The 144,179-nt window shown below is 37.7% G+C and overlaps 1 protein-coding gene across 4 annotated transcripts; it reads right to left on the bottom strand.

The window, feature by feature from the left end:
- Nucleotides 1-45,017: 45,017 nt before the first annotated feature.
- Nucleotides 45,018-142,075, bottom strand: STXBP6 (syntaxin binding protein 6). 4 transcript variants are annotated; one of them, XM_084207071.1, is made up of 8 exons: nucleotides 141,949-142,046; nucleotides 138,118-138,254; nucleotides 135,498-135,574; nucleotides 105,837-106,022; nucleotides 69,715-69,845; nucleotides 67,815-67,980; nucleotides 49,205-49,362; nucleotides 45,018-48,050 (listed from the first exon to the last, which is right to left on the bottom strand). In XM_084207071.1, the coding sequence occupies exons 4-8, from the start codon at nucleotides 105,988-105,990 to the stop codon at nucleotides 48,027-48,029; spliced, it is 633 nt and encodes a 210-aa protein (XP_084063197.1). In that variant the 5' UTR covers nucleotides 105,991-106,022; nucleotides 135,498-135,574; nucleotides 138,118-138,254; nucleotides 141,949-142,046; the 3' UTR covers nucleotides 45,018-48,026. The 4 variants fall into 4 exon arrangements, with proteins under 4 accessions (XP_084063197.1, XP_084063198.1, XP_084063199.1 ...); XM_084207072.1 differs by lacking the exon at nucleotides 138,118-138,254 and having other exon boundaries at nucleotides 141,949-142,075; XM_084207073.1 differs by lacking the exons at nucleotides 135,498-135,574; nucleotides 138,118-138,254 and having other exon boundaries at nucleotides 141,949-142,073.
- Between the last annotated feature and the right edge of the window lie 2,104 nt (nucleotides 142,076-144,179).

Genomic DNA, 144,179 nt, shown 5'->3' with positions numbered 1-144,179 from the left:
AAATTGGAACCTTCCATTTTAATGCAAAAAAAAATTAAAAAATTCTTGATTCTTTGTGAGACATCACTGACCTAAGAGAGTGTTTAATGCTAAAGTATTTGAGAAATAAAAACGACATTGGATAAAAACCTCTTTGAGATGACTTTCTACAAACTTCCCACTGAAGTGCTAGACTAGATTATATGCTGCAATTTATTCTCCTGTGTATGATTGCACTTTGGTAATTGCAAATGCATAGGTGAACTGACATTCACCTCCTAGCTCCCTGTAGTGGCGCTGGGAAATAATTTTTTTTCACAGCATGACACCACTTCATGCCAGCTCCCTGATGTCCACCACAGGAGGCAGAGAACCAGATTCACAGTCCAAGAGGAGCTGTGTTTAACCAAGTTAAGCCTGTCTTGTCTCAAGGTTTTCCTCTAGCACAGGGAGTGCAGCTATCCCTGTTGAAACATGAGAAGAAGGGTTAAGTTGAATTAACTGTAAAATTTGACACATTTTAGACTAGAGATCAGAAATAAAATTTAATTGTATAATAGATTCTGTGTCTTAGATGCAGTATTTGGAAGCATATCTTGAGAGGAAGAATTTAGTGCCACTATGTCTAACATAACTTTTTTTGTTCCTGAATATTGTGAGTTTGTTCTGCCATTTTCAGTAGTATGATGAATGCAATGTGTGAATTTATTACTACTTATGGGTTACTTATGAACTACTTAGCTTTGAATGAAGGCTATTCATACCCTTATGCTATCTACTTACTGCCTGTCTCACCTCCAGATGGGTCCCCAAATTCATCAGTTTCCCAGCATATTTGTGTTAAGACCTACAGTGAGGATATTTTCAGGGAAACATGATTGTGTAAGCATATGCAAGGCTCTCCAATTCTGCCAACGTTCTTGTGACCAGAAATGTGTTTTGCAAATTTGCTCAACACAGACATGGCTGTTTTAAAATGCTTGCCATGCCTTGGATGTGGTGCATACAATTCACTAGTCTTCTATTTTATTTTTACGCATTAGTTATTTAACAGCAGCATCTGTGGCACTAAAAGGAATTAACATTCCATAACACTAGGTACTATGATTTTTAGCAGCTGTCCAAATATCTTATCTTCAAATAGGTGATGGATTAGTGCAGCACATTTAACACAAGCTATATTCAGAACAATACTCTGAAGAAGTATATACATGGACAATTTCTAGCACAAAATGAGAGAAGCGTGAATGAAAATCCTAGTGGAAATCCTACCCCTGTTGGGAAAAAAGCACATTCACTGACAATTGAAATAGTGTAAAAGTCTCTGAATCGATGCTGTTTTACCTACCATTCTTTGCAAATGAGCTGTGACTGATGGCCAAATTTGATGACACAACTGGTAAAGTAAAAGAGGTGGCAAATACTAAAACCCACATCATTACATTAACGCTGGAGACTCGTGTACAAGGAGCAGTAGTCTTGGACACACACTTGTTTATTGTTTTTGAAAATTTACTTTTTCTACAGACATTTATTATATGTGGTTCTGAAGTCTTCAGAAGGGATAGGTAAGGAAGGAGACATAGAGGGGATTTGTTGAGGGGTTTGGTTGTCTAGAAACTTATGACAGTGCTGATAGGTTTGAGTGTTCATGAGTAAGAATCAGGGGGAAGGCCAGCAAATCAAATATACTGGTGGGAGTCTGTTAAAACAAAATAAACTCACAGAGACTGTCAAAATAAAAATAAATTAACCCAAAATTTCCCCACAACTTTCCTAAAGAAATAGAATGGGTGTATGGTATTTAAACCATACAGTTATGAGCAGTCAAGCATTTCACACTTTGGAGCCCTGTATAAAATATATGGTATCTCAGAAACTGTATACTACAGTTAACTGAGAGGAAGGGTTCAGAAGGACAAAATATCAGTTAAAAGCATAGACTGGCGAAGCATCACCTGTTTCAATGATGTACACTATCAGAAAACAAGACTAGGAAGATTTTTTCAGAACAGCTGATGTCCAGATGATACTGGCAGAATAGGAATAAACCGAGCAGATATTCACAGTAATACTCCTTACCATGGATGTCTTTCTGCATCATCCATGAAATTGTTAGCAGATACCCTATGGCAGCAGGGACCTGAGGGAATGGGATGGAGCTGTGTCAGGGGAGGTTCAGGTTCGGTATTAGAAAAGGATTTTCATCCAGAGGGTGATTGAGCACTGGAACAGGCTCCCCACAGAAGTGGTCACAGCACCAAGCATTTGGACAATGCTCTCAGGCATGATGGTTTGATTTTTGGGGTTGTCCTTTAAGGGGCCAGAAGTTGGACTTTGATTGATCCCTGTGGGTCATTTCTACTCAGGATATTCCATGATTCTTTTCAGATGGATGAAAACATCCCAGAAGGGAAAGTAATATCAGCTGTGACTAAGTACAACAAATGACGTCTGTCAATACCTTCTATGCACTTTTAAAGTTTCTTTAGAAAGGTCTCGGTGTGGAGAATCCTGATAAAATGCATCCTATGCCAATGGATGGAACAAAGCAGTGAGCCAACCTTCATGAAAAAAAAATTCAATTTGCCAATCTGAAAGTTGAATTACTTCTTTAATGAAATAGTGGGGAGTGTTGAGAAATTTCCCAGAGATGGGAATAACCCATCAAAACAAAGAAGCTTTAAAATTTAGGTCACATTCTTATATGAGTCCTTCCTGGATCAGAAGGGGTGACTTTGCTCTCTGCATTAATTTCCTATTGATGTAAAAGCATTCAAGTAAAAGTAGAGGGTGGGTCCCACCTATTACCTGTTGAGCCTCTGTGAGTTGGAGATATATTTTGAGCCCACATATGCTTTTGGTGTGTCCAAATCAAGCCTGTGTCTCACAATTTCAAGAGTTAGATGATAAATTGGCACTTCATGGAAATATAGAAAAAAACATGCTAGGAAAAAGACAGATCAACCAATCTCTGTATCTACCATGAACCAAGTTAACTATGATTAATTTACCTTTAAAACTGTCAGACCCTTTTAAAAGGCAATCCTTTCAAAACAGAAAATGAAAATACTGTAAGTCTCCCAAGTCACCTGGAAAAGCTAGTTTATATCTGCTGTAGTTGCCAGGCAACCATCACAATCTTCCAGTTACTAAAAATTGTCTGACTGGAGTTGACCTTACTTTTATGCTGTGGTTACCCCTACAGCCTTCCCCAAAATAACAAAATTCTGTCAATCTGCCAGAAACAAATTTCTGTCATTACACTGAAATTTTGCAGCCCATTACTCCATAATAAGAACTACTGCCTTTAGGTGTCCCAACGGGATGAGCTGCTAAAGCAACTGATTTATTTCAGTTAGAAGCAAGGTTTTTGTCTTTTAGCACACATTCATTTCTGTCTTAAATTTTAAACTAATATTTATATTGGTCCTAAGCATGTAGACCTGGGGACTTATTCTGCACTGCAGCCTTAGCCAAAATCACTATTATATCAGATAAGAATGCAGCCTACTTTTAAGAATGCAGTATGTGGCCTTTGTGGCCTTACAGGAACAAAAAGCATGTCAGTAGTTACAGTATGTCAGTGTCCATACAGAGACCAATATCAGGGCAGAATCAATAATCAACAAATTCCATGTCAATTAAATCTCTTTGGCTTTTAATTTGTTTCATACTCATTATTTATACTGCAAAAGATTCAGGAAAATAAAACTGTTTTAGAAAAACATCATGTTTTAATCCAGATGTCAAGTAAGGACCACACAGACCCTCTCCCACTCCTCCTGCCCCCTGGTGGGGTGGGGTAAAGAATCAGAAAAAGGTGAAATCTTTGGTTTGGTATAAAAACTAACTAATATTAGAAATAAAGTGAGTAATAACAATAGTAATAATTGTAATGAAACGGAGAGGGAGAGGTGAGACAAGTGATGCATTGTACAATTTCTCACCACTTACTGACCAATGCCCAGCCTGAGCACCAACTGGCTTGTTCCAACCAAGTACTGCCCCCCCAGTTTACTGCCCACCATACTGGGCATGACATTCTGGGGTATGGAATATCCCTTTGGCCAGTTCCAGTCAGATGTCCTGGTTATGACTCTTCACAGCTTTTTGTGCAGCTCCTCACTGGCAGTGCATGGGAAATTGAAAGTCCTGGAAGTCCTTGACCTAAGGGTAAGCATTACCTAACAATAGGTAAAACATCAGTGAGTTATCAACATTATTCTCTTACTGAATCCAAAACACTGCATGGTATCAGCTACTGGGAAGAAAATTAAATCTATCCCAGCTGAAACCAGAGCACACAAGTAGATGTTTATCATTTCTGTATTGCAGCCAGGAGAGGTTAAAAAAGAGAGGTTAAGGATTCCTAAAGACAAAGTAGTCAGCCCAAATTCCAGTGCTACTTCATCCTCCTAATTTAATGGCATCTGAAGATCTTAGAGAAACCCTCCAGAAATAAACCAATATTAACCAGCAAGTTACTAGGGTAATGCTTAATTTACCTAGCTACCTAACTTAAATGGGTGCATTCCTATCAAGCTACATTTTCTTTACTGCCAGCGGGGAAAGTTCCCAAAGAAGGCCCATCCCATCTCAGTGATATATTTATGTCTGCATTGACAAAAGATAAATACAATCCAGATGAATAACTTAAAACAGAGACCTAACTTCTAGACAACTGAGGTTCAATGAGATTAATTGTTCACTCATAGGTAGTCACTGCAAAGCACTGGGCAAGATGGACTTTAAGGTCACATTGCAATTATGTACAACAAAGATAAAACTATTCTGATCTCCTTTGATCTAGCTCTGTGATTCATTTCCTGAATCTACCCTTTCTGTAGATATTTTTCCTGTATTGAAAATAATCTTTTTCCCAGCACTTAAAAAAAGTTTTCAATCTAAAAAGATTAGAGTGACTTACTATTTCTTTTCAGATAGATTTCATTTGCGTTCTGCAAGATCAACATCTTAGCCTGGAATGTGATACAATCATGTTATAACAATATGACTCATACTTAACCTACTTTAAAAAAAAATGCAAGGGTTGCCAAGTAAAATGATAATATAACAGTGTTAAGTATGAGAAAGTTATAAGGATCTCCAACAAAGAACACAGTGGCTCAGGATCCTTCTTGGCAAAATTCCAATTTACTTTCTGTATCACTCAAAAAGAAATTAGACTTAAAGGAGATATAAGCATAATTTTCTTCTCCTTTAAAGCTAATTTGGCCTCAGATAACTAATATTTTATATTAAATGCAATGTAATATAACTTCACATTTCTTTTTCCATGGGGGACATTTATAATACTGACAATGAAGTTGATGAAAAAACTAATTCAGTGATGTATAATGCTAACTTTCACTTGCTTACACATTGTTAAAAAATTAATGTGAGATAGTATCTTGAAAGTGATTTGTATATGCTTAATTTAAAAATGCTGCATGCATCCTTTTTGTATCAAATTGAATTACTTATTGAAGTTTTCAGGGAATTGAGATTGTTTTAATAGTCTTACAGTATGTAAGACTATACATACAAAATGCTGATTGATGTGGTACCTTGGTAAGATGATATCTAATATTTTAGTTGCATTATTCCTAAATCTTATGCTGAGGCCAGACCTGGCAATGATGTCTAAGGTAGGACAGTACAAGGAGTTTCCCAAAAGCTTTGAGCATGAGCAAAGAGACTCTGACTGCCCTTCATAGTTGTTTGCAACCTTATGCTGTTTTATTCCTTAACACCACAATAACTGTGGAGCTGCACAATAAATGTACAGTGCCACTACAGCCTGCAGAAACCATTCAGTTAGCTAGTCTTAATTTTAACCCAGGTCAGCTCTGCTACCCCAATTTTAGAGTAAAAGTCTTGTAAATATGGCATAGGGCACTGGTATGGGGAAGGGAGATAAAATGGGAAGGAAAGGTACAGAAACAGGTATGAACCTCTGGGTCCACTCCCCTGTTTGAATATACTGACTCATGGGGATTTAACATTCATGAAGAGATCATCTCAGGCACTTCAGCAGTAGAACTGTAAAATAGTTAATATAGCATGTTTAGTGCTGTCAGTTGATTTTCCTTCAAGCCAACTAATTTTTACATTGTTTACACTAATCCAGTCAAAGCAATATGAACAGCCAGTGAGTAAGCAATCTTACTCAATGTTTAAGCTTAGCAGATTTAGAGAGACCTACAGTATTTTAACATGTCAAACCATGTGGTTATCTTCCTTAAATGGCAGCTGCTGTTTGTAATATCTGAGCGCTTTCAATGAAGATATCAGCAGGGCAAGCAACTAATGCATCTAGTGAAACTGTGCACTCAAAGATGAATGGTGTCTGGAAGTAGGACAACAGCAGAATGTAAGCAGATATGCCAGAGGATATAATGTCAGTGGCTGGAAGCTATTTGGATAGCAAATGCTGCAAGTTTTATGAATGGCTGTCAGGAGCCAATCGTATAAAATAAGCCTTACATAAGCCAAAGAGAAGCTTAGGAATAGACTTGTAAAATAGTTTGCGCTCCCTCCTTTAGGATCCCACGGCAGATGTAGGTCTAGATATGAATCTATATGGGATTGACCTTGGTAGAGGAGTACAGAATTTCTCTGAATTAATTTTTAAACTTAGAAGAGCATATCTTTCAGAGGTAAAGTAAATATATTTATAAATATAATGATAGAGAAGCCATCTTGACACGTCTTTCCAGTAGCTAGTTCACATCTCTAAAAATGCAAATAAACCTACTGTGAAAGTACCTGTTTACAACTTCCAGTCCTTGGATCCTTTTAGACCTTTCTAGACTTGCTTGAGAACACATTCTGTACCAGCTGTTTAGCCCCTTTGATCAAATCATCCCCTGTTTTTTTTAGAGTTATCAGGAACAGATATTTCCTAGAACTTTTTTTCTACTGGGAATGTTTTTCTGTTCTTTAAGGTAAAGACCCTCTTTGGACACTGAGAAATGAGATAGGGCAGAGAACTGATGTCAGCAAAATGCCTTCAAGATGAACACTTGTGGCTTTGGCTGCTTATGCTCTGCAGAAAAAACAGGAGACCAATTACTTGAATAGTGAATTCCAAAGAGCCCAAATTCCCATTTTCCACCAAAACTCTCTATCTTAAACACCACAGAAATCAGTTTAAGAGCAAAACTTTCAAGAACTGAAGATACCAAAATATTTTCCTAAAAATGTTAGCATTCCATCCAAGAATTATAAATCATTTTACTAGCAATCACACCCAATTTACAGTCATACACAAGCTAAGTATTCACTTGCCTAAAGTCACAGAGCTATTCAACAACTGATCTGGAAATAGGAGCAAATCTTCTCTTTAAATGGCTGTCAGAGAGTGCATCAAGGGTTTTCTGTATGGTGGTTTAGTATACTTATTTAAACCACAAGTGAAATTTTTAAAAGCTGATCTCTCATTTAAATACTGGAATCAGGATTTCAGTGGGTACAGGCGCATGCAAATGATGGCTTCTAAAAACTAAGACACCCCAGAGAAGAATGCACAGAGATTTAAAACTCACTGTTTAACCATCTCTTAAATGAAAGAGTTTTAGGGGTGGGAAGGGAGGTTCTCTCTGCCATCATTTTTTAAAGTAAATTCTAAATTTACAAGAATTTTGAACTGACTACTGAAATCTTATCTTATTCCTATTTTTCTTATGTCTAAGGATGTTTGGCCAGATGTGGTTTCATCACCAGGCCCTTAGCATCAATAGACCAAATAGGCCTAACACTAGTGAATGAATTAATACATACTTGCAGACATCCCTTGCCCTAATTTCATGCAGATGAAATTTTGGGTTTTCTCAACAGCTGCTCATATGCACCAATAGTGCCCTCTGCAGTGTTATAATGTAGTTAATGCAGATGGCAGAGCTTTGAATGCTAAGGAGCCAAAGTGTGAGAAGAATATGCAATGCAGTAATACGGTAAGCAGAAGTATTTATTTGATTCTCATCGCCTTAAAATCAACAGTGGGATGCAATATGATTGCAGTTTGAATTAAGGGGCAAGCTGCTGCAATGAAATCAGCTACCAAAATAAATATGAAGGCTGATGCCACATTATGATGGCAGCATGACATTGCTAGGAACACACATGGCTAAAATGATTCAGTACCCAGGGATGACCTAGGAGGGCCCATCCAAACTATAAATGTTCTTGGTTTTGTGACAGTATTATTCAGCATTTTGAGCTCTGTCATCATCTCAGCTATTGATTTAATTTACTCCACTAGCTTTATCCTGCTTAACCACAGTAATCCCAAACCTGCTTACTCCCACATTCTTTTCTCCCATTCCTAATAAAGTTATGCTGAATACATGTGCTTAATGTTTGTCCTACTGTTTGTTTCTCATCAAAATCCTAAAACTGGTACTCACACCTTTACCCTATCAGCAACAGAGAAGCATTCACTGCAAGACCCATAAATTCCAGACTTATCCCCAAGATACCAATGCTAAGAGGCAGAATATCTGCTCTGGCACTAGCTCACACTGCTCAACTGCTCAACTACTCATTGCTGGTGTCAGATTTTGCTTCCTGGATCATCTTCTGTCATCTCTTCTCCAGGAAATTGTCTTAATCAAGGCTGGGTATGGGAGATGCATAGCACTAACACATTGGTTTCATACAACTGGATTCAAGTTTGTAGGCTTTCATGTTTTAAATATTTCTTCAAACACCTATGGGAAATGTTTTGATATGCTTCTCATTTGCAATAACTTAGGAGAAATCTCCAACAAAGACGTGTTTGGATACTAAAATTACAAGAGAAGTGAAGTTTTCAGGTTAGAGAGGGCTGTGCAGAATATAAGAAATCATACATGAGTGCTGTTTGAAAGAAAAGACTAGGAAGGTGTTCTGCATTGGAAGGTAAATAAGGGAAGTTCAGATTGAAGTAACCTGCTTATCAAGATTGTTTGCATACTCTTACATAGAGCTATTTTGAGGTCTTGGACATTAAAATAACCTGTTTAGTACTATTGCAATTTTAGGCAAGCCATAGCATTAAAATGCAGAAATATTTTTTCACTTCTGTTTATGCACAGTGTACATAGATGGTAATCTGGGAAGTAGCAATTTTAAAGTGGTTTAAATTCCTGAGATCATTTAGAAATAAATCAACAAAGTTAATGTTAATGGTCTAGCTAATTGTATGATTTAGATCAGGAGTAAAATGCACATAAATATTTGACAAGTTATCCAGAATAATCAAAGAATAACTTTACATGAAAGAAAAAAAAAAGATGTATTTCCATTGTCTTAGGAAAACACCAAAGACTGGATGGGGAACAGACAGCTCAGAGTGAGAAGGTAACAAATGTGAAGATGGCAGCCTGAGACATACTTTCCTGACTCCTCAGATTTAGCAGTGAAGCTCAATCTGATGCCACAAAGCCAGGGCTTGAAGGGGCCAGAGGTCGCTCAAGCATTTTTAACACTTGAAATAAACAAAACTGCATAATGCCTCAGGATTTCTAGAATGGCATCAGGCTAATCAAAATAATGTATTTGTCCTAAAAAGAGCTGGCACATTATTGCCAGCAGGATGAAAATTTGTGAAACATGCTTGGATTCTCTGAAAAAAATAAAATCATAGACACGACTGGCAGTGAATGTAGGAGACCGAGCTGGATGGTTTGTTTGTGTAAGAGGTTTTGTTTGTGCAATCCTTTCACACATGGCTGAATCTTGATGGCCCTATCCAGGCTTAAAATTTAACTCTCACTCAGAGGTCACCTCCCACAGGACAGTGTCTTGCAGCTACCAGTCAGTTTGCAATGAGAATAACTTGTAGTAAATCCAAGTATTTGGAACATTTCAGTAGACTGGGCATTCAAAGAGGACCTTCACTTTCTGGATACATGGCCTTAAACTTTAATAACTAGAGGACCTTCACTTTCTGGACACACGGCCTTAAACTTTAATAACTATTTTCATCATTCTTATAACCTCTGATCAAGTGAAAATCTGTTCAGCTCAATTTTTTTTTCTCTCAGTTTAGGGCTGATTTTTTAAAAAGGCACTTTGTAAGATCATTAATAAAAGGCCCTGAGAAAATGGAGAACTTGGGTTTCTAGCCAAGACAACGGCCTCAGGCTTTGGCCAGAGGATGTTTCTCTTGGATTTTGGCCTGCTACTATCAGTGTTTTTATTAGGCTACAGTATACTCTAGGGCTGGTCAGAAAATGAAGAATTTGGTGAGGTGGGAGTGTGAGCAGTGACCAAGGTAAGTCCAGGGCAGAGGGCTGGATCTGTGCAGGGAGTTCCTGAGCTCAGGGACACCTGAGCAATGACCCCACGCCCCATCAGGACCCAGAGACCCCTGACAGCCAACAAGGCAAAATCAGGGCTGACAGGGCCCCTGGAGTCCTGGATGATGGTAAGCTGAACACGAGCCAGCAGTGCCCTGGCAGCCAGGAGAGCCAACCCTGCCCTGGGGGCATCAGGCACAGCATCACAGCCAGGCAAGGGAGGGCATTGTCCCACTCTGCTCTGAGCTGGGGTGGCCTCAGCTTGAGGCCTCTGTGCATTTTTGGGCACCACAATATAAGAAAGATATTAAGGTATCCAAAGGAGAGCAACAAAGATGGGGAAGGGGGTCGAGGTGTGAGGAGCAGCAGAAGTCACTCACCAAATTCTGTGATTCTGTGAAATTTCTGTCTGTATATGCAAAAAGCATCCAAAACAACAGGATCTCAAAAGTTTGATGCCTAATAATATTTTTGCTTTCCCAAAGCTAAAGTATGCCTGATCTAAGGGCTCACTCCTGCACATAACTTGGCAGGCTTTATTTACAGCTCCTGTTCTGCGCATGGAGTCTGAATAGTCACTGGTACACAAATTAGTAGCCAAAACTTGGCAGCTACATTAGAAGTGACAGTAAGGAAAGGTCTGGCCAAGATATAAGCATGTCCCTTGAAAGTTATCTGCTCATCTGAAGTTACACCTCTGATCCAGCTGAGGGGATCTGAGTGGATAATTTAGCTGGTTTTTGCTGAAGGCGAGTCAGCAGTGCGCTCTTGTGGCGACAGACCTGCGTGTGTGCCGGGCACAGAGAGGGATCACAGCCAGCAGGCAGGGAAGTGCTGCTCACTGCTGCTGGCTTGGCACCCAGGAGCCACTTCTGGGGTCCCCAGTCCAGGCTGAGACCCCAGAACAATGATACAGAGAGAAGGAGCTCGGGAGGGCCACCAAGATGGTGAAAGAGGATGCAAGGCATGCTCCTTGACAGGGAGCTGAGGAAACTGGATTTCGTGGGTCTTTAAGGAAGAGGCTGAAGGGAGCAGCTGCAATCTTCCTAAGATTGCCTAAAGGGGAGTCAAAGAGGTTCTGCAACTGAAAACAAATCTGGGGTTTGGCTTGTTAGTAAAGGAACTGGCACTCCCTTTCTGTGTCTCCTCAAATTTTGGAATTCTAAACAAGTGCAAACTTTTAGCTTATATATAATAAAGGATTGCCTTCTTCACACTCTTAAGATTTACTAAATAGCACTGGTAATGAACCAACAGTGGTCAGGCATCAGAGGCTGAAGTTCCTCTCTAATTGACTGACATTTGCCCATTTAGCTCCCATTCCTCATCAGAAATGACACAATGGGACAGATAGTCAGGCTGAAAGATAGCTTTGGAAAGGATAATTTCTGACACGTTTGGACAAATGTATTTGCACTAACAGCCACCTCAAGGTTTGGATAATATGGCCAATGCATCACTGCCATTGGTGATGGAGCAGGAATTAAAGAAGAGGAATAACTCTGACTACTTAAACGTATACTAAGCGATTTTATGTCTGCTCATGTGGTTTTAATTCTCTGGTTCTCTGGTTTAGGTACTGTAGGACCATCTCAGTTTTGCCCTCTGTTATTAACAGTATCTGAATTATTGTTGATACAATCCTTCACAGCTTTCACTTGACAGCTGTTTATCTGCTTCAGCAAATATAACTTCCTAGTCTATACTTTTAAGCTCCAACTTACTGTTGCCTATATTTAATGAAAATGCCCAATCATATATTTAGAAACCAGAAAATGGAAACTCTGAGTACCCAGTGTGATTTATATTTCTACAGTCCTATGATTCACTAGCAGAGGTGCAGCTTCCCTATATTCCATCTACATGAGGGCTGTGAGTACCTTTATCTCCTGAAAACATCACTTCATTATTTACTGTCTTGTCTCATCCCTAAGGCAAAATGTCTAAATATGCACCCAGATAGATCTGCTAGAAAAGTATAATCTGATGCTGTGGCCTATTTTTCTGCAGTAAAAATCTATTCTTTCTGATGGAAATGAAACAGTAAGGCATTCCAGTTAAGGCCTACCTTGTTCTGCCTATTTTTACATCACTAAGTAAAATAAAAGTTTATTCCATTACTTCAATATGACTAACTAATATACAAATTATATGTAGCTGCTCAAGTTGGTGATTGCTAAAATATCGGGAAGAAATGCAACTGCCTGTAATCCTCAATCAAAATAATACAACAAAAATGACTTCTTATGGCATGTAAGTATGTATTGGGATGAGGCTAGAAATAATAAATGTGATCATGCTAGATGATCACATCCTTTATCACTTTTCCATACCATTGAGAATGTTTTCCATTAAATGTCAGCCTTGACTGAATCTGATGGAGAACAGCAAGTGAACAGCCTGATTTTGTGAAGCCTTTTAGGATAGAGTAAGTTTATACTTTTTTATCTTCTTTACCATATTTGTAATGAAATATTAATCAGATTCTATTTGATTTTTGTCTGCAATAAATCTTGGTCAAAATTGGAACCTGCATGACTTCCTAATGCCTCATATACTCTATGAATTATAATGCTGCTTTTTATTGCTTTGGCCTTTTCAATATTCAGCAATTTATCTGACTGATCACTTTTGCTTTCCTCTCTTTATAGCTTCACTGAATTCCCCGGTCATAACCCTAAGTAAGCATAGAAATATAGACTTTGCATAGAACAAAATAAACAAAACTTTCAAAATTAAAATTAGATCAGCAATAAAACCATACAGCTACTTCTCGAGTAGTCTCAAGCTGATACTGTGTCATGTCAGGTCTCCCAGACACTACCACACAGTGAAATGTCAACTTGAAAACTGAACTAAACAGCTAGAAATTTATATTCACTGCAGAATTAACCCTGAATATACCTTGAGTATTGCCACAATGTGCAGTCCCCACCTCCATTTTACAAGCTAACAATGAGATGTGGGCTATATTAGGTGCCATGCATGAGTGTAATCCCTATCTTCAAATGCAATTGTGTTCTGAGTTGGCACTGACAGACCTGAAAGGAACATTAATACAACCCAGTAACTTGTAGCATGAGGCTGCCTTATGTGAGCACATACTATGCCAATCACATGCCATAGATTTTCTATACTTTCTCACAATTGCCTATGAGGCCAGGAAAATAATCCACCAGGATTATTCCCTTAAAAGCACTCATTACACAAACCATGAATAGTCCAGCTTACTCCAGTGCAAAACTCAGGTGGATATGAGCCCCAGCAGTCTTGCTGCCTCATGCTGTTGAGTACAGTGCAGGAGCCAGTGTTGGCTGACTTGATCAGGAAAACTTGGTTGTAAATAATATATGGCAACTACACAGAAACAAGATACATTAAAAACTTGTTACTTTCCAAAATATCTATAGATATTACTGAAATTAAGGCTGAGAAATTTGCAGTGAGGAAACAGAGGACTATTGATCATATACACTACAGAGAGTTGACACTGTTGTGGTGATCCCTCTGAAGTGTATAGTCCTACCCAAGACACAGGAGAAAGAACAGAACTATTTGAGGTAGTAGAGGGAAATGACAGGATGGAGACCCTGGGAAACAGTATCTCAACGCAGCCTTGCTATTTCATAAAGCAGAATTATGTCTTGTTTTTTGCTTGTTTGTTCTTTTGGTATTCCCCAGAATTTTTCATTCTGAGGCGTTTAACAGTATATGGGGCACCATCTAGTGGCCTCATAAAAATTGACTTAAATTGTGACCTGTTTTATAACAGTTATAGCTATTAGGGAACATCTAATGAGTTACTAAGGTATAGAAACCCTGAGAAGCGAAACCGTGAACTTTTAGTCAAATCTGGCACAAAAGTTTTATCACTGATGAAAATTCAGAACCACTGAATTTTCCACTGTTAGAAGCTCCTAATATAACACTTATAATAATTTATCACTTTCCGGTACTCTAATCTCAGATATCTGAATAAACATGAAGGCAATGAGGATGCAGCATTCTTTTTTGTGGTGAAATTCCAAGTCCAAATAAATGGCAAAGCCAAAGGAGAAGTCCACTAATTGGACTCTCATTTGATGCTCAGTTCTTGGATTTCTTCTGCAGTGTAAACTCACTGATCCTAATATATATAATACAATGTATTAGAGATCACACCTTATGTGTTATTGGTTTCTGAGTCATAGGTTTTTCTTTCTTCTCAGATCTCTCATCTGTGAAAACTAAATTAATTCTTTAGGGTGGTAATGTAATGGATTTCTCTCTAAAATTCTTTTCAGAGCTTCCCTAAACTGAGCTGATTTGTAGGTCTGTAAATCTGTCCTCAGTCAGTGAGTAGTTTGCATACTTTTAAAAATGCATTTATATTGCTGCATTTCCTATGGCAGCTTTTCCTCAGTCTCACCTCTCTTCTCAGGCAGGAAGTGAAGATTAGGTAATTCTGTGTTTTACCATCTTCATATACAAATATATGCATATAACACAAACTGAGTTACTGCTTTCCTAAAAAACACTGCTCTTCTTTAGGGCTGATAAAATTGCCTTTCTGCATTATGCAGAACAAGATGCATGGAAGCAAGAATGTATTTGTACACAGTAGTAGTAAGTGAAGTTACAAGAAAGTTTTCAAGCTATACAAGGAAGATCTGCAATAGATGTCATTGTCACTGCAAAATCTTCATTTTTAACTGTCTTCATGAATGAAAATTACTTTCTACTTCAAGTTCCATTAATTCTCTGAACCCACACAAAATCTTTAGAAAGCAAATGTACTGTTCCTCATTATCTTTTCTCTGGTTCATTTGTGAAAAGCTGTTAAAAATAATGAGGTTATCTGTAATCCTAAACAATTAGCAAGTCCCCAGAAGCCTTCATATCAATGAAAAGTTTCTTAGCAGGGTTATTAAAAATCTGTAGAGTAATAATGCAGCTCCTAGGCACTCTACTAGAGTGGTGAAAGCAACCTGTACAAGAAAGGGGGCTTACAAATTTCTGTCTTTAGAAGGGCAGTTCATGCTGACTGACAAAATGAGACTAAGATTAAAATTACCTTCATAACAAAAAGTTAGATTACTTAAAACTGTGAAGAGTTGAGGAATTTTCCTTTGATATTTCTGTTGCATGTGTCCATGGCCTGGTGCAGACTATTCCTGTGTCACTTGAGGTGTACTTTGGAACAACTTACCTTCAGGTTAGAACTGGTTAATCTCTCAGAAAAAACAATCAGTTTGTGTGATGTGCTACATTTACTCTGCTCCACTGCTTCTATCTAGCTTGGAGGTAGCTAGTTTAGAGACATTTTTATTTTGTCCTATGCTATGGAGGTAGTTTATCCTAAATCTCTTTATCTGAGTGAAGTACAGTGTGTGGATTTAGCAGTCATGCTTGAAATAGCAACTATTTACAAACTTGATTTTCTGGAAAAAAAAAAAAATCTCTCTGCCTTTTCTCGTATTTGCAGTCTGTACTAGTCTGAAATTGCCTTCAAATGTAATTACTATCCAATTATTTTTCTCTAGAATTCCTATAGTATGAAAGAGCACTCCTTCCTTATTGATTTCTAAATCTTTCTAAATTTGATCTCTTATTAACATAATTTTTCCATCATTAAATAACCATGAACAATAAAATGAAAAATAATTTAAGTAACACCTTTCTAAAAATTAGCTACGTCATAGTGAGCCAAACTCAGATATGATATATGCATTCTCCCCTTATTTAAAGCATCTTGAAACTAAACCAGCTGCTGCTGGCTTTGTTGCTACATCAGATTCAACTGAGGAAAGGACATGGTAATGAGAGCTGACAAGTGGGAATTCTCTGATTCAGAAACATCTAGAAATTCCCTAGATGGGTTAGAAAAAAATCTAGTAATTTGCAAACACCAGAGATGGCCAGGATGAAAAATGAGACTCCTTTCTACCAGCAACAAATATTCATGACTTTGCTAAAGAGGCAATTGAAAAGAAGGTTGAAACAAATCCAGAGGTGGCAAAATGTATAAAGTATAGACCTCAGAAGTCTTTATGAATACTTGATTTCAGAAGGATATGAATATAGAATATCCCCATGTGAAACAACAGATGTGAAAATGAGACCCCAGAGTAATGACAGTTTAGCATTTGAACTTTCCAAATGGAATACTGGTATAATTCTTGCATATATTCAGTCTTATTAAATTTTTTCTTACTCTGGAGAAAATTTCAAGGAATCCAGTAGTAGAAATTGTTTGCTGAGTTACTTGAGGCTGTACTTTCAAATCCTAAAAACAATTCATTATGGCTCCCTACATCAACTTTGGTCAAGCTTTTAGAAATCAGGTGTGAAAACCTCATGTAAAGATAACAGCCAATGAATTTACAGGAACACATGATTTTCTCAGTTGTTAGATTGTGAGGCTGGATGCATGAGGCTCATAAGAGTTTGGGATGCAGTGCTTGGTTTCTTTTTGTCTCTCCTGCTGCCTAGTGCAACTCACAATGATCTGATAGAGGTTGGGAAAGAGAAAGGCTAGCAGGAATTAGCCAGTGTAAATTCTTTTTCACTCGCATGCGGTGCTGAAACCTGAGAAATGTTGGAATAAAATCTGCCAGGCTGATTTGAAGCCTTGTTTATATTACTAAAAAGGGGAAGCTACAAGGATCACAAACAAGAACCAAATGAATGACCAGAATGACCAAATCCACTGCTGTTCAGGAGTTACAGTCCCAAATTCTGTGTGGTCATTGTGGGATAACCCCAGTCAGCAGCTCGGCCCTACTCAGCCACTTGTTCTTTCCAAGAATGGGGAAGAGAATTGGGATGGTAAAAGTGAAAACAATTGTGCATTGAGGTAAGGACAGTTTAATAGGTAAAGCAAAAGCTGGGTATGCAGGAAAATAAGAATTGATTCACCCCTTCCTCTGGGCAGGCAGGTGTCCAGCAATCCCCAGGGAAGCAGAACTGCATCACACATGATGGCTACTTGGGAAAACACCCTTACCTTGGAATGTTCCCCCTTTCCTCTTCTCTCACCCAGGTTTTATTGGTGCGCATGACGTTGTACAATACGGAATGTCCCTTTGGTCAGTTGGGGCCAGCTGTCCTGACTGTGTCCCCTCACAGACTCCTGTACTGCCCCAGCCCACTTGCTGGTGAGGAGGGGTGAGGAACAGAACAGCCTTGGTGCTGTGCATGCGCTGCTCAACAATGGCTAAAGCATTCCTGAGCTGCCAATGTTGTTTTCATCACAGACCAGAAACACAGTTCCACAGCATGAAGAAAAAGAGGTCTAAGCCCAAACCAGTACAGTCATACAGAAATTATAGAATAATATAATGATTTTGTCACAGGCAGACTCAAGGTTACACAGCAGTGTTTCAAAATTAATGAGGTTAAAATTGCAGACACCTGCTTGGACTTTCTGACCCAATGTAGCATGACTGTGTGAGAGAAGGGAGATAAAAGGAAGAGCAGTTCTTCTCTGGCTCCACGCTGGGATCTTTCCAGACCTCCTTTGTCTACCAGCAGGAGGATGAGGGAAAACAAACCCAGGGAGTGGGATAAATTTTCTCATTACTGAGGCTGAGAAGATTGCATAATCTCAACAGAGCAGGTGGTGCCTGGGGGAGCTGCTCTGCAATCACTGTGATTTTTGTGTCTCTTTTGCTGCCTTAGGCAACTGCCTACATGGTCTGGGCCTACAGCTGCCCCCTGCCTTGGCAGATATGCTCCATAAAATTAATATGCCAGGCTTACAAATTTCACTGGGCAGCTGTCTCTTTGTTAATTACGTTTTTGAGTTACAAGTATGAAAAACTGTATTATTTTGAATGACTAATAAACTAAAAAACATCTGTTTGTTTAAAGACAATATACCAGTGACACAGAGGATACTATAAAAAGAGAAGGGCTCATAACTGATGTTTCTGTGTTAAGGAGAACTCAGGGTCCCACTGCCATCCTGATAGGGACTCATGAGAGGTGTGCTGGCTTCCCAGGGCTGAGGTGTTGCTGAGAGAGTGCTACTACTTGCCAAGTTGTCAGACTACTCTCATTTGCTCCTTTTTCATATGGGCATGAATGCCACTGCAAGCTGGAACCTGGGCAAAGTCAAGGAAAACTGCAAAGTCCTGGGAGTGCAAGCATGAAGTATTGGTGCCCAAGTTATCGAGAAAAGGGTGCAGCCAGAAATAGATGTACAATGCAAATCAACTACTGGCTTTGTGGCTGGTGTCTTCAAGAGGCTTTTGGGTTTTGTGACAATGGGGAATTCTTCAGTGACTATACCCTGTTAGAGAGGGATGGGGTCCCCTTGTCTTGAAGAGGCAAGGGAATCTTTGCAGCAGACTGGCCAACATGGTGAGGTGGGCTTTAAATCTAAGGACTCAGGGGACAGGGTCCATGGTGGCAATGCTCATGCCATGGCAGCAACCTGGGGAGAAACCAAGTCAATTAAGGCAGTGACAAATGTTCCTTAGCTACCTCCCAAGATGAGAACCAGAAGACTAACCACCATACAATCACATATCAGCCTGGGGGGAACAGAGGAGCTCCACATGCACTCAGAAATTTATGATCTCATAGGAATAACTGAAATATGGTGCACTGACTCACATGGCTGAAGGATCATGTTGAATACTGTTGATACTGTTTCATAGGGTCAGGCAGAGAAGAAGACACTCTGTTATGGAGAAACCTGGATGTGCATTTGTTGGAAGAACAATTCAGCAGTTCACATGTCATCCATCACATTTCCAGAATGCATAGAGGACTGCTTCTTCTTACAAACATCAGATGTGAGAAGCAAGAATGAAGCACTGCTGGACTTGTTACTCACAAACCAAGAAAAACTTTGCAATAGCTCAGTTACTGATAGTCTTGGCTGCAGTGATCCCAGTATTGTGGAGTGTGGGATCCTGATGAGTACACTGAAGGTTTTTACTATGACAGAGGTTTTAGATTTTAGAAGAGCAGATGCCAACACACAGCTCAAATGAGGGGGGTTCGATGAGGCACTTCCATGGTGAATAAAGGAGCTTTAAAGTAATGGGAATTTTTCAAGAACCCTCTCCTGGAAACACAAAACCAGTTTATCCCGTTTAAAAGTAAGGGAAGCAAGTGGTGCAAGTGACCTCCTTGGCTTAACTGTGAGCTTCTGAGTCTGCTCTAAACCAAAAAAAGCAATTCAGAGACGGACAAGCAGATGTACACCTGTTGGGAACTACAAAGGCATTTTGAAGTTTTCTCAGGAGTTAGGAAGAGTCCTGTTCATAACTCTCTCCTCACTGAAGTAATTCTGAGATATTTCATCTACATGTTAAAGAAAAAAGATCTAAAAGAAATATAAATAAATATTGGGTCTGGGTCCAGATAATATGTGAAGGGGGCTAATCAAGTGCTTTAATAAACAGATAAAACTGCATGTGGTTAATTCTGACTGGAAAATGACTCATTCCTCTTGTTATAATTTCATTATCTTAAACCCACTGATAACAGATCAGCAGTGGAACATGTTGCTGTGAATTAGTTCAGTGGTTGTTCCTGTTTCATTATGAGGATGGAAGCTCAACAAATGTCATGACAATTAGCATTTTATGCAGTGCCATGAAGAAACGGCTGTTGGAAAAATCAACAGCTTTCCTAAAACTCAGCACCTTTTGCTTGTCTCTATGAAACCACTGGTCCCTCTGGAACATTAAGTGACATTATTGCTGCAACAATTATGTCTCTGTGTGATGTTTGGCTTGGGCATCTGGTCATTACAGAAATGAAACTGCCAACACTTGTGATAGAAATTTTCAGCACTGCACGTGGGTATGGTTCAATCATCCATTTCCAAATGGCAAATCAGTCCCCTTCAGGGCAAGTAATCTGTTAATAATTAGTATCTTTAATATTAGTATCTTCTCTTTTAATCTGCTCCAGAGATACTTGCTCTAAGATATTTGTGCAGGAACATGTACTGACTGATGATTCCTTCTTGCTTTCCCCCATGAATGTCTCTAGTCCCTCTCTGACAGAGCTGCAAAGACAGTCTGCTCATGCATGAATCCCGTGCATCCACTATAAATGTTCCCATTGGCAAACACTGAAACCTGATGCTCTCTCAACAATATGGTCATGTGAAGGAGGAAAATAGAGCTGTGCTTCAATAAAAGCTTTGCTCTCTGTGCTTATAAGATTTATAGCCAGTATTAGCAACACCAGAAAACCCAAAACTGGGTTTTATTCTATATCTGCTTCTTTTGGACTCAGGAAACAATTTTGCCAGAGAGATCCTGCCAACAACAAACGTCTCCAAAGCACATGACAGAGCTTCACATGCAAAGAAAAACCTCAGCCCATTCTGGAAGTGCATGAACCACTGATGTTACCTACTGCTATCACGGTAATGTAACTATGCCAGTAAAATGAAGGTTTTGACATCAGCTGACACTCAGCAGTGCTTGGGAGGGCAAAACATCAAAGAAAATACAGTTTCTGACCAGTATGCTTGGAACATTTAACAGAAAGTGTATTCTTTAGGTTGACCATAAAACTGTGCAATGCTTTTCATCGAACTATACAGCCCTGCAATCCTGAGTCTCTTCTTGGAAGAGTCAGCTTCCTTATTGTAAAATATCCATTCCAACTTGGGGCACACAAAAATGTATCACCTGTTTTACAACTCAGAACTACATCTGTGCTCTTACATAGGCCACGTCTGAAAATACAACCTCAACCTATTAATCTGCACAGCTGTAACGAGAAGTATATGCTACACTAAATGCAAATGTGTGACTGCCTTTTAATGGAACAAACACACATCTGGTTTCAGAAAGAGTCCATGCTAATTCCTCTGTTCCACTAGAAGCAGTGACAGAACTGAGACACTCACTATTTCAAAGCAAAGGGCTAATTGAAAGCATTTCACAGGCTTAGTTTTCCTGATTCTTGAAGGAAATATACTTATTAGCTGTTCCAGAGTCGTCCCCTGTGTTTCCTTGGCCCTGCCTGGTCCAGGCAGTCACACACTGTGAGGCACACCTGCAGCAGCAGAGGTGAGTTGGGAAGGGAAACACCTCCCCAGAGTGGCCAGTCCTTCAAAAAACTTACTGTCATCATCATTTTCTTGGCATAAGAAGGCAAACTGCACAAATTGAACTTACAAACTTTCAGGACATTTAGGTTATACTCATATTTCAAAGTTCTGTCTGTACACATCACTTTAATTTACAAATTATAAATATTATTTTTTTAAAATGTGTTCATTTAACGTTGTAATTTGGCAGCTAGAGTAGATTTCAATAAACACCACTTTTTTGAAAGCTACCATAACTGAAATGCGTACCTACCACAAGATTACTAATAGCCAGTAGAAGAAGCTTAGAAAGAAAGCAATAAATAAGCTCTGTAATTGGAAGTGTTATGTGTTCTGTTGGCAGAAAATGTGATTTTACCAATTGCTTCAGAGTTATTGGACAGATTTCACTCCACAGGCCAGATAATATCTTGCAGAACAAGTGCAGTAGTAGATAAGTGACAGTAGAAGATGATGCCAAATTGTACTGAGACAAGTTTCAGGACTGAGCCAATTCTGCTGTGTGCAATGGCTCTGATTCTTAGGAACAATCACTACAACTATGCACAGAAGATAAGGTTAAAAACTGAGGCATTTTTTTTCAGAGCTGGGGAAAACATGATGCATAAAGTAAGGACAGTATTTGCATAAAACAAACTACTAAAAACAGCTACATTAGGGGCAGCTCTGCTGCCATTATTTTATTGTACCGTAACTGAGCTGCTCTTTTGATTCAAGTAAATAGGCAAGTTTTAAGCTGGTTCTCTTTTTGTTTTAAATTAAGAGACACTGGAGGCTCTTTTAGTATTTGGTTTTGTTAAATATTTCATCCCCATTGTTTTCCAGTTCTATTGGACATATATCAACTTACACATCACAATTTAACACTAAATTCAGAGATTTATTTTCTTACTCCTGGGCTTACAATCTTTATTTTATTTCTCACTGGCTCTCCCCTAATCACAGCTTGAAATGGAGTAAAATTGAATAGAACTTCTTGTGACAATCTGCTAAACAGGCAGATGAACAATACACTGGAGATGTTGGAGTTTATTTCTGATACCAAAAATTATGTTTAAAGTGGCTTTTGAAAATAACACTAACTGATTTAAAACTATTGTTCCTAATTCAATTAATGGACATAACTCACCACCAAACCCTCCTGAAGAATGCTGTCGGTGATAAGGATATTACATTGGAACAAACGAGGAGCTGGGGGACCTTGCCTGAACTGTCAGAGTTCCTTTTGCTAAGATGCTGTTAAAGTTTGTCTTGTAAAATTTTATAACCTAACAAAGAACTTCAAATTGTAAAAGCAAGTGTCGCTAGGATTCTTTTAGACAGCAGTAAGCAACATTTCTGTTCTGAATTATCTTCCAGAGGACTCAGAGCCTTTTTGCTACTCTGCATGGGCAGAGTTCAGTTCCTTCACAGCTAAAATCAGGGCGATGGAGTTCAGGACTTCCAGCCTCTAGGTTCCAGACACTGCCCCACACTTCAACCTGAGCTAGACAATCCACCCCCTGGTTTCACATAATTTATGGTTCCTGTTCAGGGTCAGTAACCTCACAGGCAACCTGACTTAATTGCCAGTTTTATACCTTTCATTATACGTGTTTTGTTACTTGGCAGATACATGAAATGTATGCAGGCCTTTTCAGCTACAAAAGCTTGCAGACTGTGTAGTATGCAGTATCTAATGTGTAGGAGAGTTTTTCCCTGTGTATTTTGAACAATTATTTTTTACATGAAAAATATTTTCTTTCCAAATCATCTTCTCCTTCTTCTTCCTACTACTATTTTTATTACTATTATAATTATTGTTATTTAAGAAATCTGAACTGTTGTGTTTCTGAAAGCTCCTGGCACTTTAATAGAGGTGTGGTACATGACTGCTGGTAGAATAGCTGTACTGCCATTTCTTCCTTCCTTATAAAGATACAGGGGCCAAACATTGCTACAAGTAAAGGAAATATGGTTTATTTTTAAATTACCAGATAGTTTTTTAATTTTAATCCAAAGACAGTAGAACAGTTTTTGAAAAGCACTGAAGTCTCACTATTTTTTTTCCAGGTATTACTGTTACAGAGGGGGTATATCAACAAAAAGATGCTGATAACTAATGTGGCAGCTTAAATGCTTACTGCCAAACTTGCCCATAGAATAGAATAAATTAAGATGCAGTAATTTTCATGCCCTCTTATTTCTGCCACCAGGCTTGCATCAGTGCATGAAATCCTTGCCAAACATAACTAACTACAGCTACAACTCTCATCTAGCCTCTTATGAGGTGAGGGTATAGTTCATTTCATCTGTGGTACTTGGCATTCCTGAGAATCCCCTGTTCAATAACTGTGAAAGAGGACATTCCTTCACCCAGAGCTTAATGGATAACAACTGTAATGGGAAGTTACAGCAGCGGGTTTTTTGGGTTTTTTTTCCCTCTTGTCTGGGAAGGCTTGATTTAACATCAACCTTCAAGTAGAAAAGTGACTTTCCTGCCAGGAAAAATCTAAAAGGATCTCTCTTGGTTGAAGACTTTCCATTTTGTACAAAACAAATATCACTGACACAGCAACAGAATCTCAGGTATAAAAGGGTGACCACTCTGCAGTAGGTCTAAGGTTACAAATGCCTCCTTGTAGTGCTTTCTCCATAGATAAACAAAGGGGACGTTAAATGCAAAATTTTTCATGCCATCATAGAATATAAATTAGACTTTTTAACATTTTAAGCAGAATAAAACTGAAGATGGGAAAGCAATTTTTAAAATATCCAGGCCTGATTGCAAACAACTCACTGGCTTCCCAGGTCCCAGAATACTCAGTGCAGTTCTTTCTGATCTTGAGGGAGTTCCTCCTCCCTCAGCTCTGTCCAGTCTGCTTCCCACTTCCTCTCCTGGCAGTAGGATCTCCTCTTGGTCTTCACTTCTCCAGGCTGGACAAGCCCTGTCTGTGTTGCTTCTTCATCATGACCTAAGAAGTTCCATTCATTCTGGACAAAAATAAAAAATGTCAAAGGAGATCAAGAGAGAGTCTGAGAAATTTTGTTTATTAAATGGGTCTCTTGCTCTTAGATTATCTCTATAAGAAAGCTACTGATGCACAAGAGGGCAGTATGTCACAGGGAAATCTAGCACTGGAGTTACAGAGTACACTGCTGCTGTTTCTGGCAAAAAAATTATTTGGGGCTGATATATCAGCTCAGTTATTTTAAATCCAGCCATTGAGCCAATCTAATGAGCCCAAGGAGCTAAGCAAATTAACCATGTTTTCCTACAATTTTTCCAGCCTTTACATCTTTATTGACTATATAGGCTTTTTAAATACCATTTCATACTAATGCACATAGGGAATTCTGCCAGGAGTGACAATATTACAGTGCTGCTGCAAGCTGCAGCCAAAGGGTGATAATGGCAACGATTGCCTCGGCAGAAAGCGCTGGCTCTGGTGATTCAAGGTCACCTCTCAGTCGCAGCAGATGGACTTCCAAAAACTGGTGTTTCACCACCCTAAGGAGTATGGAATTGAGTTTTTCCTCCTGTGTAATTTCAGGAGATTTAAAGCTGATTTGTGATGAATATTCAGATAGAGTATTTTAACTTACCTGCATATGAAATAAACTTTCATTGTGCCTGGGATTCAATATGACAAATTAATTTAGGTCTTGCTGCATTTTTAAGCGTCTCGAGACCAAACTATGTAATTATCACCATCTTGTCTATTCAGTGTTCTGTTTCACATTTTGAGTACACCTCTGTGCTGTAGTAGCAACATTATTATTACCTCTGGTTTTATGGTATATAAAAGCTGGGTCTGTCCACAAACGTGTTTATGCTGCAGGTCTGGAGAGCGATATTTGAACGCTGCCATAATTCATTAGCTTAAAGACCATTGTAAACTTTTTACCCATAGAGTAAAACATCCAAAACATCAACATTCCTCATCATACCTCTCCTACTGAGGCCAGTGACTGGGCTATTACAAGTCAACATTCAGGTGCACTAAAATCACAGTGAAACAAAGCCTATGAAGTATCTTCTCAAAACATCTGGCTCATACCAATATTGCTATTCAAAAGGGATAAGTGCAAAATGAACAAATTGTTAGTGCCCTACATTCGAAAACCTTTAAAGAAACCAATATTATGGAAGTGTAGAACATTGACATGCTGGAGGGAAAAAGACAAAAAATTCGCTTATGAAATATCAAAAATTTGCACAAGTATTTTTCTCAGGATTCACTGCATGTGGAATCCTGACAAATATAATAATGCTCTTCTTGTTGTGCAAGCTATTAATTATTTTGTACTCTTCAGTTCAAATGTTGCCTTAGCAAAAGAATATTGAGCCCAGACTCTCAGCAGAGAGAAGGGCAATGAGAAGGGGGAAGGAAAAGCAAAGTTTAAATTTCTTCTGCTGTTCTCAGGTGTTTGGGTCTCTAGTCTCTTTTTCAAAAACAGACTGTAGTCAGCGCAGCCACAAGATATCCTCAGCAACCTTGGAACACTAGTGGAACATTAATTTGAAAATATATTTGAAAACTTATTTGAAGATACATTCATTAGCAACAACAATCATTGAAATTGCAATCTTCCCTTTCATACAATCCTTTCCAGAGGATAAATTCTCCACAGTGATAAAGATGCAGTCACTCAAGTGAATATAGTTCATTTAACATCAAGTAGCTTGCAAAATAGAAAGAATGCACAATCTAGCAAATAGATATGCTTAAAATGAGAACTGCCTTGCATTCTTAGGTACCATGAAGCTGAAAAACTATTCTCTTAAATTTCCTACTTTATTCCCTGAGGCTTGGAAATTTCTAAACTGGGCTGAAAAACCATTTAAAGTATGTGAAAGGAATCAGTCCCTGAATGCTTAGAAATATAAATCAGCCTGTTCATTTGAAAACACATTCAAACTTGATACTGTGAATTCTTTTTTTTAATGGATATTCCTTTGCCCAACAGGTAATTAGAAACCTGACTCTAATCACATTAGCTACCACACAGTACAAAACTCTCTTTTTCATATCACACTTCCAGTATAAAAACCTCTTGGTAGTCTCCACTTGGGATAGTCTGAATAATTTGAATTTTTCCAGTGCTTCATTTCTTTGTCTTCAAAGAAACTGCTTTGAATACAGTCATAGATTTATTTCTGGTGTGTGAGACAGTAAATATTTCTGACAAATCTGAAAACACAATCACTACTAAATTTTCAAGATCTATCTTCAAGATGAAAAAAAATCCAGTCAAGACTCACATCTAAGCTTTTCTTCCATTTCAGTAATTTGTGTTAAACCTGATGCAAATTTAGCAGCATTTATCTTAGCTCCACCTAGTCCAATTTTTAATAGAGACAAAGCTATGATATCCTATCCTGTGCTTATCTTGCAAAAATATTCAATACAAAATGCCATCTTTCATGTATTTGTAGTAAAACCTTGATAGAGCTGTAAATATAACTGCAAATGTCAGTCAGTTAGGTGGCATGAAAATAAAAGCTGAACACATATTCCTAAAGTATTGATTCTTATTCTTGCCAGTAGAATTTTCTTCTTTTTGCACACACACATTATAAATACCTATTATTAGATAACTAAACCATCTCACTTTTAATCTTTTAATAAATCCATGGAAACATCTATTATTTTTATTGGGTAAGTATTATTAGAAAAATGCATGTTTTAAAAGCAATCTTTTTACTGTAGAACTAAAAATCTGAGATATTCCCTATTTCTTTCCCCAAACAGAGAAGTTCCTATTGAACATAACTAAAGTTAGGGATGGAGCAGTACTGACAGGAAGGTTCTGGAAAGTTCACTGACACTCAGCCTACATCTATTTGCAAAGAAATACAGCGTTGGCTGTTTGCATTGTGAGGTTGCCAGGGTCTGTATGTGCAGAATTGGCAAACAGAAAATGCCCCAACCACAGGCAGTTCACAAACACAGGCTGTAACATAAAACCTTCCTCAGCCTGTGGAACAGCCTCAACAATCGTTTCCTCAATAACCAGCAGCCCACAAAAATGGCAAGATCCATGGATTTCTCAGGAATGTTGCCACAGAGCAATAGAAATCTCTCTGCTCTGGACAGCATTCTTCTGTAAAATACTATGTGGGAGGGTTTTCCAACAACTTCTCATACAATCTCATTCATTCAAAATTTGCACTCTTAGAAGAGCAACCTTCCCTTTTCAATTGGTGGAGTTGGTAGGGATGTCTCTTTTGACTTTATTTTTTGGGGTTTTTAAATTGATTTCTAGTTTTAAGGTGCTTTGTGTAATTTTCTCATGTTTCCCCATCAACAATATTTCAAAATCCTGCCCCATTGCTCATTTTCTTTCTCTTTGATATTTCGTGGCTATACTTATTTAATGCAAGGTTACAGAGAATTGAGCAACACATATAGCTTCTCCCACATTCAACTCACAGCTCTCTAAGTGAAACTGAAAAACAATTTTAGTGTGAGACTAAAGACAGTCAACTGTGACAATGAAGAAGAAAAAAATCAAATGTTTTATTGAAGCTCATTGTGTTATAACCACTGTATAAAAGATTAGAGTAGTTTCTAAGCATCAGTACTCATTTCCACCATTATCTGTTATTGTGTTTTCAAAGACCATCGAGTTACCAAGAAAGATTTTGCAATGTGTCAATTTGCAAAGAATTCCATCCAGCTCCTAGTGTATATTTTGTTATCAACATTGCCTGCACAGGGGAGAGGAATAATTGCCTTTCTGACTTTGTCTCCTAACCATGTGAGTGGCATAGGAAATGCTCAGGTTAAAAAGCATTTTGGTGATGTCTATGGAATGTCCATGTGAACCTGAGTGCTACAGTCAGAAAGGCCCAATAAATTACCTGGTGATTACTGCTGTCCACACACCCTTCTCCCAAGACCAGGAAAACTCTCTAGTGTGGAAACCTGATGGGATTTATCAGCTGAGATGCCCAGACACTGGAATGGGACTGAACAAAAATACACACCTGTATTCATGATCATATATTCATAGTCAGGTACAATTCCTGTGCTAATGTATGAGCATAGACAAATACTTTGTCATTGCAACATATCACAGAGCACAATCATTTGTTCTTAAAAAAAAAAAAAAACAGAAAAAAATCAGGTGAATGAAAGATAATTAAATGGATGGAAATTGAATATATCCTATGATTTCACCTGGAAATGCATTGAATGAAGAAAAAACGTGGCTAAGGAAGAAGACCATAAGTCATGTATATTTGGTTTACCTTTTTGTTATAAACATATTTTCATTTTATTATAATATTTTTTATGTTTTAAAAGATGCAGAAATGTGCTTTCAGAAAAAAAATTAAATCTTATGAATGTTCTATTGTAGAAAACAAAAGGAAAAACTGGGCAGAGGATGGCTCATTAATTTCAAAATGAGCTCATGAATTTGCAAATGTGCCTGCTTAGTGCAGATGGCAGGAACACCTCCTCAGACATCATGCTCTATAATGCACTTCAACATGGTTACTTGAGAGGTAGTAAATGAACTGCAGTCCTTGTCTCCTATGTTTAATCAAAAGCAAAGAGTCAAAATTGTGCCAGGCTTAATTCACAAAAAAAAACCCCAAAAAACCATGGAGGAAATGAATGTGTGCATATCAAGTCTCTAAAAGGATGCCATGAACCTTTCTAGGACAGCAGCATTTGCATAGCAAACCATCCAGAGGCTAGAAACCAAGTTAAGAAAATAGAAAGCGTCTATCGTTTGCAGCAGCTGGGCTGTGGTGTGGTGACAAAGGGAAATGTTCAATCTGAACAGCTATTAGCAGGATGTCAAAACAGACTTTATTTCAGAATCTTCAGGGCTTATGACTGTATTTTATAATAAAAAGTACAGTTAGAGGTTGACTCGTTCTCCAAACAGAAAAAATATTATTAGCCTTATTCAGCTAGCCTTTGCTTTACTCATTATATTTGGATTAAGTATTAAAATACAAAGCTTCTGAACTATAGCTCCAAAAGAGAATAAAGAAATCAGATGTGTCTCCACCAACTTCAGTGAGAGGCAATATCTGCCTATCTTTTTATAATACTGGAATTTTAAAGTCACCATTTCCCCCCCCAGCTCTATTTCTACATTTCTTTCTTTTTACAATAGGTTAACCAGACTGCAAACTAAGAAATTTGGTGTTTTCAGAATAGCAAAACCAAAACATATGAAAGTAAATTAAAAAATGATTGGAAAATTTCTGATTATTCTTTTATTTAACTGGCCACTATGAGTGCTTCTAAAAGCAAAATGAAAATGATAAATAACATTTTTAATACTTATTGTCACAGATCCAGTCTTAGTTGGTCTTCTAATGGATAACACAATACCAGTATAGAATAATATGGATGTTAGTCTGTATACAAGAATGTTTTGTTAGCTCCTGCAAGCTGATGCACGTGAATGTCATGAAAGCTGCACATGCATACAAGTGTTTTTCAGAATTCAGCTGTGCTGTCCAGGTCTGACAACACCAATTTCCTTACAGCATCTAATGGAAGTCTAGCATTTTGGGAAAAGAATTGTCATTAATTATTGAAATAATGTTATTGGTTTCAAAATATATGATACAGCTCTAAAAATTCCAGTTGCTAGAGACCTGTGATTATGAAATGTTTTTGTCCTTCCTTGAGAAACGTGCCTTTCACAACGTCCAAGGTTGAAGGAAAATATACATGACTTCATTGTATATGGGCAGCTCAACACAAGTCTGAAAAAATGTAATCATAGGATGGTTGGGTTGGAAGGGCCCTTAAAGGTCATCCAGTTCCAACTCCTCTGTCTTGTGCAATGACAGCTCTCACTGGACAGGTTACTCAGAGTGCCATCCCACTTGGCCTTGAACACTTCCAGGGATGGGCAGTCAACAATCTCTCTGGGCAATGTGTGCCAGCACTTCACTAGCCTTACAAAAAAGCATTTCTTCCTCCAGAGCTGGATGCAGCGCTCCAGGTAGGATTTCCCAAGAGTGGAGCAGAGGGGCAGAATCCCCTCCCTCACATTGCTGGCCATGCTGCTTTGGATGCAGCCCAGGGTGCTTTGGCTTTCTGGGCTGGGAGCACACATTGCCAAATCTTCCTGAGGTTTCCATCCAAAACCAGCCTCAAAGAATCAATTAAATGACTTTTTTGCTACTAAACTTTCCAGAAACCACATATTACTGCAAAAAGCATTTCCATGCAGATCTGTGGTATTTTATGCTTTTAACAATGCATATTTACTATTTGGCATTTAGTTGCATGTAAGGAAGCAGCAAAGCAGCAATTTTTGGTTTTGTTTTTAATGTAATGTTTAGGCTGTCAGTCCCTACTTAGTATGTGATCCATCATCCAAACACTATTCTGAACAGTGAATGATGAGTTTGGCTACGATGTCTCTGTGGTGTTTATCCCTGAATATGGTCCAAGTCCTTCTCAAGTAGTATTGATTTTCAGAGTACTTACTAGGGTGTGAAACATTATTTCCCACTTTATTTGTAGACTAAAAAAAGCCCCACATTATTACTCTTAGCTTCATGAATTGGGAAATTTATGGGACTTCAGTTTTTGAGCAGTGTAACATTTTCTAACACCCACTGTGGTTGAAGCACAGCTGTATCAGTGTTTACTCAGAAAAGTGCACCTTGAGGCATTAGAAAGAAATGCTTTGGGTGAAATAGGAACAGGATCACACTCACATCAGACAAAATAATAGGGACAGAAACCCATTCCCCAAGGAAATCATTACCTGCCTGAACCCTGCAGTCATCTTTTCTCATTCTTCAGCCACTGTATCTAAAGGGCAAAAAGATGGATGAAAATTCCACAGTTACATCTGCAATATTATCATGCCTGGAACTAAGCCAGAGATCTGTGGAGAAAAGTTGGTGATGTGACTGCAAATACTGAACCATAAACCTAAGAAAGCTAGTTACAAGTTGCTAGTACATAAACAGACTGGCTCTTTCTAACTATCAAAAGCCTGATCTTGCAAATTTAGTGCCTATGTACACATATAGATATGCACATGTACATATCATCTGCATATTTATATCCAACTTGCATACTCACAAAAGCATCTCAGAAATACTGACTTACAGGTATTAACAAGATTACCATTTCTTTACTGGTAGAAGCATCACTTTCAACATCTGTGATAAAGAATATCACATCCAATTAAAATTGCAATGAGAATTTGATCAGAGAGGATGTAGCTATATATTATGATTAAGCCTGTTGAAGATGAGAGTCTTGCTTTTACAAAATGCATAATGGGATCCCAAAAACCCAAATGTGGTCAAAATCTAGCTTGAATCTCCTGTCTAAATGCTACCTAAATATCTCACCATTAATATCCAAGAATACAGTGATTTTTTTTAAATAAATTGAGTGGGAAAATCCTAAAGGAAACTCAGAGACCTAGCAAGAAAACTTGTCATATTTTTTGTGCCTAACCTTTGACCTATATCGTAAAGGGATGCATTCTTTAATTTCTTTCAGAATTTGCTTCTTGGTCTATACTATATCAGTTGCAATTTTATATAAGAAAATGTAGAGTTCTCTTCTGCTTCTGCATAGTCAGCTAGGAGGACATAGTTGTTAATCAGGACATCTTAAGCCAAATTCTCCCCTCATGTACATTAGTGCAAACACATCACTCACTGAAGATAACACGGAAGTGGTTTTAATCATGAACAAAGTTAATTAAAATGTGTGGGCTTAGTCCTATAAATCCAAAGGTGATTTATGCCTTTGGATCTGAATTACCATCTTCTCCAGAAAGCAGGATCTGCTTTATGAAAACAGCAGGTTACCAATGACAAGTAAAAATCCAGAAACCCTGAACTCAGTAAGTATTATGTGACAAAATCACCCACCGTCAGCCACAGAGCTGTATCAGGTAGAATGTAACCCCTTAAGCATATTTCTGAAGAAAGCTTTGAAGTGTTATCCCGTTAAATTTGAACACCATTGGTAGAAAGAACAATTTTTTTTTACTCTTGATTCTTTGATACATTCTAACAGAAAGAGGAAAAATAGATTCCAGCAGAAGTACCCACTGTTCCAATCACTTGCAAAACAGCAGGAGTCATTTTAATAGACGTGATTTAAACTAGACCTTTACCAAGCATGACCTTCTATTTAAAATGGAAAAATATGATGAAGTAATTCTTATGTTAAAATATAGCTAAGAAAAATGCATAAAATAAAAGCATAGAGTTCAAATATTTAAACTCAAGAATAATTCTTTAATGCACAATCTTATCAGACAATGAATCTTGTTTTACTTGGAAAGTGAAAAGAAACCAATCACAGCTACTAATTCACTCATTTCTGAACACTTTTGTTTTTGTAAAACAAAGCTAATAACAATTGAATTTAATCTTTTGGCATTCAGTAACTCCCCTTACTTCCAGTCATAGGAGTTAAAGATACGGTGCATTGGATAACGGGTCAGAACCACACGTTTCATTGCAAGGTTAATCTCGAATATATTGAATATATTTGACCATCAACTAGTTCTAAAACTTGATATTAAGCAATGTAGGGAATAAATGCATAAGATGTAGATTTATGGCTGTAGGACTTCGTAAAAATAATCAACAAACAATTACTCATATATCACTTATATTTGTGATTTAAGCCATCTGAAGCATATTAAAAAACACAAAGAAATAATGCTAATATTGTTTGGAATTTTGCCAATTTTCTTTAATTTTTAATGAACAAAATTTAGCTTTTTGTCTATTTACTTTAAAAAGTGATTAAGGCTCATTATACAGTATCAGAAGTTCAGAAGGAAGCCAGTTTCTTTGGTTAAGGAGCAGATACATAAGAACCAACAGCAATGGAAATTTTACTGCCATGTACCTTAGCTCCCGAAAGCCTGACAATGTTACCAGGATCTGCTCCTTATCTGTTAGATGAGATACTATCCCATATTTAGGGGACAAAATATGGCTGGGAGTGGGACATACCGAGATGTTCCTTACCATCACTGGCTTCTGAAAAAATATCAGAAGAGCTTGTGGGTCAAAATCTCTAGGCCACTACTTTTGACCCACTAGGCAGCATCAGACACTGACATGCACAAATTGCATGTGAAACATCTAATGCAAACACGAGTTCTAAAACTGTGTAATGTATCCAACTGCCCACAGGGTAAGGTAGAGGTATTTAATAGAAATGTATACACTTCACTCATATTTTTCTTCTGCTACTGACATTTGGAGAGACAATGCAAAACATTAATGGTCTATAGGTAGTGAACAAAAAAGCAGTCTAGCAAATCCTCACTGAGAATTTTGACATATTTTTACATTCAGGAAAAGCTTTACAGAAGTTTTTGCACTCATGCTCACTATTATGTGTGAATAAGTTAAGGAAAGTAGAGAAAAATAACATTCCAATGTTGCTAGGCATGGAGTCACATCCATGTTTTTTACTGTTACAACTGAACAGCAGTTCAGTTACACTCCCAAAGATCTTAACAAGTCAGTTTTGATTAAAGGCTACTGTGGACTTCAGACCCTGCTTACAGTGTTCAGTGACATAGTCCAAGACAATTCAGAAGTGTGACAAGCCAATCAATTTAATTTTTTTCCCTCATCCTTGATCTTCATACTTTTCATTCCTCCTAATTTCCAAGAAGCCTTGGAGAGAGAGATGTAGTTCAGAGTAACTTCAATAGATTTTTCTACAGTGCCATGTACTGAAGTGACACTTTATAGCAGTCCTCAAGGAAAGGTCACTTACAATCTAATTTAATCCATGATATAATGAGTACATTGGGGGAGCCAGTACAAGGATAATGATGATGTGAAATCCAGTTTGATTGAGTCTATTTAAGTGAACAGTTAATAGAAAAGAGAACAGAAGTCATGGAACCATTAATGATATGGATGAAAAGGATATTGAGGTTATCTGCCCTGAGAGAAAATAAATCATAGGGCCATCATTTCTGGTTTTCAGAAATGTAATGTAGTAATGCCCATTCAACTGTATTTGCACCATTAAGAAATATTTTTTATTGTATAACTTAAATCTGCTTTCCTGAATTGTAATACCATGGCTTCTAAAACTATCTATTAAGAAACACTTTATTGCTTTTGTTCTTGAAGTTATCTTTTCATATATTTGAAAGCCATCATGTATTCTCTGATTTTCTTTGCTAAAATAAATGACTTGAATACATTCAGACTTTCTCCATTGCTTACATTTTACAGATAATTTTTCTTGCCCTGCAGTTCCAAGCTACTTTTTGTTCATGTCAGACCTCTCTTTGTGGAAGAGAGAACAAGTGCACAAGCAATATTGAAATTTTTTACTTTTATATAACAAAAGTAAGAGAAAGGTTTAGTGACTTTGTGAACAATAGGTTGTTTGGAGTTTCTTACCTGGAAAACTAAAGAAATGGAAAAAACCAAAACCAAACTCCAAACCATAGGAACTTTACAGTCTCTTGTAGGGAAAGAGAAATGATGAAGAGGAGCATGCTGGGGATTAAAGGATAGCAAAACTGTATTAAGCAAAAAAGATGGTAATAAGGATAATAGCAGCATATTCCAGCACTGATAGTTCGAATGTTGCATACACTTGGATGAAAGAAACTGTCCCAGAAAAATGAAATTATTGCTCAGGTAAGATATCAGAAAAAATAGCAAGCAAGAGTTAAAAAACTGCCAGCAGAATTACTTTGAGAGAAAATTGCATCTATTTGAACAAATTTGTTACTTTCTGCAGGAAAAAAAATATTTGTTCACACGGAATTAGTACCCCACATGGTTTTTATTTCATATTTCTTGCCATGGTGAGGCATTACCTATGATGTTTTCCAGCCATATGTACTTCTGGTGGTGAAATATATGAGACAGCTTTTTAACATACAAATCTTACCTCTGCTTTGTCAAAAAACAAATTGTCATGGCAAGCTCTTAAAGTATATTTGATGCAAACAACATGGCTATTTGGATGAGTGTTAGAAAGATGTTATTTTAAAGAATGGATGTGCTTACCAAATCTTGAGCAAAATTCTCTGTACAATGTCCCAGATCGTTCCATGTCCCTACAATAAAACTGCAAAAGCTGAACAGCTTCACCAGCCTTTTGATTTTTCGGCTAACCAGACAACCTGAGTGCACACGAAGGCTTCTTTGGATAAAGACAACAATTAATGCAGCAATATTCCTGCCTCCTCTTCTACATTTAACCAGCTGCTGTCCTTCCAATTTACTGGAATAATCTTTCCCAGTAAAGATTAATCAGCCAGTAATTGGTTTCTTGCTGCTCAGTCTTGCATTCTCCTCCCCATCCCACCAAGTATGTCGGGGAGGGGGAAGCGAGCAAGTGGCTGCATGATATTTAGCTGCCAGCTGAGGTAAAACCATAACAGCAATGTATCACTGCATTATTTCTAGGAACTGAATTATTAAAAAGAATCTAAAATTCAAAGAGTCAAAATTAAGGTTAGTTTTTTTGGGAGGGAGGGGGCTTGTTTGGGGTTGTTTCTGTTGGGTTTTTTTTTGCTGGGCTTTTGGGTTTTTTTTTGGTTATTGCTGTTGTTGTTTGGGTTTTATTTTGGTTTTTTTTTTTGCCCAGGCATAGTTAACACCCTTTTGTATACCTTTGTTTAGTGTGTTTCTATAGAAACATTAATAAATACAATAAACATATATTTCTAAAGTCAGAGAAAATATCTTTGCAAAGACTTGGATAATGAAAGGACACGCTTCACACGGCAGCTTGGATTGCCTTCCTAGTTGAAGGTCAGAGCTATCATCTTCTTAAACTTCCTTCTGCATGTCCTGATCAATCTGTCAGAACTCCTGTGTGTGCCCTTTAGTGCTGAACAGAAGCTGAATTTAACAGAGAGCAGGTAATCAATAGCAGTTATGTACTGCAGCAAGGTGAGAAGGCACATTATTTGTGAAGGATGTTTAAGGAAAAAGAGTGAATTATCTCCAATAACCAGCTATCTCTGGCTAAAGATCAATTAACAAAACATTGTAGTTCATCTGAAATCAAATTCTGATGGGAAAACGCCTTTATTTTTTTCTACGTTTTTTTTTTATAGGTAATGCATTAATTGTATACTAATACTTCCTACATTGTCTGTAAAGACTAAGACAATTTATCCTAAAGATTTAAAGATTTAAGAGATTTTTTTCAATTAAAATTATTATTGCTATAATAAGCAAACAAAAATTACTTAATAGATGAGTGCATCAATAATATAGCTGACTGCTAAAGACTTATTGTCACATAAACAAATACCTACTCTTTCAGAAAAAGTTTTCTTAGACAATCTTTAAATTTTTGAGTTTCCTGGTTCAAGTGACCTCATAATTTATCTTACTGAGATACAAGTGAAAAACTGGGATACAGGTTAAAATACTCAGGAGGAAAGTAGAAGACTTTTGTGTGCCAAATGAGTCACATTGTGGTCATATTACCAATTAGAGACATAAAGTATTGGAGTATGGTTTTGATGTTGCATGTGCATATGTAATTCTACAAACTTATTCTGTGAATTTGTGAATTGTTTTCCTTTCCATAAAAAGCCATAAAGAAGTAGTAGCTGGGTGGGAATGAGATTTGTACAAGTTTGCAGTCAATTCCAAACTCCAGGGACAGTGCTTGAGAGACAAACGATAAATGTTTACATAAAAAACTGACATAATTTTGGTTGAAAAAAGTGAATAGACAACCAGGGAGATGGGGAAAAAACCTATTCAAACAGAAAAACCCACTAAACATCCAGAGAGGGGCTCCCTCATGCCAGTGTTGTTGCAGCATTGTTTTGTTTGCAAACCAGTAAAGATGCAATTTATTAGATATTGAAACTAACTGCTGTGCCTGCAAAGGCTAATGGTCATGATAAGTTGATCCAGTGCATGCATTGCCATGTCTAACTCTTGTGACCCAAAGCTATATTGACCAAGACATTTAATTTTTAATTCCTCTGATTTTAAGTGGACATTGGAATTCTAACTTTAACAACCATTGCATTTAAGAAAGTAGATTTCTTCGTATTTCTTCCTTGGATGCTCCAGAAAGTCTGGCAAGCCCCTTTTTATTTCTTATAACAATTACAGTTTGGTAACCCCTCACTTTTCAGATCTTAATCCTAGAACAGAAAAGCCTGCTTTTTTTCTTCTTTTTTTTCTTTATTCTTTCTTGCATTCCTTGCCTATGCTTCACAAGCCATTCTATGGTGATCTCAGAAGTAATCTATTTCTCGGGTTCTACTTCCTGTAATTCACATTTTGGAAACATAAACAAATTATTTTTGTTTTCAAAGAAGTTCTAAATAAAACAATTTATCATATTGGGCAGGGTAGTCTCAATCTCTCTGCTTTGTCAACACTGAAGAAAAATGTGCTGTGCCACTTATCCCATTTGCTCCTTTCCTCGGGCATCTCAGAAGGCTCAGTGCCATCCTGTGTGGCCAGGTTCCATTCTTTCAAAGAGAAACAAAAGGAAGGCAAAAGAGGAGAAGGACCATTTGTTACCCAGCTCAAGGATTGTATCCAGGCTGAAGTTCCACTCCAAAAACTGAAATCTCAAATCCAGAGGTGTCCAAGCGTATCCTTGACCACGAGTCAATTTTAACTATCATGCTAAGAACACCTACAGCAATAATAAATTTTGTTATAGAATCTGTACTGTATTTGTAGTTTAAGAGGCCAAATCAATAAGTTGAAAGTTATTTTTTATATCATTGAATGAACTTGCAACACTACAAAAAAAAAATCGTAAAATTCCATGTACTTCAGCAAAATAGTCCTTCAAAGCAAACATAGTGTTAAATGCACCACATTTATGTCTTAATTACTAAGGCATACAGGGAAGATTGACAAAATATGCTTCATACACCGAGAAAAGCAGCAGCAAAACCAACCAATTAAGCACACACTGCAATAAATAAAAAAAATTCTGAGAATTTCTCTCTAAATGAGTGCGACTGCATAAAAAGACACTGTATTTGCATGTCTTTGTTTTAGACATACCATATGAAATCCTAGAAAGTTTTTCTGGACAGCATGCTGCTTTCTGTACATCCTATTCAGAAGTGCCTTAATGTATTGTGCTGCATTGCACAAAAATCTCAGAGCTGAAGCTGGGGCACAGAAATTGCTTAGGGAGTTTATGACTATAAAAACAACCCTTACCTATGATCACCTCCTAGAAAGCTCCTGCCCTGTGCTCTCTAGGGATTCCAGCCAACCCTTCTCTTCAATTTAAAAAAATAAAAGACCTTATTACTACCATTCCCTAAGCATTTCTATCATTGTTTTGCATTGATTTAGCAAGAAAACTCCTGAAGCTATTTTATTTGGAGAGATTCCTAGGTTCCCCTGGCACTAGTAGCTGCATTTGCAGTCTGACTTAGGGAATCACTGACTATCTGGCAAAATGCTAATCTGTTGATTTAAAGTCCTTGGAATGTCAAAGGTATGACAGATTTTAATACAAGTTCCAGTAAAAGAGGGATTAATATTTACCAATATAAAGGGCTTAATCAGAACTTGATAACATTACATTGGTTTGACAAGTCATTGCAGCTCACAGCATAAGCTGTCAGTCACTAAATTCCACGATGGTGCATTTCAGATAGAAACTATGTTATATAACAACAAAATTGAGACATAGACTTTGTGTAATTTCAGTAATAATATTAAAAAAAAAATCTCAGAACTGAAAAATTCCAGATGTGAAGACAGCAGATACCAGAAGTTTTCATTTAACCCCACTGCAGGACAAGGAATCTTAGCAGAGCTGATGAAATATTACTCTGTTAACCCTGGCAAAGATCTTTCATGTGGAAGGGATGACCAAGTATACCAGCTTCTTGTATTTTCTGACTATTTAGAAGGAAAATTAGGACATCTGTTTGCTTTTCATTTGGGTTAAACTAAGATCTATTACATTATCATTTGATTAGGAATGGAAAAGTTGCTTACTGCTTTGAGCATTACACTTGAAAATGGTTGAGTTAAAGCCATTATGAGCATATCTTAAAATGAAGTTACCTATGCTGATAATTAGAAACAGCTAAACTGGTGTTAAGAAACAAAGTCTCCCCACCTTTCTATTCATAACTTCTCTTAAATTCTATAAGATCATGTGTTCTACATGAAAGCATTGATCATTCCCTTCATGACAGCCACAAATGACATATTTTTCACATCCTGAAATGCTGAGTTCTGTTGCTCATTTAGGTTCAAGGTGGTCCAGTCTATCCTCATTTTTTTAGGATAACTGGTGCTTCTCCTGCCTTCACTGGTCACCACATGACTCCCCTATGGGTCACATCCATGGGTAGTGGTAAGTCTTGATTATGAGTACTCTCATCCTGTTTGTACCACATTGTTATTTTGTAATATACCTTTCAACTGACAATCACAATGCTTGATTTCTAAATTCAAAATGAAGGGACAGAAAATACTGTGAAGAATTTTTTAAGTTCATTCTGCTGAGATGAGAAAACTGCTCAAGTTTGGCTACTTGAAATACTTTTTGCAGTATAAATTTCTATAGCAAATACCATTGCAAAATATAAGTGTTTCTGATGCTTTACTAGGATGTATTTTCTTTTCCTTTAATTAACTTTCCCGTGCTTTTAGGAGGGAGGGTTTGTGTGTTTCAAGATGGCAGTTTAATGGAAGCTGACAGTGACTAAGCACTGTGTCTCTGACACAAAGATCCTTTTGTCCTTAGACTAAATCAGAGAATGTCAGAGAACTGTTTGAGCACAAGGCAACAGACATTTTTTCCTCACAGCTGCTGAAGCCTGTGAGAAGAGGCATACAGACACAGCATTCCCTGAAATACCTTAAACTGGGCTCTTTCATTGATACAAAGGCATTCAGCCTCAAAGCTGTTTGCTCTTGCAGTGCAAAATCCAAGTAGAGCAGCAATTAGATTTCATTGCTGCTTTTTCTCAGCTTTCCTTTGGTGCCTCTCTTTCTCCAGATAAGTTTTGCAACAACATATTGATCCTTGCAAACAGCATATTTGGCATGCCATGAAAAATACTTTGTTGCCAGAGCAGGTAGAAAAAATGTCAGTGAGTGTCTGGGCTTTGGCTGGGGTAGAGTTGTTTTCCTTGACAATGGTTAGTGTACAGCTGTGTTTTGTATTTGTGCAAAACACAGGGTTGATAATTTAGAGGTGGTTTTTTATTGCTGAGCAGGGCTTAGAGCCAAGGCCTTTGCTGTTTCTCATACGGCCAGGCTGGTGAGGGGACTGGGGGGTGCATGAGAGGTTGGGGAGACACAGCTGGGACAGGGGACCCCAACTGACCACAGGGACATTCCAGACCATATAGTGTCACACTCAGCATAAAGCCAGGGGAAGAAGGAGGAGGCAGGGACATTTGGAGTGACAGTGTATTAATTCCTTGTCTTGCTTAGCTTGTGTGCGTGGTTTTTCATCTATTAAACTGCCTCTATCTCAACCCACAGTTTTCTAACTTTCATTCTTCAGGTTCTCTCCCAGTCTCACTGGAGGAGGATTGAGTGGCTGCATTGTGCTTGGTTGCTAAGAGGGGTTAAAGCAAGACAGAGAGAAGCATACTTTTGTATCTGTTTTTTTTAACTTATCCAGAAACTAGAAGTATTTCCATTATAATCCTGAAATTTTCAATTAGGACTGGAGAAACTGTCTCAGATATCAATTCTACTCTGGTCCATTAATTTACTATATTTTACATACTTCCAGGGCTTAATTTATATGAAACAAATTTGATATTTCTTTTTGAAATCTTGTAGGGTAAAACCCGCTATGTTTAAGATAAATACCATGTATCATTTATTACAGCTTCATCACAGACTTTGGAAAAAGAGCCTTTCACTAGAATAAGGAAGAAACACTTCAGCTGGTGATCCAGCACTCTGAATTTCTGACTGCGAAATCTTATCCTAAATTTTTAACACATGCTGAAACACCTTCACTACAAATTTGCCCTTGTGATGTGAAGTATCCTCATTTCATGTGCAGTACATGTCTGCATCTTCATCTACAAACAGCAACAATCTGCAGTTAATAAATAATGGAAGAGGAGCTATTCAAACACCAAAGAGCAAACACTAAAGATCATACTTCATGTTGGCCTTGGAAATCCTGATAGTTCAGCTGTGGAGCCACCCCTTAGGATGAGATACTTTCAAGTGAGCAACAAGACAAAACCACAACACTGAATATTGAAGACTATTCAAAAGTGGGAACTAGGAAGGACAGTTGGGGTACTAAAGGAAGCTATAAATAACCTTGCACATGTACTGTGCTAAGCAGAGGAACAGATTCTATGAAGCCTACCCAGACAATGAATATCAACACAAAACCTCTTTCTCCCCACCTTCCTTTCCTTTTTCAGTGCCATTGCAGAGATTGCCACCTAGAATAGACTTGGAAAAAAACCCAAAAAAACCCAAAAGGATTTTACATCTAAGTTTAGGTGACTAGCAAATAGCTAACCCATTAATGATACTTTTGACAAGAACGGATGCCAAAAATTGTGAAACCTTGCCTGGTAGATAAATGGTACCTTTCTCAGCCCTCTGTCTTACAAATGATCCTATATATACAGCTATTATTTCTCTCAGACACTGGAAGCTCTGCAATTGTTCATGGCCTCAGTGAAGAATAATACCTGTCATGCAGTTTCATTGCTCTGACTTTTAACAGACCTGTTTTTAGCTTGTCTCAAATACTGAGCAAGTGCACATGGGGAAGCACCAGAAAAAAACAGGTAAGATAAAAGACCAAGGGCACTCACATTTCTCTCTATGTAGGTTTAAAACACCTCAGAACTGTCCTGAAGAAGATTGCAGCTAAAATTGCAAATGGTTCTTTACCCATTTGTGAGAAAACACTCAACAGTCTGCTGCTTTTGGCTGGTATCATTTTCTTCACAGTAGCAAGTAAGGGGCTGTTTTAAATCTGTGCTGGAAAGAGTGCTGATAATTGAGGGATGTTTTAGTTATTGCTGAGCAGGCCTTGCACATTGTCAAGGCCTTTTCTGCTTCTTGTACCACCCTCAAAGAGGTTGAGGTTGAACAATGGGCTGGGAGGGGAGGCAAGCAGGACACCTGACCCCAGCTGACCAGAGGGTAATCCTACACCATGCAGTTTTGTGCTCAGCATATAAAGCTGGGGCAAGAAGGAAATGGGGGGGGAAGACACACATGGGGAGAGATGGCAGTGTCTTCCCAAGTAAGGGGCATGTTTCTCCTCTTCCCTGGGACTCTCTCAGAAGTTACCTCATCACCTCCTTTGACTTGCTTACCTGGTGATGCAGAAGTCTCCAATCTGTCCTTCATCTTGCACAACCTCTCTTCAGGTTCAGGCAGATTGGCAGCATGAACAGTGCTTGCATTTCCTTATTCTAAAAAGTAATAGTGTGATGCTTTTGACTAGTCTCTTACAATCCTCAAATAAATGCAGCAACCTACTATTAAATCTAATAGCCTTCTCTTTTATGTTTCTTTATTCTACGTTTTCTCATAGAAACAAGTAAGTGTTTCCAAATGCTATTTTTCATAAAACCGCTGAAAGTTTTGGAAAGGATTCTCATTAAAATCTTAATACTTCTGACAAATAAAAGTGTTTTCTGCTAAGTCCTAGTTCCAGGATCATGCTAAAGCAAAGAAACCTTTCCTACATCTATTCTTTCTGAAACAGGAAAAACCCCCAACTGGTTTGGCTGCAAACCAGCACTTGTTGCACATGTTGAAGAATTTGTTTTCAATACAGTATGAAACACTATCAGTGTTTTCTCATTTATTTTTTACCACATTTTCTTTCTCTTCTCTCCAGGAAAAAATACTTGACACAAATGAAAACAGTTTCCCCCTCTTTAGCACCAACAGAATTTCAACACAAGGCAGGCTTCAAGTCCTCTGTGTAAGTTAGCACCTTTTTAGCTACCAGAAACCTCTGAAACTGTTTGAAATATCACTTAGTATTTTTTTAGATATCTATTTTCTACACTTCTAAAACCACCTGACTTGCCTAGCTAACGAGGTTACTTTTCTATTCTGGATAGCGATGAACACTGATGATCTAACATAATACTCTGCCTCCACGTAACAGACCTTTACATTCAGTTTACTTTTGTTCAGTCATAGTAAAAATAGTGAAATACTTTTTGGGCCATATCAACCCTGGCCAAAGCTAGCCACCATCACTAAAATATGTTGCCACAATTTAGACTGTGTGAGGTGACAGCAGACAAAAAGACAGCAACAGCTCAAATAGAAAAAGTATAAATGAAAGAGACCATTAAATACCATTCAGCGCTTCCAGATGATGCAAAAAACAGGCTGTAATGATCTGCTAGGAAGTAGAAGTTGATGCTTTGAAATTATTAGGAAAGTTACTGTTTATATAAATTCATGTTATTACCCCAGTGATAGTTAACCACTTCCATGGGGGACTAACTTCGAAACAAGAGAAAGCCATTTTTAATCTGAGACATTGCAATCCTTTGTAAGTAGTGGACAGCACTCCTGCTCACAACCTGAAGTAGTGTGGATCTGAATCTTCATAGATGCCACGACCTGTAGCTGAAGGACAATTTTCTCAGTCAAATATTATCCCTTCAGCAACATACTAACATATATTTTACTTAGGACACCTAACATACTGAATCAGCAAACATCCATGCTTGAGCTTTCATGAATCAAAGATGACAAAGCAAGCCCTATCATCTTTTCCTTAATTTATACACAGCAATAAATAAGGCTGATGAGTTATGAAGGTCATAACATCAATTTAAAAGATGACATGGTGAAATTGATCTAAAAGAATGTTCAAACATGAACTGCACATTTTGTCTTTCTATCCTATAGGATAAACATACAATAACAATAGAAAAGAACTGACAAATAGTTATGTGCAATCTACAACAAAATGCTGTCCAGATCAAATTAGCTTCTGAACCACCAGAGATCTATTTTTTTACTAGAAGGTTCACACAGGTTGGGCATTGGGGATGTATGGTATTCAACATCTATGGATAAAATGAAATCAAGAAAAACTTACGTAGTAACTAGAGTAATTGAACAGTTGACAGTACTTGCCAACAAGAAATTTTTGACATTACGATCACAGGGATCACACTTAAGCCTGAAAAGAAAAAGCAGTTCTTATTGGATAAGGTTCTTCTGCAAGTAGACCTCATTTGAATCCAAGGGATTGCTTCTCTGTGTGTAGAATTCTACTTTTATAGTTTTATTCTTATACGGTAATGAAATTGCTTGTGCTTTGATAAAAAAATTATCAATAAAATTAGATAGCCAAAAGTAGATATTAACAACTTGAGAATAAGCATTTCATAGGAATGCAAAGTAAATTACCAGGATTCTTTTTAACCTAGAAAGCCTTTAGGTAGGGTGCTATCTTCAACCAATAGAAATTATTTTTTGGAATCTGCTTAGACAGGAAATGCTTTAACCTAGTTTCCAAAACTTCTCTTTTAATTACAGTACTCTAGAGAAAATTTTTATCACTATAGCAGAAAATAATTTTTATTCAGTTTTGCTAAGATTCAATATAATTTTGCTAAAGTGAAATATAAAAATCTAACTCAAGAAAAATTCATATTTTGAATAAAGAATTCAAATAATCCAAACACAGTTTTCATCACAGTAAAGTATTTAATGACAAAAATCAGGGTTTCCAGTAGTGAGTCAAGAGAGGTCCCTTTTTTTTTTCTCTCCCCAAAATGGCACAAAATAATTTCTACATCTTTGAGAACTTCCAAGGAATTGGTTACAATAGATATCAGCAAGTATTACAATTCTGGCAAATCATGGCAAAACCTACCTACCTTTAAGATCAGTTTTAAGAGCACACATTTTTGTTAATATTTCACATAATACACAACTTTTGCTAGACACAAAAGTAACCTTTTAAGACAGAGTTTGCAGTACAGCAGTCAAGTCTAACAATACATTATTTTTATTCTTTTCAGAACTTTAAAAAGATAAAGAAACTAATAATATTGTTACAATTTACAAATACATTCTTTCATATGAAACATTAACCTGAATCATAGTATATGTTATGTACATGACTATCTACTACTAGGTTCTATACACTACAAGCTAAGTTCCAGAAGGAAACAAGCAATGCTCTAAGATTTACCTTTGGATAAACATTTATACACCTTGATTTTTCTTCCTAAAAACTACCAAACCTTGTAGTTTAATGAACAGAAAGAAAAAAAAGTAAACAGACAAACCCCTTTTCCTTCATTCAGAAGACTTAGGTTACCTAAAGTTCCTATAGCAAATGGCTTTTGATGGTTGGATTAAAGTCCTGAGTTATGATAAAAACCATACACTTCACTGGAAGATACGAAACAACCCAAAATGCTGAAAAACTCAGGTGGGACTAAAGCAATGTTTTAGTACAGTTCAGCTCACAAGAGGTCTGGAACTTAGCAGTGCAATTATGATCTTGTCCTGTCCAGCTGATATTGATGTAAACATTTGAAAATATATGCCTTTTAACCTAAATTTAGACAGCTAATTATTTTCAGGTTTATCTGACCTGGGTTTTAGACATTTTTTCTAACTATTTGCAAGTGTAGAGGACTGGCTTGATGACAGCAGCTCAGAATCTACTTCCTTCTTTCGAGAGAAAGACTTGAGAGGTTAGCAGAATATAGTTTTAAAAGAATGGAAAATATGATAAGAAGATAGCTATGTGGTCAAAAATGTTCTCCCTGACTGACCTATAATCCATCTTAAAAAAAAAAAATAGCCTAACATTTTGTATCTAGCAGAAGTTTAATTTTGGTTTAAAAAACAGACTTTTTCCCTGGTTAACTGCAGAAATGCCCAGTCATTACAATAGCATTCAGACATTCCCAGGGCAAGCATTACTTACACATAGATCAACAGAGTGTTCAGAACTTGTGTTTTTAATGAACCTGTTCTGGTTTATAACTGAAGTGGCCAAATTCCCTTTAAGTAGGTGCTAGATTTGGTAACTGTTGGAGCTGGTGCTAAATAGAGCTAAATGATCCTATGGTACTACATAAATGATCCATTCTCTCAATTCCCAGTGTGAAATTAAATAAAAAGCTTCATACAAAACTGTTTAAACTACAGGGAAAAAAAAAAAGCCAAAACCAAAACAGATGTTAAGTTTGAATGCAATCAGCTAACTAGACAAGTGTCCTTAGTTCAAATGAGAATACTTTCTTAAAGGCAAGCGTCTTTTTATGAAATGGGCATTTCCATGAAATTTTCAGTTATTTTAGCTTGCAGTAAGTAAAATATTCTCAATTACTACAGTAGCTTTTAGCTCTCTTACAAGCACTGCTCTGAGTATTTTAGACTGTTGGTCATTAATAATTCAAAAATCATATTCTACAATGAATACAGTACATTCACATAATGCCAGCTTTTCTCTGGTAAGATGAGGGCAAAAATGAAGACCAGGCATTTTCAGAAGATGAAGGTTGTACCTTCTGCAAGGATTTATTTTCTAGCTTACTGGTTTAATAAAATTAAAAACCAACATCTTTTTCGCTTATTTTTTTTTCCTTTTCATTCTTGTAAGAGATTAGACCATCTTAAAAATATTAAGGAAACAGCTGTGAAGGAAAAAGGTAACCTACTTATTTTTTAAGAGAAATACAGTGCATATTTTCCATATAATGAATACAGATGAAGTAGAGTCATCCTTCCAGTGATAACATATTGAAAGCTGAGACTCAAACCAGAAGTTGATTCTAATGTACCAAGACATGCTTTTTCAAAAGCCTCTATATTAAAAAATGAGACAACTTGCTAACAGAGAAGTCATTAAAATCAGACACATTTCTGAAGTGTTCCAAAAACTGTAGAATTTATGAAAAACAGATGTCTTGAAAATAGTGCACTCTCATCTTCCCAGGCCTTTGCATTCTCATTTTCATGGGCCTTTAGCCACACAATCACAGGTAAAACGAAATGCTATTTTTATATCAAGATTGCTGAATTGTAGATTGTGTTTGAGGCACAGCTATGTGCGTATAGATGTAAAAATTACTTTTTTCCTCTATTTTGGAACCTCAAGCATACATTCTCTAGGTTTCAGCATACTATTCAAATAATCAGTCTGAAAGTGAAAATAGGAACATGTAAAATGCTGATATGAATGAAATTCAGATATGCACTTCCGAATGCTGGTGCACATGCAACGCTTCCTACATTAGAAGAAACAATTTTTTTCTGTTTCCCAGGACAAAGCAATTTGTCCTCCACTACAGCTACAACCCCAGATGTTTAATTCTAACATTCATTCACATTCTGCTGATGCTACATTAAATAAAGAAAATGATACCCCTTCTTTGGATTTTATTTCCACACACATGTCCACAATCAGTTCAATCTTTCTTTTTGGACAAGATTATTACTATTTTAATCCTGATCAGCTTATCATTTGGTCCTTTTTCAATGTCTGCTTTCACTCCCGTTAACAACTGAAATACAGGTAGAAAGTACCGCAGGACTGTGTAGCAATATTAAAAAAGAGGAACAGAAGGAAGTCAGAAAAGTAGAAACGCAACACTTTTTCCTGCACAGAAACTGAAAGAATGCATCTCCACTGAACGGGAAGGAAAAAGCACACAGAAGACTGAATCTCCTGTAAAAGTTGCTGATTGTAGCCTTTTCAGCTTCTCTTGAGAAGATTTCAACTTTGGGCAGTATCTCAGCATTTGTGCTTCATGGCAAGCTGAAAAAGAAAGAAAAAAATTAATTAAAGAGATATCGCCGAGAACGACAGCTGTATCCACCTAATGTGGCTAGTCTGGATAAGAAGAGTTTGTAAGACAAATTCTTCAAAAGATGCCTGAAATCCATTAACTTCTTTGCATAGACATATATAGACATTCCCCTTCCTGGGACATTCAGGCAAAGCCTCTCTCTGCCATGCTGAGGAGGCAGGATTTATCTGCTTTCCCAGCTCTGTCTCCCCATGTTCCATTATTTTGCTATCTGTGAGGAAGGCTAGAGCAAGACATCAGAAACAAAGATGTGCTTAGAAGAATAGTAATTTTGACCCAATGATTTTGATTATTAACTACAATCAGAAATTCCAGACAAGTAATTTAAAACACCTATTCAGGAACTCTACAAAATGATGAAAAATAAAGGACTGATTGCCTTTCCACCTCTGTGATTACCAATTATTTCCATTTCAAATAATTCAAATATGCACTTAACTGGGAATGAGAGGGAAAAGAAAGAGATGAAGAGAGTTAAAACCTGTATAAAATGCATAGACAAATGGACTTTGCAAAAAAAGCAGCGAGCTAAGGGTTAGGTTCCATATAATAAAAAAATGCTATCTGTAGATAATAGCACACTAACAAAGCTGAGATGAGTGAACTGTCTGGGAAATCATCTAGAAAACAGGACTCAAAGCAGCAGTAAAAATTCACTCATTTGCTAACGGTGAAATGATGACCAATAAATGACTCAAACTAAACTGACATAAACCTTTGATACTCAAGGATATAGTTACAAATATGCTTTTAAAAGAAATGAATATTTGTAGTGATATACTAGAAAAGCATTTAAGCACAAAAGAACTCAAACCAACACTCTTCTTTCTTTCCTCTAACAGAATTTTTTTAAAAATGTGTCTTTGGCAGACACCTCTGAGAAGTTTTTATTTTACAGAATTTATAACTTTGAGATCCTGTGCAGTCACCAACAAATGGAAGGGATTTTTTAGAGGCAAAGAAGGTGAAGAAGGTGTCAAAAAAGGATTTGATACATACCCTTAGCCAAGTTCAAGCCTTTATACAATGAAGTATAGATACATGCTTTCATTCAACAAAGTCTGACAGCCAAACATCTGATTTTATCCTACTGAAATCTTACCTTATGTGCAGTTTCTGCAAACTGCTGAGCACTGTTTTTCAGCTCCTCTGTCTTTTCTTCCGCACGACCTAGCCTTTCACCACGCTCATTCAAGGCCTGGCTTGCCTTCTGTACCGCACTTGTCACACTGTCTGCTGCTGAATGGAGTATGCTGTTTCCTGCAACACCAAAAGAAGACATTAGGGAACTCAAGTACATATATGCTTTGAAATAAATACAATTATTTAATTTGTCATGTTCTAGAGCTGGTTTGCCATCTGGACTGGCCTCACTTCACTACAATCTCTCTTGAGGTGTTTGTGGAGAACAATGAACTCTCCCCTGAGCCTCCTTGAGACCAAACAAGCCCAGCTCCCTCAGCTGTTGCTCAAAAGACAAGTTCCCTGGACCTCTCAGAGCCTCGCTGCCCTTCAGTGGGCACACTCCACCACTTGAATGCCCTTTTTACAGCGAGGGCCCCAAACCGAACGTGGTTCCCGAGGTGCGGCCTCACCAGCGCCGAGTGCAGGGCCGTGGTCACCTCCCTGCTCCTGCAGGCCCCGCCACTGCTGACACAGCCAAGGAGCCTCTGCCCTTCTCGGCCACCCGGGCCAGCGCTGGCTCACACCGAGCCGCTCTTGCCCAGCACCCCCGGCCCCTTTCTGCCGGACAGCCACTCCTGCCCAGCCTGTGGCACTGCCTGGGATTGCTGCGAGCCCGTGCAGGACCCGGCACTTGGCCTCAGTGACCCTCGTGCTGCTGTCCTTGGCCCACTGAGTGAGTCTGTCCAGCTCCCTCTGCAGAGCCTCCTTCCCTCCAGAGATCAACACTCCCACCCTCCTCAGGATCACCTGTAAATCTGCTGAGGGTGCCCTCAATCCCCATGTCCAGATCGTCAATAAGGAGGCTGAACAGGACTGGCGCCAAAACTGAGCCCTGGAGAACACTGCTAGCAACGGGTCATCAACTGGGTTTAGTTCCATTCACCACAACTCTCTGGGCCTGGACATCCACCCACATTTTTATCCACTGAGCTGCAAGCAGCCAGCTGATCTAGAAGAATGCTGTGGCAGATGGTGTCAAGCACTTTACTGAGTCCGGATAAACAACATCCACAGCTTTCCCCTCATCTACTGAACAGGTCACTTGGTCATAGAAGGACATCAGCAGAGTCAAGCAGCATCTTCCTCTCATAAATCCATGCTGGCTGGGCTTGATCCCTTGGTTGTCCTGGCTGTCCTCATTTTTTCCACAGCATTAAAACCAAATATATAATGCTCTTAAATGAATTATTCTGGTAAAGGTATGAAACAAATTCAACACAGTCAAAGCGAGCACTACAGCAAATCTGCTGGTAAACTCTGTTGTTCTTACTAGCATACAAAGACAAGTGAAAACAGACAGACAGACTGCTTCTATCATTAATCCGAAGAAGTGTGCCTATTTCAAAAATATTCTCAGGTTAAAAAATCAAACCCAAACATTAATTTAAAGGGCAACTTTGCTACTAGTTTGTTGTAGTTTAGCCCCAGCCAGCAACCAAGCACCATATAGCCCCTTGCTCACTCTCCCACCAGCAGGACCAGGGAGAGAACTAGAAAGGTAAAAATTAGAAAATTGATGGGGTGAGATACAGACAGTTTAATAGAGAAAGCAAAAGCTAAGCACTAAAGTAAACTAAAACAAGGAATTGATTCACTCCTTCCCATGGGCAGGCAGGGGTTCAGCCATCTCCAGGAGAGCAGGCACTCATCACACAGTAACAGTTCCTCATGAAAACAAACCTGATTACCCCAAACTTCCTCCCCTTCATCCTTCTTCCTCTTATGAGTGTGATGTCATATCATCTGGAATATCCCTTTGGTCAGTTGTGCAAACTGGGGTCTCCTCCTACCTCCTCCCATGCAGGCCCAACCTCCATGCCAGCATGGCCAGGACAAAAACCAGAAAAGGCCTTGGTTCTGTGCAAGCCCAGCCCAGCAACAACAAAAACATCTCCATATCATCAACCCCATGCTCAGCAACAACAAAAACATCTCCATATCATCAACCCCATGCTCAGCACAAATCTATCACATTGCCCCGTACCAGCCACTGCGAAAAAAATTAACACAGCTGAAACTAGTACACAGTTTCATTAGAAAAAAAAGAACAAACAATCCTTTCAGACTCAGTTTTCAATAATAATCCTTTCCTTAGAAAGGCCAAACAAACAATGAATAGTGTAGCTAAAGGCTGCCCTGAGTAGCCTGTGAAGCACAGTACAAGCTGCACACGCAGGAATTCCTGAGATAAAGAAAACTGCCTTACAATTTTAGGCTAAAACTCAGCGAGTAATAAACTATGGAGGTGAGGGAGAGACTTAAGAACCTACACAAAGTGACTCACAGCTGATGAGTCAATATGAGAAATAGCCATAAAAGAATATCCTGGGGTCCTAAATATCAATATTGTTACTATTTGCACATCAGGAGTTAAAAAAAAAAAGTAGATGTGAAACTGCTACAGGTTTGGGGTTTTTTCCTATTGTTGCATTTAGAAAAGGAATATAATAGCTGGCATTCTTATTAAAGAGATTAATATCTAACAATACTGTGAGCTGGAACTTTGCAGAGACAGAAATTAATCTTTGCAAGTGATCTCCTTTCAGAAACTGAGGAGTTTGATTGTAAAACCAAACAACTTCACATCCTGCACTTTCTTACTTTAAAACTTTTCAGTCAATTGCTATTTTGTTCATAATTTTTTTAAGGAGATTATTATTTTGGCTTCTGTTCAGGCAGCTTTTCAAATAAACACATGTATTGAGCAACACTGCACTGGAAATAGTTTTCCTTTTTTGGTGGTGTGATCTAATGGCTTTGGCCTCTTGTATAGTGTTAGTTCTCTAGGACAAGTTTTAAAAGCTCCCAACACTGAATTAAATCTGTTTTTTACAAGATCACAAAGCCTCTGCTGAGTTCAAGGAAAGCAGGTTACATGGATAAACTTAAAATACTAAGCATCTTCTGAAGTCTTAAAATGTGCTGGGGAGCAGACTTTAACATATTGCTGACCTTTTGTCATGTCAATAAGAAACTACAGAACAAAAATATTTTTCATTTTCTATACTCCTAAAACTATTCCTTATTTTCTATACTCCTAAAACTATTTGTAGATTTGTGGCCAAAGATCGGTATCTATTACTCCACATTATTTTCAGCAAAGAAGAATGGACTTGAAAGTTTGGCACAGTGACAGTAACTGTTTTTCCCTCTAGCTAACACAATATTGTGTTCTCTCCAGGTAAGATCTGCTGTATTTTCTCATGGGCAGTGACTTGCAGAGAAGCTGCTATTCTGAGACTGTTCCTAAGAACTACTTCTGGAGTATCCTTACCAATGGAATGTCAGTAAAACAATAAAAAAAAAAATCTGCTCTCATCTATGAGCAATTCAGAAACCCACATGTCAGGAGTCTATGGAATTTCATCAGTGTATTTCTAGAACATGTGTAGGTGGTTGCTGGTATGACTGACTATGCCTCATCCCTCTATTAGTATCACTGCAGGAATAGCAACACTTGCATAGGACATGTTGGAAAATCATTCATATGAATAAATAATCTACAACCTGCAAAACTTTTAAGCTGTTCTTCAGGAGGTAACTACTCTGATTCAAAATATCCTGAGGGATGTTTTCCATGTTGATGGATTCCTTTAGGATTTCAGTAAAGCTTCTCATACTGTCTTTCACAGTATCCTTCTAGAAAAATGTCCAGCACACAGCTGGATAAACACATCAAATGATGGGTGAGCAACTGGCTCATGGCTCAGGTGCAAAGGGTTACAGTGAATGGGGTGACATCAGGCTGGTGACTTATCACTAGTGGGGTTCTGCAGGGCCCAATTTGCAACATCTTCAAATAGGACTTGGATGCAGAATCACATCTATACTAAGCTTTCAGACAATACTAAATTGGGAGGAGTTGTTGACTCCCATCTCAGCAGAGAGGCCCTGCAGGAAGACCTTGACAAATTAGGGGGACATGTAATCATCAGCCATGAAATTCAACACAGGAAAGTGCTGGATTCTGCACCTGGGATGAAACAACCCCTGATTTATGTATAGACTGAGGAACAAGATGCTGGAGAGCAGTGCCATGGTCAATATCAAGTTGTATTTGAGTCAGCAGTGCCCTGGCAGCCAGGAGGGCCAACCCTGTCCTGGTGGGCATCAGGCACAGCATCACAGCCAGGCAAGGGAGGGGATTGCCCCACTCTGCTTACCTCGAGTCCTGTGTGCAGTTTTCAGCACCACAACACTCAAAGGATGTAAAGCTATTGGAGAGTGTCCAAAGAAGGACTACAAAGGTGGTGAAGGATCTAGAGGAGAAGCCATACGAGGAGTGCTTGTGGTCACCTGGCTTGCTCAGCCTGAAGGAGACTGAGGGCAGAACTCACAGCAGTCTACAACTTCTCCTGAGGGGAGGAAGAGGGGCAGGCACTGACCTCTTCAGTTTATTTTGGATATTAGAGAAAGGTTTTTTTACCCAGAGGGTGTTTGGGCACTGGACAGGCTCCCCTGGGCAGTGGTCACAGCACCAGCCTGACAGAGCTCAAGCAGCATTTGGACAATGCTCTCAGGCACATGCTGTGACTCCTGCAGTGTCCTGTGCAGAGCTAGGAGCTGAACTTTGATGACCCTTGTAGGCGCCTTCCAACTCAGCATATTCTACAATTCAAGCTGTATCAAGAGGCTCTTACACCCCAAGAAGTCAGCTTTAGCACTTTTATCATGCACAATGAAAAATACATCTTTTAGCCACCATAACCAATACCTGAAATATACAGGAACACTGTCATAATCAAGTATGCAAAGAAACTAATTGGTCTCTAGAGATACCATTATTTAGATTGCATCATTTGTTTTATCACACATTCATAAAAGGTTCATCACTTTCTCTATTAGCCATATCAAATATATTTCAGCTCAATGCAGAGATTTATCTTTAGATTAGGGATCAGACTCTACAGTGACTGATTTGCAAACACCAGTATTCAATTTTAATTGTACATGCATTAATAAAACATTTAGCAACTACCTACTTCTGAGAAGGAAATAAACGCAGTTAGTTTTGATTATTTGTAATTAGTATTCTTGCTGTTACTGTTCATTTTTTTATTGTTGTTTTCAGTAAATTTTTCTTATCTCAACACCTAATCTTTGCCTTTTGTGCTTTCTGCTGGAGGGGGAGGGGAAGTGAATGCTGTCAGTTTTGGTCGGAGCACTAGAGAGAGGAATACCATTCCTAAACCACAATGTTGCTATAACAGACAAAATACAAGACTAATTACATTTTGCACTGATCTGATTTGAATGCTCTTTATGTTTCAAGAAAACTTCTGAAGATGTTAACAAAAATCAATGGACAATTATGAAAATTACAAAAATATAAGAATCAGCAGAAGTTTCTAAAAAAATTTTTGGAGCAACGTAAACATACAGTGATACTTAGCCAGTTTATTTTCCAAGTCTACCATATCATTTGTGGCTTTGGGGTTTTCTTGAGTCAAAGAGTATCTTTGCACGTATCTTGACTAAATTATTTCCATAAACTCCTCTAAAAAAGAACCACCTCTACTTTTAGCTCAAACAGTATCATCTCCAACTTATCAAATACATCTGGATAATTTCTGCTGTTTCAACTCCCATACTTAAATATATGCAAACCAGAAACACAGAAATGAAAGAAAAATCAACACAGCCTGAAACACAGCAGACAATTAGCTGACAAAAAGCTGAAAGCAGCACAAGAACAGAATGACTTCTGCAGACCATAGGAAATAAAACTTAATTAAATCATGAAGATGGGGTCTTAAAAAAAAACAAACAAAAAACCCTCCAAAAATATGACAAAATAAATTACCTGAATAACCTTAAGGGTTCAACAGTTCAGTATTTTTATTGCTTAGCAAACACAGTGTATTCTCATTTCTCAGTGTGGCTTGCAAAATCTTAGATCTAGAAACAGCTGTATTACAAAAAAACCAACCCTTGTTATGGTTCCGCAAGGCACTAGAAAAATTTCTTCTGTGGGCAGTTAAGTAGGACAAGCTTTCCTGCTACAGTCATAAGAAAAAGGAAGTTTTATTTGTGATGCTAGTGCCTTTTTATGTTAAGTAGTGATAGAGGGGCCATTAGAGTAAAACAAAAAAGATTTTTTTTCATTGATGAGGTGTCTTGATAACTAAAATACCTCCTGCTCTCTTGAGATTTTCTTTTAGTCAGTACTCCACAGCAACGATATAATGTAAATTATTCATACTTTTGAACAGCTTAACTAATTACAGAGTCAAATTTCAAGCAGTAGAATCAGAAAAATTACTTTAACATTATCTTTGCATCATTCTATTATAGGAATTTGTCTCTGATCATTACTCTGGTTGAAATGTTGTTAATCATGGAGTGGGGGCAAGGTATGTGGGTTATGCTGTTACTTTTACTGCATTTTCAGCAAATTTACTATTTTTAAGCAAAAATCTTCTTATAGATATATCCCAACAAATTAAAATCAGTATTAAATTACATTCCATCATGATGATTAATATTAAATGAGGGGATTGGGCTTGTAGCCCAATAAGGGACCTCTGATCTCCAGAGGGAAGAAAATGGGAAAAACTCCATCTCTGAAGATCCAAATGTGAAAAAACTTTGTACATAATAACTTTGAATACCCTGTTGCAAGAAAGTCTGATTTGTTCTCTAGAAAGGGTAATTTTCTTGGGGAGTATAAAATCAATAATGTCCAAAAATCTTACTGTGCAGTGACATTTACCCATTATGACAGTTCTGTGTTAAAGAGGCTTACTCTGGAAAAGTTCTGGAATTCAGCAGGATCTCATATTACAGCCAACCTGACAAGAAGCAGAACGTGTAATTAAAACAAAGACCAACTATGCACCACGGCAAGCTTCTGTTTGCGAATGAGCTGACAAATTTAAATATTCATCTTAAATGCTGCTCCCCTGGGGTCACAAGTGAGAGCTGTGAGAGTTGTGAAAACTGAAAAAATTTGCACACTTTGCTGATTTTGATCAGCTGACAGGTAAAATAATGGGAAATGGGATAACTCCCATGTCAATTTTTACTGACATTGACGTCATTCTATAAACAAAAAAAGTGAGGGTTTTTTTGGTTAAATTCTTCCAGCCATTTCTGCCACAAGCAAAATGCTGTACTTACTACATTTCTTCATGACCACAAGCTGAAATATTCAAACAAGTTTGATTCAAAATCAGAATATTTTCCATAGGGAATATTCAGAATGATGAAACAGATTTCATATAGAACAAGAAAATCCCCCAACCAGTGACTACTATGAAGAGTTATATTTAATATTTAAAAGAAAAAAAAAATCTATTTTTAAAGAAAGCTTATGGTACAAATGATGGAAAAAGAATCAGTCACCACCCAACACTCACCACTGGCATAATGCTCAGCTAGTCCCTGAGCAATATCTACTTTGGGAAAAGGCAGCTTCCCCTCCAGTTTTATTGCTGAGTGTGCTGTTACATGGCATGGAGCATCTCCTTGGTCAGTTGTGGTAAGCTTCTTTTGTGTCCCCTCCCAGGCCATTTGCTGGGGGACAAGGCAGAAGGAAGAGACCATGAAGGTCTCGACACTACGTAAGCACACCTCACCTAAAACAATGGTGTGCTACCAACACAGCTTTGGTCAGAATGCAGAAAAATGAGCTGCATCCCAGCCAAAACCAAAAGAAAGCCTAACACACTTTTCCCTATCAAGGCAGTCCAAAGTGTTAACGAATCTCCTGATGCAATTTTGTTGTTTTGTTTCAAATTGAATTCACCAAAGTACTGACATTTCTTTTTTGGTGGGTAGGAGATTTAGACAGCAACACGCCTTGAAAATGAACCACAGGATTCTTCTAAACAAAGGTAGTTCTTGCAGACATTGTGTCAATACTATTGATTGAGCTTCTGCTTAAGTAGTGTTAATTATTATTGAGAAACATAATGCTGCTACAATGGAGGCATGGAACAGAGTCAACAGATTCCGATTCCTTCATCAGCTAAGTGACTTTGAAAATTCTGTGTTTGCTACTTAAGCAGTCTATTCAAAATCACCAACTTCTATTACCACATAAACTGAAAATAAAGTTATGGTTCATGAGTAAGAATGAAGACTGAGTAAGAACTGGTCAAGGTCAGGGTGAAATCAGTCAAGAGCAATGGCGGCAAAGCATCAAATGAAAAATGCAGCATCTGACCTGAGAGCGACTATCTGTGCCAGCCCTTCCTCAGGGTAATCCAGGAGCTATACGTTTACAGGCAATATTTTAGCACCCCAATCACCTAAGACTGGTATGACTGACATATGTTTATGCCTGAATAGCTTCTCTGCTAATTATGCACATTACTCTCATCTGTTTCAATCAACCACTGTCAATAAAAACCAGCTTGAACATTGCTCTTATAGACAGCATTTTACAAAAACCCAATCTCTTCTTCCATCTCCAAACTGTACTGAATCACTGAAAACAACACTTTAGAATGAAGCAGACAACCACAGAAAGCTCAAGAGGCAATTACAGGTTTTGCTGATCTGAAAGTTTCTCCTGGTCTGTCAAGGTTCAGGTGACTCCCATGTATTAGCTATATTCACCAATCAAAACCATACATTTTGTTGGAAGAATGAATTATGCCGTAAAAAAATAAGTGAAGAGCTGCTGATTACTGCAACACAGCACTGAAGACATGAAGGCAAACCTCTTCTACTACTAAGACTGTCAGGAAACTGCTCACAATAAGGAACAACTTAGTTTGGAATGATACCCAAGAAGCACCACAGTAATTACAAGTGATTAAGTGTAATACTAAGCATCTAACTCAGGATGCTACAGTATTTCTACAGCAACATATTTAGATGAATGAAGTTTCAACTGATGGTGGCATTTGACACATCCATTAGCTTCCTCTCCTTGCTGAGCACATTTGTTTTGTTGAAATCATCATTACAAGAGCATTAAATTTCCTACACAAACATTAAGCCAAGGCTTTCCATCACATCTGTAACACAACAGCTGATTATAAAGGTCCACAGGACAAACATGTTCTTCCTCTCCTTCATCCCAGTCACCTCCCTGCCAACTGTTACACATCCTTTCATGCATATTAGTGCTGTGCTGACAGCCTTCTCTTGAATAAAACAGGGAAGAGCTACTAAAAAGACTCAAAGAGAAAAAAACATCTCTCTCTGACCTCTCTTAAACAGCCATGTGAAAGCCTTGTTAAACAGCTTGTGATAATAATATGTAGAAGCTTATAGAAATAATACTTCTGTGATTGAAATCCGGTAAGATAATACACTTTTACAACTTAAGGAATTCCACACAAATCTCTAGATAATTTCAATATTTAAATGATCATCCAGAAAGGTCACCTAAGTGATTTGAAAGACAGAACATTTATAAAAAGTACAATCTTCACTGGATTTCCAGCTGTAAAAACTTGAATCTGAACTTAAATCTAAACATCAACTTTTCAATTAATCTTTCAAAGATAACTTACTTCCCAACTTATATTTGATCCATAAAACCTAGAAGTCTCACAGCCTGGACAGCAGGTGTGACATAGACTTTCACTTTCTTTGAAAGTAAACAAAACACTTCTGTAAGTCTTTGCACCTGAATCTGGAAAGTTTATGGCCTTCAAAAAGCATTAGTTATGAAGTTGGGAACTATTTTGATGTAAGTGGTTCATATTCTGTACTTAATTTAGCCTTTACTAATCATGTAACATTAAGTCATTGTACTCCCAAGGGGCACAATCAATGGCTCCACCTTGGTAAAAATCTTATTCTACCCTAAAAAGTAATACAAGTTTCAGAGTATGAAGTGATCTCAAATTTCAAATGGTTATGGTACTCTCCCCTGTTCCCATGTGAGCTAGGCAATTTCTTCTGACACACTTGGATCTTTTAATATCCATCAATACCAAAAGTGGCCAGAAACAGAGGTAAATATGAAGGTGGGCAAATATTGCATATTATTATGTTGATGCAAAAAGACTTGAAAATTCATCTAATCCAGTATTTTGTCCAAAGCATGTAAGACAGAAAAAGAAAAAAAAAAAACAACCCAGTATATCATAATCTCTTTTTAAAACTCAGTAAAACTATAAAACTATTCAGATTTGACCTCATACTTTTCAGTCTTCCTGATTTGCAAAATAGTAATATAGAATATTTTATATTGTAGCATGTTGTAATATAACCCTGGTCTGTCACTTCATTGCTTCTGAACATTCTTTACATCTGCAAACGATTTATTTTTGTGTATCTGAAGTCTTGTACTTCTGGCTCCAAAAGAGGGCAAATTTATCTCAACTCTTATATGAAGAAAAAGCATATTTTATTCCTGCTAGTACTTAAATAATACCTATAATGCTGGGAGTTAAACAGAGGCTTGCAAATTATTTCTAACAATAACAACACCTTATGCTTCACAACATTATACTTTTAAAAAGGTCCTACCAATTACAGAGGATGTACGAGGCAAAATGATCATCCTGACTGTTCAGCATCTTCATTAGCAAGCAACAAAACAAGATAAGCCTTACTGACAACAGAGATAAATTTCTTCCTCTCCTCTCATTAGCCATGTCAGCTCCTTAGATTTGCAAGGTACATTTTAAGATGAGGAAAAAAAAATTGCAGAGCGATCACAGTATCTAGGTACTCAACAGCCAACTAACCGTGAGCTGAAGTTCACAGTGAATGAAGAGAAGTCTGCTATGGTCCCAGAAGGGGGATAAGGGAGTCTGAAAGACCTTAATTTGTCTAAAGTGAAAGCATATGCTACTAAAAACCTGTCCAGGCCGGCAGTGATTCTCCAAACTGGCAGCCTTAAGTCAACCTTAAGTCAACACTGCCTTAAGTCAACACTGTAGAGAACTTCACACTCTGTACCTTCCTGACCAAATCAACAAGCAGCTTTAAAGCATCACATTAGCACCAGTCTTAAAGGAGAAGGAAGGAGGGGAGAAGGAAGCAGAAAGAACAGTGCTTATATAGGTGTGCAAACTGAGGGTATGTTCTGATTAGCAGAAACAGCACCAGGCCAAGGTAGTAATTTTGTATCTTTGCCAAAGCTAAATAAAAGCAAACATGGAAAAACCCATTTGATGTTAGTGGCCTGGAAGTGGAGAAGGAACAGAAGATGTTATATGGATCCATCAACTATATATTATTTTAATGAAGAAAAATATTTAATGCAATAAAGTCCCCATTGAGTGAAGGTGATGTACATCCAATCTATTTTGCATTTTATGAGTGAGTTTAAATACTGTGAAGAGAGAGACAGAAAAATCAATAAATTACCTACTTAGAAAATTACTATCATGCCACAGTGGGCCTTCTGAAACAATCCTTTTGTAAGTAATTCTGAAAAATCCAACACTTTGACCTAAGACATCACCAAGACAACACACTGTGTTCAATTTCTTAATATTTTATATTAAATGATAATGCTAATCCATGAATATCAAAATATCAAGTCATTGCAATTAAATTCTGAGAGTTATTTTTCAAATGGCTTAAGTAGCCTGGAAGACATTTTTCCCTGCTACCTAGACAGATGGTCTACAGTTCTATATTTTATATTTACCTCTTAAATGTCAGAAATCTAAAGAGCTTAGAAAGCTGGGTTAGGAACAAGCTTTCATATACATGTTCATTTGGAGACCAAATGAATCAACCTAGACACCTAAAAACTAGCTTTTTGTTTCAAGTCTAAGAAGAGTAGAGACTACAACTCTATTCCAATGTGCATGTTGAATATATATAAATAAGCTAGGACAGAATGACACTTTATATGGAAGGACTGAAAACGGAATTAGAATTAAAAGTGGGCTCTTTTAAGCATCAGTATTGCCAACAGACTTAAAAAAAAATTATGTACACAGAATTGAAATGGAGGAAAGAGATAAAAATACAGAGTATTTTATTTTTCAGCAGTAAAAATCTTAATAGTGTTTCTTATGTTAGTAAATAAGACTATCCAAACAAGGTCTTCCACTCTCTTACGTCAATATGGGTACTGTGAAAGATAAAGCAAATTCTAAAATGCTTCAGAAGAGAAATGACCTACGCTATCAAAGTAGAAAGAGAGCCACTGTACATACTGAATTGATCCTATCTGTGTCAACAGAAGAAGTTGAGAAGACTGAAAATGGCCACACTAATGAATTCCTGCTAGTCATGAGGAACTACAGTGTACTAAGTTTAGAATGATTTTTGGAATGGAGACAATGCTGGACCACAAGTACAGGATAATTCACACTTCCTACTGACTTTGTTCCAATGTATAGTAATGCCATTGCCTTATGACTTTCTAGGGACTGATAATGAAAAACATGGTATAAAGGATTTCCATACAGGAGATCAAGAAGTGATTCATTAGGCAGATCCTTTCTGACAGACTGGAAAGAGTTAAAAGTCAAAAAGGTAAGAAAAGGATAACTGTAGCAATTCATTAAGCACAATACATGTCTGATTATTTCAAATGAGGTAGTGGCTGTGTGATTTACAAACAAGACAAGGTCAAATATTCAAAGAAATGTCATTAAAAAAAAACTTATTTAAAATTTATTTAACTTATTAAAAAACTTACTTAATGCTTCATTTGATTTTTCTGGACTTAAATAACCCGAGAATTTATGCAAAATTTATTCTCAAGGGTCTAAGAAGCTCAGAAGTACTGAGAAATGGATCTGGGTTCGTTCAACAAAGTATGTTCTATAGAGGTATTTTAAATAGTTAATACTGTTAATGTACCACTGTATTCACTTTCCAGACTGAGAAAAATGCTGCATTAAATGACATAACAGTGAACTGATGTGGAAACATAAGAAATACTGGGTTGCAGGAACAGAAAAGGAAGATTTTATGTTTTGAAACAGCAGAGCATTCAGGTGGTGGATTTTTCCCTTTTACCAATGTGTCTGTCAACCAAGGCTGGTTTTTTCCCTTCCTTATAAGAAATAGAAAAGCAATTCTATTTTACATTTCTAATAGTTCTGAACTCATTATGAACGTGGATAATCACCTTTCAACATCAGAGGTCAGCTAGATTAAAGGAAGTTTTATATAGGATGAAAAAAATCTGGTCTTGCTTGGTTATTCACAAAGGTGACCAGAAAATATCTTCACCAATCAAGTAATGCTCAGCAGCACAAAACAGAACTGGCATCCATCTCATTTTAGGCAAAAACTGATGAATTCCAAAATGCTGTAAAATATATATTCAAACCAAAGCCTATGTTTTATCCATACTAAAATGTATCAATATAAGTATAAATGTACTGAGTATGTGTAAATCAGACTTGTACCTTCAAAATCTATCAAAACCACTAAACTAATGATGCTAGGTGAGGTGAAACAGTGAAAGATATCTTAATAAAAGAAATCAGGGTAAAACTGGCAGTGAACAGCTCTGCCACTATGATCATAAATTACATTGAAGATAAATTCCACCTCTGGGTAAGAAGTGCCTCAAGAAGTCCTTGAGGTGGGCTGACAGGACTGACAAACTGAGTGTGTCATAACTCAGCTGTGCTAAGACCAATCCATGAGTAAAGAAGAAAAAATACTAGCTACCTGCAAAGAGCATTTGGAACATGTTGCAGCCTTTTTATCAACATCATCATTGGTTTATGAGTTCAGGCAGCTAAATTTCATCTTAACCGCATAGGTGGTGGCCTGTAATGCAACATAGGAGCCAGGCTAGTTTTCTGTGGATGGATAGAATGTAAGAAAACAAAGTGCAGAAGGTAGTCTCACACCTGAGGAGTTGCAGATGTACTAACCACCAAAGAGTAGGAACAGGCCTGCCCTTAATAGGCTGCTGCCCCTGAGAAATCACTGAGAAGGTATGAGAGCTTTGCAGTATGGTGACAACAGTTTTCCTTGTCATAGGTAGGATTTTTATAGGTAAGGGTTTTCTTATTTTCTTTATACTTTAGTTTGGGTTTTTTTTTTTGGTCATCATCTGGTCTTAGCACTAATAAATGTTCAAATTAAAAAAAAAAAAAGGGCTGTTATTTATATTTTTCCAAGCCAACTACATTCACACGTTTTGGGATTTTTCTAGGGTTCAACACCATCACAGTATTTGATGTCTCTGCCTTTCTAGATCAATACAGTATTAAAGTTTAATCAAATTACTGAAATTAGGAATTAATTTTCGCTTTTGCAGATTTCATTTGTCTGTCACCCAGGACTGCTTTTTTCCTTCCTTAAAAAAACCAGAAAAGCAGTTATATTTTACATTTCTAGCAGTTCTGGAGAATATACAGAACAAGGATTAAGAACTGAATGGACAGATCAAAAATTCCTTAGAGAAAATCTTATCTTCTCCCATTAATGTTCTTAATGACTAGCTTTGATGCCAGGACAGGTTGTTACTGTATAATGTGTATTAGTTATATATTAAGGAAATGCCTAACGTGGATCAATTTCATATTAACAGAAACTTTACCTGCTTTCCAAATGGAAAAACGTATTTAAACTTGTAAAACTTTTAATTCTAATCTAATAATCTAATACATTTATAAAATTAATTCTAACTTAAGTAAGCAATATTTTCAATAATAATTAATATTTGCACAGAACCCCAGTCTGGCTCTGTAAACATTAAAATCTAACAACTAGATACAAAAAAAAAAAAAAGAAAAAAAAAATCTCAATTCTATGGCAAACAGCAATATTCTGCATCTTGAAGATAACACCTTACTTAAACCTTCAATCTTCAGAAGGTCAAGCAAATATGTTGCTTAATGCTTTCTACATTACCTTGTCTCAGAGTCATACGGATCACAAAAAGGAACCAATCTTTATAATGATAAATGTCCCTTCTCAATTTATGTATCCCTACAGATTTTGCAAGAACATAATGTACCTTTTTTTTTTCTTACAAGTTTCCCCTTTTAGAAGTTAATTTAGAGCTCAGATTATATGCCAAATTTCTATCTCAAAAAAGATTTTAACTATTCTTATTAATTTGAATCTCAATACATGGCTTATGTGTTTAAGATCACTAAAATACATATAGTTAAGTAAAACTGCAAAGCAGAATTAATCTTGACATGAATATGCCGGGCATATAATCAAGTATCTGAAATGGTCTTAGGCAGCAGAAAACACTACTAATATTTTAATCTCTAGAATGACAATAACTGAGTATTTGATATACATTGGCAAGAAATTCCTAAATAAACTGGGAAAAAAATTGTTTCTGTATGGGAACATTTGATTGGTCATTTCAAACCAGCAAAACACCAAAATAACAGATATTGCAGACAACTCACTTTTGTTGTTATTGTTTTGTTTGTTTTATAATTTTCTGGGGGACAAACTTATTTCTATCAGAATTAATTTACATGTCAATGACTGCAAGAGTAGTATGTTTAAATACACACTTTTTCAATGCCTATCAGGTGAGAACTGAAATGAACAACCAACTACCAGGTATCTGACAGGAGGGAGGGCAACAACTGTCTTTTTTCCCATTCTAAATCACAGAATCATATAATGGCCTGGGTTGGAAGGGACCTTAAAGATGATCTATTTCCAGACCCCCACCATGGACAGGGATGCCACCCACTAGATCAGGATGCTCGGGGCAAATTCCAACACAAGTTTTCATTGGGCTCCTTTGGTCAGTCTTTAATCTTGCTGTGTATGGTAAACACCACTATATGCTTAGCAGGTGTCAAATGTGGTAAGCCAAGATGAGTAATACTGTATGGGAAAAGTACTCACTACCATTCTCACACTGGCATTTTATTCTTGGAGGAAAAATAGTGATTCATTAATAACTCCTGCAGGGTGTCCTACAGAAAAGGTCACAAAGGTAAAGATGCCATCATTTTGGGTTTCCAAGAATATTTTGATTAATTCAGCAGAACAATTGTTAAATATCAATGTGTAGAGGTAGGACAAAGCTTAAAACCAAATGCATTTCTAATATGCATCTAAAGGTGGCAGCAAATGTTTGTTCTTTATTCTAGGGCCAGAGTTAATCTCTAAAGAGCTTCAGTCACTGTATCTCAAGGTTCTATCCAGAAAGGAAAGTCAAATGCATCCTCAATGTCAGTTTAATGCTATGTCAGGAATCAAGCTGTTCCAATGAACACAACCTCTAAGGGATGAAATTTCTGCACACCAGCCATCTCAACTTTGCTTTGCAAAAGCAACACAACCTAACTAACATGGCCACCAAATAACAACATAACACAAAGATACTCCAAATTACACACATTCCAGTATCAGAACCCATACGTTATAAATTTACACAAGGGGAAAAATCAGTCAAAAAAAGGCCTCTAGCCCCAAAGCCTGCCTTTCTTCTCCACCATAACATACAGAAAACATGTAAGCTATGGAGAGGGCTCACCTCAATTCCAAACAGAAGACAAACCTGAAATATTTAGTTTAAGACACTAGTAGGAGGAATCTAGTTACCGTCTGCCTTAACTTGAATTTTTTCTTCGTTCTCAGAATTAGCATCCACACCTTCAGTCAGTTCTCATTATTGCTGTAAGTACTGATGTCATTAATCAAGTTACAGAAAATAGTCTAGCTTATTTAACTCTGCAAACTATAATTACATGACACACAAATGAAAATAAGGCAAAAAATGATTCTGCAGAAGGAGAGTCAGTGACAGGGCTCTGGTCTATAGGGAGGTGTGTGTGTGGGTGTCTGTGTGTGAGAGAGAAAGGAGGTTAAAGGAGGAAGGCCATGAAGAGGGTCTGGAGTTCCACAGGAACACCTTTATTTACTTAAAGCTAGGCTCCTAAGCACTTCCTGCAGAAACAAGAGCAGCATAAGTTTCACTTTCTCCACTCTTATTGTTTAGGAAGGAATAAGGCTCAATAAGATAAGTGGGTTTGTAAACAAGCCCTTCAAGTTCTTTCATCCTCAGTTCCACTGAGGAAAAACTGTCCTTTGGTGGCAATTTTTTTTTATTTTTGAAAATATGCATTAGCTATAAGATACACATTACACATATGATAGGCATATATATATATGTGTAATGACTTAAAAACCATGTGGGTGCATGCATATATATTGTAATAATTTGTTTTTAAAAAAAATTGTAGAGTATTAGAAGTTAAACTGTCAAACCATCAAAAAGAAAAGGTATTAATTTCACATGCCCAGAAAGTTCACAAGAATATCACTTATGCTGCCTTGGCTGAGGGGATGAAGTGACAAGCCTCATCTTGAAATCTGACTGCACTAAGTATGATTTGAACATACTGCTTTGATTAGTTAGCAAAGAACACCAACATAATAGCAACAACAAAAAACCCAAGTTGTAAATTCCTAACTGGATATAATATAGTTCAAACTACTTTCTCAAGTCTATGTTCTTTGATTTGTTCAGCTACATTTGGACCTTACTTTCTGTAGTCAGGATGAATTTGAGCTTGACAACACATTTCAACATACATTCCAGAAAATACCTCTTGGTATTTCAGGTATTGGACTACATGGGTTTTGATACAAACAGCTGGCTCAGTGAAGCTGACACACAGCAAGTCACTGAAATTTAGGGTCAACTATGACTTGGTTTTCAGTTTGTACAGGTTCTGTCAAGTTTAAACCTACCCAGAGGGAGTGCATCACCCAGTGTAAGGAAAAGCTGATAGTGTGAAGAACAGCAGAAGCACTGCATCCATGAGCAGATTTATTAGTTCCCATACAATGTCTATATGCAGCACTGTGTGTGTACATACACAGACCAGACTTGTGCCCAGTCAGAATGACGTGCAAGGAATATGGGAATGGTCACCATCTGCCACCAGAGGATTACTGAATACTCCCACTTTATATAGGAAGTTATGAAAGGGAGAATGTGGGTGTGCTTCATGGGACATGGTAGGGTCTAGTGTGCGTTGAAAAAGTAAAAGTTAAGCATATATTTATGAACCTCAGTGGCAATTTTTTTCCACATTGATGGCACTTGTTCAGGATAAAGTTAATACTGGGTCAGTTAAATCAGGAACTCGATTTTGGACAGGTCAAGATTAGAAGAAAAAGGCAAAATGTGTTGTGCTTTATTAATAACAACATATTGGCAGGAAGGAAGGAAGGGAGAAAAATTAGCAAACAGATAACCAACATGAGACTTTACATATGAAATAGAAAAGTTTTACAGTGTATCTTCACCCACTAATGCAGCTCCTGCCTCACCACCATACCAAGAAGAACACAAAGAAATTCTATTCACATGGAAAAGGGAAGAATAAGAGAATACAAAAGAAATTTTGCACATTTTTTTCTTAGTTTGAGAAGACAGTAAAAGAAAACTATTGATTGACAAAGTTATCTGTATCTGTTATCAGTTTCAGTAGCTAAAACAAAAGGAATGAAAAGGTAACAGAAGAGTGTGAAGTGGTGCTTGGTGGAGAAATGCTGAAGCCTAGAAGTTTACTGCTAAGTTAGCATGTTCAGACCCACGATTTCAAGATGTCATTAGGCTGCAAGCTTATCTGAACACAGAATAAATCACATGCAAACAATTTCATGTCCAGCTCCAAAGCATTAAGCTTTGATTCACTTACCTCCCATAATTTTAGATTGGCAGTTGATAAATTCTGGCTTCTTGTCTGTAAGGTATCGCTGACAAGTGTGATGTAAAACCTGAAAGAATGTGCATTTTTCTGAAGCTGTGTTTGCTACCCATTGGTCAAATGCATTTTCAAACAGTAAATCGAATTCTGGGGAATCCTAGAAGAAAAAAAATAGACTGTTATTATTTCTGTTTTAAAAATTATTTAGATAAAGATATTTTTCAAAATGTACTATGTTGCAAAAAGCAGAAAGGTCATGCAACCAATAACCATCTTGGTATTACTGCATATTTTTGAATGAAAAAGACCAAACAGGAAGGAAGGTTTTTTTACTGTTATATTTAATGAGGAATAGTCAGTTATGACAAAAATATATAAAAAAAAAATTTAGATCAAAAAATTAAAAGCCAAATTCTCATAAGAAACCATTGCCATCTTCAGATATATAGTTATTTGTGTCCTCTATATTACGCAAGCATTTACATCTCTCAACACAAAATCTATGGTCACATTATGTTATAGAAAATGTAGATCTGCTCTCCATGCTCAACCAAACAAATAAGCTAAGTCTTAAGCAAATAACAAGTCCTAGTTATGTATTTAATGCATTTTCATAAAGTGTTTCAAAGGACTCAGGATAACATGAGCAAAAGACCACTCCCAGAACAAATCACAGTGCAGCCCAAGACCAGATTCGACTGCCAAAATAAAGGATTTTATGCAAGAAGTTATGCTATAAATTTAATATTTGTGAAACACTGATTTGCAATCTAATCTAGTAAATGTTCTTTTCCAACTGATAACACAGAATTCACAGGGAGATGAGTTTGAAGGAAACATTTCCAAGCTTAAGAGCTTGGTAGGACTTTCAATCTGTTAGGTACATAGCTGCATAGCAGATGTTATAAAAGCACCTAAATCTCTTATGCCTTATCTCTTTGTCATTTCACTTGTTTTCGTAGTTCCTTTACCCACAGAAAATATAATTCCACTCCTTGCATTTCATAGGGCAGTGGCCAAGGGCTTCTTTTTTGTAGCAAGTTGTTAGGTAGTAACTAGACTTGGTACTAGGGACTTAGGTACTAACCAGGACTTGGGTAGTGACAGAATTTGGTGCACCATAGTTAAGATGCTTTGGTGGCTGATCGGAGCACAACTTTGAAGAAACAAGGGAGCTAGTCACAAAAATATTTTGCTATAAAAAGAATACAAAATCACTTGAGCCACATTTTTAACTTCTAATTATGTTGTTTTAGTACTGAGGAATTGCATTCATAGCTCAAGGTGAGCTGCATAGCCCAAACTAAAGGAATAATTCCACAGCTATTCAATATAGGGTTAATTGGTTTTATTTTATTTTTGGTATTTTTTTGTTTAAATCAGTGTTCACTTGCCATTTGCAGGTAAAGGACACTACCACATTTTCTAGCATAAGATAAGGAATGCCAAAATATCTGAGGAAAGGACTGTCCTAGAAAAAATGCAGGATTCCCAAGATTTCACAAATTTCAATCTCAGCAACCTCCTCTGTACTTACTTCTACCTATTTCTCTATCTCACAGCACAGCTGCATGCCAAAGTAGATGCCAAGAGGCTTAAAGCTGAAGCAAACAAGACTCTTACTCTGCTCTTTACAAGGAAAAGAGAAAGCAGTAAGGAAAGTATGGAAAGACAAGAAAAAAAAATCCATATGATGGAGTTTTAGCCTCCTCCCATGTTTCCCATTAAAATTTACTTCACATATTCCACTTAGCTATTCCTTTTTTGAGAATTTGCACTTAAACCTGTATCTTATATTTCCAGATACCTTTTGAATAGAAAGAATGCCTGGTTCCCAAATCAGTTACATAACAGCTCCATTTGCATTTTCTAGAAAACTGTCCAAACTCACCCGATTAGGGTCTATACCATTGACCTGGCGAAGCTGCTCGAGCATCCACTGCGTTCTCCTGACAAATGACGTGGAGCCTTCAAATTGCTTCACCTTTGTAATAGATGCTTGAGCTGGTTTCTTGTTTGTCACTGAACATATAGAAAAACACATAACTGAAATGGGCTTTATGATTCAGGAACATGCTGTTTACTTCACTTATCAGTAGCTGTTTTGCTGGTGTATTTCTACAGTGTTTCACGAAGCAAATACATGTCACTGATTCTGACAGCAGAATGCATTATCTTTCCAGGATAACATACTTAAAAGCATATTCCTTATTGTCAGAATGGTGGTATGATGCCAAACAAGCTGTTTAGTACTCAAAATTGGATATATTTTAGCCATTATCAACTTAAGTTACCAACATCCTGTAAAAAACCCCAGCACTACAACAAAGGTCTATGCATTTCATTCTTACAATCACAGAATGGCCTGGATTTGAAGGGGCCATAAGGAGCATCCAGTTCCTATCTCTTTGCCATGGTCAGGGACACCTCTCACTAGACCAGGTTGTTCAGAGCTCCATCCAGTCTGTCCTAAACATCTCCAGTGGCAGGGCACGGACCACCTTTCTGGGCAGCCTGTTCCAGCACCTCACCACCCTCCCAGTAAAGACTTTTTTCCTAATAGCTAACCTAAATCTACTCTCCTACAGTGTGAAGCCATTTCCCTTTGTCCTATCATGACACGCTATTGTAAAAAGTCCCTTTCCAGATTTCTTGTAGGCTCTCAGGTACTGGAAGGCTGCAATTAGGTCATTTCAAAGCATTCTCTTCTTCAGGCTGAAAAAACCCAATTCTCTCACTCTCAGACTTTCCTCATAGGAGAGGGGCACCATCAATTACCTTACTGTTCTCTTTCTCCCATGCTAATTTGCTTAAGTTTCTCATATTCAGCACTGAGTATCAATAATTTCTTTCTCATCTTCTCAATTTAGGAAAACAGAGAAGGAAAAAAACCCAACCATATGACCATGTAAGTATATGCACCTTATTAAAAAAACCTGTTACTTTAGACTGAATTTCATATTGCTGATTGAAAAAAACAAAGTGTTTTTCCAGTCTTTTCACAACACAGTACATGTAGGTCATGCTTGTATAACACCCCCAACATTTGTGACATTTGATTGCCAGCCAAGAGACAGAGGTATATGTACTTACTACACAGTAAATCTATCAAGTCAGACAATAGGCTGTGAAAAACACAGTATAAGAATGGAGGAACTAAAGCTTGTTTGACACCTTCCCTTCCAAATATTAGGTACCACAAACAACAACCATGAATAAGAATTATATTATTTATTGTAAACAAAATGTATGTTAAAGCCACAAAAAAGAAGACAGCTCTGATTTTGGAAAAGACTAAAAAAGGCAATACAATGCTCAAATTAGTGTATCACTAAGTCAGAATCATGTTTTCAAAGAGTACTTAATAAGGCTAACTTTTCAACAGCAGGAAAATTGACTTCCTGCATAGATGTTTTCTCTAAACAAATATTCTTTTAATTAGTGTAACTCCATGGAAGTTCTATGAGCAGCTTTAGACACTTTCTGTTGTCAAATGTGTATTTTGTTTACATGTCACTTATCTGCTGCTGTATGTTAAGTCACTCCCAATCACATTTCCACTTTCTGTGAAGAAATAATTTGTATAATCATTGTATTGCATAATCTACTAAAGCTGGTGTGTCATCTATTTTTTTCCTACCTAAACTCTTTCCAAAAATAATTTTACTCATATGGTCCACCAAATAAGAGTATTATTGGAAAAGTTGCTTTTCTCTGCTTTTAGATGCTGGCAGTCAAATAGAGCATCTAAAATAATCAAGACTTAAACAGCAAGATTGCTTATTTTTGTGCACCCATTTGCCCAGATAACCAGGAAAAGTAACAGGCTTCCCACTCTGAAAAAGCATGCTGCAAGCACTTCTGCACCCAGGGACACAGTTAAACACTAAGTAAACACTGATGTAATGCCTTATCATTCCATGAAGTTAAAAAGTTTATATTGGTTCTTAGGATGAAAATATAAAAATGCACAGATCAGTGTCTTGCTGTTAAATGTAATTTGGAATACATTAGCAAAACCAGATTAATATGAAAAGCTCTTTTCAGTATCTCAGATTTAGATGTTTTCAGTTCTGACTGTGCCTGCAAAAGTCCAAACATCCTTATGAGAACTAAACTTAATAAAAAGAAAATTCATTCCAAGGAAATTTTTGTAGGGAAAAAGAAAAAAAGGGATACTAGCATTCCACAAGGGAGATAATTGTTTTTAGGAAGCTACCTTGGAATAGAAAGAACAGCTAGACTCAGTATATTGATCAGCCTATTGACAAGAACGTAATACACAAATTGCCAGAAATCTCACTGACAGTGGAAGCACTGAGAGCCAAACTGGTGCATGGTGAAGTAGGTGATTTAGAATCTTACATCAAATGGTACAGAACACAGAAGATCAATGTAGTATCAGAAAGGTAGCAGCAAAATTAGATCAGAATGATTACTGAAATGCAAAGCCTGCTATTACTAAGAAGTGAAATTAGCATTAAAGATTCATTGCTTGCTCCATGGCCCATGCATCCAGATGAAACAATCCAAATAAAGCAGGGGTGTCAGGAAATCTATCTATACATCCAGGGTATATACAGGTTCTGTTTCTACTTCAAACCTGCACAGTAGTGAGGGTGAAACAAACTCAAAAACTGTACAAGTTTATGTGCCTATCTTCCCTAAATTTACACTTTGTATGTATTCAAACACTTTACAGCATTCTACTAGATCAAGTTTCAGGTATCTTCTACAAATCAGTACTAATTGAAGGCTATTTAACAGTGGCTCAACTTTCATGGCCTCTTTCCATGCAAAATGGGCAATGATCTACTACTAAATGAGCTATGTGTTAAAAAGAAAAAATTGTGCCTACTATATGTAAGTCACAGATATAATTAACACATGCATCTCTGCAAAACAAAGGGTTTGACACCGGGAAGTACTAGACGTTTTTTCCCTCAGAGTCTCATGGATAATCAGTCACAAAATGTATAGCCTTAAACTTTAATACAACAAACTTCCTATTGTTCTGAAGGCTTATACATTATACGTTCAAGTGCTCTTGAAAATGGGGCATTAATCTTTCAAGACAGATATAAAATTTTACAGATGACATTTAAACTAAATGTCTAATCTCCACATCTCTAGAAACTGGTTCGTTTGACATATCCAAAACCTACTTCTCCAAACTTCTTTATATAGAACTTTTAATAATCAATAAACAGCAGCTTTGTCTGCATTTGGAGCCATTCGTGCTCTGTACTGCAGTGAAAGATTTACATTACATTTCCAAACTTCATCACCTCCCAAAAATGCCTATTAGTGATGAACTACAAAAGCATCTTGATTAGGTGATTGTTTCTGTATCATCCACCACATAACTCCAGGAGAGGCCAAAAGGGCTACTCCTCCACGGAGGAACCTACAAGGACCTTGGGTATGTCATCACCTTAGGCAGAAATTCAGTCTTAAGCTAAATGGTGCAATCCTCTTGGGAAACAGCATCTCCTCCTTTACATCTCACACTCAGGATTACCGTGCTCAGCCAAACAGATCTAGTTGCATTTCACCTTTCGTGTGGTAGTATTTTAGGAAACAGCTAGCATTTCTATAGCATTCAAAAAACCAGCTACTCACAAACCCACCAAACATGCCTTAAAACCATCACTTAATCCGTGACAGCTTGACAGTAATATGGCAGTCACTGTAACTACTGAGAAACCCTTTGGCAGCCGGGAGAACCATCCTCACTAGCTGCTCATTATATTGCTTAAAAAACTAGAGCACTTCACCAGCCACTGAGTGGGAGTTATCTTGAAAACACGTAAAAAGTATTTTCTAAAAAAATGAAAAAATGTGGAAGCAATTACACAGACCTAGACACATTCCCTCTCTGACAAATCATTTAAGTATTTTTGCTAAGATCTTACATAATTATCATCTATCTCAATAAAAGCCAATATTTAAGTTATGCTTCAATTTTAAGTGGGTATTTTGTTTGCTTTGCCTTTTTTTACAACTGTTAACACTGTGCCTTCAAAATAAGAAGCTGTAGCAGTGTGGACAAAATACATTTATTTGGAACCCACCAATAAGTGGTAGGTTCATACAGCATTTCTGCATGTGACAGATGGAAATAAGATTTCTTCTTTTTAAGCAACATACAGTTATCAGCAAAGTAAGAAAATGTGAGAAATCAGCTACAGCAATTTATGAAGGAAGATATTGTGAGGTTGGTGACTTTTACGTATCTTTGTCCAGTTGCTACTCAATTCTGCAATGTTGTCTCAGAGGACTAAGCACAAGTAACTTGTAGAAATGCCCCAGAAGTTTGAGAAAGAAATGTTCCTTGGGTTTTCTTTCAAATGTCAAAGTACAAAGGCTCAAAGAAAAGACATTAAGAGATCTATGAGGGCTGGCCCCCATTTGCTATTCTTACCTATATAACTCCAAAGGAAAAGGAAAGAAAGATGATCTACCTCTATTCCTTCAGCATAAGGTCTTCCTTCTTTCACTAAGACAACCTTGTTATTGTTTCCCCCGCCCTTTAAAATCCTTTTCTTCCCAAAGCAAGGAAATGAAGACTAGGCAGGGGAAAGGACACTCACACATCCCCTCAGCCTTTATGATAGTAGAAGTCTGTATTACCCTGTTGTGCAAGGCTGGTCCAAACTAGGACTGTTCAGGTCACATGGTTCCCCAAAGTATGGGTCCTGGCAAGCAGCTTCCAGATTTTCCCACAATACCTTTCCAACAATCAGAAAAATGAAGCTGAGAATTAAGATGGAGCAAACAGGTGAATTCTGATTTATTTAGGTCATGAGGAGTAAGAGCCAGATATACATGAAACTGTCTTAGTAGACCATGTGAATTTTAGGAAAACTGTTTCCAGTCTGCTTTACATGACGGTTGTGAGCTTTGCTACCTATCAATTTCAGCTCTGAGTTTGAGCACCAAAACTTGTAGTGTTTCATGTTTTCTCAGAACAGTTTCAACTAATACTGATTTAATGTGTAGTCTGAATTAATTCTAGAACTTTGAGCCTTCCCACTGTGTTTGTCCAACTATTACCTCTTGCACACCTGCCACACTTCTTAGACCTCAACAATCTATATATTATACAAAGGGATGCTCTGAGAAGACTGTGGCAAAAAGAATTTAGACTTATGTTGCCACTTCCAGGATGAATTTTTTTTAGGTACAGAGAAAAGAAAGGATATGTTTGCAGCAAAAGACAGCTAGCCTCACTGAAAATAAACAAAATCAGCTAAAACTGGGGCAAGTTTGAATTCCTGCTTGCTGGTCAAGTCTTGCCAGGTGCCAAAATGTTCATAAGTTGAGGCCTGACTTCTCAGAATGGCATCTCCTATTTTTGCCCATGTTTCCTCCTTCCTTCATTTGACAGTGCTGCTTTCTCACCATCTGGGATCTAAGGAGCTGAAAGCAGGGACAAGCAGCACAGTCCCACCTTCTCCACTTGCCAAATAGGACATGAGGATGTAAATGGCCCTAAATACACAGTAGTGTAACCAAACATTAATTCCTTCTGTTTCTTTAGGCACAGCATAATGTTTTGACATCAAATTGTAAGTAAAAGAAACTTTCAGATACAAAAGAGGCAAACTGCTCCTAAGTCTAAACACATACTGGTTTTCCCACAGCCCTTCCCAGTAGTTCAGATAACAATATGCATCATCTGTCTGCTTAAATCAGCTCTATTGCATCACTGCCCATAACAAGCTGTCAGCCTCATACTTCAGGATCAAAATGTATGAAACGCCTTTCTCTTAATTAATGTATATTCATACATTGTTTAAAATCAAGTTGTATGTAAGCAATAAATTTTATTTCTACATGCAAGTTATCTTTATCTGTTAACTAGTAAAATAAAAATCTAGTACTAAAAAAATTGGTTAACCTGGAAATTCAGGTTAAGATATGTGCTGTATCTTCACAAGATAAAGGACTTGATAAAAAAGTGTTCTGGTGACTTCAAATGAAAAAAAAAAATATTGCTTTGAGTTGCAATGAAAAAATACATTTTTTGTTAATGTGTATGACACCATGAAGTGCTATAAGCCTGAAGTGAGAGTCTTCCAACATAACTGTACTAATAAAAAACTGCTGCTTAGAGGCAGAATGTCTTACCTTTGGTTTCCTCCCCTGGAAATATTTATTCTTCACAGAACCATGTAAATAATTGTCCTTAAAAACAGATTTTATGACTATTCAAACACCTGAACCCCCCATCATCCATATCCATTGCAGAATACTCATCCTTCCTTTCTATCAAAATTTTAAAGCTATAAATATCGACATTTTCCAGTCTTAAATTAATAATTTGCTTGAATTATTCTTCAAATACTACAGCAATATAGTTTAAGTTACTGATATCAAGGCAACTACTTTTCATAGTGGCAGTTATATAGACAAATGTAGGTAACAGTGGCAAGAATGGCAGACTTCATTTTGTCGCCAGAGAGAAAGCTTCTGCTTAACTGCAAATATCTGCAAAGGAATCTTATTAAACACATTTTCACTTCCAGAATGATGACTGAACTTCCAGGTTTTGTTTGAATTGCCTTTTACTACTTTATATTGCAAAGCAGCCAACTTTCAAACTTTTCCCACCTCCTTTTTCCTGCGCACAGTCAGCTGCATTTGAGGACTCAAGATACCTCTAGTCAAAACCAGCAGATTTATTGTGTGTGTTTTTAGTTAAAACCTAGTTGAGAGGACAGCATGGTGCTCAGGCAGATCTACCAAAGCAGGGTCACTGTAGGGAAGATAACAGATATTCCAGCCACATCCCAGGGAAGAATGATGAATGTCTTACAACCCAGACACCAAAATCTTCATCAGGGACCTCCCAATTAGAATAGAGCTCCGGCTGATCCTGACCTAGAGCATTTTATTTTAGTAGTTCGCCTTGTACTGGCATGATAGAGCCTCATCTCTTAATTGGAGAATATTTGGTCATTGAGAATTTCAGTTCATTCTATTTTTCTGGATCACTTATACTTTCAATCTTCTTTGCTCTCCTTTCCTTAAAAGGAAGGCAGCATTCATTCTACACAAACTTTGCTGAAGAGCAAGCATACTTTGAAATCACCTTGTAAGCATGTATGCACACTGCAGAAAATCTTATCTCAATTTAGCTGAGGAATCAAGGCTCAAGACTATAGTGAATACATGTGTTGGTTGTCCTTTCATCACATACTGGTCATTTCAGCACATGAAACTGTGAGGAACCAATTAAAATCAATACCACAAAAGTACTTGTCAACTTAAGTGGAATTTGGCATAATTCCCATGCAAGTTAACAGATGTGCATCCTTAGCAGAGTGTACACTAGGAATTACCTCACCAGCCTGAAAACAATGTTTGAACTTCACAGCAAGTGTCCTGAGAGGCAGGAAGAGGCTTTGAAAAATTAAAGCTTGAATTTGTTACTCAGTAACTCATACAAGGAGCATGGCATTTGACAAAAAGTGCTCCATTTCTAAGCTTGCTCAGATAACTTGAGAGGCTTCAGGTCCTGAAACAAACTGGCCAACAACTTTTAAGATCCCACATTCTAAGAGAATTCTGTTATAACAGGTTAGAGGGTTTACTGGAGCTTTTAAAGTTACTTAGAAAACTGTGTTTTTCTTGATTTTGCGCTTGATCAATGACCTAAAATGAGACTGCTACTAAAAATAAATACTTTCCATGAGCAGATGTAAGAAAGGACTATTACAGCCATTCAAGACAAAATCCCCAGCTTTTGCTATACAATGGCCTCAGTCAGAACAGCAGTGGGAAAATTCCATACACTTGTAACTCAGACTATCTGAGAGAATTCTAGAGAACCCTGCACAAACACATATGGTATGAAAACGTCTAAATATCAATATACGCAACTAAAAAAGTCTGTCAGACTTCAACCACTTAAAGCTATGAAGAAATTGAAACACACACATACACACATCCTCAAAGCAATAAACACCCCAGAAACATATCAGTGGGGAGGTATCTAAAAGTCAGCTGAAATGTGATATAAAGCCAAAAGAGAAAATAAATTTCACTTTGGAAACATTTTAAAGTTTTATTTTGGGCTCCAGGTCAATACTGAAGTGTTGTTATTCAACAAGTCTACATGGACTGAACTTATTTTGTCCATCATCTGTAAATGCCAACAATAGAAGCTACTACTACAGATGTACATTCCAATTTTGCTCTACCAAGTAACAATTATCAAAAAAATCCAATCTGAAACAAAAAACTAACATGAAGCCAGAAATAAACCCATGTCTATTAAAAGCACTACTGCTTGTTTTTTTTTGTTTTGAAGTACCTGAACAATAGCATTTTATCTGCCCCACTAGATAAGTATGAATTATTTGAAAGTATGTGTTTTGCCTGACTGTATTAGACCAATTTCCTACCAGAAAACAGCCAGTGAAAGTATAAATTAGTTGACAGTACACAAAGCATAAGGTAAAGGAAACTTACACTGAGGGATGTATACTTTTTGTAAAGCAATATCCATAGTGTTCCTAGACACAGTACACTAATAGCCCTTGAGAGAGGAAAATCCAATTATTCTCTTTTGCAGATTTTGTGTATTAGTAATAGATTTATATTTATAGCCAAATTAAAAACAAGTGGAAGGAAAAAAGAAGAATTGCTCCTCAGATCCGGATTTCTGCTACATTCAAAAGGTTAAGACTAAAGATATTCTGAAGCAGATAAATGCAACCGTTTGAAAGACTGCAAAAAGAGAAAAAAATGCCCAAAGAACAGGCTTGAAACATAAAAAGTCTGGATCAGAGAGATCTATAATCTCAAATATTTAAAGTAGTTTCACTATCTAGATACTCAGCAGTTTGAACTTGAGACACCAGACATGCCCCCTTAGCTTGCTGCCATGCTGTGAATGTTGGTAGAAGATCTATAATGGATGGAGCTGCCTGCTGTCTTGGTGGGTGTTTCTACAGAGAACTTAGTAGTACTGCAGTCAGATTTAAAAAAAGCTCCTCCATATATCAGGGGAGGAAAAATACAATGTTACAACAGTGCAAAAAAGCCCTAAACCATATCAGCATCTGGAGGACAGATAATTCTCCAAACTAGGAGAAATACAGTAGAATCACTTTAAAGAGGGGAGGGGTAAAAAAAAAGGTCAAAAGAACACAACCCTGGGTTAGAAGAAATGCTGAAAAATTGTCAACAATCTGAACACAAAGAGAACTGATACTACAAGCAACACTAGAATGTCTTGAATGTTTGTTCCTACTTCTGTCACTATGTATTCATGCAAAATGCAAGAAGAGGGGTGTATTTTACAGTGGATGAACTGCCCATTACATCTCCCTGTACTTAACACTTCTAAGTGATTTTCAGATTTCCTAAAGTAGAAATTGAGGTGCAGACCAGCATATCATAAGGCAAATTTGGTACCTGGCAAGACTGTGAAAATACCCACAAAAAATATTGGCAGGTTTTCTAAAACTATATATTTGAATTTGTGAACTCTAAACACGAGCAGACTGAAAGACACCTACAACCTGAAAAATGAAATCTGACATTGCAGCTTTTTTGTCTCATGACATTTTATAATCTCATTAATGACTTTTTTAAGTCCTTTGCAGTGCATTGGAGGTAACAGAGTGAATCACATGAAACTCTAGAAATGCGCTTGAAATGGAAAACGCATTTGATTTCTTCCAGCCAGACACTAGAAGGTTCAAACTAGACCAGATGAAAATAATTATTCCGATTTGTTTAAAATGGAAGACCCTAAATGAGGCTACTTCTCTACTGCAATCTGCTGAGAAGGCTAGGACCTACTTGTTGCCTGAATCTTGAGAAAATGGGTAACTTGTGTTCGCTTTCATACATCTTTTGCCACACTTAACCTCAGGAACACATCAGGGCCACCCATTCTACAGCAGGACACAGAAACACACTAAATAAAACCACATCCATCCAATAGTTCCAAAATTAACATGTAACATCCACCACTGAAAAACAAAGTAAGATTCAAATACCAACTTTAATAAGCTGGACTTGACTGTGGGATTTCCTCACAAGGGAAATTACTCTGGAAAATTAAAATCAAAGGCAATTTCTTTCACAGCATAATATTATTCCAATCTTGCCATAGTACACTGCTAAATTCTGGAAAAGATAACCAACTCATTTATGATTGAGCAGAGATACTTTTGGCAGTATTTATCAGGAGCAAGAATAAAACAAAGTTAGGTTTTTTTTAATAGAACCTTTCATCTCTCACTAGATGTCTTGCATTTACCAGCATCCTAGTTCTTAATTATTGCATTTGTCATTCAAAGAAAAGTCAATTCAGGACTAACAGAGATATCCAAACTCAATCTTCAGGAAAAAAATGTCCACTGGTACGTGACAGTCTTAGAAACAACGTGACAGCAATTTAATGTGAATCTAATACTCTACTCTTTCTGCAGAAAAATTTATGCTGCTTTTACCAATTCCATCATGAAACTCTCAGAAGTCTGTACACAGCACTCAGATTACCAAAACATTCCTGATTTCATGACAGACTGGAATTACTTTGTCAAAACATGCTAGAGTTTCTTCATAGTTGCCTGCTCATTTACACAATTTAGGATCTCAAAAGTGAATCTGACCTGTCAACGTCACCTGGTCAAACCCCTGCTCAAAGTGGCACAAACATTATCATTCAGTGAGGTTACTTAATTGCCAAAGATAGTAAACCAAAATAAGAACTTCATTTTCTTATGGTGTTTTTTTCCTCTCCTCTCCAGACTTGACAGGCAGTCCTCCAATCCAGGAAGGGGATTATTCCAGCCCAGGTGCAGGATTTCATGCTTGTCTTGGCCAAACATCAATAAGTCCCTTTCTGTGTCCCCATTCTCACATCTAGAGCCACATTACTGAAAGTCCTTCCTCCCTCCCCTCCCATGTGATACCACCTGCAAACCTGAGGGACACAGCACATCCTGTTATCCTACTAATGGAAAAGGAAATGAACCAGGACTGGCTGCAGGATCACCTTCCACACCCACCATGCCATCAGCAGCCGACCCATTATGACACTGAGCCACTGCGCAGACACAGAATCACACAGAACCACAGCTCTGAGCCCCGTGCTGCTCTCAGCTCTTCCTCTCACCTCAGAGCTCCACCTCTGCTATACAAATTACCCATCAGCCTACAAGGACAGTGAAAGCTGTGCTACACAACTCTATTCCCATCTAAGTGAGTGATATTAGGTCTACTCAGGTATTCATAAATTCCTTTACAAGCATCAATTTACTGCTGTAATGCAGAACATTAATGTAACGAGCTATAGATATTTTGTCTTTTAGTGTCAGTTTTACGTAACACATAATTTTTACTCACACCAATATTTTACTTTAGCTTTACCTAATTATTGAAAGCTCAGGGCCTAACACTTAAAATCAGACCACACATATTGTTTAAGGGCTCAGTGCTACTGAGCAGATTTGCAAACTAAATTTCATTTGCAATTTTCAATTTAAGTAATTTTTCCATAGCTTATAGTGAGAGATTGAATGAACTCTAAAAATACACAGAAATGACACACTACCCAGAAATAACTCTGTTATTCAACTTAACTGCCCTCCTGCTGTCAGCATGTACTTCTGATCAAGTTCTATATTCTTAACATTTATGTCAGTCATTTTTACTGTACCGACCACTCTGTAAAAACTGAAAGCACTTTAAGGTAGGGGAATAAAGTAAAAGAAAAAAATCTACAGTATTTGTACCAGACTATAAATTTTTTCTCTCTTCCCTCCATTTAAAATTAAACATATAAAGAAACAGAAGAATCTCCAAACACCAGGACTAACAACTGGATTTTCAACATACACAAAACAATTGCTATTTTTCTTGAATGAAATTTATTACTATGCAACTTACATGAATTTTTGTATTTGCAGTTGTCTTTGTAAAAAGTGGGTTTTTGTCAGTTGGCTATGACTTCTTGGGAGGTTTTTTTTATTCTTTGCTTCATATACCTCTAATACAGAAAATTCCCATCCTGAAAGAAAAGGTCCTCTTTCTCTTCTGAAGTTTTATGTATAGTAGAGCATTGGCTTGATTTTTCTGCCCTCTACTACACAGTATTAATATAATCTATTATTTTAAGCCTCATAGCTTGCAAATTTGCTGCTAATAGCTTCTTTCCACTGCACAGTTACAGCCGAGAATCACCATGAAGGCTGTCCTGTAATTAACCTGTTAGAGTCATCCATAAATACTCTTTGATAAAACCAGACAAATGGTGCAGCAAAAAAGAAAATCTGTCATCTTGACTATAAATTGCTTAGTTTAAATGGATGAATGTGTTTTTCAAGGCCTTGGAGCTACACTAAAATTTGCTGTTTAGGACATGAACAGAATGGCTTTGAGTTACAGTAGTAGCAATAATACCTCCATAGGTTTTTCAGTTTCCTTAAGCCGTTACTCTTTGTGAAATAAAATTATTTCTAAGCTTGCCAAAAGTCTTGAACATGAAAAGCCTTTAGAGTGGTAGCAACTGAGACCAGCTACTAAGACTAGCCATGTTCTCCTCAAAAAACAATAATTGGCCTTTCCAAAATAAAAAAGTCCAATATAAAATTTTATTCAACAAATTTAAATGAAAATACAATTGCATCATTGAAATTATTAATATCTGCAGACAAAAACATGAGACTGTGTCCTGAGTAATACCTTCACAAAGCAAGTCAGTATCACTGCAACACATGTGCTCATATTCAGCTATGGCAATTCAGAAAGTAAATTCTGAACACTGATCAGTAGGCACATCAAAGCACTTCCCCTAAGATATTCCATGAACTATTTCTGCTTATTCTACATGAATTAAGGACATATTTTAGAAGATACTTCAAAATTTTACGGCATTCTATGCCTCTTTGTTTTCAGTCTCTATAATAGAGCAATATTTGCAAGGGTACAAATGTATAAAGTTAATTATCGCCCCAGATTTTTATATTCTTCCAATAGGCTAAAAAAGCCTTTCCAATGACACCATCATAAAGTAAATTAACACTACTTTCTTCACCTCCTATTAGTAATGGTATGTATTTTCACTGCAGATTAATAATTTACTGGTAAATCAATTAATGATACAGACATTAAGTCGATTTAAAAAAAAGTTTACTGCCTAATGTCCTTTGAAATTAAATTTGCCATGTGATCAAACAATCAACTAAGAACTCATAAGTCAAGTCATAACAATCAACTAAGAACTAAGAAGTCATAACATTTAGAATGTAATGTAGATGTATTGACTTCTGAGCTTAAAAGCATTAAGAAAGAGAAAGGTATACTTATAGATTGATGGCACACCTAGCTACTTTTTAAACTTAAAATTCAAAAATCATATGATGAGACCTGACCAACAAAAAAGTGTGAAAACTTCCTGAAGAAAATAATTTTCCTTTAAAGTTGCAGGTTTTGTCAATTAGGTAAAGCTTCAACAACATTATCCAGAGATTTAAATTACAAAATTGATCCCTCAAAAGTATTAATTTTAGTGAATAACGCTTTTATAATTCCACAGAAAAAATATGACAGTGTTGACTCAGATTTAAAAAATTTAAATATTGTGAAATTGTAAGTTTCTGGCGTATCACTATCAATATATTAAAAGGAAAACTAATTCAACTAAAGATACCCTATTTTACTGAGAACTTTAGCATTTACTGAAGACAGAGGAGATGGAGTCCCTCTCGACAGACTACAGTATATTATGCAATCTGTCCAGCTGGTGGACAGGCTGTCAAGAGGTGTAAGTCCCAGTCCAATCCTAATTTACACACATGGCCTTTATACACACTCATCAACTGATGCAATCAATACCAATCCTTTCATGACTGTATATACTGAGGACTTAAGATTGGATGTTTTATGGATTAAAGAAGCAAAAGAACAACAAAGTTCAGCCAAAGCAAGAAGAGAAGTAACTTCAGCATTATAAGCAGTTCCACTGAATGTTGTTTAAGATTTATTAAGAACCCTAAAATTTACAAAATAAACCCAAGTCCTGGAGAACAGTGTAACAGGACAGTTAGTAAATAAATGTAAGCATTACAAGCAATCTATTTCTAGTTTTTAATGCCTAAACGCCACTTAAAGAGTTGAACCAGGACTTACTTCAGAGAATAGTGACTTATGTAAAAGCCAAAGAATGGCTATTTCTAGTAAACAGGTTTTAGACTGCTCTCCTCTGCCCCTTACCCCAACTATCTCGATTTACATGAGTTTGATTATTTTTGGCCAGGATACATATTTCTGAAGTTATGCTAGAAATTAAGAAAAATGCGTATCTTATCTTGAAACACATCATCATCTATATTCCAACACCCTTTTACATTCTGAATATAGAGAATTTATCACTGAATTATCTGTGCTTCCTTTGCCCTGTGCTCCTCTCCTCCCCTTGCCCTGCTTAAAGAACTTACTAGGACTGCATAGCCACAATCAGAGGCTTCTTTTCTCAGTGAAACTCTATTAAGACCACTCCCATCTACATAAGAAAAAAACCCTTTTAACCAATATTCCTGTGTAATACCTTTTTCTCATGCAGAGACAATTTTACATATTCAAGAGTGACTATTCTAGCCTGGAAGCCAGCTATACTGCTGAATCTTTTATGAACAAGGCATTATTGGTACCACAGCAACAAATCCATATAATTCCGCTTAAAAAGTTCAAGCTTAGAAGCAAAACCAGAAATACTAAACCAAATAGATGAATCAAAAGGTTTGCAAAGACTGTGCTATCATCAATTTAAAAAGGAATCACTTATCATTTCAACAAAATATATTATCCAGTACTAAAAAGGAAAGAAATATAAAATGGAGAGAAGATTAAATAATCATTATCTGACAAAGACAAACTCAAGGTGGCTAAAGGAAAATGCTGAGCAGTGAAAAGAACACTGTAAAAGTCTAAAGCATACTGGTATGAGCTAGTGGAAGTCTCATTTTAAATCAAAGGTTATTTACTTTACTGGGCTCAGCCTTACACAGTTTCAGGAAGAGGGGCTGGGAGATCCAGGACTGCAGCCCATCTATCTCAATGTTTAGAGCCACACATTTGTATTACACACCACTACTGTCTGCACAGTTCAGACTCATAACACTTCCCTTTCCTATCAGAGCACCGTGACAACGGTATGACAATCTTCTTAAGTCAAGATAAAAGGAGAACAGACAAGGAGCTTTGTCACAATCTATTTTCTCCTAATAGTTCTCTTCTGCACCATTTCCCAGCCAGCCAGGCCCAGACACCAAGAGAGAACTGGATCAGAGCTTCATGCCTCTGCCCAACGTTTCAGGAGTAAATGGCTCCACACCACTGTCTTATACACATGGCCTAAGGCTAGTATTTTTTGTTTGTATAAATTGAGGACAATTTCATCCATGCAGTGCCAAACTGTGTCCTACTTCAGTAATAAATAACTGCTTTGATTTGTTCAGCCTGAAAGAACTCACTACATTGCATGAAGACCTGTTTTATTATTAAGATCTATGCTTTGTGGTTGGCTCTCTCAATGCCAGGAATCAATTTTTTGTTCAAATAAGCTCTAAACAATGAATCGCTTTAATGTTTTGTTTCTTTCACATAAGCACTCACCCTAAGGAGAAAGAGATAATTCAAAGTAAGCTGGTTTCTCTGTCCTCTACCCTCCAAGAAAATACAGTTCACTTCCAGACCTTTTCCTTCTAGAAAACTCAGAGCATTTATTGAATTCCTTAGAAACTAAAAAATTTAAACAGAATGGTTGCTTAAGAATTTCTATTTGAGAGGGGAAAAGCATTTACTATTTTTCCATAGGAGCAATAAAAATTATAAATTAGCCCCTGCAAAGACAAAACTACTCAACAAACCTTTATTTTGCTTTCTTTTGCATAAAGAATGAATAAATAAATTTCATACTGAATAAATAAATTTCCGATTAGAGTTATAAGCTGGAAAGAGAATTGAAATTTAAAAAATGCTTGAAACAAAAATGCAAAAATCTGTGTACTTAAAGTAACACACAGGGTTTGCTTCACACTCTAAAGACTTGCTTTCACAGCTTTGAAGAATTTACAATACGAGCATATTGTCAACAGCTGTCATAATTTCTGCAGGTCAGACCCTGTCTGCCAGTGAAGGTCAGAAAATCAGCTGGATATTTCCAAATCCCAAGACTGTAGCAATAAAGTTATCATATCATGTAAGTTGCTCTGGAGTGAAATTTAAGAGAAATTTCCTAGAAACAAAAGTTTTTAAAAATTATCAGCACTCAATAGTTTACTTGCCTAAGTATATATTAATAGTAGCAGTTAGACATAGCACCATAAAAAGGGGGTTGGAGGAAGGGAGGAAAAAATCCACAGCCCACCCTACAGGCTAATTCTCCTAATGAGAAATTACATTGTTTTACAAATAATAATTTCCACTACCTTTTCCATCTGGTAGTTATTCCCAGTTAGTGACCCGTCACAAAAGCAGCTGTTTCAGCTTACACTCACTCAGAACAGCTTTCTGCTGCTAGGTAAGATGCTCTACTAAAACCAAAGTTGTTGTGCTTCACCCCAAAACACATAAATAAAAGATCAAGAATAGGACCCCTCGCTATAAGGGGTTTAATTCCCCATTCCATCTTTTCACATGATCATTTGAGAACTCAAAAAATTAATTAAAATTATGTGTAGAAATCATTACACCATTCCTATTTGAGTTCTTCCTTACTTGGCACTTTTTCTGTCACTGCTTTTTCAAGAAGCAACAACTTGTCTTCCAAAACTTCAGTCTCTGTTAATGAAACAGTAAATGGGACATGAGAATACCTTAGAAACACTGGGACACAGTAATTAGTACCTATCATTTGATTTGCAAGAGACGTTTGCTCATAATGCTTGCCGCAAAATCTCCTGTGGCATCAGCAAGAGATGCCCACTGAACCCTTCCATACTCTCAAGCTTGAGAAAACTGAAATGGTTTTCTCATATGAACTAAAATCTTAAATCCACAAGATTACCTATGAATCTAAAAAAGGTTCTGTCTGTTAGACACAGCTATGTACAAGCAGTACATTGCAGCATCAGCTGGTTTAAGAGTTCTTAAGTGAACACATCTGCATCCCACTTCTTGGTTTCCCACAGACTGACTCTATCACAGCTATACAGAATATTCTACTTGATACTAAAAGAAATGAGCACTACCCTAGAACATTTAGATGCTATAGGGACAGGTATTCAAGTACTTAATAATTTGGCACTGCTAAAAGTGCAGGGGTGTGTCCCTATTAGCATGCCAGGACAAAAAATTATGGTAATGAGGCCTTCAAAAGGCTCTTTAGAAGTCAATTTAGCCTTTTCAGAGATTTACTGAATGTGGTATAATTGCAAAGACTGCCAACACAAGAAGTTGAACGTGATCCAGAATATAGCTATAGAAACTACATCATGGAAAGAAAGCAAAGGCATTTGGACTAAAAGGATACAAGGACTAAAATTACAGGGGAAGGGAGCAGAGCAGCCTTATCCCATTTGCGGGTTTCCGTCTTAACGTCTTGCTCTCCCTAGTAAAACTCAGCAGCATGATGCACAAGAAATACAGGAATGATGAACAGACTTTTAAAAGAAGCATCTCAATAGCTTACAAATGCTCAAGGATTACAGGACAATAACATGGGAAAAGTAAGGTCTCTAGGTTTTAATTATATTTTAAAGGGACGTCTGCTTCAGTTGTATTTATGTGCCAGCTTATGCTGGAACATTCCCTGATAACAGGTATTGAATATGACTAGCAAAAGTATAAAAATACAACCAGGACCAGATTACTTTAAATTTTTAAATCACATCAATTTATCTTAAGGAGAGCTGAAGTGCATAATCAGCCAAGTGATGTTTCACAGCTACAACATCCCTACATACCAGGCATTTAGGAAGGGATCTAAAAAAGGGCCAGAAACATTTCCACACTTATGTCTGGATAATTTGACCAACACAGAAGTTATTAATTTAATTTTAAAAAGACCTTGCAGAAAGATTCATCCATGCATCTGCCCACCCATGGGAACACACCCATTAGTATTGTACTCCTAGGAAAAAGGGTGCTATCTGATGTAATAGTTCTGCTTTAGAGAGAAGCAGTCCTTTACTGATATCACACCATAGGATACTCACAAGGATTAGAATGTGACAAGAAAAATAATTGGGTATGTTCTCCTCAACTCACCTGACAGTACCAATCAGAATCAACATTTCCTCTTAGAAATGTTAGGCTATATTATACATCTATTTTTGCAACACATGTTAATTAATTGAAATGCATATAAAAATGAATTTTTGAGACTATCAACAATATTGATACTTAGTAAGTCTTCATTCAGTGACAAATAAAGTACAATAGTTTGAGGAAATAAATCATATATTTCACATATATCTGGTAGGAATAAATGCTTTAAGACAGATATCCTCTTTACAATGGGCTAGCCATCTTTGAGGCTTAGGTGACTGAACCAGAACACTTATTCGGGTTGTGAGCTGTTAATTCTCTTGCTGAGAATGCTCTGCTGCTTGTGAACATATTCTTTCATGTAATGGGCTGTTATGTTACTCAGTTCCTCTAAAGTATATATATATATATATAGTATATATAGTATATATAACTGATTCATCAAGGGGAGCCTATGGAAATTACTATTTTAGTATAAGGGGGGAACAATTTAAAGTAAACAGTGGGGTAACAATACTTAGGAAAGCCCTTGCATAGTAAATTAGCCTTGTGAATTTCATTTTGTTCCTGTTTTAATTATTAACACATAGTATTTTTATTTTTTACTTTTAATAAATGCATAACTTGTTTATGAAGACACATTTGGTCTCAATAAATTCAAATACAGCTTTGGACAACTCCATGGAATAACTTTGTTCAGGATTTGTACCAGCACCACACAAGAGCAACAGTGCAGAGGCAGCAGAGGTCATGGTCAGAAGTTTGGTACCTCTATGGTATAAATCAGGTACTGCTGTCAGGTGCCTCCTCCCACTGCCTTGGCTTTCACTCTGTCCCATGCCATGGCTTTCAGTCACAGGTGGAAGCAGACTGCAGAGTGAGCAGGATGAAAAAGAACACAGGAAAAGTAAAATATTTTTCAGTTGAATCAGTTCCTGACCTGGATCAGTAATATGACTGCACAAACTGCAGTGCCACTGGAGAGGGAGAGAATGGCAACTCCCTAAAGAGCCTCCAAAGAAATAAAAGAGTTATGCTGAAGGACTTGCTTTACAGATTCCTTTCAGACTTGTATTTCTTGTCCTGGTTTTTTTGTGGTTTTTTTTTTTTCCCTTTTCAGTTATTTTTGGGTTTTTTTGGTAATTTTTTTTCATTCTGACACATCCCCTGGTACATTATTGAATTAATTCCTTGTCTTTCATGACTTGGACTATATCAGTCCCCACTAGGTTGGATAAGAGCTGACTAAGTATCAGTTAAACATCAATTTGGTGGACAGACTTTTTTCTTATCTAATGTTTTTTAAGTTCTGGTTCAAGCTGTCATCTACCTGTTGATTTAACACTTGATTAAAACTATTTCAAGAGTCAGAAAGTAAAAACAACCAATACTTAGCAGCCTGAGTGAGAAGCTATGAAGTTGTCAAAAGTTATAACACATTAAGTCACTTTCATGAAGAAAACAGACTGTACTAATTTAAAACAGCTTCATGACCTGTGTTTCCTATAATACTTTCCAAGATATTACATATGACTTGAACTCTATATTCTGATATTTAACTAATTTAAATATTTACCTAATAACTTTATCTGAAATTATGACAGCTTAACATATGAGATTAAAAGAAGGGGTCTATTTTATCTTTCAGCAAACAGTTAAATATGAAGCTATCATCAAGCAACTCAATTCCTTCAGTTTTATAAATGCAATTGCAGAATAACTCTTCTTGCCTTAGGACCCTATCCACTTTCCAATTCACCAAACAATGTAGCACAATGTGATACCATTAAAAAAATTGCATGCGATTTTTGTTCAGGTTTTACTGCTTTTACTGCTAGATTAGCCAGACACTTCTCTCCTTAACAAAACCACTGACAATAGAGCCCTAAGTACACTCTCCCATGGCAGCACTGCCAATTAGACTCGGTTGTAAGAGTTACAAAAGAAAGACAGCATGAAATAGATAATTAACCTTACAGCTACCAGCACAATAAGCACCACTGGATATATTACTAAATTCACTCAATGTACCTATATTAATGCTGAGGCAAGTTCTCTGGATTATTGCTAGAGATGCTGCTGTTCAGACAGCAATGCAAACACCTGGCTTTATGAAGCTGCTTAAGGTACTGTGTTTCACATATGCCTGAAGGGGATCCACCAGATGCATTTAATTACAGATCAGGATAAGAAGATAAAGCACTTTAATCTAGAAAATCAAATTAAAATACAAATACATTCACACTTAGTTCACAGAATTTTAGAAGGGTTTGGATTGTAAGAGACTATGAAGATCATCTAGTTCCATCTCCCTCTGCTATGGGCAGGCTAGATCCGGTTGCCTAAAGTCTCATCCAAGCTGGTCTTGAACACTTCCAGGCATGGGGCATCCACAACTTCTTGGGATAACCAAATCCTAACACACAATATATGAGTATACTTTTCAAAAATTGTAATAATCTATCTGTGGTCTATTGCAAACCAATTATTTTAACATTATCAAACAAGGCTATTATTTCAGGATTTTCCTCATAAACCAAGTTAGAAAGCTGAAAATAAAACAAATCTAAGCAAGAGACCTGCCCTGTGCTCAGCCTCAGATACATCCTTCCCTTTTTCCAATGTGGAGTCTTCCCTACACATAAGATCAAGACTTTTATCATTTGCAGGTATCCCCACACAATTTGCTGCACTTGGGGTGAGACTAGGGGTTTGAGCTACATACCAGGATCCTGAGAAACACCAGTGTGTGCTCTTTCATACCTATTTGTCTAGAAATTTCATGTATAAACACACAAATTCTGTTTAAGAATGCCTGGAGTCCTCCTCAATACCACAAAAATCTCACTCAAGTAATACTTTGCAGAGAAAGATAAACAGCTTTCAGTGATAAAGAAAATGAAAGAAATAAACATGGATTCAAAAGCCTATGGCCTGGAATAACCTTAGCTAGTTCAAGTCCCTGGAGTAGAAACATACTGATACTTGGCTGAGTTGTTCTCCATCCCTGCTTGTAGCTGTTCGAGAAAAATCAGCCATCTCAACATCTACTTCAAGTTCCTATAATTCCTTACCCTTCCACATATACAGTTCAGACCTACTCCTGTGTTGAACAAGTCTCAGAAGGGGTTGTATCTTGAGAAGTTATAAAATGTACAGTATTACAGGCAGTGTTTTGTAAGAGGGGTAACTCTTCTATTTTTAAGATTTTCCATGAGCAAGCAAGAAATTCTGATATCCTAAGTATTAAAGAGAAAGAGATTTTTTTAACAGATTATTTTCAAATCGGAATCTTATACTGTACATACTACCATTGGTCTCATATTAGTATCTCTTTCATGGATTTCCTTTACCAATATAGTATACTAATCAGTTAGCTTTAATAGGAATCCCAGATTTTACAAACTCATTCTTTGATACTATGAAGGCCAGCCTTAAATTTAATTTAAGAGACTATACAGAAAATTCATAGTGGACTCTTGCTGTATTAATGATTATGAACTTTAGAACTGAACACAAAATGAAGACCAAGACTACACAAATTGCATCTGTATATCCCAAACTGCAGTAGATTTCTCTTGCCATTGTTATTAAACCTATGTTTATTTATCCTCCTGTAATGAATACATAATGAAAAGGATTCAGTAACATAAGCAGCAGCTGCAGCTTGAAAGGTTACAAAAATGCTACCCACAGAGATCCTATAGAATATGTAATACAAACAAGATACAGCCAAGACTGATTATCATATGAAAGACCCTGCAGAGTTAAAAAACCCCCAGCAATGCATAAGCAGAAAACCATTAAATTTTATTACTGCATTATGACAATGCTAATCCATAGACTGAGGTTTAACAGAGTGTAATCAATTGTACCTCACTCATTCACCGGTACAACCCAAAAGATGGGAAAAACAAAGTAATTTTGAAACATTCTCTGCATTTCAAAGCAACAAAACAATCCCAAAGGTGCATATATGAAAAGGGCTAACAGGTGACATCACTCTGCATTTCCTTTGAAAGTACATCCAGTTCTTTAGAGATGTCCATAAGAAATACCTTTTATTGCTCATATATTATATGACCCCTTCCAGATTCTAAGCCTTACCAACACATGGTTTGCATCTATTGATAAACATCAGTTTGGTACATCAACCTACTTTTATAGGTTTCAATTCATTACTGTCTACACTGAAAAGAATGCAAGCTCATTTATTACTGCTACTACTTCTACTGTTCACCCTTTCAACACTGTATTATACTGGTGAAGAAACTCCTGCAGATCCACATGGCATTTGAAATATCCAGAAATAGTATCTTAATGCCTTGTTAAATCACATTTTGTATGTTCTGCAGCCCTCATAATTTCCAGTGAATAATATTCTTTGTGGCATATTATTCAGTGAAGAATCTTCTTTCTAATTTATGTTGGTTAGTCCCTTAATCCAGATTCCATTTCAATACAATGACTACCAAAAGCTAAAATACCAAATCTATGAACATGGGCCCTATGAACATGTGCTCAGAACCCTCAGAGGTTCTGAGCCTCATTCACCTGTGGCTGATGATTCTGCTTCAGAAGATGTGGCCAGAGAGCAGGTATGAGCAGAGGAGTTACACAGCTGGACCTTAAGATGCAGGCTGCACGTTGTATTGAGCACGCCTTGCAAATACAGCATCAGCTAGTCCTGACACTTCCAGACACCTGTACCTGACAAAGATCCTGCTTCCACTTGCTTTTAAAATGAAACTAAGCACTAGCCAACACTTAGGGTAATAAGGAAGTACCACACCTCGTGGAAAGGCAATCCTACAATCAACTACGTTATGATTTGAGGGTTCTTGTAAGATATCTTTTTGTACTCACTATCCAATAAGATAAAACTAAATTCTGTACAAATTGCAGCCACACCAGTGTCAAAGAATTAACCTGAAAAGCTAGACAAGAATTTTTAGATTTATACTGGAAACATGAGAAGTGAGCAGTCTACCCAGTTTCTTTACAGTACTAATTACCCCGTATGAAAGCTTATAATCACTTAGCAACTTGGTGGGAACTGCCTTTGTTTCAAGAATATTGATAACTAGATTATGAAACTACTGATTCAGTAAAAATAACATCTTAAAATAAAGGACATGTCAGTCAAGTTACTCCTATTCTAGGAAATTCTATGTGTACTCTGAGTCAGAGTGCTTTGACAGATAAAGCACATAGTCACGAAATAGCTTGACAAAGTTGCATTTGCCTATATTAAATTTTCGGAATTTTCTGAATATCAATTCCATCCAGTTTTTGAGATGTTTGTAATATGCTCAAAGTGGAACAAATCCCAATGTTTTAAAAAACATTTCTGTAGTTAGGAAAACAATTTCAATATCAGCCCTCAAATGGATGCATTCCTGTTATGATTTAAATTAATTTGTCGGCTTAGGCAGCACTTTAAAGCTGAAAGAATTTTCATTTCTTCTATTCTATTTTCTACAAGCAGATGTTTGACAAACTGTGTTATTAACATGTCACACCATAAGATATAAAGCATTTTATGAGAAAAAATGAAGCCACCATATTACTGACTTTTTATCTGTATTCTTTTGCAAGTAATGCTGTGAGAAAACTTAAAACAGAGGAACTATGTCTAAAGCTAATTTTAAAACATATGAAGGTGTATGTGTTGAATTCAATTTGTACCCCTCTCTTCCATGTTTACTTAACATTGTCAACACATGGACAATGTAATAGACTATTTGTTATATGTGACAGTATTTGTGGAGGACAAAAAAAGCTGAAGAGGCTGGAAATTCTCTTGTCATTGAGATAAACAGGCAAAAGAGAATAAAGCATGAATGATAAAGCCAAAAAGCCTTCCTAGAGGGAACGAGTAATACACTTGAACAGGTGGAAAAGAAGCCAGAGCACAATCACAGGAGTTTACAGCTGAATGTCAGACATTTAAAAGAATACAACACAGTTGTTTCCCGTACTCCATCCTATAAAATGTGTCCTAATGGACACTCATTAACTGACAAAAATACAGCTCTACAAGGATGCTCTAGTAATCATTACTTCTTCACTATTTTGTGAGCTTCTTACTTTTTTCAAATAGTTTTAAAACCTAGCTCTATGGCCAAAAAAAATCCAACCATTTTTAGGAACAGTTTCTCTGCCCTTCAGTTATGTGCAGAAGCTTCCTGCATAGAGCTGAGAAGCAACTCCTAGGACTGCTTTAATCAAATATTACACGAATCAATTGAATACCTTTTGATCTCCTATTAGACAATCACTAATAAAGCATGGAGTTCACAAAACCTGCCAGAAACATCAAACATCCAACTGAAGTGCAGACAAAGTGGTCAGGGAAAATAAGAAATAGGAGCTATGTACTTCAAGTGATTCCTCCTGAACCTGGAATGAAGCCAAGTGATAGCATATCAAATTTTCACGGAAATGGCATAGCGGAAGCCTGGGTTTACAGCTGCAGCAGGATTCTAGAAACAAAAGGAAAAGCAAAGAAAAACAAAAATATGGTCCAAAAGAGCAGATGAGGTATTGAAATTTAAGAGCTTGACTGCAAGATGGAAAAGCCAGAAAGTGGATTCTTTAAAAAGAGCAGGAAGATAATAGGGTGGAATAATCACAGGAGGTTAACAATCAGCAACATTACTAGCTAGGAACAGAAGAAGTTGGCATAAGCAGAGGAGGATTAGTGCTATATTTTGTTTCAAGAAAGGATAGACTCTTGCACAGAGCTGGACAGCTGGAGATTGAGTTAAGCAGAAACAGCGCCAAGTGGACAATGGCTTGCTACTAGTGAATATTCACATTCAGGAAGGAAGTGCGCAAAATTAAAACAAGAATTAACTTGAAGTAAAACAACTATGGTTAGTGACTGAAACTTCTCCAAGAAGCAATAGCCATGGCTAAATAATGCAATTAATTAATTGCTAAATAATGTAATTAATTAATAATTAATTAATTAATTAAAGAAAAAGGCATATTTTAGAAGTGGAAGTAACAAACAGAAACCTTGCCAAAGTAAAACTTCCCCAAATTAGAAGCCTAAAAGAAGTTGTCCACAACTGATTTGTTTTAGAACAGTAGCTACTCACAGAAAGAGGGAATTTCAAATATTTTTACCAAATTCCAAAGGCATTACAGATATGTAAAAAGGGGAAAGACATCATAAAACCAAGTTGCTTGCCCTAAAATATGCAGGTGTTTTTTAAAGAGAGAAAAAAGCAAATGGAAAAAAAGAAATACTGTTTGAACAGGTCCACATTAAGCAGACCTGAGAACCATATGAAATTCTTTAAAGAAGTGACTGAGCTGAAAAATGAAAAACCACGGGTTATGGATAAACATTTACAATAGAAAAAGCAGAGCAGTATATAGTCACAGATACATGTAATTTTTACAAGATTTTCTACACATCATTAAATTTTCAGCCCAAAGCAGTAGTACACCTCTGGTCATTCAAGTCTTTGAGATTGTGCTACCTACCTAAATGAATGGTTAAAACTATTCTTTACACCATTTCTACTTGCTTAGGCTGCTGCTCTGGATAATTCCAGCAGACAGTCTGAACAACACCAGTGCCTCACTACACACTATTTTTTTAGTATATTATTTAACAAATCAAGACTGGACCAGATGATTATTTCAAGGCTCCTTCCAACCCGGGCTGTTCTGCCACTCTCTGATTAGTGTAACATAAGGACTGAAAAATGATTAAACAAGGAAACATTTTTTATCATATTTAAAAGGCAATTAGAGCCTTTAATGACATGTATTTCTCGTCACATGGATCACAAACCTTCACAACCATGACATACTTTAGTCCTCACAGTATCTCAGTACAGACTGAAAGCTCTGACTTGCAAAATGGCAACCTCCTGCTCCAACACATCATTAGAGGCAAGAGAAGTATGTGGTCCAACCAGCTGGTGTAGTTGCATGCATTGATTCCTTCTGTTCTGCTCTTCCCCTCCTCACCCTTCTCCCTGGCAGGAACAAAAGCTTTTTGACCTAAGCACAAAAATATTTCATTAGGCTACATCAGGTTGTAGCTGGAACACAAACAAACCTCACTTTTAGTTAAAAATGATGTGAACACGGATCACAGAACATATCCCTGGAGGTGTGAAAAAATTACTGGACATGGTACTCAGTGCTACAATTTGGTTGACAAGGTGATAACTGGTCAAAGTTGGACTCAATGACCTTAGAGATCTTTTCCAACCTAAATGATTATGCGATTCACAATACTTCCAAAATCCAAAGGCAAACTTGCTTACTTTTAATCTCTGGGCGGTCAGGAGAAAACAGGGGACAAAAGGAAAACCTATTTTTAAATTAAAAAAAAAAAAGTTGAGGAGTCCAAACGAACAAAATATTAATTACTTTTATCAGTCAATACACACAGTGGTTTATGAGTTTAGACACTTCTAATGCCACTGTAAAAACCCTCCCTTTTCGCACTTCCTTAAAAATTTCAAAGCATCTCCTCAACCCATTTTCTGTTCCCCATACTTGAAAGACAATTTTTGTTTTGTTTCCCAACTACCTTTCATTACAGATTGAATACTGGGCAAAAATGCAGCATTCCTTGAAATGCTACAGCTGAAGGACGGTTTGCACACACAAACTTATGTGTGCTAAACCTAAGAAAACTATTCTTTAAAGAAATCATGATATGTGAGTACAAAAATAAAGGAGAACAGAAATTATTCCAGAACTTTTAAGCGTTCTTTACCTAGATGTTGTTTACTTTTTAAGTAAATTAAAAAAATTTCAGCTGCCTAAAATCTCAGATAATATTCTAGACAACTTTAGATATTCCCAGACACTTAAACAGTCAAGTTTTCTTTAGCAATCTGTCATTAATTCAAGCGAATAAATATAATCTCTGGAGGTTTAAAGCTTTTGTTTACTTCAGCTTTCAATTTTTTGCCTCACTCAGAAAAAGCATACTTTGTGTAACTGCTTTAAATACATGTTGTAAATAAACACTTCTCTTGCTAGAAGTAAGAGAATGTTCTTTTAACATTCTATTCCCTTCCAAGTCATTGATCCAGTCACAAAAAATTGCTCTTGCCATTACTATGTGTGTTCCACACTATCTGTGTTCCACAGAGTGACATGAGGCACAGGTTTAAGAAAACTAACACAGCAGGGGCTGATATCATATTATCCAGGAAAAGCATTTACCAGTTATTTCATCCAGCAAGACGTTTATGTTGCAGCTTCCCTTCCAGCTGAGCCTGTCCTCTCAAGACAGGTCAAAGCAGACAATAAGAAAAGAGAATGAAATGCTTAAAGTAATTTTCCAATTACTAGTTAGAGTTAGGGGCTAAAAATGCCCAAGGAACTTTATTGCCTGACAAGTCTGCAATGCTATAATGTAAAGTTTTCCCAGACTCAGCCCCTAGAAATCTCACCCAAATGAAGTTTTGTTTAAAACAGTAACATTAGAGAATTTGTAGGGTTTTAACTTTGTCATTCCCTGAGGCTACTGAGAGTTACTTCGTGCTGCTGAGCTCTAATGAACAGAAAAGCAGCTGACTGGGTGTGCCAGACTTTCTCTATGAAGTTGTTCCAGCTAAACAGTTACTAGAGATTGTTTTAACTTGGACTAATGGGTAGGCTCCTCCCTGATACAAGGCCAACAAAACTTTGCATAGTTTATATTCTCTCAGCCTCCCCACCCCTTCATATGTTGTTTTTTCCTTCTTGTTAGGATATGCACAATCAGAGTACAAAAACAAGTTACTAAAACTCTAAATGTAAGTAGGCTGGAGGAAAAACAATGCCTGCTGTAAATGCAGAGCACTTGTTCACAGTAGCACATATACAGGCATACATGAGAATATGAGCTTGTTTTTATTGCAAGTCTGAAACATTCAGATATTATAACAGTGAGGGATGATGAGACAGATTTAGTTCATTAACTAATTCCTCCCTACTGTGTTTTTCAGGTGTCTTGCTACTTGATCGGTATATAAGCTCCTATGGCGGCAGTTTGCATTAACTGGGGGATACAGGCTAAACACACCAGAAAATCAGTCATCATTTCTGATCTGTTCTTTTTCAATTTTACTTGCTTTAAAAGGATTATTTACAGATTAAAGTCCTAAACAGAAAATATTTAGACATCAGAACTGCACTATTCATCTTTCTTTTTGTCAAGGCAACAATAAAATCTACCGAATGATAGAGAAGCATGATGCAGTATTCTAATCAGCTTAGCAGTTTCTCTGTTAAGTACTTCTTATGTGCTGCTCCGCTGAAAATTATTCCATAGTACAGTATCTAAAGGCCAGATGTGTGGTGAAAACTTACGGGCTTTGACTCATACAGCTTGGAGTACTATAAAAGGATAAGATTTTAATCTGATGTTTATCTACTAAAAGAGTCAAATAGAGTAAGCATTGGTCAGGGAGAAAGAGAACTTCTGGTTTTGTTCACAAGATGATATTACTTTTAAGAGCAAAACTATACAGCAGTCAACGGAAATGCTTTCTGAAATGCAACATCAAGGGAACATTCCAGATGTTTTCTGCCCAGTTTGATTCAAGTTCAATCCATAATGCAATGAGTCAGGGTATTATAGATACTACACTCCAGCACTACAAAAAGTAAGAAAACTGTTCAGAATGAATCCTATTGCAAAGGAAAACACAGGAGTTTTAACTGTTATAAGAATACACAAGATAGTAAGAACACAAGAGTAACTTCTGCCAAAATTAGCAATTAGGGGACACTCACACAGGTCTTATGTGCATGGCTGCTGTACTCGAACTTGAAGGGACAGCTACCATCAAAATTTGTAAAGTAGAGCCTTACTTTACAGCTCTGAATTTTTATCACATACAAGATAGCAACAAACCCTGCCAAAAGCCTCACTTGGACAAAGAATGAACAAACTGTTTCCAAAGACATCATGACATTCAAACATTTTAACCTGGCATTAAACTTGATGCAAGCATCTGCCACGTTCTGGGCAAAACATGGCACTGAAATACATCATCACCACTGAAGTAAGGTGCTGCCAGCTCTTGAGGAATACAAATCTACCCAGCACAAGTAATTATAATAAATGGATAAAGCTCTACAGAGCCCCCATTCTCTTCTGAACACCGAGGGGAGTGAGGGGTCTGCAACATAACTACTTTTTGTAGTAATTTTCACTGTAATTTTTGCATACCTCCATGAAAAATGCCACAAAGTCCAACTAATAATCTCATCAAGCTTCCTTTATGATAAATGAGGCAACAAGCAGCTCCCAGTGTACGCTTCCAGTCTACAGTTTTACGTCCAATTTGTTTTATGCATAAATCTTGCTGCATCAAGCTGGCTTTGTATTTATGAATATTGAGTTTATTGCTTTTAATTACTGCAAATTTACATACGACTGAATAAACACATCTGATGCCTCACATTTCCCATCAAGTTTTCAATGTCTTTGTTTTGCTCACATTTTTTCCTTTCTCATTTTTCCAATATTTCTTATTTGAGATTTTGGAAGTCTTTCCAAGGAGTTTATGTCTGGTTGAGGTGGAAGGAAAAACAATTTCACAAGATCAAATCTGAATAGAACTGAAAGCAACATTAGTAACAGAGATTTTATGTACTGACAAATTTTTAAAAAACTGTTCAGAGAGTCACAGAATCATTTAGATAGGAGAACACTTCAGATCATTAAGTCCAGCCTTTAACTGAGCATCACCATGTCAGATATGCCATGGCACTAAGCACCACATCCAGTCATTTCTCTTGAACACCTCCAGGAATGGAAACTCCACCACCACCCTGAGCAGTCCACGCCAGTGTTTAAGAACTCCCACTGTGAAGAACTTCCTCCTGATGTCCAGCCTGAACCTCTCTGGCACAGCTTGAGGCCATTTCCTTATCACTGGTTACCTGGTAGAAGAGGCTGACCCCCACCTTGTTACAACCTCCTTTCAGGCAGCCTTAGAGAGCTGTAACATCTTCCCTGAGCATCCTTTTCTCCGGGTTAAATGACCCGAATTCCCTCAGCTGCTTCTCAAAGGAATTACCCTCTAGAACCATCACTAGCTGGGTTACCCTTCTCTGGACATGCTCCAGGCACCTCAATGTCTTCCTTGCAGTGACAGAACTGAATACAGGACTTCAGGTGCAGTCTCAAAAATGCTGAGTACAAAGGGACTGGTCAGGTCACTATTGCTGATACAGATCTGGATGCCACTGGCCTTCTTGGCCACCTGGGCACATGCTGGAACATGTTTATCCAGCTGTTGACCAGCACTCCTAGATCCTGACATCTGACACCTTCCCAGCTGCTCTGTCTCCAGCCTGTAGGGCTGCCTGGGGTTCTCGTGCTCAAAGTGCAGGATCTGGAACTTGACTGTTGAATCTCACACCACTGGCCTTGGCTCACTGATCCAGCCTGCCCAGATCCCTCTGCAGAGCCTTCCTGCCCTCCAGATGATCAACACTCCTGCCCATCTTGGTGTAGTCTGTAATCTGTCAGAGGATGCACTTGATCCCCTCATCCAGATGATAAATAAAGGTATTAATCAGGACTGGGTGCAATACTGAGCTCTGGGGAACAATACTGATGCACAGAAAACTGTTAAGCTTTATCAAGTGGCTACAATTCTATTCTGAAGGATTTGGGGAGGAAAAAAAGCGCTAAACAGCAGACACATAACTGCACACCTTCAGCTTGCCATTTAGAATATATTTCCTGCACATGAATAAGATCAAGCAGGGTATTGGGAGGATGCATAGGAAAACATACATTCCTCCTCCACCTTAAAAAGAGAAAAAAAAAGCCAACCAAAACACACCAATCTTAAGACTAAATGCTTTCAAATACATAATTCTGTAGTGTTGCTGTAAAAAGATGCCCTCCTACACAAAATTCTTGTGGAAAAGGACTGGTTATATTACGTTGGATAACTCAGAATCAGAAGGGATCAGAGCATCGAGACATATTAAGGATACAATCAATAAATGCATCCTACCCTCCAAAGTAGTTCATAATTTTCTCTTCTATTTCAATATATACAGAAAGATAAATAATGAAGAAGAGAAGGTTAATCTGGCTTCCACTCAAAATGCACCAGTTTTGTTTTTCAAAAACTCTTAAGAAAAGATTTTAAAATCTCTTCCATAAAATAGAATTTGAAATTTATCATCATTATGAGCAACTGATATTTGACCTTATAAAACTCCTTATGGGAACCCTGGAATTAAAATACCAGAAGTACCTAACAAAGACAAAGTAGGTTCTGACAAAGGAAGGAAAAGAGTCTTGGTTAAGAACTATATTCAGTATCAAAATAATTTATCATAAGTAGATGAAGGCAATTATGTTTTGTTAATATTAGCACTAGAAGCTATATGCTGTATGTGTACATTTAATATATATTTATTTAGACACACATAATACAGTACATGAATGTAACTGCACTGTACAACAATTTGAAAAACATCAGTGCTTTCCATTATCCAACTTATGGCCAGTTTAAAGCAGTAAATAAATACAGGTCACTGAGCACACAGCATGAGGAGCTAGACATCATTTGCCCTACAGATTCCTAAACTATTAAACCTTCATCTTAAAGAAGCCATTACCAAGATGAGATAGTGAAGAAAGAAGCTTGTTTGGTTTTTTTCTCAGTTCTGAAAAAAGGAATTTGAATTTTCACAGCAAAACAAAATACAAAACTTGTACTGGACTCTGTTCAGTCCTTGCTGAACATCCCAGTCTGTGCCCAGATGTTCATCCATGATCCAGTCTGGGTCCATGGGGCTGGACAAAGCACCACAACTGGCCTGCAGCTGTCTGCAAACACCTGTCCAGGTCAGAGCTTGCAGAAGATCAGACCACCATTTGGCTGGTGTGCTCTTCCGGGCTGACCACATCTCCTATGTCAGTCATAAACTTTTTTGATAAATAATCAATATTCAATAGCGTCTGACATCTAAGTGGGTCGGATTGAAAGTGAATATGATGAACAGTGAAGTAACATTCTCACAAAATTTAGACAGAGGGGAAAATACCACCCATTGGCAAGTAGGCCAATGACCTATATTTCTGAAGCGACCGTTTAAGTATTTTATACTTAATTCAAAACTCTAAATAAGGCTAAGAACTATTTTAAACAATGATGTTTCAATTACATAAGACAATGGTGACAAAATTAAAGCTTAGACCTGATCCAATAACTCTCACTAGGTCTGCTAGTGTGGAGGAGGTGATAAACATCCACTTTCAGCTTTGAATTTCTTGTCTTGTCTCTGTGTTAAATCCTCTTTTACAGTACAAAAATCCCAGTGTTCATCTTTTCTGTTCTGCCTACAGCCACACCACCTCTGTGTTCCCATCTGTCTACTCCTTTCTTCTTCTTCTTCTTCAGCTAAACAACTCCTTAAAGATCTATCTTGGTTCTGTTTGCGAGTTTGACTTGGCTAGCTCCAACATCAGGCTAGAAAGCTGCAGGTAACCCAGCTGCTTGGTTACCACCAGGCTATCAAGCAGTCTTGCTACAGCTTTCTTAGCTTAATCTGGGTCCAGTTTCAGATTACAGGCTTTAGCTAAACCTCTTTCAAGCATTAATGTTTACTTCTAACCATCTAAGTATTCAACACTGGACAATCAAAAAACCCAGTACATACTTCAAACACCAATACTAAAGAAGAATCTTCCTTACTCTCCCATCTCACTCTGCTCAATATTTGATTCTTTTAATGGTTCACTGTGCCATCTCTGAGGCTAAGGGCATTCTCCCTGCTCAGCATCTCTATCAACACTTCCAGAAATTCAAATAAACAACCATGATAAAATGTCTTTTCAACACCAAAATTCAGTTCAACACTGAAAGGAAAACATTTAACTCTGGTTATAACAATTTGTGCTATTTCTCAGTTTCAAAGTGAGCAGTAAACAGAAGTTGCTGTCACAGTGGCTGATGTTTCATTTTCTGTACCATATCTTGGATGAAACTACAACTAGACAAGATGTTTTATATTTATATCCCCTAAGGATATAAGGACTCAGTTTCTATTCTTTCAACTGACAGATTCTGTTCTAAAGAGTAAATTATCAAATTCCTTTCAGCAAAGGCCAAACTGAATTAGTCCAAGAAAACTATGAACACAGAGATATTCCAGTCACTTTGTTTACCTAATACATAGCAAACCTGGGACAAGAGTCAAAGGCCGATAAAGGCATTTCCAGGGAAGAGGTTGCAACACTCAGCACCAAAGCACATGAAATGTTGCCTGAAATGTAAATGCAAATTCAGAGCTAGCCACCATGCAGTGACTGCTTCACTGTACATATTACATGAAAAAAGGAAGGTAATCCAGTATATTCTGCTGTCCCAAGATACAATCCATCTTGAGGATGTTTCAGGCAGAGCTAAATTGCCATGACCACATTAACATAGCCTTACTAAACAGAAACTTTTTCTGTAACAATATGCTGCAACTAAAACCATTATTGCTTCACAGCCATTAGGAATAGGCAAAAATCACAGTTTATCCTCATCACAATTTCTTTTAAACAGTGGCAGAAACACTTGCTCCCCAATGCCTGGTTTTGTGCCTTTGATGATTCCCGACTACATAACTAACTGCACTTGACCCTACTGAATTGCATAATCTTGCTGAGCAGGCTGTTTGGAATGTGACATCAAACACAGCCAGGCAGTCCTCTCTCTAGTCACTTTGTTGCCTACTGATATTAGCAATCATACATACTCTCATAATAAAAACTAGAAATGTATTTGAGAAAACCTGGTCTCAGATCTGTGCAAAACACCATGAATAGTGAGCCACATGTGAGGGTTCTTGCAATATCAATATGCAGCTTCTCAGTGTCCACCACAAAGTAATTCTATTTAGATCCTGAACGCTTCTCCTTATCATAAGTGGCAAACTCTGCTTAAGTCAGGACATCCACTATTTCTTCCTTACTCCTAATATGCTGTGGCAGTAAAACAATAAATGCATTTAAGACCATTCACTGTCTTAAAATCCATGACTGATACATATGAATATAGGGTGGGGAAGCAGATGAAGGGATATCAATATATCAAATAAAAAAAAATATCAAAACAAACAAAAAAATCCACCTATAGAAAATTTAGCCTACAGAAAATTGTAAGCATAGAGAACATCTCTAGCCTTTAATCATGAATGAGCACATCTCTAACCTTTACCCATGAACATGGGTATCAAACACCTGTGTATCCCCAAAACTTACTGCACAGACCTATAACAGTATTGCTCTTTACAAGAAGACTTAGAAAAAAAACCTGGACTGACATTTGAAAAACATGACTGCCAAAAGAAGAGTTTAGCTTTGCTTAAAAACATTAGTGATTTGAACATTTCTTTAAGAGTTGAGAGGCCTAGATTAGTTTCCTCTACACTTTGAGAAGACTGAAGCATGCAATTCTTACATCAACACAGAGTATTCCAACCACAAGTCTATGGAACAGCCTAGGGGAATCAATTTTTAAATCCTTCCTTGAAGCTCTCTATGTGGGGAGAATGGCTGAGGTCACTTGGCTTGCTCAGCCTAGAAAATAGAGACTGAGGGAAGGCCTCACTACAGTGCACAGCTTCCTCAAGAAGAGGAAGCAGAGGGTCACACATTGATCTCTTCACTCTCATGACCACTGACAGGACCTGAGGAAATAGCATGAAACTCTGTAAGGGAAGGCTTTGGCTGGGTATCAGAAAAAGGTTCTTTATTCAGAGGGTGTTCAAGCCCTTGAACAGGCCCCCCAGGGAATTGGTCACAGCACCAAGCCCGGCACAGTTCACAAAGAGCTTGGAAATGCTTTCAGACACGTGGTGCCACTTTTGGTTTTACCAAAATACAGGGCCAGGAGTTGGCCTCGATGATCCTTGTGGGTTACTTCCAACTTGGGATATTTTATGATCCTACAATGACAAGCAAAATACTCAGTTGTAAATGAAAGGTCTCCTGTTTTGTCTCATTGACCTCAGTACGTGTGTGCAATTCCTCTGCAGCTTGTATTTTAACAGAAGTACTTGTACCTATGTATCTGAATAGCATCTCATCCAACAACATTCAGTAAATGTACACTTTTTGGGCAGATATGTGATGTGCTAGAACAGTAGTAGAGTCACAGAGTTTTACTTCCTATGCCTTGAAAGTTTTAACATTATTTAAAAGAATAACACCACAATTTGAAAGAGTCAAGAAACTCTCATTTAGTCCAAAAATAATCGTGCTTTTCTGAGAGTCATAGCACATTTCTTCTGGCCACTAGCTGTACTTCCAGCAAGATGAACACACTCAAAGGGAGCAACTGATACACCTAAAAACGTGACTAAATCACCTTAAATACCAAAGTTATTCACGCACGCTCAGTTGGCAGTCATTGAAACACGGCATCAAAAATTACATTGTACATCACTTTAATGTCCTGAAAAGTTCATCCTTCTAAGAAATATCTTGATCTGACTAAGGAAAGACTGTTACCAAATATTTTATTTGTTCATACTCTGCAGCTGGGCTGTGAGAGTACCTAGGGGTTTTCAAACAATGAAACCACCTGTTCAATTTATTATAGTATATAAATATAAATAGCCTAGAGCACATGGTTCCTCATGACAAAAGGTTTAAGTGCTATAATTCTCTCATTAGACTATGAAGATTGGAATCACCCAGCTCCTTATGGCTACAGACAACAGCTAATCAGTTAATCAAAGATAAACCTAAACAAATAACTGGATGTCAAAAGTCATTAAACCTACCTGACAGGCATATGTATGTTAAATATTCACCCTGACCCCCAGTAGCTAGAAAAGGAATCTTTTTTTTCGTTCTTCTTTTCACTTGAACAGCTCCCAGCATCCTTTCATCATGCGGGGCAAAAATCTCTTTGCTGATTGCAGATTTGGCATTCATTGTAGATCACAGGTATAGCAGACTGGTGCTCTCTAAAAATAAAATCATAAATATAAAACAATATTAGAAACTCAAGTTATATCAAAGTCCACAATATTAGAAACTATTAAGTTACATCAAAGTCCACTTACTCAGGCATTAAAAACTCTGACCTTCAAAGAAAGTTTCTAATGCCTCAAAGATTTTAGAAAATAATTTCATATTCGTAAAGTCAGAATTTTCTAAGTATTTAAGTGTGTTCGCTGAAGTTCTCCACACTTCTTAAATTTGCTTATACAAGCTTAGCTTATTTTGGGCAGAAGCACTAGCACTTCAGTACGTTGCAAATCCTCCTCAGAGAAACACCCCGTTTAACTTCATGCAGTATAAAAGCTTCATTAATTCCCCCTCTGATAACTGAGGGAAACTCAGATCTGTGTCCCACATACACAGGGAAAGCACAGGGAAGGAGTGGTTGTGCTGGCACACAAAAAATGACGTTCACAGAGGACAGAGACAGGTTCAGACTTGGTGAGAGTGCTCTTCAGGAGCTCCTGGTGCCAGCACTTGATTGCACAGCTCTTGCAACTCTTGCAGCTTTAGCATCTCATCTCATCAACTCAGGAATTACTGACTGGGCAACTGCACAGGAAACAATGTCAGAGACACCATCGGGGTCAATGCAGACAAAACCACACCTCTCCTTTTGGGCTGTGCAATTTTGACCCAGGTCAGTTCCTCAATGTGTTTCGTAACAAAACAGCGCAGCTGACTTAGGAAAGACATTTGTCTCAGGAGAGACATACACATTCATAGAGGAAAAAATTATTGCACAGAACAGGGAGGGAGGAGGGAAGCTGCTTAGTCATGCACATCCCAAAAAACAAACCTCACCACAGCTTGCAGAAGAGCCTAAGTAAAGGAGGTAAAACTGAGAGGGGACATTAACAGGTTCTTTGTGTAAACTGTAACTCCAATTAGTTCTGCACTTAGGTCTTGTAACACATACACAGGCCCCCACTCATGGAAACTGCTGAATGACTTTAATTGTTCCAATGTAATGACACTTCAATGCACATACATTAATTTACACATTTGTGTATTACTATGATTTTCAAGCTAACAGATCTTTTTGACACCCTTAGCTTTCTTAGTACTGATTACACTCAGGCCTGAACTACCTGATAATTCTGCCTGTGGGATCATTTGATATTTACCCATAATTTAAAATAAATGTAAATAAACTACAACCAAATTAGATTACAAAACCAAGAGGGCCACGGGTTCATTATTTTTCTGTGTGCAAACTACCAGCAAGGTAATTGCTGTAACACTTTCAGTCTCAACGTTTTGTTGTCACTATTTACTACATTCCCTTATCTTAAAAAAAAAAATGGGAAAATTAAAAAAAACCAAAACTACACGAGACAGCACAACTTAGTCCAAACTGAATTCACCACCTGCTAATTTTGGGATGCAAACAGAATACTGTGCCAAAAAAATTTGTAACAGCACACCTCAGTAATCAACACAGAGGTATTTGAATTCTGACATGTTTTAGCATCAGGTCATTTTACACGAACCTTTAAAAAAGTGAACTGGATTTAAAAACGGTCTCCATCAAAAGAAAAATCCAGACCAATTTCAAGGGATCAAAGTGTGCATAGCTCCTGACAAGCTGTAATCTCCTAAGTCCCAACACCTTAGTTACCTATCCTTTAACAATGAATATATTTACATGAAAACAGAATCAAAAGAAAAAATTTACATGGTAGTTACTTAGAAAAAATTTGTGAAAGAAAATGTGTTGTTTTCACATTCATCACATACTTCTCTCTTCTTCTGTGTTATAGAAATATTTGCAGAGTACACCATAACAGCATTTGAACTGTTGGGACACTGCAACTAGCTTTTTGGGTAATTCTTTTTTTTTTTTTTTTTCAGTCAAGGCCACTGCTAACAACAATGGATTTAAACACATAGGACCTCCTCCTGACTGAGCTAGAGACTGATAATTTTTGCAAAACTCAGACCTTCATGTGCCTAAAGAATTTTCAATGAATAGCTTTTTGGGAAAACAGACAGAAGTGCTGTCAGGTTAAAAGACACTCAAGTGACATTCAACTGAAAAAGCACTTTCCAGATTACAATGATTTTATGCTATTAATTCTGCAACTGAGTTGTTGAATAGATGTTTTCAGACATTTTCTTAATGGTCACGGAATATAAAATAAAATATGATTTCAAAGATTACTCAGGGATGTAAAGGTTTCCTGGATTAAGAGAAGATGCAAGTTTTTCTTACCTACAGTATCACAAAATGTTAGTGGTTTATTGCTGCATGCTGCTACTGGCTTTGACACTAAGCTGGTTTGTATACAATTACCAGAAGCTGCACATAGACACAGTAGCTACCTGGACTGTGACTGGAACTTCCAATCAAAGTGTGGACTCCTGGCTTCAGAGATTGTGATCCTTCTGTTCCCAGAACTTGGGCTCACAACAGCTTCAGAAGCCATATTCAAACAATTAAGCTAACACAGAGTGTACTTGACTCAACTGCCAAATCTGATGTGAAAACTGACACTAACACAAACCACAGAAGCCCGTTTATTTAAAGAAGAAAATAACTACCTGTGCCTGTGTACAAACAGACTTCTGAGATTGAGATGTCAAAATAGTTTAGATGACGTTGTTTTTCCTAGGTCAAAAAATCAGCAGCTGAATTCAAATGAGCAACCTTCTCCTATGCACTAGAAGAGATGTATGCAGAAGACCTCTGTTTAAATAAGTAAAGCCTTCCAATGCTCCCTTTTTCACAAGTGGAGATAATATAATCTCTGGCAGTTTTACTTAATAAATAAATAAATAAATATACACACTTCCCCAAGGAAAATGAATAAGCCTCATTTTTTCCCATTCTCCAACAAAATCCCTCTTTTCATTAAAAAAAAACAAACCAAAACCAAACCCTTGCCTGTACGTGCACAACTTCATGTTATACATGCATATTTCTTTGCACAATTATGTTTTCTCTTGGAGCACATTCCAGGACAAATTCAAACCATCAGCATTTTCCACTCAAGGCCTGTATGAACTCATGCACTGGAACACAAACTTTTTCCTCCCGTTTGTACTCAAATACAAAATAAAATCCTTAAAGAGACTTTACTGGAGGATCTCTGAGCACTCTCAGACAGTGCATTACTGCCTGCAACGTTAACCCCTCTGAGGTAAGGGGGATTTAAAGGTTCCAGTAAACCTAAGAGTTCAGAAAGAGAGACCACATTTCCTACTTCACATGCTTTGTTGCACATATTTACTTCCACTCAATTATACTGATGCTTTTGGCTAAACAAAGACCCCCTTTTTCTTCAGCAATTTTTCACTCCATCTACTATAGCATTATGGAACAGGACGTCAGCATTTACACTGTGCCCCCAGCACACAGAAGAAACAGAGAGAGGAAAGATTCCTGTGTGGATTTGAAAAAGTGCCTGCAATGCGCTGCTCATTTGCATCTTCTCACATCTTTCTCTACTAGAGTTCTTCTCCATTATATTTCCATCACTAAAAGCTCCCTCTGTGAACAACTGACTATTCCTCTAGAAGTATGTGAGAGGACAACAATTAAAGGCAATGTCTTAAAAAGAAGATTAAATAAAACCAAGATAATCAAGCTGAATCCTTAATGCATCCCACATGCTCAATAACAAAAAAAAAAAAAAGAAAACAAAACTGGACAGTTTTCTGGTCAGCCAGAATCTCAGACTGCTTTCAGGCACACAGCCAGCAAATAGCTAATTTATCTTTACACCCACATGTTTCATAGGACTCTATGCAAATAGATGGAAAAAAGGGGATTTATAGTATCTTTGTTGAGGGTATAGGTATGCAGAAAGGAAACTAATCCTCAGCATACAGAATTCAAATAGGAGTAAATTACAACACAAAGCAAGAGCTGGAAAAGGACATAAAGGTTTCCAAAAAAAAGGGAAAAAATGTTCAGTATGCTAAACCTGGCTGTGATTAAACTAAAGGATCTTTAGTTTAATCACAAACAGGGATGGGCTCACAGGACAGGCTAACCACTGAAATGCTGTCTGCAGTGTGAAATCATCTGAGCAACCAACTATTCTTGGAATAGTAACTCTAGCAAGCACTCAAATCTGCTTTTAATAAAGCCACTATTCTGAAAGATGACATCTACTTAAGGAAATCATTGCAAGATACTGTTGCCAAAAGAACAGCTTTGCTATTGTGATAGTTGCCTGGTATTTACTTGCTGGAAGTGTTTAAACTACTTTGAATATTACAGGTCATCAAAATCCTGTATTTGCTGTCATCTCAAAAAAATAGCAAGTATAATTCTCAAAAAAGCTAAAAAAATTTAAGACACAAGGCAACTAATTTATAATTTTTTAAAGAGCAAATATTAAAATATACAAGTTTTAAAAGTTGGTTTGCATAATTTTTATTAAGCGTAACTTTATCCTAGAGGAACAACAGCAAGTTTAATTAGCTCTGCAAACAGGGATCAAATCAGTAGATCAACCTTATTCTGAAACAGTCGAGGTAAAATCTTTAAAATGCTTGAACATAAAAAAATCAATCAGATAATCTTCTGTCATCCTGTTTTCAAATCTAACTTTGCTTTAAAAGATATTAATTTAAATTAGAACAATAGCAGCAGCCACTGCAGCAGCCAGAAAAATTCCACTAATTCCTATAAACGTGGGTTTACGACTTTTAGAAGTATTTACTGAAAAAACCTCAATCATTCTGCAGAGTTATTTTTAGGCTGTCACAGTTCCAATTTATTTTTCCAAATAGCTTCTCAGCTAAGACTAGCTCATTTGAGTAATGTATTAATTCTAAAACACGAAAATTATTAAATTGGGTCTGTATTTGTAGCAGTTCAAACTAGAAACATGTTTTCATATACATATGTAATTACAAAATAAACTGCCCAATCAAGCTGAATAGAACATAAGCAGACTTCAGAGAGCAGCAGCTCCTAAACACAAAACTTGAATCTTACATGCTAAAGCACTAACTTCTTTCTGTCTTTTAACTGAAGCTTTATATCGCAGCCCACCTAATCCAAGAACAATGCATGGCAGAATTTACTGTTAAATTTGAAATACAAGCCTTAACTTTGTTTTTAATCAAGACATTGTTTGATTAGGGGAATTTAGCAGCACTGTTTACTGAAACCTTCAAGGAACCTTGTTTGAATCACTGAATTTCTCATAAGCTTCTAGAATAAGCAAAAGAAACATGAAAGACTATACTAGCTACCATACTGTGTTGCCTGAGAACATGTGATGGTTTTGGTCAAGGAAAAAAAATAGTAGAGAAGTGCACAGTAATAGGATCTTACAGTCAGACAGAAGCAGTAAATACCTCAGTGCTCGACACGTTTCTTTACCTGAGGCAGGCAGTCTGAGGCCCTGGGTATTTCCTATAACCTTTCATTACAAGGGAAGGTGATTTGAATTCTGTGCAAATTGTATGGATCTACAGATTTGAAAAGATAAAGAGCTCTGAATGGAACATGTATTTATAAAGAGATAGTAAAAGAAAGGAAGGTACTTTTATTTCATCTGTAACACAATCTTAAAAAAAAAAAACAACACCTAGAAGTCTGGTACACCTTCTTCCGTCCCACCACAAAAAACCTAAACATCTCCTTACAAAGATTATCAGGGACATCACAGAAATCCCATAATGGGCAAATGAGAACCAGTCCCACTTGCATGTGGAAGACAGAGCAGCTGCTTTCATTTCTGCACTCTGCTCTGCTGAGTCAAATACATACACAGAGCATCATGGTAAGTAATACCTGTACTTCCTCAAGGCACATCCAGCTAAAGCAGAAGATGCAGTATCACTTCATTCTTTTGAGACTGTGCCCATAAAGTGTCTCCAAATGGTACAGAAAATTAAGTAGGAGGTAACATAAGGCACCAGAAACATATAGAGGGGTGGGTTACTGTATATTCCAGGTCATATTTCATGTTCTGAAAAGAAAACAGCAATTCCAGATCTAGAAGCTAATGTCCTAGTAAACAGTACCATAGATCCCAGCTCACAAAAAGGATGTAATACTGAAATGAATGTAAACTACTGCAATCTGGGAAAATTCAACTCAAATGTAGGACATAACATTTCTGTACTGTGATTCTGTGAGCGAATAGCTGCAGACTGTTAGTAGATTATTTCAAATAGGTGTGCAAGAAAACAAATACATATTCAAGAACTGCAGCAAATTAAAATTAATTTTTTTCTTATGTTTTCACAGCATTCTGGATCAAGACTATATTTATAAGAAATTAATAAAATAATAATGCAGGAATCAGTGGACACTGACTCTTTCAGCATTTTCTTAACTGCCAAAAGCAGCAGTGTTCCTTAAATGTGCCCTGCCCTGGAACCGGTATGACAAGCTGGAAGTGTTTCTGCGAGTTGCCCCAGGGAGGCAAAGCCATCTCTGTAGAGGTGGTACAGCCCTCTCCAGATCTTTCTGAGTAAAGAGCAACAGCTAGAGACCCACTCAGATTCTTCTTGTAAGAATCCCACAATATGAAAGTCATTATTATTTCAAGAATATAAGAATTTGAAAATGAAGATGGACAACACCACATTAAACAGCACCACCCGATCTACAAAACTGTTTACCAAAAGTCAGTCAAGAACCTCTTGGGAAGACTGTGCTGGAGTCATCCTTTTTTAACAGGAACATTTTGAATCACACAGATTCACCAGGAAATTTAGGAACTACCAGATGTTATAACAAAGCCATAGAGAGACCAAATTTGCATTTGTAGAAATCTACCCTCCAGATACTGGGACATTGACAACAGTAAGAACAACTACTTTTGCATAACAACACTGAAAATTATAGTCTTAAGAGGTTAGCTTTATTCTTACAACCTTTCAGAACTGTTTAGATCTTAAGACCATTTATTACAAGCAACCTTAGACTTTCATTTGTGGGAGGGACTGTCACAGTTTCTTCTGCCATTCCTCACAGTTTTTTTCCTCCAAACACCTCACTTCTCTAGACCTTTTCCCATTATCCTACATCTGTTCCTGAAAAGCAATCCTCAAGTGTCGACTCACAGCTTCACTGATGGCACCAGAGTCAACTGAAAGAACTATTTGTCTGGTCTTTGGAACAGGCTCCCCAAGTAGGTGGTCACCTCACCAAGACTATCAGGGTTCAGGGAGCATCTGGACAATGCACTTATCATATGGTTTATGAAGAGCTGTTTATGAAGAGCTGTGAAGAGCAAGGGCTTGAACTTAGTGACCCTTATGGGCCCCTACCAAGTCAAGATCTACAGACTACTATAAGGAGTGAATACTCATAGAGCTACTGCCATAAATAGTCAGCAAAACACAAGTGCTTCACTTCAACATATACCATGTTCTTCAATCTTTTTGTGGGAAAGAAAAAAAAGGGGCATTTGACATCTGAATAACTAATTATTCCAACTTAACAGGGGATTTTTCTATTTACTTCTTTAAGCTATTTCTCCTACTGTACAATAATTTTACAGTTCAATTCTGTCTTTCAACACTTGCAGTTTTCTAGATTGACATTCACCAAAAGTCAGGAGGTACATTCTGTGCGCCATCACTTTGGACAGTTAAAATTGTTTGAGATGTAACACAGCTTCCTTTCACTCTTCCAGTAAGGATTAGAAAGATACTAACTCCTTAGAATACACTTCTATATCATTTGTGTTTCTACATCTCGTGCTACTTTCATGTGAAACTAATTTCCTTAGTTAATCCAATGTGACTAATATCACATGAGGCAGCATAAGAGGCACCATTAAAGCAGTTCCAACTTCTTCACATACTTTATCACAAACCCAAATCAACTGATCTGAAGCTGCATTTGAGCTATTATTGCTTGTTCAATTGTTTGTCCATTTTTTGGCGAAGAAAAATCACTAAAAATATGAAATTAAAGGATACTGGTGAGAAGGAGCAGCCATGTTCCTCAAGGAAAGGGGAACTAGTTGAAAGGACTGTAGTTTAGAGCATGCACGGTTTCTTTCAGTAGTTCATGTTGTTTCTTATTTAACTTATGACCACCTTGAGCACTCGTACTGGTAGAAATTATTGATTTAATTTTGTACTTCTCTTCCTTATGACAGCATAAATGCTTCTGTGGTTGTGCAGTGAACTAGATGAGAATTAATCCAGTTTTAAGCTGTTTTGAAAAAAATAGTGATTACTTTTGCTTTTACTCAGATCAAGCTCCCTGATATAGTGCACTCCACAGCTGTGTGCCAGCACACAGGAATGAAGTGCAGGGGCTCCCATGGGCCCCCAGCAGTGTTAGTTTACAATGATCATGAAATTGTACTTTAAAGAGAGGACCCAAAATGTCACCTACTTTTATCAAATATTGAAATCACTGAGTGAAGACATGGCATGGAGACAATCTAGACAAAATGTTTCAAAATCAAAACTTGCTACAAAGAACCAAACTTACTAAAAAGTGCTAAAACAGGAGATCATATGGGGCTTTTCCTTGATAAGAAAAAATGGGGCTCATGGTAGTATAAAATTTCTTGGTATACTGACTCCATTATTGGTTGGCTTAAACAGAGAGGTAGCAAAAAGTCAGTTTAAAAGTCAGTCTCTGTTACACAGCTATCAGAACTGTTGCCTATAGGAATATAAAAAGCAAATGATGCAATGCTATTACTGCAGTATAGGACCCATAACTACAACGCACTAACTCACATCACCTACTCTGTCAAGACATCTCACAGGAACCAGATTCTGACTTATTAAGTACTGATAATTGAAAAAACACAATAAATAGATTCACAGTGTACAGGTTGCCAGAGAGACAGGTTATCCCTACAGCATCCGCTGAAGGTCTTTTAAAGAATGAAAATATAAACCCCCACACAAAACTGTTTGAACTGACAGCTGGCACGTTGTACTGTTACCACTTGCTTTCTCCAGCTAGTATAATTCAGTACACTCTGAAACCAGGTTTTACAAATCCTCACAGTTCCATTTCCATTCTTCCTCACATAACTGATATTGGTACAAGCTGCAGTCATCCATTAAATTAAATATCACAAAAGAGAAGGAGGGAACAAAGTCAGGCCTCTCATGCTAAATATTTTCCATTTTCTAAACTGCAACCTGCAACACCCACACCAGAAAAAAAAAAGTTCCTTTATATTACTTTAATGCTGGGGAAAAGTACAAAATCACAGTAATACATCGAGACAAGACAATAAAAAATAACATCAAGGTATTAAAGCATTTTATTTCATCCATCCATGGTGAATCAACATTCCTTGGTAAACATAAATAGTGCTTTTTTTAAATCACTCCAAATGCCTAAGAAGAATAACTTACTAGCAAAATGCATAACACTTTTAAGAATGAAATATATGTGGTTCTGGTATTATTAAAATCTCTGTAAGAGCAGACACACCTCTATGAACTACTACATGAATGTTTTTCTTGAGGGAAAACAAGCACTATGTAAAAGTTGTAAACCATCTGTTGGCAGTATGCTGCTACTTTGCAGCAGTTAAATAAATAGTTTTTCTTTTTGGCAAATAACACAACCTGAACACATTTCTGACACGCTGCATACTTCTTTCCAAGAATCTTCCAGCAGTAACAAGCATCACTCACTTCAAAATGGGTGAGTTCAACAAAGATTGCAATATTCCAGAGTGTTTGGCAAACTTAAGAAATTACAAACAAAAATAAAATGGTCTGAGATCCAGTGTTTTGCTCAAAGGATGTTATCATCTCAGAAATTATTAAAAATGTCATCCATGGCTTCTAGCCCGCACTATGTTTGATAGCTTAGCTCTGCTCTCCTGACAGAATCCATTTAAGAAAACCATGACTGCAAACAGACCTTGTACGTTGAAATTTACGGGGTTTTGTGGGGGTTTTTATTTTTGGTTGGTTGGTTTTTTTTGAGGACTGACCTGTTCAATTTCAGAGAAAGCTGAGAAAAACCTAGAAAGGAAACTATTGGCTTTTCTCCTCTCAAGTAAGTCCTCCTTAATTATTTTCATACTAATTTGCAATCAGTGATCAGTGGCAGAATTATTTCATTTTAATAGCTAGAAAGTTTCCATCAAACATGGTAATGCAGAAATTTTGTCAAGAGATAGCCTGGGAAGAAGACAGTCTTCTTTCAAAATAAAAATATAAATAAAATACCACTATCCCCTCTGCACTCATTGCAGGAGAAACAAGTAGGAACTTCTTGAGGTAGGGGAAGATTTCATCAGGTTTATGGATGCGGACAAACCATTAAGTTTTAGATTAGTATCTCTTACAGATCAGTGTGGTATTAATCAATGTATGGGATACCAGTAAAACACATAGCAAAATTTTCCAGTTCTACATTAAATTCTGAGAACAACAGGATAACAGCACAGTGAAGGATGAAAATTATGGTAACCTAGATAGCCCAAGCAAACAAAAAACATCCTCTTCTATTTCTATTATGTCTTTTTATAGTCTGCCAAGGAAGAGACTGGAATGCCTTTATTTGAAGTGAAAACATTAGGAGAATCAAGTCTGTTTTGCATGCCTGAAACTAAGACAATACAACATGAGGGTGTGAGAAGGTGGACGAAGGAGTAACACCTACATTTGTTAAGAAGCATCCTGTCCAGGGGGTGGGGATGGAGCAAGACAATACAACACAAACCCCCTGTATCATTCACTCAGGAGTGGTTCCATGCTTATTGCACACAGAACTTAAGACTTCCAGGCACCAGGCATCTACCAATATCCCATGTCAAAGTAAGAGGTTTTTTTTAAAAAAAACAAAGCAAACAACAAACAAAAAACATGACAAAATATACAATGTACGTCTTCCTTCAGACAAATCCCAGAAGACACCAGCTCAATCAATGCATCAGACACCCTTCCAACTTAAATGTCAACCACCACTTTGCAATGAATAATTTATGCTGTCTCTAAAGAGCAGGCACAGATATGGACCCTGAAATAATATAATCTCTCAATATATCTTCACAGGCTTATGAAAAGGTAATTTTAGCACCAAATGCACTTTTGATTGATAAATACACATTTTAAAATTGAGTGGCATCTTCAATTTTCCCCTATCAGATTAGTATGTATAGCAACTGACAAGGTGCACAAAAACAAATCCTCAGCAACAATTCTGTGCCAAAATCAACTTCATACAACCCACATCATATTTTACATGGCCACACCCCTAGATAAAATGGCATCCAACCAAAATAACAAGCACATATTCCATACAGAATTATGATTTGTACTTCACAAATACATTCTGCACCAACAACAGGAAGAAATATATTCCATCTTTAACTAAGACATCTGAATACAAAGTAAGGGAAAACAACTGACAGCCAAACAGCCCTGGCTGTGGTGTGCAGCCTAGAAAACAAATTCATGTAAACACAGAAGCGATTATCTCAAATCACTCTTTTTCTACCATAAACAGCCTTTTGAAAATCCTCCTCCTATGCAAAACCTGACCACCACTACACAACAGTAGTAACTCATACAATTGCTCAAGGACAGAAATTTCCAGTTACAGATAGGAATACTGTTTCACAGAGAAATAAATCTAGTCCTGTCCTCAACCAAAAGAAGCTTTTCAGTAGTGGCTTATGCCAGAAAAACTGTGGGATGTTACCAACCAAAAGGGTCAACAACCTTCATCTCCCAGTATTTTCCTGATTCATTAAAATACTCAACCTATACTAAAATTTGCAGCTGCACATTAGTATCAAAACAGTGAGACTGTGGGAGGAATATGCACTACTCTTGGCAGTAATCTACAGTTCACTGGGTTAATTCATTCTTCAAACCTTACCCTCATCTCTGCACATTCCTTTAGAACCAAGCCCTAAAATTACATTCTTAAAATTTATTATTTTTGAATCCTGAACTCATTTCAGAGACAATATGTCCTGTTACAATGAACTTCTAGACTCCTCTGCAGTTTTTATCTTTTTCTTTCTTCACTCAACAGGACCCACAACCTCTACTAATCCTAACACCATACTTTATTAAAAGCTATTAAACTACTTTGCCTTTGTAATCCAACAATCAACGTAAGTAGTTCAAAGCAATTCCATAATTCAGTAATTAACTGCTCATATACAGCACCCAGAAAATTTTGTAAGTACATCTTATGCTAAATCGAATGGTGTTTTTGCTATAGGTTTCTCCTTTCATATATTTTGCAGACATAGTAACAACAAAACTCATAAAATTCATAAAAGGTATCAATAGCATCATCTCCAGACTTGTAACTCCTCAAAATCACCCATCTAGAAATCAGCTACATTAAAAGAGAATGGTTAATCTAATAACATGAATGATTCAATCAAACTTCACTTTGCCCTTTACTTTTCATTTCACACAGTCAGTAGGTAAATAAATGTGACTTTATAACCTGATACTTGGCCATTCATTAGACTAAATCACTCTAACACTTTACTTCTAACATACTAATTTCATAATGGCTAACACAACAGGCAAAGAAGCTGAAGAACATACACAGGTGGCTTTAAATTCACAATACACATTTACAACTTCCAACACCTAAAATATGCTTGCATGTTTAAGGCATATAGGAACTTATTAAGACAAACAATGTACTTTGAGAAACTGACATTAAAGCTTATTTCTGTGGCTTGTTGATCCACATTGAAAACAGCACTTTGCCAACATTAAGTACATAATAAACAAAAAGCTCACTGCATCTGCCTTAAAGCACTAGCTATCCAGATAGGCACCATGAACACAGGTACAAGGATGGTAAGATGCAGGTGAAACAAATATATGTTTGTAAAAGCAGTATGGGTACTGTCAAGAAACTTCAGAGCAATCCCAGCTTCCAGTGAAGAAGGGATGGGACACAGAGAATATCTATTGAAACACCAGTAAAAATCAAGTATAACTCCAAGCACAAGATTTAGAAGCATTTGGCAAGCAACACAGTAATAAACTACTTTACCACAAGATATTAACAAAGATGTCTCCACATTCCAGACAAAAGGGTAAAAGTTCTTTTACCCACATAACATAACCATCTCCTAGTAGAGAGCAGAGATAACCCAAACTCTACCAGAAGACACAAACTAATAACATAAATAAGTTATTTATAATAACTTATGAAATAACAGAAATAACATAGGTTATGATAGAAAGGGGAGGGACAAAGCCCCACTTTGTAAAAATGCTACGATGACATCAGAAGAGAAGTACAATGCACTGGGAGTATATATCCTGTCATTTTGTTCAGCCTCCACAAGTCTCCTCTCATGCAATGAGGAAGATGTTTCTTTTACTGCAGAAACTCCTGTGCTAGTAGAAGCCAAGCCTCTCTACTCACAAGCACTGAAAGTGGTCCTCAAAGGCCATACTATGGTGTGTGAGTTTGGGTGGTGAAATCCAGGACTGGGCTTTACCACATTGGACTACAGCTATGCCAGGGCCATGGCTAGGTAAGGGAATGACAGAAAGACATGGGAAGCAGTTTACTCTTGTGCCCTAATAGCCTTGCCAAGGATAAAAGTAACTGTTCATGCTCCAAAAGTCTTAGGATGAGTCTTTTTCCTCAACTTCTATGCATCTAAGACATATTACCATATATAAAATAAACTTTGAAAATTAAAAGTCCCATAGAAAATCCCACTCTAAAGAGGAAATAAAACTATGCAAGGGCCTATTACTAATAAATGGAGCACAGGAGCCCCCTGCTTGATGAAATTATCAGATAGAGAATCTCTGAGTGAGAATATAAGCAAGAGACAGGGAGACAGCGCCACTGCCCACCACAGTAACAAAATATCTCAAATATCTGCTGCAGGATCCAGCAGCTAAGGTACAAATAGTAGATTCTTTTAAGGGCCTGAGACTGGATCAGTTTCTATACAATCAAATTTATAGAACTGTATGAAGTCTCAGGAAGGAAAGATCAAGTGCAAAGTAATTGCGCTAACATGACTGCATGCATTTCTGCCAACAAAATTACTGACTATTCTCACCTCAAGAACTACAGCACCAAATCTAGAGAAAATAGTCTTGCTAGACAGTATGAAAAAACCTGCTACAACTCCTTTAAAAGTTAGAAGGAATTAACTGAGTCAATTCAATTTGACTGAGCAGCAAAGCACTGAGTCACCTCAATTTCTTGTAAGTAAATCATATTTCAGCTAGATAAATAAACTAACTTTTTATAAATAAAACCTCAGAAAAGGGAAGTGCAGAAGAACACAGCTTCATTTTCAATGACTATTTTCCCTCTATTTTCCCTCTCCTAGCGCCATAATACTGCTTTTCAAGTATTTTACAGTTAAAATCGTATTTTCTTTGAAACATTTCTGTTGCTGTAACTTTTAGTCAGTCAACTCAATGTTTTTCCCTCAATAATGGTATTTACTCATATATAAGTTTAGGCCAAAACTGAATTGGGAACAACATACTGCTCCTTACCACTCCTGAAATTCTTCATTCTCTCTCATCACATTCAGGTTGTTAACTTTTACTAGTATATAAAGTCTCGTCCAAGTCTCTGTAATGCTTTTATTGGAGAATAAAAGGAAACTGCTCTCCTGGAGGACAGTTCCCAATATCATAAAGCATAAAAGTAGGCAGCCATGTGCAAGTGTAAAAGGAGGGTAAGTTTTACTAACTTCACAATATATTTTTTTCGTCCTGGAAAACACAGTGAAAATCCTCAAGTCTTCTGGTGATCTCATTGTGCTGAGACCAGCACAGTTCCCAAACCCATGACTCATTCCAATCCCAGCAAAAAAAAAAAAAAACTGCTGGAGAGACAGATGTTTTGTTTATGAATTAATTCTTTCAGTACGTCCTGCTCCTAATAAAAAATAATCAGGCTTTACTTTGTATGCACAAGATAAAGCAGGACAATCATATTCCTGCATTACTCTTCTCTAAAGGGCTCCTCTCCAGCCCCCCCCAGGTGGCCATGAGCCCCAGGGAGGTGTCCCATGCCCCAGGCTGAGGCCACCCAACAGCCCGGACCCCAGGGAGCCCTCCCTGCTCCTGGTGCCACAACCACAGGGAACCTCCAGCTCACAGGACACCTGGGCAGGTTTAACCAACGTGAGAAACAAAAGATCAGTTTAAAACCACCAGCAGCTGTTTGCACAGGGAACACCAGCAACAGCTTGAGTAAACGCACTAAGCGGCAAACAGGATCCAAAGCCTGTGCTTACTCAAGCCTTTTGCAGTTATTCCAAGTTCATAAGGACAGGGGAAGGGAAAACAAAGGAATCAAGCAAACAAAACTTATTTTTACTTGCTTTTAGAAGGTTTTAAGTAATGGATGGCAGATAATGTGAGAGACTACTGCAGAAGGTACCAGCAAAGGAGACGCAAGGTAGTGAGAGTAGAGAAGCACAAGGAAGCAAAGTCAGAACACCTAATCATTGCCTGCACACAGTAATGCAGCAGCAGTAGCCAGCTGGAGCTATTTCTTCTCCAAATAAAAGGTAATTATGCAAGACACTGCCCAGCTCAGCAGTGGAAAAGCAGACAACATGCATCTGAAAAGCTATATACCACTGAATCAAAAACTTTCTGCTTATATGTGGTTAGCAAGGGCATCAAGGACTTCAAAACTGCAGATGGAGATCTTCAGAAGGAGGGCTGCAAAACTTCTGCAGAATGACAGCAGCAGCCTGATTTAACGATGACCTAAAAAGGCTGTAGCATCTCCCTCAGTCACCACACCTTCTGCAGGCAAGCCTCAATGCACAGGGCCAAAGGAACTAAAGATGTTCTTTGAAACACCAGCATCGCAAGGACATACATAATCCTGCTGACAAGCTCTGAGCTGAGACTTAGTAGAAAAGAAAATGATACAAGCAATTCTAGTCTAATAAGAGCACGTTAAAAATTGCTTCAGTGACACTGGCAAGAAACCCAAATTTGACAGGAGGCAAAGGAGATGCCAAGCCTTGCCAGTTTTTCCACTCTAAGTCAAGATAAAAAGAATAACCACTTCCACAGCAGTATGACAATTAGAGAGACAAACACATCCTTTATGTGTCAATAAAAATTCCTGGTTATTCAAATACAACAGTTTATGCATAATAGTGCTCAAACTACAACTCATCAACATTTATCAACATCCTGGGAGCATAATCCCATTCTAGTAAGATGATAAGTAGAGCAGGCCAAAAAGGAGAATTATGCACAAAATGGTCTTGTTCACAGTTAAGAATGGTTCCTGTTCCATATGGGCCACCAGTAGGCAGTCATCTGAATTTAAGAAAGTCTGTAAACAGAAAATAAATCCTAGAACCTATCAAGGAACATCTGAACAGAAAGGAAAAAAAAAGTTCAAATAGTTAGCATTACTATTGTGTACACATAACAGTGGAATTAACACATAAAATCAGATTTTTGAGCATTTTGTGCAGTGGTCCAAAAAATGTAAAAGCAGTTCCACAGATACTAGAACATGTAACTACCAGGAAGACACTAGGCTACAAACCTCAATAGTTTAATTTCATCTTTCAAAATGCTGGGTATATAAAAAATAAGACTGCAACTTCTCCCTGAACAGTTATGAGAAAATTTGAGGTAATATTTCAAAATAAACCTTGCTGAATTTCAAAGGCTTATTTTCCAAAGCATTTTCCACAGGATTGCTCCCTGTTTGGTCAGTGAATATATAAAGTGACAAGCACAACTGCCCATTTGTAAACAAGCACTCTTACACCCACTTATAGATAAAACAGCTTCTTTACAACATTCCCTGTTGCATAAGGAAGCGACATTTTGAGATTCAAAGCAGAAAATCTCAATAAAACCTAAATAAACGGGTACCAATGACAGGCATAATTTCAATTAAGATTTACTCATAGTAGAACACCAAAAACAATGGATCAACTTATTTCTGGTGACAGGAGAATGAGGAAGTTTTTGTGCAGAAAGAAGTTTAACTCTACAGAAACTCAGAAAATAGATTTCAAAAGTACTTCAAAAGATCCATTCCCTACTGGGGGTAACTCAAACATACATTATTTAGAACTGATATTTCTCTAAGCAGTTAACACCAACTCAAGGTAACCTCCTGTGGGAAACAGTAAAGGTAAGAAGATTTTCAGAAAGTTGGCAAAGCAGGCCTTAGAAACAGAAAGAACAGAGAATTAGCTGCAGCTAGTATTAGGTATATAGTAGTATAAAGGTATTTTTTTGCCCCAGGACACGAAATCAGGAAATGTCACTGCTACATCTGTCTAAACCAAAGGAAACCCCCTTTAAGCATACAACATATAAATAAATAAATTGAACAATTGCTTGGCCTGTTTTAATATACTTTAGTCTAACTTACTATTAATGTCATTTATATAATTTATACCTCAGCTGCATCTGCATAATACTTCAAACTCGCAAAACCTGACAGGGAGCATAAATGCATTAAAAAGTAGTAATGAAACTAGTAATCTGACATTTCTAAATCAGAAACAACTGTCCCTGTCTTGATTGATAAAATTAGTTTGAACAGCATTAGAAGAAATACAGATTTAAATCTCTGAAATTGAAATTTAAAACTGAAAAAAAATAAGAGCTTTCCATTTAGCACATGATAATTCTGTCATTTAGCATGTGACAGATCAGAAACGCTACATATCTGTCCATGCAAAGGATGAGCACTTACTCAGACATTTTGGTTGCAGAATATACAGCTCATATTTGACAGACGGACATGTGCTGTTTGCACCACGCTTAATTACAGTGCTCTGCCAAGCATTCCTCTCTCACTTGAGCATTCCTTGTCACACACCAGGTTCATGCCTGTGCTTGTGACACATAAGCATGAGGTAACTGCAGGGCTTATGCATAAGATAAAGGTATGCAAGAGACTCATAAATCACGTGTATCCATGCTGGGATGGCTCAGCACTTTTGCAGAAAACCACAGACAGTACAATAGGCAAAGGATAAATAGTGATCCTGACAAGTGCTTTAAGATGGACTCCTTGTCACCTGCTGAAGAGATCCCACAGACCCATTAAAGGCACTGCAAAGGGTTTCATATAATCTACAAAGAATTTGAAAAATTCGTATCTATTTAAAAGTGGATTTGAAAACTGTCACTTCTACTCAAGTTGTCATTTTCACTCAAATAAAAATCCACAATGACAGCCATCAAGCATTCCCAAAGGAGAAGGAAACCAGAAACAGAGCATATTCATAAAAAGAGGTTAGGTGAAGAAATGAAACCAGTCAAGTCTTTAGTGACAGTTGAAATCAAATGAAAAACCTAAGATTCCAACTCCTATTGAGTTTTCCCTTACAGTTATTAATTTTTTCAACTACAAATTACAAGTCTTTAGGCAGAAAGCTTAATTGCTTGCTTTGTATCAAGCAAGTTCCAGACAGAAACAGACAGTTTTTCTTCTTTTCCAAAATTAGGCTTTGACTGAACAGAATTTCTGGGATGATGAAACATGCTTACCAAGCACTGCCAAAAGAGAAATTCCATGTAACTTCCTTTCTGTTTCCTTTGAATTACTGCACATGTGAATTAGTTACCTTGAAGAACAGCAAATGATATTAACTACAGGGCATCCTAAAATAGTACAAAAAAGCAAGGTACCAGTTACCACCTTCTAGCACAATGATACAAAACAAAGAGATTATCAACGAGCAGAGAGCACAGCTCTTCCTTCAAGCCAGAGCAGCAAAAGATATTATCAACTTCACTGACAAATTGTTACCTTTTAGGTGGTCTAATAATAGAAAATGCTCCAAAGTACAAAATAAAAAAAGCCAATTGAACGGTCAATCTCAAATAAAAGGGTGGTAATACTGTGCCAAGTACATAAACAGATGCAAACTGAAAGTATACTGAAATAAAACACTAGATTTGAAAACTCACATTCATAAATTGTATCCTGCTGTCCCACATAAGGTTCCCTGTTCCTATTTTAGTTCATAGACAGCATTCCACATACTGTAACAGAGGGGTTAACATGGGTTTATCTCCAGTATACCCACTCTATTAATAACCAACATGGAAAAAAAGGGGAAAAAAAAGAAGCAAACCCATATGCAAAGGGTCAGATTTCCAAGCCATTCTCACCTGAGTACAAAGACAGTATCACAGGGGAAGGTTCCTTTTCTCTTCCTGCTCTATTTCAAAATGACCTTTCTTTGATTACCTTCTTGAATTTGTTTTGCTAAATTGGAAATATCTATGAACATTGTTGTGCCCACTGGTGGAAAATGGTAGGCAAAAGGATCTTCTTTGGTCACTGAATCTTGAACATGGAAAATAATGCAGAAAAGAGTATCCAGAAGAGCACCCATTTCTATTTCCATAAAATGATGTACAGTATCTGCACTACCAGTGAAGTCTAGAATTTAGAACAGCTCATAGAAATAATAGAAATAATAATATGGCAGCCACCACTGGCATTATGCAAGCTTCAGTGTGACATCAATGTTCTTCTTTTAAAACTCAAACCACTAAACAGGATTGATGCCTACTGACTTGTGGATTAAAAGAAACTGCTTGCAATAAAGCATTTGGTTGACTTAAGAAATTGCATTTTTAGAAAACCATTTTCTGGCAGTCTCACTGTTGCACATATTAAAAGAAGATCTCAGAAATCATATTCTAAAAGAGGAATTGCCACCTCCACCTTAGAAAGGAAAAGAAAAATCATCCCAACTAACTTTATCAATATAGTCATAATTCTAGTGTCTGGCAGGAACAGTCTGTCTCTTACTGCAATGTTTCCTCTCATTATGCAGTTTAAGAAAAAAAGGTTTGTCTCTATGCTAAATCAGCCCCAATATCCTTTAAAATTATTATGATAATCCAGGCACATGATTATTTTTTCACCCCAGTACGACATTCTGTTCAACACCTCTACTTCAATTCCATCAAGCTGTAACTCCTGTCCTGTGCTTACTGTTTTGATATAGTTTTGAGGAACGCCTTGAGCAATTCAAATCTGCAAATTTCATACCACAACCTGAATACACAGAAGTGATGATGAACTTAGCTGGTTACAGGAGAAGAAATCATTTCCCAATTTATGAATTTCCAGTATGTATTTTTTTGGAGGGGAAGGAGTGGGCAGTACTATGCAGGTGATACAGAAGAAAAAGAATTAGGAGCAAAATGTTGGATCTGAATGCCCTACCTGTGGAATAAAACCAGTTCTGATCCACATAAGTCTGCTTTTATTAGCTTTTTGAGTGTGTTTCCCAAAGAAGACATAAAAAGAAATTACCTACTACCACTTTTTACATAAACTTAGTTTCAGTAAGTGCTTACACTACTTTGTGTCTGATCTTTGAGCCTGTGTCCTCTAGTTCCCATATACTGGTAGACTACATTTTAGAGTATTTCAGTTCTATTTGAAGAACAATGTTGTTTATGAGAGATATCTAGGACAGTTTTACAGCTTTAATAAAATGCCCTCATAGTTATTATTCAACAATACGCTTTCAATGACAATAGGAATAATGTCATGTTTCTTACCTTTATTTAAGGAGAGGCAGAGACCTACAACACTGCAATCACACATGACAGAAATTGGTGGTACAATCCCAATATAATTTCAAAATGTGAATAGAGGGGTGTAGGTGAAAGGGAGAACAACATTCCCAACTTGCTTCAAGTTACCCAAGTTTCATGAACAAATGTGAGTCTATGTATTTCAGGGCTTTTAAATCTACACTGAACAGTCCACTTGAAATTAACATGTTTTTGGCTATTTCTGCTGTAATTGACAATGAAAGAAGATGAATTTCATCTTCCCTTCAAGCCCATATAATCTTTCTTCATTTGCAATTCGTCAACACCCTGAAATCTTCAGCCCTATTCCCAGGCTACGCCATTGCTGGGATGGAAAACTGCAGAATGTTTTCATACAGCGCTTTCAAACCCAGTCAGTGTGGCCTCTGAAGCTCCCACAAGAAGGTCACCTCATTTTCTCTTCCCTTGTGCTGCAAAGACAATGCTAACTGTGCTTCACACAGAGAAAGAACTGGGTCCTTCAAACATCACCAGGTTTTCTCTGCCTTCTGTTACGAGAACTCACCCTTCCCAGGATGTTATCTCCCAGAAGTCAGGAGGGTAGTACAGCTGTATTCACACTGAGGAAATGTGTTTCCAATGTACCAGTACATTTGGTGACTTTTAAGTTTACTCTAAGACCTGTCTGTTTTCCTAAAATAATATGTTTGCTGAGCATTCAAATGTGCACAGTATTCCTTCCAGCTTTTGCAGATCTATTGACTGCTTCAAGGTATCTGACACCCAGTAAGTCCAAGGTGCAAACACCGGAGGAAAGGCAGATAGAAACTCAAATTGCTACTCACCTTATCAACAGAAGTTCCTGCTCTTCTACAATCAAAGCAGATAGCCTTGTTAAATAAACTATGTAAATCAGATTCAAGATCAAATGCAAATGTTTACTGTCTTTTGTCTTTCCTGCTATACAACAGAACCATTTACCGCTCTGATGCCTTTTCACAACTGTAATAAGAATGATTCAGATCTAGTACTTCCTTGTACACAGCTCTGGCTTCACCAGAAACACAATTCCCTCCTCTATTCATTCCTGAAAGGAGTCAAAAATAGCTTTACTCAGGGGGTGTAAGCCCTGTTACAATACAGTAGCAAGGCTAGAGATGTGTGAGAATGTACACTGAAGTCAGAAAAAAAATATTTTTAACCAATTTTGCATCAACTAGGACCTTGCCCTAGAATTGTTAAAATCTTATCCAGATTATTATTATTAATAAGTTCTGTGATCAGTACTCTTTACTGAAGTATGCATGGCATTCTACACCTTGTTAAGTATCAAGGTTTTGTACATTTTTGCTGGTAGCTTAACATTTTTCTTTGAAATCTTCTCCTTTCAATATTAAGCTTTTACACTAATCAGACTATAACCTGAGTAGGCAACCTGATGCAACTAGAGTATTTTTAACCACCCATACCTGTGTGAAATTTGGTGAAGGAATGGAACAGAAGATAAAAGAAAGGCTACTCAAGTATGTAACAGCAGAACAATGAGAAAGAAATGTAGAAAATAAGAAAACAAGAAAAGGAAGAGAATCCCTACTAATTTTTATATAAAGATACATGTGCAACAGTGACAGGACAGGCTTAAAAGAAAAAAGGAATCTCTTCCTCCAACAGGAAGAAAATCAGTGTCACCTATTCAAGAGATACCCAGAATCCTGTGAGGCACACAAGTATCTTTAAAATTAATGATGGTCTGTGCTCATTATGTTCAACAACTGGAGAAATCCCTGAGAGAAATCTTCAGGGCAGGTAGGTAAAGCCTCACAGATAATTAGTTATATTTAAGAGCTCTTTCAGTAGCTTTCCCATTATGCAAGGATTCAGCCATGCATTTTATCAGAGATGTTATCACTAATAAAATAAAGCACAGTATAAACAAAAAACAAAAGCAAAAAAAAACCCAAATGAACCAAAAATTTCCCATACCCCACAGAGATAAGGCAGACCCGTTTGATTCTGCACACATTCACTTTGCAAATAACATTTTCATCCTTACCCAGAAAGTATCAGCCAGCATGTTACCATCACAAGAGTTTCTCAGGGTTGCATATATAAGTTTCAGTCTTCAAGCAAAACAACCCAACCAGAAACTTAAAGGTCTGAATCCAAGCCTTGGCAGATATAAGAAATACTAAAAAGTTGTTTGGGGTTTTTAAATAGTGAGTTTACATACAATGCAGATGTACAGTATACATTTCAGGGGTGATGCTGAGTCAGAATATGAACTAACAGCCTTTATGCAGCCTGATAAGTACAGGGAGGCCACCAATGAAACACAGTGTATACAGATAGGAAGGGAAGTTTCAAAAAGAGACCCACTAAGCAATATCCTTATTGGGGTCTTAGTGCACCCTAAATGTAATTTACATGTGCTTTCTTCTGGTCATTCACCACTAAGGTAGCTGAACTTAGTCTTCTACAAGTTCATATACTTTCAAGAGTCCAACAGAACTAATCACTTTTTTAAAAGTGGGATCTTATCAGGATTGCAGTGATTACAAATCTTTACTATTCCTGTCTACATGTTAGAAAGTTTTCAAAAATGAAAAGAAGAGTCAATTACATTTTTAAAGTTAATATCCCGAATACTTTGGTCAGGAAGAAAAGGAGAGAAGGGGAAGCTTTGGGTTTTGGTTTTTCCTTCAAAAAAGTATTCCCATTACTCCATTTGCTGAAAAAAGAAAGAAGCATTTCATTTGCAAAGTACATGCGTTATGGACTACCAGATCTATTAGTATTTTAGAACCTTCTGTCTCTCCAAGAAAATTTCATACAGAAAGGTTTGCAAGGACAGGCAACTCTGTAAAAACCAAGATCTATAATAAAGGAGCCATGAATGTAGGCACATAGCACATGGTACAAATATTGTTTTTACAACTTCTTAAAAGGCTTTCATCTAGCTTTTACAAGGATACTAATTTCTCAAAAGCTACATCCTTGTAAGAGCTGCTTCTAAATCCTCATGAGAAAGATTCTGAAATTAAGAAAGAGTATTAAGTGCATTCTGTGTTTTTATCTACTATGCCTACTGATGTTTCAGTCTTTCTTCAAAGAACAATCTTTTGTACGGCCATCTGCACAGCAAGTAAAGAAAGCAAGAGAGGTTTTCCCAAATAAAGATATCACAAAACTGTGGGTATAGCCCTAAAAGCCAGATGCATACTTGGAATTCTTTGCAACTCATTAGTTTTAGCTGCTCACTCAGCTTGACAATTCTAGCACCATTTATACTTGAGAGACTATTTTATTACTGTAGGAAAGAGCAATTTCATAGGACCCCCAAGAGAACTGTGAGATTTCCATCTGGAATCAAGCAAGGATCTGCTTCTAATAAACCTTCCAAATTTTTTTTTTTTGCTTCAGATGTCCATTCAAGCCAAAGACCAAAACAAAAAACCCAAAATATTGCAGTTATGCAGAGATGCAAATTCACCTCTTAAAAAGCACCTCAGGTACACATAAATATGTAATTAATTTACAAATTATGTATACTAAAGATAACCTTTAACCAATAATTTTAAAGAAACACAATAGAAAATTCAAAGTATTATATATATATTGCCCATACTTAAAGTGCTCAGACATTATAGAACAATGAAAAATGCCAACCAGAAGTGGAAGCAGCCCTTCAGTGTCCTGCATCTTGTAATACAGATAATCCTACACTGAAATAAACTGCATTCAATGAAAGATTAAAAGATAACAGATGTATTTCTCTTGCCTTTGAATGTACATTACTCACATTTTAAGCTTAATTAAATACAGAATACTCTGCACATAATAAAGTATATTAGACTTGCCAGCACCATACTGAGGCAAACAACCACCCACAACTTCAAATTTGTCTTTTTCTTTTCAGTGACCCTTCAGCACTGGCAAAGCATTGGCTTCTTTTGTTCCACAACAGAATAAGAAGCAACCATTTAATTAGATATCTAACATAATTCCAGGTCCTTCCTTATTCTAGCTACATTTCTTCAGGCTTTTCATTTTAAGATGTTCAGAAAAAAGTTATCCAGCTCTGCTAATTTAAAAGCATTAATTCGTAACAGCTATTATTTACTCAATGTGTGTGGAATACTTCACAGAATGTAATAACATATCTGGAAAGATCCAGAACATACCACAGTGGCATTCGTAGAACACACCTTTCATCCCTTATCATCAGTAACTTGGTTGTTTCATTTAAAGTATGCAACTCAGAAAAAACATTGTGAAAGAGGAATAGAAATGAAAGTAGAGGGAAATAGAAACTACAAACTGAGTCACACAACTGCAGAACTATGGAACGGTTTGGGTTGGAAGGGACCTTGAAGATTATCTGGCTCCAGCACACAAGGCTGGCTCATGTCCAGCCTCTCAGCCAGCAGCAACCCCAGGTCCTTCTGGGCAGGGCTGCTCTGGGTCTGTGCATCCCCAGCCTGTGCTGATACCAGGGCTTGCCCCAGCCAGGTGCAGCACCTTGCACTTGGTCTTGTTAAAACTCCTGAAGTTCCCATGGGCACAGTTCCTGAGCTTGTTCAGGTCCCTCTGGATGGCATCCCATCCTTCAGGTGCGTCAAACACACCGCTCAGCTTGGTGTCACCAGCAAACTTGCCGAGGGTGCACTTAATCCCTCTGTCTATATCAATGAAGAAGATACTAAATAACACAGTTTACAGATCCCTAAGGGACACCACTTCTCACTGATGTCCCTGAGCTGTTGACTACTACCCTCTGGATGTGACCATCCAACCAATTTCTTATCCATTTAACAGTCCACCCAGCAAATCCTTCTCTCTCCAATTTAAAGAGAAGGATGCTGGGGATGACCATGTCAGAGGGCCAGATAAATGACATCTGTAGCTTCCCTGTCCACTGATGGAGTCACTCCAACATAGAAGGCCCCTTGATCAGGCAGGACCTGCCCTGGGTGAAGTCGTGCTGGCTGTCTCAAGTCACCTTCCTGTCCTCACTGTGCCCTAGCATGGCATCTAGGAACATCTGTTTCATGACCTTCTCAGGCACAGAGGTGAGGCTGGCAAGTTGGGAGCTTCCAGGATCCCCCTTTCTATCGTTTTTCAAGATGGGCACGATCCTTCCCCTTTTCCAGTCACCAGGGTCACATCTTACTCTTCCCAAAGTTATCTTGTTTCTAAGATAAACTAGAAAAGTATAATTATTTAAATGAGGAAGTAAGAACATGAAGGAAAGTGAGAACTCACCTATAAATAGAGGAAATCAATCTCTAGTCAACATTCTTTGACTAAAGATGCCAAAGTTAATGTTTAAACTGACACATGACAGGGAAATACACACCTATTAAGGCCCTTAAGAAGTCCCTGGGGACTGCTAAATGAGGTTTGAAAGAGAACAGCCTCATGATTAAAATCATGTACAAAGGTTGCTAAGATAAAAAATAGTGAGAAATGAGGAAGAAACAGACAAAATTATAAAGGCAGGAAACAAAGAGTGACATTAGAAGGAGATTAGACACAGCTGAGACCATGTTATAGGAATAATCCTTGTCCATGGAAGACTGCTGAACCAGTGCTACTGGTTCATTAATCAGATAAATACCTCCCATAGCTCCCACACCTCAGAAGACAACTTATTGCACCTCTCTGTGTTTCAGTGGTACTGAACTCTCATTTCCTCTCATCTCAGACATGTTTCTAGGGGAATTGCTGCATTTCCTGGGAGTCCTCCAATATCCCTTCTCTATTTTCAGGAAATTTTATTCAGCATAATATACCACAATACATTAGATCAGAGTCTGGATTCCACTTTTCTCATTCCTGCTATCCCCTCCTCAGCATAGCTCACTGAAATGAAAAGCATTTTCCTCTTACTGCAAGCTAAATTATGTGTTTACCCCTCTATCAGAAGGGATAAACTATTACTTTTAGTCATAACAGACATCAGTTGTCAACCTCACCTCATGCCACCCTTTTGAAAAGGGAGGGAGGAGAAATGTTTAAATGAAAAGGTAAAAATAAGTATGAGCACTCATGTCAAAGCTGGGAACATCCTGAAGTTCAGATAAGCCTGTGCTGTAAGAGCATGAAATAAATCCACATATTGGGGGGAACAAAGAGAAAAACAACATGGGATTTACTGCTTTGTCACCAGCAGGAAGTGAGAAAATGCTCACAGCCACCCAACCAGCTCCCTACGAAACATCCAGACACTACACCTTCACAAGGGTGGCTTTTATTGCTCAACCTGCGAAAATTCATTTCCTTCTGTGCAGAGACATGCACAGACTATGTGTGGGGTACATGTACAAACTATGTCAGACACAGAGGAAGACAAAACAGATGCACAATGAAAGAGACAGAAAAACAGTCCATATACATCACCGCCTGTTTTACCCTAGAAACCTAAGTAACAGGTTGTTACAAACTGGAAAGGGAAGATGGTTGTGTTATGCATTGGGCAAGATTCTCCACCATGGGATGAATTCACAAATTTTTAAGAGGCCTTCAAATGCACACTGAGTTGATTACAAATTTCTTACTGAATTGCTTAAAAGATAGTCTGATACTTTGATAATCTATAAAAACAGAACTAGAAAGATGCATTGTTATCACAGTTTTACTACAGATATCACCTTGAACAACTCTTTTAAGATTATTTCTTCCTGCAGAAAATGAGGGGGTCACCACACCCAGCTGATGAATGCATGGGAGAGTTTGGCATCTGCTGAGCACTTACAGGACCATCAGGTCAGTGTTACAGGGCTGCACAAATGCATTCTTCAGCTTAATCACTGCTCAGAGAGAGCTGTAAGGAAGCCTCACTTAGCACCCAAAGCGGTACCTGGGTTACTGTCAAAGACAATCCCTTCCTGCAGTTTCCACTGTAACCAAATGGAATAGAAAAAACAAAAACAAAACTGCAAATTTAATTTTTGAATGAATAACAAGCCTACTTTCACACCCAAAACCAGTCAGAATTCTCAAGTTAAGATTTGAAGACACCGGCTATTACTGTGTGAAACAAGCAACTAATCACAAACTATGTCAGCATCTTGACTATATCCTGCTTCACAGGTTTCCATAGGGGACAAACATGAAATAAACAAGTGTCTGATACTACTGGAAAATTCTCAGTTTTCTTTACCCAAACATCCAGAAAACTAAACCAGCTCCCTAATAAACTAGTGGAGAGGAACAGAAAGCAGAGATGCAAACATGGTCTTATCACCCCCTTAAGAGGAATGGAGAAGCACTGTTATTGCACTCCAAGGACAACAGGATCATGACTTGCTTCAGCCCAGACCTGCCCACTTTCACAAATAAGCAATCATTTCTACAAGAATAAATTAGAAAATTCATACAGAAGTAACTAGGAGTAGAATTGGACCCACAGGCATCTGGAACCATCATAAGCCCTTATATTCCCACTCCAAAACACTGCTGTATCTTTCACAATAACCACCACTGAAAAAAAAAAGAAGGGCAGTTTGGTGCACTGTTGTTTTACATGACATGACTAAATCCAGTATATATCTTAGCTTACAGAGCTTATCTTTGAAGTTTTCTTTTTAGGAGGTTAAAATGCATAATGTTTACCCCCCAAAAAATTAAAAGTTACTGAAGTCTAATATTTTTTAATTGCATACTTGTTATTGAAATGAAACATTGTCTAGCAACCAAACAGAACCTGGAACTAGTCTTTTATGTAATTCTTACAAGGATCTGAAGGTGCCCTGTACATGGCTCCTATCTACTAAATTCCTTTATCGAGGTATAGGCATATGGGTTTCTTAATCCTTTAAAGGCCGTCACATTAGCCTTTGGTCAGATAAGGGCTCCGAGTTAAAATATCATATTGGACACAAGGAATTTACTTTTCAGACACTAAATGCCCTATTTCAGATCCCATCAAATCATTAAATTGAGTTAGAGGTCCTAAGTCCTAGCTTCCTCCTGAAAAATTTCACAGACAATCAATTAGCTTACCTTCCCAAAGCTTTCTCAAGAGACACCTCCATTCATCTGATTTCCTGGGCTGGGGACAAGAACCATCCACAATCAGTATGACCTTGGCAAACTGGGGCAAGCAGGGACAGTGGTGTGTCAAGATGTGTAAATGAGGTGTAACCCAACAGACACAGCTACCTTCAGCTAACACAGCAGTGACAAAATTGTATTGCCTTACTCCCCACTCACATAAAAGCTATTTCTGTTCATGCTTTTTAATACTGCTTACTGAAGTAATGTCATTACTATTTCGTGAAACACTACAGTGCTGTGATTCATGCCCCCAAGGCTTTCAACTCCTTCCACTGACTTGACAGGAAACGTGGACACCTCAGGTCAGAAGACAATCAGGTGCCTAAGTAGACAGCATTAACTCACAAGTCAATGCAGAACTAACATAAAAGACTCTCGTTTTAAGCCCAGACTCAATCACAAACACAGTCTGTGTCTAAGTGCAGGTTAATTAACAACTCTGCAAGGTACAACTGATCACCTATGGCAAATTCTAAATCTCGTATTTGGATATTTAAACAATAGATTATATACTGTAACTGCATCTCAGCATCCATGAAACACTTTACCTAGTCCTGATAGTTACATACTAAAGGAACATCAGAAGCCTTACTAAATACATAGGAAACCGAAACATAAAAGCAACTCTGTGGGACAAAGCTAGCCTGCCTGCTCTGTTCAAGTCCCAATAAAGTCAGCTACAGCCTTTAGCTTCCACAGGAGTTAAATTAAATCAGAATCTTCAAAACAAACACTTCCCTCGTGAATTATGGTATGTATATTTCAGGCCCTGGTAAACTGAAAGTGATCCAAATACCCCAACTTACAGCAAATGCAGTCTGATGTTATAGTCAAACTAGTCAATTGCCCAGAAAAAAAAAAATTAAAACATGTAAATATTCAGTCTTAGTTACATTTTTCAAATACAGATCATACGTTACCAATGATGTGGGAAGTATCCAGCACTTCATATGCTGTTGAATCATTCTTTGCTCCTCTGACAGTCACTTCTGAATAGCTGCAAATGCACACAGGCTACAGTAAAACCAATGTTTAAAACAAACAATTGACACATTAATTTTCTTAAGTTGTGAGTTTTACTAAAACCAGTCAAGAATAATGCTTTTTCAAAGAACATATTAAAAGTGTGTTTATACTGAAACTGAAATTCTGTACTGATCGAGACAAAAATTATTAGCTTGGGCACAATGTAAGATGATTCTTAAAAGGTCCCCATTCAAGGTTCAAAAAATGTAAGGAAAATTTCAGTTCCAGTAACCAAGAGCTCCATTCCATCTGTGAATGTGCCTCTGACTTCACTCAGCTGTATGCTCACAAAACAAAGTCTTCTTTGTTTGATATCCCCTCATACTAGTGAACCTCTATATTTACAAGTGCAACTTCCTTTCTATATCTCCCAAAACAAATCATAGAGCATCCTGAGTTGGAATGGACCCTCAAAGATCATGAAGTCAAACTCCTGGCCTTGCACAGACAAGCCCAAGAATCACACCATGGGCCAGAGAGCACTGTCCAAAAAAAGCTAAGCTTAACACAGCTCTTCTCCAAAAGAGAGTGGTATATAAAACTATAAAAAGGAACTTCCAGAGGTCCCATCCAAACTCAGCTGTTCTATGGCTCTGTGATCTTCAGGGGGTTTTTATTTCTTAAAGTCAGACTGCTTCTTTAAGGCAACCCCCTCAGCATAGATTTTAAAATGACAAAACTAAGTTGTAAATTTGGAGTTTAAACACCCACCTTTAAATCTTTCCTTAAGACACTAAGGGTAGCTGAATACAAGTTTTTTGTTGGCCCTTTCCTGCAGAAAGACACCAGACCCTCTGAATCTTGTAACTTTCATGCAATGAAAAACATTGCAAAGGCCCGGGTGCAGAGCCCACCTGCAGTGGATGCCTACCAGCAAGGAGCTGATGGCCAGCAGGAAGACAGAAAGAAGCCCCTTGGCATTGTTACACAAGAGCAGAGCACATCTCTGAGCATCCATCCTTTCTCCATGCTGCCTGAAACCGTGAAGCCCAAGCACAGCGTCCTACAGACTTACAAATGTTTGCTGTTAGAGGGTAGAGTTGATTGTTGACCTACACTGAACAAACTGCCACTGCAAAAAACAACTTCCATGTTTATATTAAAGTCACAGAGGTGCTAACAGACTAGTCACTAACCTCTGGGTATATCAAAGCACTTGGACACTTTATTACACCATCAGGAACCTGCCATACAAGCTCAAGGAAATAAATGAACTAACAGGAACTCACTCTGTGTAATTCCAATCTGTCAATAACTGATCATATTCTTTCCTTCTTTCTTTCCATATACGATTAACAATGTTGAACTGAGCATTGTGTCACTTTAAATGAATACAGAAAGTTCATATGCTCATATAATGGCCCATTAAAAGCAAACAATTCAAGAGGAAGCTCATGAACATCCTAGAGTTTCTATTAATTACCAAGAGGGAGTTTTCCAAGTGTATACTGCATATGGCCAGTTGTTTGCTCTTCCCCTCCTCCTAAATACACTAGCAAGTGGAAAGGTAGGAAAAATATTAGATTACATCTCAATTTTGCGCCTCGACAACCCTGAAGAAAATCTGTAAGTAAAGTTAAGGAATTACTGGTTTGGCTTTCCAAGCAAGTCTTTGCAAGATACAAAGAGTGTTTTCTAAACCAAATAAAAAACTTGTTGACCAGCACAGTTAGCAAGAAGAAATAATATGTATTTATTTTTTGCAGATGAATTGCAGGCAAGCACCAAATTTTACAAAAGCTACATTTCCAGTTTTATCTTATGGTGATGCATCACAAAAAAAGGAATTGTTTCCACAGCAGCAGAATTGTAATAATTTAACTATGGCTTAGTTTAAATCAAGTAGGAGTATGTTAATTTCTTATATTGAAATCTACTCCAAAACAAGTTTATAATTTATTACTGTTATACGTTTAATTGTACTGTTTTATGCACAGACAAGAAAAACTCAACCTACCCAGAAACCTGTTTTCCTAAGTCTCTCCATCTAAAGTGTTTCATACAGATACACATAATCTTGGGGTTTGCCCTATTATTAATGGATCTATAATTACACAGCATGTTTCACACTACTTAGAAACTTCACATATATAAAAAGCATGTGCAATCTCTAAGAAGAGATAATGAAGTGAAAGTGTCTGAAATTTACAACCACACAAGACAGTAAAGGCAGAAGAAAAAAAAAAAAGACTCCTGGAGCTGGTGGAGCTGGCACTATTTGCATGTCTACAGCAAGACTAGAACCAAGTTTAAAGGGCAAAAAAAACCCAAGTTCAGCTTTTAGTGCTGGACTTTAATCCGCAGTTCATGACTGTAAAACCTTCAGTAACTCGTATTCATAGGCACTGGTAAGAATTCTGTGCTACTGAGCCACCTTGAACTCCCACAATGCTCCTGGTTCTACTAAGGAAATCAAATTGCTACAGAAGTGTCTGGATTTTTTTCCCTTGGGGCTGTTGACAGTAGATTAGCACTGTTATCTACATATAAAAGTCTGAAACTGACAACACACACATATAGAAACCTGGGTCTTCCAAGCATCAGAAATCCAATACAAGTGATGTCTTGTAAAGAACACAGGAACATTACAGTCCAAACTGCTCCCAGACCTGCAGCACTTCAGCACAGCAGGAATCCTTTCCCAAAACTATCTGCAAAGAAAAATTATGAAAGGGAAAGTAGGAATATGTAATATATCAAGCTAACTCACAGTCATGCAATCCCATCTACAAAGGAATCTTTTATACTTATGACAAAGAAGCCTCTCAGCACTGTCTGTGTCAAAAACCCCAGGTGAAGAGGATGTCTGCTTAAGCTTAAGATGGAAAAAAAGGCAGCTTAATGTTCAACTATGAGGTCTAGAGCACCACAATGAACAACACATGCCAGAAGTCAACTGGGCCTCCAACAAATGTATACTGGAAAAGAAAATGGACTACTGGGAATAAGTTCTTCAGGATGGAAGAGGATACTGGCAATTTTGAAAGAGTTTGAATACAATAATTTTGTTAAATGGGCTGATATCTTTTTGGCCCTCAGTTACTCAGTGAATATATTTCATGAGTTTATTTCTGCTATATACAGCTTCAGAAATGCACTTGCTTTTGAAAAATCATCTTTCCTTTCTGTCATAGCAGATTACCCAGAGGAGGGGAAAAAAGTAATAAAAGGCAATGTCCTTCCTCCCACTTCCCTAAAACCAGTTTCTCTCTGCACACCACAGCCTAAATGTTCTTTGACATCATTTAGGCAGAAAAACCAATAGTCCTTTCTCTTGTTAACACAGTTCTTGATTTGAATTATTATTACTATTTTCCTCTCCTCCAAGCTTAAGAAATTTGTTAGAGATAAGATTAAAGATCTGTATAACCAAGGAATGCTACACAAGGAAATGTAAACAATCACACAATGTTTATTAGCACTGATAAAATACTAGATACATCCTATTTGCATGTCCTGACTCAGAACAAGAAACAGGCAAACCAAAAGCCTAAATTTAAAGATGCTTCTATACAGCTAAACCAGCACTAACTGCTGCAGTCACATGCAAAAAGTGTATTAATGGATTCAGTGGCATGTCTGGATACAATATAAATTAATGTCAAGGCTTTTTAATTCATCCATTTTTCAAATCCCCAGCATCACCAGATCACAAACCCAGGACTAGGAAAATTAAGTGTTCCCTTGAAGGACTTGATTTTTCTCTGCACATGTCAGCTATGGCATTCCTGCTTGGTTTGTCTTACCACCATATTATCTGAACACCTGTGATTAAAACACTTTTGTAGAACCTTGGCAATGTTAGCTTACCAGCTGGACATTGGAAATAGACATTAAGTTACAAGGAAAGAAGAAAAAAAGAACAAATGGACTAAGACAGCATGCTTCTCCCCAAAGGAAACTAACAGCTACTATTTTGCAGAGCTGGCAAAATAATAAATTTCATAGAATTTTATTCATAATTAAACAGAAGACATCCCATATAGTCTTATAAGCTGCATTTTTTAAAAAAGGTATTTTTAAGTTTTCTAAAATGTGTGCCTAAATCTATTGACAACAGTAAAAACACAGAAGTACCTATTGATGAATTCATCTTACTAAAGAAGTGAACTTCTAGTAAAAGTAGCCTTAAATGGTACAAAGAAAAAATATTCAACTAGGAGGAAAAAAAACCCCTTCATACTGAGGACTTTATAAATGGCTCATGTTATCTTCACTGTCTAAACATCCCACATCCACACAGGACAGAGGTGATCTGAACACAAACATAAAAAAAAAAAAAAAAATAAAGAACTTCTCTTTGACCCTTCTATAGCTCATAACACCATGTTATCATCACACTTCCCTAACTTCACATATTCCTATCCAGACCATGTTTAGGAGGCACTCAGAAACTTGAGAATAAATAAAATAGAGATGAGAAATCAACATGTGCAGGTTAACAGAACTCTCAGTCACCACTGCAAACATGCTTACTTAAGGGTAAGATACCCCTTACTTTCCCATTGCACAATTCTTCATAGCCTTTTTTTTCCACCTGGAAATTCCTTCACCTGAGGAAGTATCACAAAATGGTGATTGGGCTAACTTCCAAAATGGTGTTTTCACTCTACACCCATTTTATTTTCACTATTTTACCTTAGTGCATTTTTAAAGGTGCCATGCAACTTTAAGGCATAGTCCTGAAGAAAATCAAGAGTAATATATGGGAAATTAGGGTGGCATGACTACACTGTAACTGCATTTCCTCAAGCAGAAAGGCCTTAAACATTTCACTGAAAGTGACTTTTTCAAGTATTTACCAAGCAGACTAACATCAACCTCATGGGAAACATTCTTCCTAGGTGCAAAAAAAGCTGTAAATTCCGATTCACAGAGCATGGGAAAAAAAAAAATGCCCAACTCCCCATTATGATTACTTGCACTCAAACTACCACATGTATTCTATGTTCATTATGTTTTGAGTTCTTAGGGCCTTATTAAAATAACTTACTAGAATTACAGAAAAAATCAGGGGTAAAGTGTGCTTGAAACCACAGATGTGAAAAAGAAACCCTTGAGTTGCTAACACAATGCATCACCAGCAAGATCCAACTTCCCTGCCCTCTGCTTACTCCTCCCCTCCTCCCTTAGAAGAGATGACATGTTACAGACCTCCCCGAGAGTTAGTCACTGCAGCACTGATTAGATGTCATAATCAAAAGAAAATCAAGATACCTTATCTTCATCTTCCAGTATTTAAGGCTGGAAAAGGTTCTGTCTGCCTCAGTAACGTTAAGCAGAGTTGCCAGATGATCCCCATCACATGAGCAACAACTCCTAAAACTCTTAAGAGAGGTGTCATGGCTCTGTGGAGCCCGTTCAAGCAATGAAAAGCAGTATCACTAGCTCTGACTCACAAAAGGAAAACAGCCAAGTTGAAGACATCCTAAAAGACAGCTTATATTTAGAGAAAGATAGAGGGATTTGCAAAGTGATGTAATTCCTTAAACATAAGCTCCTCTGTTTGACAGGGGGCAAAATATGATGAAAAAAGAATAACACATTTCTCTAAATAATGGTAAATATTTCCATGAACTTCAGATTTCATCAGCTGCGGACTATCCATCACAAGCGGATAATGACGACAGCTATTGTAGATTTACTTTTCCATTAGCAGAGCTGGCTCAAACAGAAAGCGGGGAAGGTGGCGGTGGTCGTTCCACTGGACTGTCAAGGTTACTCCTGAAACATCGTGTTGGAAGGGGAGCAGTACATCAGCTTAACGTTTACTGGCCGGTCCTGGGCTGCTCTTCACCACCCGCAGAACCTCCCGAGGACGGTCGACAGGCACCGACCGCCGCCGGGCTGCACCAGCGGCTCCAGGCAGCGCAGACCTCGGGGCCGGTGTCAGAGCAAAGCCTCCCGTGCCGGGGCTGCAGGGCCGGGCCCCCCGCTCCCACAGCCTCCGACGGCGAGGGCTGAAGGGCTGCGCTGCCGGACGCACCGCCCGCCTCGCCCCAGCCGCGCCGCAGACGGCGCTCGGCGGAGCTCCGCGGCTCCGGCCGCCCCCGCCCGCGGGAACGGCCGCCTCCCCCGGGGCGCACACCCGGCTGCCTCGGCCCGGCACCCCCGGCGCGCCCAGGAGGTCCCGGCGCCGTGCCGGGGCGGAGGACGCCGCCGCGGAGTTGATCACTAACTCGCTGGCCCGCTCCCTCCGAGAGCTCCGCCCGCGGGCGCCGCGCAGCCGGCAGCCCCAACGGGGCGAGCGCGGCGCGCCACCGAGGGAGCCGATGGGCACATCGCCCCCGCCCGCCCCACGGCCACCGCGACCCGCAGCGCGGCGTCTGCCGCCCCCACACCCACCTTTCCGCAGGCTCGGCTTGACTCCTCTCTCTTCTCTCCCCTCCCCGCCGCAGCGCCGCGTGCGGTGCGCGGAGACCCGCGCGGCGCGGAGCCCGGTGCGCTCCCCCGCCCTGCCCTGCCGTGCCCCGCGGCGGCGGCCGAGCTGCCAGCGCCGAGGCGTGAGGGCGGCCCCACGTGCGCCGGCTGCGCCAATCGGGGCCGCCCGCCGGCCGCCCACCGCCCCCGCCGCCACCGTCCCGGGCCGCCCGCGAACCCGCGGCGCGGCGGGGCGGGATGGGATGCCGGGGAGAAACGGTGGCAGCGCGGGCAGGAAGCTGGCTTGGGAGGCAGGAGGAAATAAGCGCGTTGGAGCGGAGTTTGTGATCGCTGAAGGGAGGGAACCTCAAACGCTGCTGCTCGGGAGCTGCGCGCCGCTTCCGCGCCCGCGGGGCCGCCGTGGAGCCGCCGTGGAGCCGGGCTGGCGGCGGCACCGCTCCGCGAGAGCGCTCCGCAGGACAGGCGTGCGCCCGCCGCGGCCGGGAAACCTCCCGCGGGCCGGGTTCCGCCGTGGCCGGAGTCCCGCCGGAGCCGCTGGGGCAGGCGGAGGCGCCCGGCGCCGAGATTAAGAGTTTAGACGGGCAAACCTCCAAAATTAACGTATAAAGCGCCCTTTCAGCTCTCTGACGAGTTTTGCAGCGCTAAACGTGCTGGGAACAGAAACACGTTCTCACCCTGGCACGGAAAGCCCGCGGGGCGGGAGGCGGGTTCGGCTCTTCCCAGCGGGCCGCGGAGATCCTGGGATCGGCCAGGTGTGCGATGGCTGCTCGGGCCCCCAGCCACGTTCCTGAAAGGCGTTGTCTCCTGCTAAAGCGTCGCACAAATAACAGAGGGCTGTTCCTCCGCACTCAGAGGATAAGGCTGGAAACAAATTCTGCTATTGTATTTTCTACATTGGGTGTCAGTGACGTGTCCAGATCCTGGGCCACACACATTGCTGTGTGTCCGCTGTGGCAATGCTGGGAATGTAATGCTTGGAAATAATGATCTGGTTAGTTAGAAAATAAACATTCACAACACAGCAAAATATTTTTGTACTTTATTTTACAATGTTTGACGCTGAGCTTTTGTATGATTGTAGTTCAATGCGAATTGTAATTCAATGCGAATTGTAGTTGGTACAACCCGCTAGTGAATAGAAATGTAAGTTGACTGTTTCCTCAGGGGGTGTGTGTTTTGATCCTGTCATTTAATCTAATGGTTGTTGATGCTACATAGTGGCAGTTCCCTACAGCCTCGGTTTTTCAGACCATTACACTCAGTTGTATTGCTGTTCCTTTAGATCTCTCTTACAAATGCAGTGAAATCCATTCAGTGACTCATATTAATTCCAATAAATTTTGCATGGATATAATGGAAATAGGTCAATCTACTTTTGTTGTAGGCAACAGCCTCCTACAAATGTCTTCCTATCTTATATATTAGAAGTTCAACCCCTAGTGGCCTTCGGCTGCCCTACTGTATTAAAACCAACTTTTCAAAAGATAGATCTCTTTTTTTCTGTGAGTGATTGCCTGTAGAGTTCAGTGTCTCCAGCATCCAGGAACTTCAGGCCAGATGCACATGAACAGAAGCCATAAACAGAACACAGGGAGGACAGGCCATGGTTAGGAAAGGCAAAGTTGGAAGCAATGTTATATTTTTCTTTTTTTTCTGATGAATCTGAGCATTGAGACCTTCAAAGAGTTCGGCTTGACCTTTTTTTTAAAGATAAACTTGGGAACATCCAGATAAGTGATGCATTTTTATCTACTATCTAAATACCGAGTTATTGAAAATGTTATTTTCTAATTTTTCTGTAGCCATGCAGACCAGTAATGCTGAAGTTATGATGGGTATTTAATTGCCTGATTAAAGAATCCAAGAGAAAAGCTGAATATGCCTTCATGAACACTAATAATGACATTTTTCAGCCCTTCAGCCTTTCACCCCTTTTTTCTTCCCTTTTAAGTGTATTTTGGCAAGCTTCAGGTTTTGAGAATTTTTTTGTTTAGTTGGGGGCTTTTTTGTTTTTATTTTTATTTTTTCCTCTTAGGGTTTTGGTGTTTTTTTTTTTTTTTCTGCTTGTAGGTTCTTGCAGGGAATGTGTTTTAGGTAAGAGTAGAAATTGAAGTCCAGTTTTTATTTATTCTTGCAGCTACTCAGACTTTTCAAATTTGTCTAATTTTTGCTTCCATTGTCTTTTGAACTGATAG

This window comes from Fringilla coelebs (genome assembly GCF_963513975.1).
Source record: "Fringilla coelebs genome assembly, chromosome: 6".
Classification (NCBI taxonomy): Eukaryota; Metazoa; Chordata; class Aves; order Passeriformes; family Fringillidae; genus Fringilla; species Fringilla coelebs.
Note: the sequence above shows the minus strand (reverse complement) of the source record. Positions and strands in the feature narration are given on the sequence as shown.

What these genes read in the sequence shown, in the direction of transcription:
- STXBP6 (XM_084207072.1), bottom strand. Translation starts at nt 105,990, where the DNA reads ATGAATGCCAAATCTGCAATCAGCAAAGAGATTTTTGCCCCGCATGAT. An exon ending in AACATACATATGCCTGTCAG is followed by an intron (nt 69,846 to 105,836) that starts GTAGGTTTAATG and finishes CTATATGTTCAG; the next exon opens with TGACAAACAAGAAACCAGCT. An exon ending in CCAATCTAAAATTATGGGAG is followed by an intron (nt 49,363 to 67,814) that starts GTAAGTGAATCA and finishes TTGGTGTTGCAG; the next exon opens with GAAACAGCATACTCCATTCA.